Source organism: Podarcis gaigeae, assembly GCF_964106915.1.
Source record: "Podarcis gaigeae genome assembly, chromosome: 6".
Lineage (NCBI taxonomy): Eukaryota > Metazoa > Chordata > Lepidosauria > Squamata > Lacertidae > Podarcis > Podarcis gaigeae.
Genome location: NC_139682.1, coordinates 37773751 through 37917929, shown reverse-complemented (window position 1 = coordinate 37917929; position 144179 = coordinate 37773751). Strand labels below are relative to the sequence as shown.

The 144179-nt window shown below is 41.1% G+C and overlaps 5 long non-coding RNA genes across 7 annotated transcripts; 4 read left to right on the top strand and 1 right to left on the bottom strand.

Moving 5' to 3' along the window:
* Positions 1-9738: 9738 nt before the first annotated feature.
* LOC310847652 lies at positions 9739-12213 on the bottom strand. The gene is made up of 2 exons (XR_014565940.1): positions 12144-12213; positions 9739-10429 (listed from the first exon to the last, which is right to left on the bottom strand). It is a non-coding gene; the product is annotated as an uncharacterized lncRNA (long non-coding RNA).
* Positions 11126-48238, top strand: LOC310847651. Of its 3 annotated transcripts, XR_014565939.1 has the most exons (5): positions 11126-12225; positions 12664-12854; positions 13926-14089; positions 35455-35570; positions 36770-37893. It is a non-coding gene; the product is annotated as an uncharacterized lncRNA (long non-coding RNA). The 3 variants fall into 3 exon arrangements; XR_014565938.1 differs by lacking the exon at positions 12664-12854; XR_014565937.1 differs by lacking the exons at positions 12664-12854; positions 13926-14089; positions 35455-35570; positions 36770-37893 and adding exons at positions 46267-46718; positions 46773-48238.
* A 24096-nt stretch (positions 48239-72334) lies between these two features.
* Positions 72335-83054, top strand: LOC310847660. The gene is made up of 2 exons (XR_014565949.1): positions 72335-72434; positions 82945-83054. It is a non-coding gene; the product is annotated as an uncharacterized lncRNA (long non-coding RNA).
* Positions 83055-103907: 20853 nt separating this feature from the next.
* LOC310847646 lies at positions 103908-111615 on the top strand. The gene is made up of 2 exons (XR_014565932.1): positions 103908-104304; positions 110732-111615. It is a non-coding gene; the product is annotated as an uncharacterized lncRNA (long non-coding RNA).
* Positions 111616-122773: 11158 nt separating this feature from the next.
* LOC310847656 lies at positions 122774-143021 on the top strand. Its single transcript, XR_014565944.1, has 4 exons — positions 122774-122888; positions 134104-134215; positions 138202-138324; positions 142679-143021. It is a non-coding gene; the product is annotated as an uncharacterized lncRNA (long non-coding RNA).
* Positions 143022-144179: the final 1158 nt, after the last annotated feature.

The following is a 144179-nucleotide window of genomic DNA, read 5'->3' as shown; positions in this document are numbered from 1 at the left end:
GGACTTCTCCGCTGTCCGGGGCGATCTTAAAAGCCCCCGGGAAAGCAGGCAAGGGGGACAAAGACTTTTGCCCCCCGCCAGCCTTCAGAAGAGGTCCTGGACCTCTTCTGAAGGCTGGCGGGGGGCAAAAGTCTTTGCTCCCCACCGCCTGCCTTCAAAAGCCCTCCGGGACAGCGGAGAAATGCGCTGCGTTTCTCCGCTCTCCCAGGAAGGCAGACAGGGGGGAGCAAAGACTTTTGCCCTCCGCCGGCCTTCAGAAGAGGTCCAGGACCTCTTCTGAAGGCGGGCGGGGGGCAAAAGTCTTTGCTCCCCCCCGCCTGCCTTCAAAAGCCATCCGGGATAGTGGGAAGAGCTTCCCTGCTATCCCGGACTGCTTTTAAAATGCTGGCGGTGGGGAGCAAAGCCTTTCGGCCCCCGCCGGCCTTCCTGGACCTCTTCTGAAGGCCGGAGGGGGGGGAGGCTTTGCTCCCCACTGCTAGCATTTAAAAGAGGTCCCCGGAGATTTCCCTATGGGCTTTCTTCTTGCGAAGCAAGTCCATAGGGAAATTCGTTTTGCGAAGCGCCTCCAAAATGGAAAACCCTTTCGCCTAGCGGGTTTTTCGTCTTGCGAGGTGTTTGTCTTGCGGGGCACCACTGTGTTTGAAACTAGGGTTGCCCTATTTCAAACAGTGAAAACCCAGACAGAAAAGTTGTTGAGCTTTTTCGGATATATGCAGGGAATTCCAGATGTATGGCAACCCTATTATTCCTGGAGAAATTTTAAAAAAGAGGAGTTCCTAGAGTATCCCTCTCAGAAACTTATGCAGGCTCCAAGTGAAAAGTTAGGCCATTATTGAAATTGAAATGTGCAGTCTTGAAAATGAGCCACAGAAATGCTGTTTGCCTTCCCACCGCAGCGGTACCTATTTATCTACGTGCACCGACATGCTTTCAAACAGCTAGGTTGGCAGAAGCTGGGACAGAGCAATGGGAGCTCACCCTGTTGTGGGGATTTGAACTGCTGACCTTCTGATTAGCAAGCCCAAGAGGCTCAGTGCTTTAGACCACAACACCACCCACTCCCTACATAAACCATATACAGTGGTATCTTGGGTTAAGAACTTAATTTGTTCTGGAGGTCTGTTCTTAACCTGAAACTGTTCTTAACCAGAAGCACCACTTTAGCTAATGATGCCTCCCGCTGCCACTGCGCCGCCGCTGCATGATTTCTGTTCTCATCCTGAAGCAAAGTTCTTAACCCGAGGTAATATTTCTGGGTTAGCAGAGTCTGTAATCTGAAGCAAATGTAACCCGAGGTACCACTGTATCCTAAAGACACCAGAGTCTCCGCTGTGCCTCATTTCCAAAAGGAAACACGGACCCAGAAACCCAGTGCATCAGGAACCCACACAGAGATGTGTAACAATATTGATGGGTTGATGCCACTTAATACTGTATTAACAGAAGCAGAAGACATCAAGAAGAGATGGCAAGAATACACAGAGGAACTATACCAGAAAGAAATGGATGTCTCGTATACCCCAGGTAGTGCGGTTGCTGACCTTGAGCCAGACATCCTGGAAAGTGAAGTCAAATGGGCCTTAGAAAGCACTGCTAATAACAAGACCAGTGGAAGTGATGATATTCCAGCTGAACTATTTAAAATTTTAAAAGATGATGCTGTTAAGGTGCTACACTCAACATGCCAGCAAATTTGGAAAACTCAGCAGTGGCCAGAGGATTGGAGAAGATCAGTCTACATCCCAATCCCAAAGAAGGGAAGTGCCAAAGATTGCTCCAACTACTGCGCAATTGCACTCATTTCACACGCTAGCAAGGTTATGCTTAAAATTCTACAAGGCAGGCTTAAGCAGTATGTGGACCGTGAACTCCCAGTAGTGCAAGCTGGATTTCAAAGGGGCAGAGGAACCAAAGACCAAATTGCAAACATGCACTGGATTATGGAGAAAGCTAGAGAGTTCCAGAAAGACATCTATTTCTGCTTCATTGATTATGCAAAAGCCTTTGACTGTGTCAACCACAGCAAACTATGGCAAGTTCTTAAACAAATGGGAGTGCCTGATCACCTCATCTGTCTCCTGAGAAATCTCTATGTGGGACAAGAAGCTACAGTTAGAACTGGATATGGAACAACTGATTGGTTCAAAATTGGGAAAGGAGTATGGCAAGGCTGTATATTGTCTCCCTGCTTATTTAACTTATATGCAAAATTCATCATGCGAAAGGCTGGGCTGGATGAATCCCAAGCCGGAATTAAGATTGCTGGAAGAAATATCAACAACCTCAGATATGCAGATGACACAACCTTGATGGCAGAAAGTGAGGAAGAATTAAAGAACCTTTTAATGAGGGTGAAAGAGGAGAGCGCAAAATATGGTCTGAAGCTCAACATAAAAACAAACAAAGATCATGGTCACTGGGCCCATCACCTCCTGGCAAATAGAAGGGGAAGAAATGGAGGCAGTGAGAGATTTTATTCTCTTGGGCTCCATGATCACTGCAGATGGTGAAATTAAAAGACGCCTGCTCCTTGGGAGAAAGGCGATGGCAAACCTAGACAGCATCTTAAAAAGCAGAGACATCACCTTGCCAACAAAGGTCCGTATAGTTAAAGCCATGGTTTCCCAGTAGTGATGTATAGAAGTGAGAGCTGGACCATAAAGAAGGCTGATCGCTGAAGAATTGATGCTTTTGAATTATGGTGCTGGAGCAGACTCTTGAGAGTCCCATGGACTGCAAGAAGATCAAACGTATCCATTCTTAAGGAAATCAGCCCCGAGTGCTCACTGGAAGGACAGATCGTGAAGCTGAGGCTCCAATACTTTGGCCACCTCATGAGGAGAGAAGACTCCCTGGGAAAGACCCTGATGTTGGGAAAGATGGAGGGCACAAGGAGAAGGGGACGACAGAGGACGAGATGGTTGGGCAGTGTTCTCGAAGCTACAAACATGAGTCTGACCATACTGCAGGAGGCAGTGGAAGACAGAGGTGCCTGGCATGCTCTGGTCCATGGGGTCACGAAGAGTCGGACACGACTAAACGACTAAACAACAACAACAACAAATACTGTATTGGATGGCAGTTAACGTGTTCATTGTAGGAGTACAAAGTTGGGAAAGGAAAAGACATTTTTCATGGAAACCTGTTGCTGAGGGATAGGAAAGGGGGATTGGAAGTGCAATCCCACCTGCATCTATTTCCATCAGGGCCCCAAGAGCTGCTATAATGCACTCTTGGTGGACAAAATCCCCTGCTATTTTCAGGCTATAGGTTTCCGGAAGGCATTTACTCCTTATAGGAGTAAATAATAGGGGAGAAATAAGCAAGCTCTTGTTCCAGAATTTAGGTACATTCCCATAACCAAGGCATAAAACTCTAACTTGGTGCGTAATCCTGTCAAAGAAAAAGAAGGTGATTTCTATGCTTGTAGGTAGCCTGCTCTCCATGTCAACTTGTCATACCAGCTGCCTCTAGGCTTCTGCAGGACTCTGTGATACTGATGACAGCTGAGGAGACCCTGTCTCACACATTAGCATCATCTGTATCTCCTTTAAGTCACACTATGTCAATCCAGAGTGTCCTGCCACATTTCTCTGCACATGGAAGGAAGATCACGAATGAGAGGAAAGAACTCCGCAGACATATTCTGGGAAGAAGTAGCTTCCAGTAAAAGAAATGAGAATGCCTTGCGTTGAATCTATCTGTTTTATTGCATTGCGATTTATGCAGCACCTTTTCTGGAAAACAGGATTTCCCAATATGCTCCCTGTGAGACGAGACAAATAGCCCAGGGGAAGGGATATACAGATCACTAAATTTGGAGAAGTGAGAAATCCAGAGGATAATTAGTATGTTCCAATCCATGCATTATTAATCCAAGAGGTGCAAATACACTCAACTTAAAAATATGCACCAAATGAAATTCTCCTCCATTTCCAGCCTGGGGTTTGCAGAACCTGGCCATGTACTGTTGGTACTGATGTGTGGCCTATCTGACATCTGATGTATCAGGATACTGGCACAGCCAGAAACAATTTATCTGCTCTATTGCTCTCCTGTTTTTATATTGATGTCTTTACTGTGTGGCACAATTCTGGAGTCCACAAAATGATGCCCTGTAGGCAGGCAGCATCGCATCCTCACACATACACAAACCTATTCGAGCCCAACAAAGCTTCGTGGCCCTGACCATTAAAAAAAAAGTTGGGGAGCAGCTTTTCCTTTTTTTGTTATTTGGTGAGGATGTTACATGGGTGTTGCCTGCTCTTTGCCTCTGATTTGTTTCTGTGTGTAGATGTTTTGTCAGGGTATTTTGGGGAGGGTGGGGGTTTGCACCAATCCATACACACAATCTGACTAGTGCCAATCCCACCCCCAATTTCTTTTTGTGTGTATGTGGTGTTCGTGACAGTCTCTTTGTTCTCCATATGTGCTCCTGTGTCCAAGAAGATTGGGCCCCCCTGGTGTAATTAATGGTTTTGATTTTTGGAAGTCTCTCCAGGTCTGAAGTGGCTCTTGGAAGCATGTTGAACAAAGAAATTAAATTGTTTAAATGTAGAGAAGGCAAGGAGAACTGGATATTTCACTATCTAACCAGCCTAAACCTGGCCTACTGAGACACCAAGGAAAATGACAAGACAACAGAAGGAAAGGTCATGGGCAACCATTGAGTTCAGTGGGGCTTGCTCCCAGGTAAGTGGGTATAGGACCATAGTGTAGTCTTAAAGTGTAACAGGTACACAGTTTATAAATAGGTTAACATTTTGGGAGGACCGAACAGCCTAACTGCTAGCCCATGAACTCTCAGCCTCCTTGCAGTGAATGGATTTCTAATTCTTTTTTATTCTGCATCTCCTGAAGCTGGTTCACTTTTAAAACATTTCTTTTTCTTAGAGTGAAGGTCAAGCAATGAAACATAGCATAAAGGAGCCAATGAGGGACTTGGACCATGCTGCCATCTTCAATATTTGAAGTGATTCACCCTTCCAAAACTCCAACCTGTTGCAAATGATTGCAATGAGAAAGGTGTGCACCATATGTTCATTCATATTCGGCATGTTTTAATTGCTTCTGCCACCTGGTGGATTAAAGCTGGCACTACAGTGTACAAAATTACACCAGGAAGAATACATACACACACACTAAAGGGGAACGGTGTGTTAAAAGCCCCCTTTTTTATTTAGTTCAGAATAATAATGATGATGATGATAGGTTGCCTTTCAGGTTTGTCCCTCTCAAATCAGCTTCTAACAAGTTGAAACACAATCTATAACAACATTACAAACAATAAAATAGCAAAAATATAATCTAAAACATAAAGCAACTAAAAATAACATTACAGTAGGAGATTAAAAACAATATCAGCAGTCTAAAGTGTAGACGCAGACAGCAAAAATGACAATAGAAAGCTAGCAGAAGAAAAGCATAATATACCGTAAATGACAAGCTTTTGGGAATTTTTAAAACAAGTATTTGAGGCATGTTTAAAAGTCATCTCTGTAAAGGCTGACATGCACTAGACATGGAGAATCCTGGCAATGTTGCACCTATTTGATGTATGTCATAGGACCCCCTCGCTTCAGATTTGACCCCATGGTAAAACATCCAGCAAGCAGATTGGTTGATACAGGATATACCCAGTGCCTAGGCCAAAGTCCCTTACATCTGTAATCAAAAAAGTTGTGGCCTAATTTGAATCAAAGAACGTTGTCTTGTGTGATCATTCAGTCTCATGTCAGAGTGGTGAGTTCACAGCACCTGGGCAATGCAAATGATAAGCTGCTTCAATTTTTTTTAAAAACAAGTATTTGAGGCATGTTTAAAAATAATGTCTATAAAGGTTGTACAGTTTCATAGTCAGAGGGCTGTCTTGCGAAGTAGACATGGACAATTAACCTCTTCAGGTCAACTTCTTCAACCTTGTCTTCTTGGCAGACCTCTGATTCTCCCCTGTCCCACACCTTTGACTTAGCATCTCTCCCTCCCCTTTCCTTTGGGTAGAATCAATTGTAGAGAACCTTTGGCCCTCCAGATGTAGCTGAACTACAACTCCCATCATCCCCAGCAAGCATAACCACTGACCAGCTCCTACATCTGAACAGTACAAACCTAGGTTTGCCAGATCATCAGTGAGCAGTGCAGAAGTGGGTTCCTCCTGCTTTTTGCACATGCCCCAAATCTTCTCTCAAAGCCGTATTTTTGGAAATTGCATTTTCCAAGAAATTTGCAGACATTTCAGTTGCTATTGTTTAGGAGATTAGGTTGCTCACAGTCTTCCCACCCTTCTTTGAAGGGAGCCTAACCTGTGGAACCCAATAGCAAGTTATTAATACATTTTGTTGTATTTTTTCGTTCTATCACCCGAACTTGAATCCTGCTGTGCTTACTTGTTTTGCTGGTTCCCATTCCCAGAAGTATTCCCTCTGGGGAAGGGATGGTTGTTTTACAGGGCTGTAACAAGAACACGCATGGCAGAATAAATTTCCTAGCTCATCAGTGTCTATTTTATAGTGGCCTAAATGTGCAGTGGCTGCCATTGTGGAAGCTGCAGCACCAAGCCAAGCTGGAAAGTCTATGAAGTTTCCCTCCTGTCCTGATTCTACTTCCAGGCTTGGCCATATATCCACTTTAGCTCATTATGTCCTAAGTGTCTCTGATATAGTGCACCCAGGATGGTTGTTAGGGCTATATCTACTGCATAGATCAAGTGAGCACGTTGAACAAACAGATGGCGGTTGGATAAATCAAGGTGTTTTCTTTTTATACTTGATAGGTGAGCTGACAGTGCCATGATAGAAGGCCCGAAAATAGCAACCACTGTTTGTTCTCAAAACCGCTCAGTGTAATTTCTCTTCTGCCACACTGATAAAAGGCAAAACCCTTTCTTCATTCACTTGAGGTAAATCTATTAAAGTAGTTTTCCCATTTGCTATCAGTATCAGTCAGTCAAAGGCACCTCTTGTATTGCTCAGAATAAAGCTTGGGGTTCTTTTACAATCAAGACTCAGATTACCTCAGATTTGTCAAAAGCCAGATACTTTGATCCGAGGCATATTCAAACCAAGTTTCTATTTTTGGGGGGTGAATATTTGGCGAAGTGCTGCCTTTTAATTTTAAAAAATGCTGTATTGGGGGTGTATGCAAATTCTCTTTTTTTTAGCAGTTCTTTGGAAACTCTTTATGGATGACTGGTTAACTTGTGCCACATGATGAAGTGGCTGAGGTAATGGAGAGCTGAAAAGGAAACGTCATGAATTCGTGCATGCAAATTTCACAAAGGTTACATGGATTCCATGAAGAGCACTATAGCTAAAAAGCCCTCATTGTGTTGTTGTTTTTAGGCCCCATGGGAATAAAAATCCTATTCTTGATCAGACTCAGTTAATGACTGAAAGGGAGAAGGATGGGTGAGGAAAGTCCCTGCAAGGGCATTCTGAAGTAAAAGAGTGATAATTCAAAAGCCTGGAGGGGGTGATTATGCACCATTGACTGAAAGCAGAGCTTTTGACTGCAATACCCGATCAGGCTATGCATATAAAAATGGACAGAGTTTTGTTTCTAAAGCACAGATACAACCTTAAAGACTGATTTTCACACTCACCCAAGTAAGGATACATTCCATGTGGGGGAGGGATGTCACCCCACGGCACATACATTGTAATAGGATGATAGGAAACTGCCGTACCCTGAGTCAGACCATTGGTCCATCTACCTCAGGACTGTTAGTGGTGTCCAAACTTTTTCCAAAGAGGGCCAGATTTGATGAAGTGCAGGGCCATGAGGGCTGACCAAAGTTGTTAACCTATTTTTCGGAATGAAGTTCCTGAAGTTTTTTAAGGATTTTACCCCAGGAAATAAACTGCCACAGAGGCCGGATTAAACTGACTGGCAGGCCAGATTAGGCCCCCAAAACGGACTTTGGACATGCCTGGAACAGTTCTCCAGGGATTCAGACAGGAGTCGCCCCCAAGTCTACCTGGAGACTCCAAGAATTGGACCTGTGACCTTCTGCAAGCAAAGCAGATGTTCTACTGCTGAGACATGGGCCTTCGCCACTGCAGTGTTTGGCATTAAAAGGTAAAGGTAAAGGGACCCCTGACCATTAGGTCTAGTCGTGACCGACTCTGGGGTTGCGGTGCTCATCTCGCTTTATTGGCTGAGGGAGCCGGTGTACAGCTTCCGGGTCATGTGGCCAGCATAACTAAGCCACTTCTGGCGAACCAGAGCAGTGCACGGAAACGCCGTTTACCTTCCTGCTTATCTACTTGCACTTTGACGTGCTTTCGAACTGCTAGGTTGGCAGGAGCTGGGACCAAGCAATGGGAGCTCACTCCATCGCAGGGATTCGAACCGCCGACCTTCTGATCGGCAAGTCCTAGGCTCTGTGGTTTAACCCACAGCGCCACCTGCTTCCCTTAGTGTTTGGCATAGGGAAGTGTAATTAGTGGCACAGATACCCATGCACAGTCCATTGGTATGAAGATGGCTTATCCACTTTCGTTGTACCATTCTGGTGGTAGGGGCAGCTGCCTTGCCCTTCTCAGCCACGTGAGTGTGTGAACTGACCCCGATGCTAGCATATTTCTAGATCTAAGCCATGACTAACAAGCATCTTTTCGAGTTGCCATTGTGGACAGTCCACGGTACAATCTGAATTTACAGCAATGTTAGCTTGGATAGGATAGGAAAGGAACTGGTACAGTATTAAATCTTTTGCTTTGTTATATCATTTTGCCACAAGCAACTACTGCTAACTTTTATGTAAGGGTCAGATGGAAAGCAGACAAACGCCATCTGCTTGGGAAAATTTGTGTGCCTTGTGATGTTTCTTCCATCTGCAAAACAAAGAAATAAGCTTTCCCCTAGAATGTATTCCCTATATAAAATGAAATTCTTCCTATATGAGATAATATAGATTGCAAGCTTAAATTTAAACACTTTCCCTTTCAACATAATAAACAAAAAGCAAAGAACAGGAAGAAGCAGGCGTGTAGCTTTATAGCCTGCAAAACTGATTTCCTCCTAAAGGTTTTTCTTTAGGTGGACAATATGACATTTTGTCATCCTCCAGGAAAAAGAGCAAGAAAACTATTCATAACAGGTTATATTTGGCTATGTGATGAAATGGGATCAAGCATCATTAAATCAGGCAATCCTCTATTTGCGAAATTTGGTTTCTTAATATAGCACCACATCAGGGAGGAAGCTACTAGATATGACTGTCACACCTGGGACTCAGCAAGGAAAAAGCATTTTATATGTGTTGTATATGCATTATAACACTGTGACACCAAGTGGCGCTGTGGAGTTCTGTCTTTGCCAACCCGATTTCTCAAAGAAAGTTTACGTGTTTAACTGAAACACTTCTTTGATGTGTCTAGATCCAGCCCTGGATTTAGAAATGCAAATATAACTATCTCATCTATAATGCTTTAAGGCAACCCTCTATTTAGAAAGATGATGGGGCAGCAACACCTTCAGTTTTTGGGAGGGAGGCTTCGACAACCTCTTTCAAGTGTCTTTAAAGTTTTGTGACTGCAGTGGAAGAGGTGGCAACATTAGTAGAAGACTGATTTTCCCCCTGAACAGAAAGCTTGTGAATGCCAGCCAGAGACTGAAAGAGAAGGTACAGTCATTGATCAGCACTTTGACAGTATTAATAATGCTGACAGGCTAGCATGTATACATTTGCTTAACTGAAAGCCTACTTTATCAAGGATAGAAATCCGAGTGTTGCTATTTATATTAAAGAAAGCATGTAAGTTTATTCCAGAATCCAGAAGACCAGAAATCTTTAAAAAGCAACAAATAAATTGCCATGCCAGGAAACTGGGCAATCATTCCAGTCAAAGACATTAAGCAGAAACTTCAGGATGAAGGTGAAATAAAAGGCAACGCTAAGTCCCAGTTTCAGAATTATGGAAAGAACTTCAAAGCCGAGCAATTAAAAAGAGCAGAATACAGTGAAAATAAAAACTCAAGCTTGGATTTCAGGAGATGTGGCTTTGGATTCCACCTCAGCTGCCACTGAAGTGTCATTAAGCAAGGATAAATATGTCTACTATTGTCTGGGCAGGCTTCCTCTTATCACGGTCAGGAGTCATAGCACTGGTTGGCCAACAAAAATGAAAGTTAACTGCTGCCATGGTAACCATAGCCTTTTCCCATTGAAACCTCGCACCACCCACATAGATCTGGTGTTTTGATCTGAAGTAGGAGGAGATTGAGGGAACCTTAATGTAACTCCATTGTCTTGGACAGATCACTTCTGCAGGGATGAAAGATCCACCTGCAGAGACTGAGGAATCTAGATGGATGGCTTCTCTACTTGGTGTTCCTGTTGAAGTTCGGACCAATCCTTTGGAATGGGGAGATAGCATGTATTCTCCTACTTAGAAGAGCTCAGGAAGCTTCATGGTTAACCAAGGAACTGGGAACAAATGAAGAGAGATGGTTAGAGCAATAGCAGCAGAAAACGCACCATGAATTCAGCTCAATGCGGTTAACTTTTAGGATCTGCTTGAGGAATGCTTGACAAACTTGGTCTTTGTGAATTCCAGAACAACCAAACTGATCCACACCAGGAAGACCAGTTGTCCTTTGGATTTTGCAGTGTGGTTATCAACTCAAAAAAATATGAAAATGTGTGCAATAAAAAATGCACATTTTAGGATAAAATAAGTTTAGAAATCCATATTGCAAGAGAAGATATTTCCAAAAATGCATGCGCAAATATGAACGTTCATGTAGATTTTTAAAAAATCAAAAAATCAAATTAATGCAGAAACAGGACAGGGCAAATTTATGAATGTGCATATGGAAAACAGCCGCAAGCCATGGCAGTGGGTGGTACTCAGTTTGTTAATAAATTCCTTTCAGCACATATTGTACATTTTCCTTTGATCTCAAATAACTGGGCAAAAAAGGGGTGGGGTTGAAGAAGCAGGGGAAGAGACGAACAACAATTTTTAAAAATCACAATTATAAAGAAAATCCAGGATCAGATAACAATGCTGTAAATGCAGAATGATGTAAAATAAAACAGTTAATCATTAGAAATAGCAAATGCACATAAATGATGTGCTAATTGCATTGATGAAAGACAATAATTGTACAAAATGGTTGTAAAGTCACATTATTAATAGTATCATTAGAGCATAATGAGTATTATATGGTGGTTGATTAATAGCCAGCAAAAAGAAGAAAAAAGAATCTATTTTAATTTAAATCTTTATCCTATCAGTTATTTTGTAGTTCTTATTTGTATTGGTGAATTGCAAAGTATCATTCAGAATTAAATAGATGCTATTTAATTTGGGATTTTTTGTTATCACTATGAATTTTAAATTGCTATTGCCTCTTCTTTCTTTCGGCTTGGCTCAAACACTAATTTAAGACTAGTCTAGTCTTGGAACCATTGGGAATCCTTCCAATGCCTTCATCCTAGGACTGATGGGAACTTGTCAGAAACAGGGCAGAAATATAAACATGGTTCCCTTTTTTTGGTGTGTGAGTTTGCAGTCTGTGGTCCATACAGCAGCATTTTTAATGGCAATGCACCTCAAATATAGAGGTGTTTCCCCATCCATACTAGTGGGCAGTGCTTGGTGAGACTCCGATGTCACTAGTCTGTCCAATCAGCTCCACCCATTGAAACCAGTCCCATTTGTTTCCAGCCAAGAAGGAACTTGGCAGAGGTGGAGTTGGAAACATCACAGCAGCAAAAGAGGGGAATTCCTCAATGTGTGGTGGGAACACACAGGAAGGGAAGAACAGGTTGCACAAAATAATTGGGAGCTGGGGGAGGAATCCAGAGACCCTTAGGACAAGACGAAAAGCCCTGCACTCTCCTGTCCCCACTCACCTTCCAAATGGGATAATGTTCTTCAAGCCTCCGGTGTTTCTCACTGAGGTGACATAGCTGCAAATTTGAGAAGCAGCAAGGAAAAAGATGTACACCCAGATACATACATAAACCTCATTTGGTTAACATTTACTGGAAAGCAGGGTGTGTGATGCTCACACCAGCCAGACCTGTTCACATGCTTCTCTCTCCAGACCAACCTCAGCCTCACTGCCTGTTGCCCCCACCCCATGCAGCTCATCAAAGAAGAGAGCCCACCAGGGGCAAAGTTACAGCTTACCAAGAGGGTGAGAGAAGAGGCAGGACTGCTGCTCAGTCAAATACATCAGCCTGGTTAAAACAAAGCAGAGCCAGCCTGCAAGGTAATTTTTTTTATTACAGCTATTTTGAATTAGTTCAGATCAGTAGCAGGGGGTGGGGTTTAAAATAAAAGAGGAAAACCTACATCCTTCCTCTGGTCAGAAACAAAGCAGGCATAGGGTGTGGTACAATCACACAAATGTTACCAGAAACCCCTACACACACACACACACGGTGCTCAAGCAGTTTCACCGCCAAGAAACATGAGGTTTTGCCTGGATATACTTCTCCTATATGGACTTCCTCAGATTAGGAAAATCGTATTTTACTGCTCAAAAACTGTGGGCTGCCCATTGGATAGAGATGTGTGTGTGTCATATAAACCATGGCAATGAAAGGGGAATACAAACAAGTACAGATTAAACTCCAGTGGGGACAAGCCTAGAGGAAGAACAGGGATCTCTGTGCACTTATTATGCTTATTATTATCTGAATCACAGCAGCACGTCTGATCTCGCCATTGGGGAGGAAACATAGCAAAAAGACAACTCTGCCCAAACAAGTTTGCAATCCAAATATAAAGCAAGAGACAATTGGTGGTAGGAATCCACAGTGATAGGAATGGGCAGGAAGAGGCAAGGAATTGGCACAACACCTTCAGCTCCAGCTCCTTACTTGTTGCTTAGCAGAGGTAAGCTGGCACCAAGAGCCTCCTCATGCAATGCTTTTCATAAGGCAACAGAAAATTACTGCCTGCCCTGAAGGACCATGGAGATGAAAAGGAATTGTGACTAACAGTGTGAGTCTCACCTAAAGGCCCATGGAATTATTCCTCAGGGAAAGAAGTTCCAATGTGCTGACTACAATGTGCTTTCAATTAAAAGGAGTGAGGGTTGGGTTGGGTTGGGTGTGTCCTTCCAGATCTAAAAAGAACTAGGATCCTCAGTTTTTCTGTCCTATAACAATATTATGAAGACTGAGCCTGCCCAAAGAATCCTCAATTATTAGGCAGAAATCAGGAAGGCACTGAAGCTTGTTGTCTCCCTAGAACTATAGTAAGCAGCTACAGAGCTACAGTCTAAAACCCATCCACCTTTTGTCTCTTCAATCTGTGGGTGGGATGAAAGAAACAAGAAAGGGCAGAAAGGAACCCAACCATAAGAGCTACAACAAAGGTTACTACCAACTACTGCAGATGATCAGAAATAAGTAGCGCTAAAATGGTAATCCTTGTTTCCACACTTACTTCCATAAAATATGGTGGTTATGCCAATTTCAGGTATCAACATTTCCTTTAGTTGTGAATTTTCATCTGGCAAGCCTATCGGTACCAGATGCTGCAGAGAGCAGTTCTCCAGAGTTGGATCTCTAATGCAGCAGGGTAGGAGAACCTTCTCATACTGTTGCAAGAATTATTGAAGAAGCATATGTCAGGGGTCAGCTACCGGCTGACCTTTCACTAAATCTCAGCCCCCGAGTATCTCAAATGCAAAAAGAGAAGTGAGCAACTTGTGTGGCAAAATATCAGGAGCTAACAGGGCTAGAACTGATATGCTTCTGTTTTCTGCATTGCTGCTCAGTGTGGTATATTTTACTGGAAATCTTATTGGAGATTAAGTATTCTCACCTCTGAACTGACCCCACCCATCCAAGTTAGTCATTGTGCCCTCCTGGGCATAAAGCGTATGAAAAACTCCCTATTCAGAGTGAGGCCTTATTTTAACAACAAATACCTCCTGGCTCTTATGTATTCTTGCCTCAGGTTCCTAGCTTTGTCCTCCAACCAGATTTCCTGGCTCAATTCCTGATTCTTCCTGGCTCCTGGCTCACCTCTGACAGGTAACATCTGCCTTCAGCTCATCTCTCACCAGTGGGACTTGGCAGCTGATTACTGGAGTTTCAACCTGTTGTCCCAACCTTGTGAGTGTCCTGCTAGTGGTTGGTTGGTCATTAATATCCTGCCCTTATTTTGATGAAAACAGTTATCATAATTCAACAGCAAACTGAAAGATGCCCTTTCCTTCTAATTGTTGACATTCTTCAGTGACTGCACCAGGAGATGCCAGATGGAAGGGTTCTGTTGGTCCCTCCCTCTGATGCTTCAACTGATGCTCTCTGTGCAAGCAGTAGGGATGACATATGGCCATCTGTCCTGGACTCCTCGCTCTGCAAATTGCACTTGATATTTTGCAGTGGCCATAGCTGGGACAGGATGATAAATGGAGGATGGCCCTGGTCCCCCCCCCCCCACTGCTTCCAGTTGATAGATGGGGCTGGTGTTGATGACATAGAGATGAAGTGAGTAAATATCCCCGGGGTGCTTAGTGACCATCCTAAACTAGCTCATAGGATTCAATATGCCCTAATAGTATATGAAGCTTATGAGATGGAAGGGCAGGTTGTTAGAAAATATTTGAAAGTCCTGATGTTGAAGGAATATGCACGAGAGCCATTCAATATGAATGTGGAACTCTCTGAGCCTTTACAGGCGACCCTGGGTAATAACCAATAAAAGGGTTACTAAACAAGAGGTGTGTGCGGGTGTTGTTCTCTCCCTCTTACAATTTCATGCTATAAAAAGGGAAGTTATAATTGTGCTCATCTGGCAGATGCATAAACTGAGATAGAATTCAAAAAATTATCTTGCAGAGAAGAAGTTTTAAGCCTGCTTGTGCTTTATTCATTTCCCCAGCAGTTAAATATTTACTGCTACTGGACAATGCAAAATGTTTTCAAAAGTAAGGAATATTTTGAGACTTGAAATATCAGTGTCAGTGCAGTGTGTGTGTGTGTGTGTGTGTGTGTGTGTGCAAGAGAGAGGGTGAGGGGGGGGAGAGAGAGAGGACTTAGACTTAAATGTACTGGCAATTCAACAACAAAATCCTTTGCATTTCCCTGAAAAGCCCGACTATTATCATCATCGTTTTTATTTCATTACTCTGCCCCTTGTTACTTGTGATCAATTCAAATAACTTTAAGTCTGGAGAAATGAGCGTGAAACCAAAAGAGGGGATGAGCTGTCCTGTTTTGTCTTTTGGCAGTGCGAGATAAAAGATAACCAGCTGTCCTATCACTGGGGAGTTGTTACTAATTTATCATTGGATGTGGTTGAAATGCTTAGAAATATTTGGCTATGTTTTTAATCAGCTTGCATTTTAGACCTTTAAAGTACAAATATGGATTTCAAACATGTCAAGGGAACAAATTAACTCCGAAAAATGGCCATTCTTTCCAAGGTTGCACCTGCCATGAAATTGCTCCAAGTTTGCATTTCCCCCTCCGGTCTCCAGCGTGTCATTATGGCAGATTGATCTCCGTCCTCTCCCTAGCAGCTCCCCATTAGATGGTTTTTATATGGAAATTAATAGAAGGCTGAAAACATTGCTTTTTCAGCTGCAATAGCAGAAGTCACTTTTGATTAAGCATTTCAAATCCAGCAGGCTGGAGTGATCTCTTAGCTTTATTTTGCTATTGTATTATCACTAGTGTCAAGTTTTGTTTCTGGAGCCATTTCTTTGGCAGGGCTGCTCTATCTGTCCCTAATGGGAATTTCACTCATACCTGCCTATGTTTGTTTTTCTATAGGACTTGCTCTCATTTTGACAGAGGCCAGCCACCTGGTTTTCTGTAGAAAAGTCAAGAGAAAACTGATGTATTCAGTGCTTCCTAATGGCGATTTTGACCTATGCTTTATTTTGTGAAGTGCTGCTGGTTATTCCATGTTTTCCTTAGTTTATATGAAGGTACAAAATTGAGGTTGCAAGTATAGGACTATAAAAAGGTGATTCTGTTAAAGGCATCAGGTCTCAGACCTAAACACCAACACACACACACACACACACACACACACACACACACACACTAACATACCATATTGGCCTGAATATAAGTCTCACTTTCCCCCCCAAATTCCGACTTTGAAAAGTTAAAGTGCGGCTTATATTCTTGACGTTATGGTATACAGCTAGGAGTGTGGCAAAGCAGCACCCGCCCCACACAAAGTGCCCCGTCCTCTCCCCCAAGGCTGGGAAGGGAGAGAGCGAGGAAGATGAAAGGCCGCTGGCAACACAGCGCAGCTCCCCTCCCCCCCCCCAGTATGCAGCCAGGAGCAGCGAGGAAGGGAGCGGCTTATATTCAGGTATCCCCCCCTCCCCCGATTTTAAATGTGCGGTTTATATTCAGGTGCGGCTTATATTGAATTAATGGTATTTCTTGCAGAATCTGGGAGAGTGCAATGGTATATATAAAGATAGGGCTGAGCACCTGACTGTCAACCTCTAAATCTTGGTTGCAGCAATGGCAGTATGTACCAGTACTATATATTACATATGCATGTGGTCTGGATCATACACATATGCTGATCTGCCCAATTGCATTTCCAGTCACAATCATCTTTTGATTCACATGTGCCCATGGTCATCTAAAAATGCTCCCAAGTGAAGTAAAAGCACATGCTTATACATCTACATGGGATTGTTGCTGTTGTTATAATCTCAGTAGATTTCAGCCCCCAGCATACTCCCAACGATTTCATAGGAGCACACTGCCTTTCAGAAGTCTTTGCCCTTGAGATGACAATCTGTGCCATTCCCACACTTCATAATACTTACCAGAGATGGTGTGTGTGTGTGTGTGTGTGTGTGTGTGTGTGTGTGTGTGTGTGTAGAATGTCTCATTCAGGCTTAGTGGTATAGGCAGCCTTCAACATTTCTCTTCCTGTATATATCTGGAAATCATGAGATGCACAATGGAGCATTGGTGATTGCCTTTACAGTGAAACATATTTGAGCTCCCCATAGTTGTGCCTGTTGGAATAATCCGTTCCACCTTAAGAACAGACGTGTGGAATTGTTGTATGTCACATGTCTGTTTACACTCCAGCACAGCTTGCTGGGAACTTCCATTTGTGTATAGCTTTTGCTTATGCTGTCTTGCTTTGGACACGAAGGAGATCAGACATGTTTCCTTTTGTCCTGATGTGTGCCGAATAAACTGCTTGTCAATATGCTCACACAACTTCTCCTGCCACTTCTGTTGTGTAGCGTTTACTCTGCTGAGTAGCGTGCCCCAGCTTCTGAAGCTCGGGTCGCAGATGCTGTACCAAGGACTGGAGATCGCCTGGCACACCGGCCGGTGGGCTGGAGCCAGCTGGGGGTCTGCCAATTGCCCCCGTTTCCTGGGTTGCATGCCAACAGTGCCCATGTTGTGTCCCATTCCCCTGTAGTTTGTATATTATACTGTAATTCTTCACACCCATTTGGAAGGGCTGTGGCTCAGTGGTAGGGCCTTAAGAACATCATAATATAAGAAGAGCCTCCTGGATCAGGGAAATTGAAGGTGGAGGCATATAGCCTTCTCCTTCAACCATTTTTCTAATCATATTTTAAAGCCATCTAGGTTGGTAGCCATCACTGCCCCTGAGGAGAGCAAGTGCCATAGTTTAACTATGCACCTTGCATGCAAAGCTCCCAGATTCAGTTCCCACTGAAATGGGGTGGAAATGTCCCTGGTCAAAAACCCTGGAGAGCCAATCAGTCTAGGACTGATCAATAGTCTGACTCACTGAAAAGGAAATTGCTTTGTACTTAGCATACCTTATTGTGCTTCATGATCCCAGGATCACCCTGGATTGAAGTTCCCCCAAACATGCTGGGGGACATGTTTAGTTTTAGTCTTAGTTACTTCATATTCTCTCTTTCTCTGTGCAGAGACAAACTGCACTCCACAAGTCAACTGCGCATGGTGCTCCCACTGCCAACAAAGCAGTGGAAATGCCCACCGGGAATTATATCTTGCCGCAGTAGGCAATAGTAGAGAACCATACATTTTCAAATTAAACAAGAAGATTATTTTAAAATATTGAGCTTTTAAATATAATAATGTATTCTAATACAAAGATAAATCACAACCATTCAGTTTCCCCATTAGCATTAATATTTGATGTCACATCGAATACTTATCCTCTCTCTCACTGCAATCATCTTGCTTCCTACCTGCCTAATTTCATTGAATTTCTGCATGTCAGCTGAAAAGCAGCAGAAGTACAAAGTAGCTTTTCTGCATGGAGTCCATATTAAAGAAGAGACTCAATATTAATCAAAGCTGTGATAGAACTGAGAGGGTAAGATAACTATAAAATGCATGGCCAGTCACAGGACTGAAGGATTATATTCTGGCTACTTTATCAATGAGCTAGTTTTTCTTAGAGATGATGAACAGGGCAGTTTGGAAAACAGGAGAAGTTTCTTTTAAGCTGATTCCACAGTTAATCAAGTTGTAATTGAGAACAATGAACTTTTCTACCATCTTGGCTGGAATGAGGAAGGTGCTGTGGCAAATGTAAATGGCATCATTTAAACTACTTTTTCTGGAGAAAGCAGGACAAAGGTTGGCCAAAGCTAGGATCTATGAAACAAGAATCCCACAGTGCCCCCAGATACCACAAGGAAGATGCAAGATACAATGGGTGACAGGGTTTATGGGCCACAGTTTGTTTTCACTGGCATTGTGCTTAACTGTTTAACTGCCAGCTTCACTGTCACTCAGTGTAAATATACTTGCTTCCCCAAGTGATAGCTAGTAGATATCATCATACACATTTTTGTTAGGGTGATCCCATCCCGTCTTCAAGCATCAGATCAAGAACAGAACTTGTCATTGCTCTTCATCACAACACACCAATTTTCACAATGGACCAAAGTTCTGAATAATTTGGAATTCACCTAGTTTGCCCTAAATCTAATCGGCTATGTAAATTGTAACGTCATCCAAATCACCATGTGATACGTGATTGGCTGATTGAGAACCAGTGAGATGTAGTGGCTAGAATGTTGGGCTATCTCCCAAGATGCCACCATTCAGATCCTTATTCAGCTATGAAGCTCATTGAGTGCTCTTGGGCCCATCATGATTTCTCAGCTTAATCTAACACACAGGATTGTTAAGAAGATGAAATGGGGAGCAGGGAATAGACATCACTTTGAGCTCCTTAGAGGAAAGGGGGGATATAAATGGCAATGGCAATAATGATGATAAGCAGCTGGAAAAATCAATGGCACTGAATATAATCATAAAAGAAGATGGGGTCAAAAAAAATTCTGATCTCTTTCCACCTCTCTCCCTCTTTCTCTTTCTTTCATTCACACAACAACAACAACAACAACAACAACAACAACAACAACAACAACAGTACTATTTTGTGCCTGAAAATGGGATATGTGGAATAGTTGGCACAACCTTAGTGAGAAGATTAATGACATTTTCTTTTAGTGACAGAATTGGATCAAGAAGGTGTGATATTCTAGTGCAGTGGTAGCCAACTTGGTCCCCTCCCAATGTGGTGGACTACAACACGTAACATCCATCATAACTCACCCCAGTGATCAAGGCTAATGGGCTCTTTGGTCTAAAACAGGCTTCCTCAACCTCGGCCCTCCAGATGTTTTGAGACTGCAATTCCCAGCATCCCTGACCACTGGTCCTGCTAGCTAGGGATCATGGGAGTTGTAGGCCAAAAACATCTGGAGGGCCAAGGTTCAGGAAGCCTGGTCTAAAACATCTGGAGGCCACCACATTGGCTAACCCTGCTGTAGTGACACAAAGCAGTATGAAGACACGCCATACTGATATGTGATGTAAAGGGTATATTAAGCCAGGAACATTCAGTTCAGTTCAGTGCCAAGATGCTTGCCAGATAGAGCTGAATAATTTGAGATGCATTCTGGAAAGTGTAGTAGCAACCATTGTTGAGAAGGCATGCCTGACTGATGTAGTTACACACACACACACACACACACACACACACGCACACACACAAATTATGTTAAGCCATTATTTGGAGAAGTCATAAAATTACTATTTGAATATCCATCCATCAACCAGGCAGCTGCAAAAGCCAACCTATACATCATGGAGAGGTTGCAATTATGGTGACTGGATGTGCAGATATCTGAATTTCATAATATCTCTATAGGGATTGGCTCCAGAGGGTGAAAGGGCAATTTGGGAATGGCTTTTTGAACATTTTGGCAAGACATTAGCCTGGCTAAATATCTGGTTGGTGTTTTTCTCTGCCTGACAAAGAGAGGAAAATGACAACAGTGATGTTTAATGATTTGGGAAGGAACAATACAAGAAACAGACAGGAAAGGAACCTGGCAAATCTGGTCTGAAGGCAGTCAACTGCCACCTGCTATTATGCTGTAAATGAAAACAGGAAGACAATAATAACAAAGCACTGGATGGATGCAGAGAAAATAGAGCATAATTGTCAGGGGAGCACATGGCTGGGAAAATGAACACACAATGAGAAGAGAAGAGATTCCCAGATTGTCACATAGCTCAAAAGCAGAAGCAAACAGCCTCATGATGGTCACTGATTTTATTACTGTGGTCTTTTTCACAGATCCACAAAAGTAGCATTCTCCATTCACGGGTGTAGCTAAGAATATAATCCCAATACTCTGAAATATGTGGAATTCATTGTAGAATTTTCTGCAGGTGCAATCCTTCACCTACCTCTAAGCAGAAAAACTGTGAAAATAATATGGCAGTAATGATTTAAGGGAGAGGAAACATAAGATTATTTTTTGAAAAAAACCTCTTACAGCACAATCTGTTTTCTCAAAGGTACAGTAAATCCTACTGCTCAGTGGGACTTACTCCCAGCTATGTGCGTAAATAGGGACACGGGTGGCGCTGTGGTCTAAATCACTGAACCTCTTGGACCTGCTGATCAGAAGGTTGGCGGTTCAGATCCCCACAGCAGGGTGAGCTCCCGTTGCTCAATCCCAGCTCCTGCCAACGTAGCAGTTCGAAAGCGTGCCAAAAAGTGCATGTAGATGAATAGGTACCGCTCCGGCGGGAAGGTAAACACTGTTTCCATGCGTTGCTCTGGTTTCATTGTTCCATTGCATCAGAAGCAGCTTAGTCTTGCTGGCCACATGACCCGGAAGCACTGTCTGTGGACAAACACCAACTCTCTCAGCCTGTAAAGCAAGATGAGCGCCGCAACCCCAGAGTCGTCTGTGACTGGACTTAACAGTCAGGAATCCTTTACCTTTACCTTTTTATGTGTGTAATAGCCTTGCAATTTCAAAGACTGAATTCTAAGTATGTGGTAATAGCAAAGCCTCTTTGAGACTGGTATAGACTTTCATATCATTAAGATTTGTTGGAACCCTTTAGGAGAAATTCATCATAATGAACCAGAGAAAGACTGTTTTGGAGACCTAATGACAACAATATCTGAAGAGCTATTTTTGAGTGGGAAAAAGGAGAATATGAGATGTCTGGGAGGGACGATTGAGGAAAATACCATCTAGCAAAATAAGAAAATTCTGGACATTAATACAGCTAGAAGTTATTCTGGAGTGCACACTTTGCATATTTTGAACAACTGTTAAATACATAATTGGCAGACAAAAAGTTGGAAGACCCTCTTTTTTATTTTATTTCACCTCTCTTTTTATCTTGTGACTTTTAATTATTGCTAGTTTTCTGTAAATTCTATCTATATGTATGTTTTATTTTTTTGAAGCCTACTATATTTGATTAATACATGCAGATACCTGCAGGAAGGTGATGGATGGAAGACAAAGGTTCCTGAATGAGAAACAGGATAGAAAGGATCCCTCTGGGAGGGAGGCTGGGGGAAGAGGAGGAACTTCCCAAGTGAGATGAAGGGGGTTCACTCGTCTGTGTGTAGAATAAGGGTTAAGATATAATTGTGATAAACAGCTTCATGTCTCTTCTCTTCTTGCTGGTCTCTTTCTTATCTCTCTTTAGATTACTTTGACATTTATTGCAAGTTGTGTTGAAAACTTTCAATAAAAATGATTATTTAAAAAGAGACTGGTAAGATTTTTAGCAAAATGATTCGAACGAGGATGTACAATGCTGATTCGATGATCAGAAACCAAGTTAAGGTTGGACATATTTGGGGTTCAGAACTGATAAAATTAGCTTATTAAATAGAATCGTAGAATTGTAGAGTTGGAAGGGATCCTGAGGGTCATCTAGTCCTACCCCTTGCAATGCAGGAATCCAACTAAAGCATCCATGACAGGACCACCCCACCTCTGCTTAAAAACCTCCAATGAAGGAGAGACCACAACCTCCCCTGGGAGTCCATTCCACTATCAAACAGCTCTTAATATAAGAAAGTCCTTCCTGGTGTTTAGTCGGAATCTCCTTTCTTGTAACTTTAATCCATTGGATTGAATCCTTTTAAAAAAAATAATATTTATTAAGTTTTGTTTGACAATAAATATATATGAAAACATATCAGTTTCAGATATCATCATTTCATAAACATCCTTGGACTTCCTCACGCCTCTTGTTACTACTTTCTAAATTCATAAATTTTACCAGCAAATTATTAACCTAATTTAGTTTATCTAATATTCAAATCTCAAATTTAATCTTTTAAATTTCTTTTGTCAAAGGTTAACTATGAAATACCAATTATCCACAATTTGTCTTATTTTTCAATTACATTAACTTTTATACATAAAGATTATTAATTTGTTAGAGCCATGATGTTACAGATCCTACATTTTCCTTAACATTCATACAATTTACAATGCTTTTGCAGATAGTCTTTGAACTTCTTCCAGTTCTCCTCCTCCAATTCTTCTCCCTGGTTTCGGATTCTGCCAGTCATCTCATCCAGTTCCATATAGTCCATCAGTTGCATCTGCCATTCTTCCAGTGTGGGTAAATCTTGAGTTTTCCAGCCTTTAGCAATGAGTATCCTTGCTGCTGTTGTGGCATACATAAAAAAGGTTCGATCCTTCTTTTGCACACTCTGGCCGACAATGCCAAGGAGGAAGGCCTCTGGCTTCTTAAGAAAAGTATACTTAAATACCTTTTTCAGCTCATTATATATCATTTCCCAGAAAGCCTTCACTCTAGGGCACATCCACCAAAGGTGAAAGAATGTTCCTTCAGCCTCTTTACACTTCCAACATTTATTATCAGGCAAATGATATATCTTTGCAAGCTTGACTGGGGTCATGTACCACCTGTATATCATTTTCATAATGTTTTCTTTCAGGGTATTACATGCCGTAAATTTCATACCGGTGGTCCATAACTTTTCCCAGTCAGCAAACATGATGTTGTACCCTATGTCCTGTGCCCATTTTATCATAGCTGATTTGACCGTTTCATCCTGTGTATTCCATTTTAGCAGCAAGTTATACATTCTTGAGAGTGTCTTAGAGCTGGGTTCTAACAGTTCTGTTTCTAACTTTGATTTTTCCACCTGGAATCCTAATTTTTTATCTAACTTAAAGACTTCTTTAATCTGAGCATAATGTAACCAATCTCGCACTTTCTCCTTTAGTTTCTCCATACTCTGCAATCTCCAGTTGTCGCCATCTTTTTCTATTATTTCCCAATATCTCGGCCATTTGGCCTCCATATTGAGTCTTTTCGGGGCCTTAGCCTCCATTGGTGATAGCCACCTTGGGGTCTTATTTTCCAATAAGTCCTTATATTTTGACCAGACATTAAACACTGCTTTTCTAACAACATGGTTCTTGAAAGCCTTATGTATTTTAACCTTGTCATACCACAGATATGCATGCCAACCAAACACATTATTGAATCCTTCCAAATCTAAAACATCAGTGTTTTCAAGAAGTAGCCAATCTTTCAACCAGCAGAAGGCTGCTGATTCATAATACAACTTTAAGTCTGGCAGGGCAAAGCCCCCTCTTTCTTTAGCATCAGTTAGTATCTTAAACTTAATTCTGGGCTTTTTGCCCTGCCAGACAAATTTAGAAATATCTCGTTGCCACCTCCCAAAACACTCCATTTTGTCCACTATTTGCAAGGTTTGAAACAAAAACAACATCTTTGGCAATACATTCATTTTGACCGCAGCAATTCGTCCTGACAAGGAAAGTTTCAATCTTGACCAGACATCTAGGTCTTTTTTAATTTCAGACCAACATTTTTCATAATTATCTTTAAATAAATTTCTGTTCTTCGCTGTTATATTTACCCCTAGATATTTTACTTTTTTAACCACATTTAGTTCTGTCTCTTTTTGAAACCTTTCTGACTCTAAAGAAGTCAAATTTTCCCCCAAAACCTTAGTTTTTTGTTTATTAAGTTTAAATTCTGCCACTCGACCAAATTCCTGAATCAGTTGCAATACCCTTTTAGTGCTAGGCTCTGGCTCCTGTAGGGTCAAAAGTAGGTCATCTGCAAATGCTTTCAGTTTGTATTGTTTCGCTCCGACCTGAATACCTTCCACCAACCGGTCTCCTCTAATCATATTCAGGAGCACTTCCAGGACCAATATAAATAACAAAGGGGATATAGGGCAACCTTGTCTTGTTCCTTTCTCAATTCTGAACTCTTCTGTCACCACATTATTAACTATCAATTTTGCTTTTTGCTCTGAATAAATTGCCTCTATCCCATTGTAAAACCCCCGCCCCACTCCCATTCCTTCCAAATTTTTCTTCATAAATTTCCAAGAGATATTGTCAAAGGCCTTCTCCGCATCTATGAAAATTAACACAGCTTTTGTATTTATATTTGTTTGCAAAAGTTCCAAAATATCAATAATGTTCCTTGTGTTAGCAAACAAATGTCTACCTGGGAGGAAGCCTGCTTGGTCCTTATGAATTACTTCATTAAGAACTTTTTTAAATCTTCTTGCTAAAATATCTGCAAATATTTTGTAATCCACATTTAAAAGGGGGATGGGGCGGTAGTTTGTAAGTTGCGTCTTTTCAGATTCCAATTTGGGTATCAATGTGATGAAAGCTTCTTTCCATGACTCCGGTGCCTTCTTCCCTTCCATAATTTCATTGCAGACCTCCATTAATGGATGCATAAGATAGTCTTTCAATGTCTTATAGTATTTGGAGGTAAGCCCATCTGGCCCTGGAGACTTGCCCAATTGCATGTTCTGAATGGCCTCCTCAATTTCTAGTTGTGTTATTTTATAATTCAGGATTGTTCTGTTCTTAAGAGACAACTTTGGTAAACCATACTTCTGTAAGAACTGATCTATCTCTGGTTCATTTTGTGGCCCTTGTGTGTAGAGTTGTTTGAAGAATCCATTGGATTGAATCCTACCCTCCGAAGCAGGAGAAAACATTTAAAAGGCTGTCATCTTCCATGTGACAGCCTTTTAAATGTTTGAAGATGGCTATCATATTTCCTCTCAGTCTTCTCTTTCCCAGGCTAAACATTACCCAGCTCCCTCAACCATTCCTCATAAACCTGGTTTCCAGACCATCTTGGTTGCCCGTCTCTGCACATGTTCCAGCTTGTCAATAGCCTTCTTAAATCATAGTACCCAGAATAGTAGTGGTAGTAGATGATTAATTAAATTTCCAGGACTCAAGACATGGCTTCTCCTTTCTCTTTTGGCTCATTCTTTAAACCACGTCTTTAAAACGCATCTTGCAAATCCACTCTTCATTTGTACATATAAATGGTCCCAGACTAGCACCAAGGAAAGTGCTGTAGGTGGAAACATCTATTAACTAATAACCATATTATTCAGCATTCAATACTCAAATCAATGAAATAATTTCATTCATATATATATATAGTATTGATATGTTCCTGCATTTCCCAACCCCTTTAGTTCATTTGTCGAAACTAAATGGGCATAGAACTGCTATTCATTTAGAGCAGTTCAGTTAAAATTATTTTAAAATGATCTTATACTATAAACATATCTCATAAAATTAATGCTGCCTAGGCACTTTATGACCTTCATCTCTTCACAAGCCATTGATTAGCCAGATGCCAGCAATAGTATATTCTCTTTATTGCATTTTGGGTTTATTGTAGAGGCACCATTATCAATTCAGTTGCAAGTGCCTGGCTATGCCTGTTTCTTCTTCACTGTTGTTCCTTACGTGTGTCTTGTTAATTCTGCAATTGATCCCCCTATAGATGTTTCATGGGGCCTCATAGTAATAACCTTAAAATATATGCTCATGTTCTCTGGGAATACATTTTTCTTTAGCTAATTTCATTAAGCCGTTTTCATGTTTCCTTTACTATGTACCAAGCAACATTAAACAACAGTACAGGAGCACGGGGATGGAAATTCTATCTGCAAGAAAATCAATAGAAACACTCACATTGGCTTTTGAGAAAGTTGAATTACATCTGGGATATTTCTACAGCGGAAGGTTGTCTGTGGTATAGACTTGTCCCTTGTGCACTCATAACAGCACCACAATAGACAAAAAACCCCCCACAAATGTTAACATTGGTAATGATGACCAAATTCTCTGTTAATTGGGTGGATTGGTTCCATAAGAGCATTTTGCTGCACAAATTGAAACCTTCCTAAATGGTCAGACCTATGTATCAGGAAAGAGACAGAGCACATTCATTCAGACAAAGCATGACTTAAAATAAGAATTTCAGATAGGAAGGGGTTTGAAAATCACATGGGTGGGTTGAGGTGTGGGCAGAGTAGCGATCAGGCCCTGTTGTATCCCAGATTAGTGGTCTGTTAGTGTCTGAATTGATTCTGACAGACTCAATATGGTGTGAATTTCTCTCTCTCACTCTCTCATGCAAAAGAGACTTAATTTTCTGCCCCTTTCTTAGGGTACATGAGAATTTCTTTACAATTATAATTTCCATGGGTGCAAAATTTGGCTAACCTTATAGCTGTGGAGTGGTTGTGTGTGGAGGGTACATTTTTTGCCTTTCCTTTAAACCAGGCATGTCCAAAATCCGTTTCGGGGGCCTAATCCGGCCTGCTGGTCAGTTTAATCTGGCCCCTGCAGCAGTCTATTTCCTGGGGTAAAATCCTAAAAGCAACTTCAATCAACTTCAAAACAACTTCAAAAGTCCAACAACTTCAATCCTAACAAAAGGTCAACAACTTTGGTGGCCCTCACGCATGTTCACTTCATCAAATTCGGCCCTCTTTGAAAAACGTTTGCCCCCCCCCTGCTTTAAATAGTTCTCCAGTGCGCTGCAGCCTCCTTGGCTGCATATGCATCCATATCTGAAAAAGCCCCATGGGGGGTAGGGTCAGAGTTAACTCCTGACCTCTTCCCCTGAGTTTTGAATAAAACACAGGAAGCCAGGGAGGCTGCCTACCAAGCACCTGATATCAGTGCACTTACTGGTTGGTTGGTTGGTTGGTTGGTTGGTTGGTTTGTTAAAGGCAAGTTGTGTCTTTTAATGCTTTTTTAAAAAAACAAAACAACTTTTCACATGGATTTCTTTAAAGTTAAAAATACTTATTCGTTAAAAAGAACGTAAACAGTTGTTAGGAAGCACACAGTAGACAGCTTCCTCACTTTCCTGTACTTGCTGGAAATCCCAACTGAGGACATCATAGGACATCAGGAAACGAGGGCAGCCAGGGAGGCTGCAGAATGCAGACCAATGGAGAGATGATTTGTAGAATGAAAGAGGGATACTCACAAACACCCTGTGGCCACCTTGAAAGCAAATTAAGTGCAAAAAACCCCACCCATGAGAATATCAAAAATTTTGTAATTTCCATTTGATGTTTTCTAAGTGCCATTCTCTTTCACAAAGGGGGGGCAGTAATAGCTTAATCCAAGTCAATCCAATATTAACCTAGGAGAGCACACTCATTACTCGTGTCATATGTTTAAATAACTAAATAACACCATGGATTTTGTGTGTGTGTTCTTTCCTTTTTTCTAACTAACAATGGTATTAGGAAATTAGCATGGCCCAAGCTCTTTAGGCAAGCATCATAACTGGGGAAGTATGCAATTTATCAGAACTTGTTGTACATTGATAAAAGTCGTAACAGGGGCACAAACTCCATTAAAATGTAAGAGAGCTAATTAAAAATATTTATTCAATGAAGCCAATGCTACTGGAAAGGAAGATTATCAGCTATTTCAGACATTACTCACTGTGGGTTTATAAAACAAGCATTAAATTTGAGAAGATAGCCACATTCTATTTTAATTATGGCATTCTTTTGAGAACCAGTCAACTAGTTAGCCTGTTTCCCACCTTTGGTTTTGGACTGGAAAAATAGTGTTAATTGCAAATGACCTGTTGACTGAAGTGAATTATTTATGATGCAAGAGCAATAAGATTGTCTGGCTGGGTAGAAATGATACACTCGGCACTGGGTTGTCTCTCTTCAAGGATTACACCTTGCCAACCTTTTTCCAACATAGCCTCTGCTGGTGGAAAGCAAGCTTATCAGCCTTTTCTTGTTTCAGCCACCCTTTTGTTCACATGAGCAAGGTAATTAAGCAGAGGTCATGGGTTAGGCATTTTTATTTATAATCTGAATGAACATACCCTCCAATATTATTTGGCAAATCAGCACACAGCCAGTGGAAGGAAATGAAGGCTACAGTCCAGTCAAGCACAACCCAGATATTGTTGCTCCAAAGACCAGCATAAAGGCAAGTGTAGCATGGTGGTAACCCCAAGCTACTGCTGCAGCAGTCCTCCATGGTTTCTGTCCTCCATTCTATTCTGCCCAAATCTATGACAAAATTAAGAACACCTAACAAAACTATATACTGGGAAAAGGTTCTCTAGTCCGAGGCATTCATGAAACACATTTGAATATATGTTCTGAAAAGGAGAGCAAGTTGGAAATGTCAGGGTACATGACTGGTGTGAGTACCTGAAATTCAAAACCACACAAAAAATTTTTTACTGCTATGCCAGTAGTCTTGTACCCAGCATTGCTTGGGAGTTCCAAGAAACTAAAATATCAGTGCAGTTTCTGAAATCAATGCAGTCTTCAGTCTACCATCTTGATTCAAAATGTCTAGTCCTTGACCTCAGGAACCATCATGCAAAATTTGGTTATGGCATCATAAGAGGTATATGCACAGAGAACAAACTAACAACTTTCCAAAATATGTAGTTGTTTCAATCATTTGCTTAGAATTTGCCTTTCAGAGCAAGTATTATAAAACTTGAATTGTTTAGCTGATCAGTGTCTAATCCCTGAGGGGTAGAGGTGGTTTATAAACATATTTGCTTTCCCAGTTCCTTGTGTATCTGCAACCAGAAAAGAAGATACTTCCACAGTGGCAACTCAGGTAGGGAAGCCGCACCCTATGTGGGACTAACATTGGGCTGATGCAGCAACAATTTCCTTTGAGATCTGCCATGGTCCAGAGACTGACAAACACCATAGCAAATGGATCATCTGAGGGGGAAATAACTTTGTCCATCTATATTGTCCATCTAATTGTCCAGCCTAGCTTGACTCAAAGTTCCCGGGGAAGGCTGGGCTGAAGCACTGGCACTTATTGGAAGAACAGGGTCATGTCCAATAGAGCCATGTCTATTTGGCCAATTGAGCCATGTCCTTTCAGGACCCTGGACAGGTCACTGTGGCAGGTTCTTGCTCACATTCACGCAAAGGATAGCTGAGTCTGTAGCCTTCTGAAGGCAAGCTAATCTGGACCTGGGGTTAACCCTGTTCCTTTTGAGAAGGTGCCTGTTTCTTAAAAGGCCTATGCTTGATTTTGCAGCTGCTGGCTCCTGTGGTGTGGAAGTGGTGACAACTGCATTGGTAGGGTGGTAGGATGCCCTCAGACTTGGAGTGAGGTAAGGCCCCACTCTCTGGAAGTAATTTAATTTTAAAATATTGAAATGCATCAATACCTACATCTCTGGATAAAGGTAAAGGGACTACTGACCATTAGGTCCAGTCATGGACGACTCTGGGGTTGCGGCAGTTATCTCACTTTACTGGCCGAGGGAGCCGGCGTACAGCTTCCAGGTCATGTGGCCAGCATGACTAAGCCACTTCTGCTGAAACCAGAGCAGCACACGGAAACGCTGTTTACCTTCCCACCAGAGTGGTACCTATTTATCTACTTGCACTTTGATGTGCTTTCAAACTGCTAGGTTGGCAGGAGCTGGGACCAAGCAATGGGAGCTCACCCCATTGCAGGGATTCGAACCACTGACCTTCTGATCAGCAAGCCCTAGGCTCTGTGGTTCAACCCACAGTGCCACCCGCGTCCCAGCGCCACCCACTGGATAGGCTTACCTAAACAAAAATGTTTCAAGCAGGCACCAAAAACAGTACAGTAAATGTGTCAACAAACCATGAGTTTGAAAGTGTAGGTGCTGCCATACCAAAAGATCAAGTATAAAAAAACCTCTGCACATGCTTATTGGTTCCCTTTATTTTTATTGCAATGAATGTAAGTCCTGACACTATTTTTCTAGCAAAAGACGTACCAGAATTGACTACGATTGCCTCCCTTGTTGTCTTATAATAGTAATGGCACCCACCTGAGAGATGCCAGAACTGAGTTCCAGCCAGTTCCTGCTGACCCTGGAAAATGGTATCAAGAAACTTTTCTACTGCTACTTTCTCACTAGATGTTCTCACCTGGCCAGAAGAATACCTGGTAAAAAATGAACTCAGCAGGAAGAATCACACAGCAGGAGAAAATTGTTTTAAAATCCAATTGTCACACACCACTAGCTGAGGTATTTTTTCCAGCTCTAGGATAATGTCATCCCTTTCTTCAAATGAGCTGAAACTAATTAATGACCTTGATTAAATTATCTTCTGCCTCAGAGCCAGTGGAGTTTTTCTGAGATACAAAACACATTCTAACTGACCCGAGTGAACAGGTAGACCTTTCTGGTTGAGGTTTCTCCCAATTGCTCCTCTCTTCATCCCCCACATCCTAGAAATTCTATAACTGAAGCATTTGAAATGATTTATACGGCTTATGATGGTAATAGTGTTTATATGGCAGTGTTCAAAGTATTCCATATTCATTGTCTCATCACAACATTCCTGTAAGGTAGAGCACTAATTTTTTTCCAAATTCAAACAAGGAGTTAGGCCAGGCTTCCTGAATTTTGGCCCTCCAGATGTTTTTGGCCTACAACTCCCATGATCCTTAGCTAGCAGGACCAGTGGTCGGGGATGATGGGAATTGTAGTCTCAAACATCTGGCGGGTCGAGGTTGAGGAAGCCTGGCTTAAGCAGATGGTATAGTTGCTTACTTGAGGTCATCCTATGAGATCAAGGCTGCTGTGGAATTTGCAAATCACATTTCATATTCTTAGCTACTGCATTATAATAGTCTTCAACAAACACAACAAAATTGTTATGGTTATGTGGCGATGAAGTGATGTGGTGATTATGTATTAGCCCATCAGTTAGGACAGATAATTTATGGGCTAATAGATGATCAAATGGCCAACTTCCTTACCCTAGATCGGGGTGAAGAACTGAATCCAGTCAGCAGGATTCATAACTGATCCATCTTCCACAGGCCACTTTTTTTTTTTTACAGGTGGGCAAACCTGTTCACCAGTCAATCACCTGACATCATAAAAATATAAATAGAGCTTAAGGCTGAGTCATGACCATTAGCCAAGACTGGTTAATAAGTTGGTCCATCAGTAAGAGCTGGCTTCTACTTATCTCGCAGTGGAACAAGGTGCTTTAATAAATATGCTTAGAGGGAATCTACAGCTAAAATGAGGAAGGAAGGATAAAGTTATACTATATATATATATATATATATATATATCACATAATTTGTTCTGATAGTTGGTTTGAAAATTAGCTTTAGGGGCACCCTTCTTTGCTTCCTTAATGATGTGCAACATAATAGCCTCAACTGTAATAAAGACGAATTACTTTTTCATAAAATAATGAAACTCCAGTAAACATTCAAGGTTTATCGCTTAATTTATCCCCCAGCACTTCCAGTGAGGGATTTTTTTTAATTCTCCTTTTTTAATATTCCTAGTCATTAGATTTCAATAACTAACTCGGTAGCTACGTGCGTCTCATTTCCCTGGACAAGCAAAATAGGCTGTAACTTCTTCTCAGTTTGAGTACTAATGCTGTAATTTAGAACTTCTGTCAAGATGAAAGATCTTCCAGGGGATTTACCGAAGACCCATAGCAACACTTGAGCACAGGGCTGGATAATGAAGTTTTCATTATTAAATAAAGATATTTTAGGAATGTCATAACCCATAAATCCATTCTCCTAGAATATATCACTACATTAGTTTGTTTATTTCAAACTCTGAGACGCCTGCCCCCGCCCCTTAATATTTAGCTACTCCTTTGCACTCTCTGAAGTTGCCATGGAGATGATTTCAAGTGTCTCTTTTGGCAGCCCTGATGCTGAAATCTGATTGGATGGAAAACCCTAAATGCCTGTCAGTGAAGGCAGGGCAACCAACTCCTTTGTTGGCAGACATTCTAAGGCCCTGCAATTTAATGTTACCTTAAGGAAATGCTAATGTGAATCATAGAGGCTGGAAAGCTGAAGAATTATGAAGAGAGGTTCCCCCCTCCCTTTCAAAGTGAATTTAGTGCTGCTGAATGGTACCAGATTGGGTGCCCTGGGGCTCAACTCTTCCATTAATTTACAAGGCACGTAGGCTATCAGAAGCCACAAGAAAAATCCCCCATCTACCACCACGCACTGAAAGCTGTTACCTATGATGCGTTCCTGTGTTATGATTGTGTCCTTGGATAGCATGATAAGGGAGCAGCTGCATACAGGCAGACTGGAGCAAACAAATGTTAAAACAGAGCCATTCTGGAACTGAATTTCCTAAATAATCAGTGACTTCATTATTATGGAGTTTGTACAGGGTTCTTTAGCAGCTGGGACCATAAGAAATGGTCTATAGCAGTCTATCCAGATAGGCAGGAAGAAATGAGACTGATCTGCTGCATTCCCAAAAAGAAGAAGAAAAGGCATTGACTGCTGAATTTGGGATACCTGGGTACACCAAGGGAATGTGTACATCCAAATCCCACAGGCACTCCAGATGGCAAAAGTGGACACGGACTTGCATTGCACTAAAATGCTAATTTAGAAATAATTACTATTAGAAATGCAATACATAATGGGAAATCCTGTGACCAGCTGATCACCCTACCAGGATGAGACCCTACCTGCCCACAGACTGTCTCACCAGAGTAGTGCATGCTCTAGTTTTCTCCCGCTTAGACTACTGCAATGTGCTCTATGTGGCGCTACCTTTGAAGGTGACCCAGAAACTACAATTAATCCAGAATGCGGCAGCTAGACCAGTGACTGGGAGTGGCCATCAAGACCATATAACACTGGTCCTGAAAAACCTGCATTGGCTCCCAGTATAATTCAAAGTATTGGTGCTGCCCTTTAAAGCCCTAGATGGCCTCGGCCCAGTATACCTGAAGAAGCACCTCCACCCCCACCATTCAGCCAGCTCTGAGGGCCTCCTGGCGGTTCCCTCACTGCAAGTAGTGAGGTTACAGGGAACCACGCAAAGGGCCTTCTTGGTAGCGGCACCATCAGATGTCAAGGAAATAAACAACTATCTGACTTTTAGGAGACATTTGAAGGCAACCCTGTTTGGAGAAGTTTTTATTGTTTGGTGTTTTATTGTGTTTTTAATATTCTGTTGGGAGCCGCCCAGAGTGACTGGGGAAATCTATTATTATTATTATTATTATTATTATTATTATTATTATTATTATTAGTTTGCCTGCTCAGTCTGCTATCCAGAGTGTTGATGAACAGCCTCAAGAACCCTGCTCTCCCTTCTGATGGTTCTTTATTGTTCAACTGGACTTAAACAGGACTTCTCTTCAAATAGAAGGCTCATTCAAATAGAAGATCAACAGCCCTTCAAACAGAAGACAGTCCCCTGCTTATTAGGGCATGTGACTAGCCTTGCTTCTGATGTTTCATGTGCCACTGGCCCCACCCCCTCAATGAACATTCAGTGTGACGCCTGCAAGGGGGCAGCTGGATTGGTTCTGGCACCACTTCTGTCCTCATTGACTTAAAAATGTTTCTTAATTAATTTTAAAATGGGGACAGCGTTCAGTGGAATGCCTACAAGATGAAACAGGAACCCTGCAGTCCATTACAACTGGTGGTAGTGTTGATCAGAATAAGCTAAGGCTGCTATCGTTCTTTGCATAATTCTAAACCCCATCCCAAAGACTGAAATCCATCATTTGCACAATGATCATAAATGACCCCCTGGATGATTACATCCAGTCAAAGGCAACTATGGGGTGTGGCACTCATCTAACTTTAGGTTGAGGGAGCCGGCATTTGTCCACAGACAGCCTTCCGGGTCATGTGGCCAGCATGACTAAACCAATTCTGGCTCAATGAGTGCCAGAGCGCATGGAAACAATGTTTACCTTTCCGCTACAGCAGCACCTAGGTATACTGGGTGCTAGACTGCACATGCCTATATGAGACTAAACCCCATGGAAGGCAATGGGGCTTGGTTGCATAAGTAGGCACAACTTTCATAGATGGAGTAGTAGATTGAAGCTATGACAACCTTAGGAAAAGACTTTCTGTGTGTTGATTAATTGAGGAGAAGAGAAGGGCAATGTCAAAGAAATACTGTAATTCCAACTCTGAGGTGGGGACCTATTTCAGCCTAAGAGTTGCATTCCCTTGTGAGGAATTTTCTGGGGGCTGTATTCCAGTGGTAGGTAAGCCCAGAGCCAAAAATGAGCATAGCACCTTTGTACAGCAGGCTACATTCTAGCCCTACAAACGACAGAAGGGTGTATACACAGATCTCCCCATCTGTCATCCAGCCCAGCAAGAAGCATTATCACAGTGCAAGGATACAGCCTAGCTAGGCAAAAGCACTTGAGGAAGGTAACGTTTGATGCTTTACTATGTTTTTATATATATTGTAAGCTGCCCAGAGTGGCAGGGGAAACCCAGCCAGATGGGAGGGGTATAAATAATAAAATTATTCTTATTATTATGGAGCAGAGCCAGTGAAGTATGGCTTGGGGACTATCAGATAAAGAAATCTGGAGGGGCACATTTAGCCCCCGGACCTGAGACTCCTCCTACCTGTTCTAGATCCTTCATTGTGTCCTGCATTGCAACTGATTGCTACTGGGAGGGGAAATGGAGACAGCGAGGGTTTCATATATCCCTTTGTCTTCTCTGCTCTGCCTGCCAATGCACATGATACATGCAACTTTCTGTTGAACTAGCAAATCTCTGGGTTGGGTATCATTATTTTTTCATACATTATACAATATTTGAATAAATTGCTTGTAAGTATTATTTCCTTTTCTGAGCATTCTGGGATAGGGCAGGTTTAAAAAAGTCAAATAAGTTAAATGCAAACTGAAATAAGGAAAAGTAGCAGGCTGGAGCCTGTGCTGGAGCTTATGCAACCACTCCTGGCTTCCACCCCCTCTCCAGCCAGGTGCTGTTGCTCCAACACTACACTGTCCTTCTTCCTGTATCTTTCATTCATGTATCTGCCATTCTCCTAATTTTTTTCACGACTAGGAATGGGCTCTGATCTGGCAACAAGATTGGGTTCCAAATAAGTGGATCTCTTGCAGTGGCATCCTAGCCATTAAAGTAGGCAAAGGAGCTGAGGCAGTCTGCACATGCTAAGTTCAGTGAGTACTTGATTGCCTGTGATGTCAAAATTATATTCTACCACTATGCAAAGGTCCATACTGCATCTATACCCAGAAGGAGATATCAGACTGAGGAGGAGAATTCTGAAATGCATTGCTTTGGACGATCAGCTGGAGGGAATTTTTTTTAAATAGTCCCGTGCTGAAAATATATGTGCACAGTAAACTGGCATAGAAGTGGGAGGGAGGGAGGAGATGATCCCTAATAGATTGTCTACATTAGAATTGCTCACTGGAGCACCACAAAGTTTCATGCCTCAAATCTGGAGGACTACAGAGATGGTATTGGCAGTTGCCTCCTGTGCTATCCCACCCCTTCCAGTTACGGCCACTCTTTTATTTAGCAATTGTACCCCACCCACCAATTGCTCCAAGAGACCGCCTACATCTCAAACCCACACACTGGTTCTATGAAGAGATTGTCTGACAATCCTCCCCCCTGCCCCGCCCACACAAACAATCTGAAATGCCTCTCTTTTCCATATATATATGTCCATGGTTGGATTTATGCCTTGCTCTCCCAGCAGCAAAGGAAAAGCAACACAAACTACACAAATGGGAGTAACAGCAGAAGTATATTTGCAATGACAAGATAATGAGGCAATTGTGATCTGCATGGTCTTTTTTGGGTCTGAACAGATGTGCTATTTACCTCTCAGAAGGTGTGGGCTTTTGAAAACAGAAAGCTTCTGTCATTTATTTGCTTTCACAAGAAGGACAAAAATGAGTTTTCTACAATAGATATCTCAGTTCCAGAATTAAATTAAATGCAGTGAGGTCCAACATAGGATGGTGCTTAAAATGCCAGATCGAGTCTGGGTGGCGACAAATCCCCACCTAGCCACTTTAAGTTTGCTGTGTGATCTTGGGAGTGCCGTTATCTCTTGACCTAGCCTACCTTATCAGGTTGTCGTGAGGGCAAAGTGAGGACACCATATGCATTGCATTGAGCTCACTGGAGGAAAGTCAGAATATAAATATAACAAAAAAAAATCAATGGGTAATAGTGAGATGCAAGCATCGTCTAATGCTTCTGTTATTGCAGTCATGCACAGCAGGAGGAGCTGGTGATCAATATCAGTTTCATGACCTGGATGCTACTAATGCTAAACTGACTGTGGAGGACTGGGAGAATGGATGAAATGCAAGAACTATGTGTACATTTGTTCCATTTGCAGGCAGGAGGAAGGACGTTCCCTTGAAAGATTACAGAGATTTTTGTGGAATACAAATACATGGCAAGTGGGAGGGAGAGGGAGAGAGAGAAGAAGAAGGAGAGGGATGTGCAGCTGACATCTGTGAAGTCATCCATTGCCTCCCCCAAAACATCTGGGGAAGAAAATTATGAATTGCGCTTCTAAAAAAAGAGACGAGGATGTTCGCTCATCATTAGTACTGTATATTTATTTTTAGAGTGGAAAACAAACTGCAAACATTATCAGCCCTTCCATTAATTGAAAATAAATTTTCCTCACCCAGCACTAAACAAATGAAAAAGTTTGGCAAGATAGTGTTAATGCTGCCTGTAATAGTTTGCTAAGATTCAACTAATTAAAAAAAAATCTCATTTGAAGATAGTTAATGGATTCTGCATTTCTACAAAGCATTAGGAAGACAATATTTATCTGAACTTTGGGGGCTTGCACTGATTACTACTCAATTAGTTGTGATTCAATTCACTGAAGAAAAATGGTCATTTCATTAGCACAAAGAAATAACCATTGGCCAAAAAATATATTTCCTGCAATTGCTATGGCAACTGGGATAACACTGTGCTGAGCTTGGAATTTTAATTCTGCCTGGATTTGTAATTGTGACCATGCTGGATCATCCTTGAATGACTGCCTGAGGTTGGAAAATGACTGGGTGAGGGTGAACAAACTGAAAGTAAATCCAGAAAAGATGAAGCTGTTCATGGTAGGTGGTCAACTGTTCCAAGGCGAATCTACAGAGATATAAATGGGACTTCCCATTTGGGACTTCCATGCTTGTCCTTCAGAGTAGTGGGGCTTATCCTACTGCAGTGGTGACAGTAGAACAGCTGGCTGGCAGTTGCCACCCCCACCTCCATTCCTCAGTGTCATCTGGGAAGATTGTGGAGGGAAAACCACAGTTTCCTCATCCCAATAAAAAGTAGCAGATGCTGGAGGAGGTTACGTTTTGTTGTGTCTGACATTTCTTCCTACTATTGTGCAGAGCATGGAATTGCTATGTCTGGGGTATGGTAGATAAATAATATGGTGGCTACCAGGTGGAAAGAGCTGAGGATCTCTACACCCTCCCTCACAGACAGCAGCAAAGGTAAGGCAAAACAACAACAACAACAACAACAAACAACCACCCCTCATGAATGGGAGTGTAAAGAGCTGCCAGAGCTTTCCTAGCCTGCTGTGAAGTCCAACACACCTGCCCTTTTATGATCTACCCAGGGCTGGGAAGCAGGCTGGTAGGAAGTCTCACATACAAGGCCTTCTGCTTTGTTAGTCCAGTGGACAGGGCAGGGACCAGCTGCAACCATGGGGCCATAATGAAATGAATGAACCAACCAACCAACAAATGAATGAAAATGAAAATGAATGAGAACACAAGTGAGCAAAAGGGAGGGAGGGGGAGAAAGAAGAAGAGGAGGACTGCAGAAACCCCTTCCCCAGAAGCTGCCTGGGGGGAAGCCCTGCATCTATGCTAAGGGTCAATCCTGCTTGACACAGCTTTATAAGCCAGGACTTTAGTAGTTCAGACTAACTGCTAAGTGCCCTTGTGCCTTTAACAACTAGAGGTGAATCCTAAGTCTTAAAGTAAGTTCTTTTCAGCTACTTCAGGCTCCCCCTTTTCTGTATGCCCCACATCAGTGGCAGCCTCCATGGGCCCAGGGTTGTTCAAGTATTATGCCAGGTGAAGGAGGGGCTGGAGAAGGTTAATAAGGGTCCACCACTTGATATTTTCTCCAGGCAGCCCTGGTTTGGCTCTGGGAACATTTAATTCTCTCACTGCTTAATTACATGGACATTTGTGAACTTTATTTACCCATATTCTATCTGGAGAAGATCCTAAAGTCTTGGTGTGGAGCAACATTGGGAATAGAGATATGTGTACATTCTGAATGCTTTTGAGTGTCATAAATTTTCTTTGCGATTGAACTTAACACAATGAAAGCAATGGAACCTGGGGCTTTTTATGTCTCCCCCATGCGCGCGCGCACACACACACAATACCCTACCGGCGGCAACAAAACAAGTATGCCTGTAATGATGAAATAACAAAGCAATTGTTATTTGCATGAATGAATAATGGAATTCATGCACTCTTTTAAAAAGAAAGGAAATAGAATTCTAGAGAGGACATTGCTGAGGAATCTGTTTTCTCCATTCTGCCTCCCTGAATTCTAGGCCTCACCTTTCTTAGAAAGAAGATTAATTGTGGCAAAACTTTTGTATCTGCAGAAGGGCACAGGATGAATGGCTGCAGAAGGAGAAAATATCTCAGGCATGGTAAAGTTAGGTAGGGTTTGCCAACCATTTGGGTCCATGGGCACATTTCTAAACTAAAGAAAGCAGCATTAAAATACATTATATACTGCCTTTCATTTTAAGAACAAATGCCAAGGTGTTTCACAAACAAAAAAGCCCAAAGCAAAATGACAAGGATGAAACCAATTGTAAAAACAAAGCTACATGGTACAACCAACAATTTCATCAAAACAATGTAACAACCGTAAACAAGGTAATTAAAACAGAATAAAAGTTAAAACAATTAAACAGGAGGTTCAAGTTAGAACACCATGGGAATGCTTGTCTAAACAGGTATGTTTTCAAGAGCAAAAGGAATGCCACTATTGATGGGACCCATTGCATTTCAGCAGGGAGAGCATTCCACCATACTTGTGTCACCAGTGATAAAGCCTAGCTCCATGCTATTACATGTTGCTATTCACCAGGCTGTGGCAAAACTAGACCTCTTAATGTCCTTACCTGACAAAGGAGGGAAAGGTGACTTTTTTGGTAACCAGAGTTGTTTAAAGCTTTGTAACAGGGACTTAAAGCCAGTTCAGTGGTTAATAGACAGCCAGGACAGATCCCTTAGCTGGGGTAATATGAGACCAGTAAGAAACACCACCCACCACCTAGGCCACAGCATTTTGCACCAGCTGTAGCCTCTGGATCAGCTGTCAGGGAAGCCCAACTTCCCAGAGTACATTGCAATGATCTTAAACATGAGGCTATCAACACACGTGCTATAGTAGCCAAATTGTTGTTGTTTAGTCATTTAGTGGTGTCCGACTCTTTGTGGCCCCATGGACTAGAGCACGCCATACACTCCTGTCTTCCACTGCCTCCCACCGTTTGGTCAAACTCATGCTGGTAGCTTCGAGAACACTGTCCAACCATCTCATCCTCTGTCGTCCCCTTCTCCTTGTGCCCTCAATCTTTCCCAACATCAGGGTCTTTTCCAGGGAGTCTTCTCTTCTCATGAGGTGGACAAAGTATTGGAGCCTCAGCTTCACGATCTGTCCTTCTAGTGAGTACTCAGGGCTGATTTCCTTAAGAATGGATAGGTCTGATCTTCTTGCAGTCCATGGGACTCTCAAGTAGCCAAATTACCCCTGTCCAAAACACAGCACAGTTCAACCACCAGCCAAAGCTGATGATAGGCACTCTTCACTACAGAGACCAACTGGGTTTCCATGGACAAAGATGGATCCAAGAACATCCCGAAACTGCGTACAGTGGTACCTCTGGTTACGAACTTAATTCGTTCCGGAGGTCCGTTCTTAACCTGAAACTGTTCTAAACCTAAGATACCACTTTAGCTAATGGGGTCTCCCACTGCCGCATGCAAATTCTGTTCTCATCCTGAGGTAAAGTTCTTAACCCGAGGTACTACTTCCAGGTTAGTGGAGTCTGTAACCCAAAGTGTTTGTAACCTGAGGTGTTTGTAACCCGAGGTACCACTGTACCTGTTTCTTCAGGGTGAGTGCAGCCCCATTTAGAACAGGCAAATGCTACAATTTTTGAACCTGGGAACCAGCTGCCCACATTGTAAATGTTTTAATACATCTAATTTCCCCCCCCAAAAAAATGTATGGTTTATTGTCATTAAAAATGTTTATGTCCCACCATTTTGCCTCAATTAGAGTTGCCAAAGTCAGCTTCCAACAACTAATCAGGACAGCAATTTAAACACACTTCTTTGTGAGCCTATAACACTGCCCCCTTTCTGCTTTACCAATAGAGTCATGCTTGCTTTTGTTTCAAAAGAAAGAGGAACAAGAGGCATCCCATAACCTATCCTGCTGCACCCACTACCAGAGAGAAGGGTTTTCTCCTCCCTTAGGGTCAATGAAAGGAGAAGAGGTTGGCTTAGCAGTCATTTGGTAAGGTGGAGGGGACTCCTTTGCATACACAGGCTGTCCAAAACAAGTCTGAGGAGCTATTGGTGGGCAGGACGTCTGCCATATCCACTATTTTCAGCTGGAACTCACTGGAATTCAGTTCCAGCACCTCTCAGGTGGGCACCATTGCCATTATAAGAGAACAAGGTGGGTGTTCAGGGTGAGTTCCAGCGCCTCTTTTTCTACAAAAATAGCACCGGCCATATCTAAGTCTTTTTTTGTAGTAATAGAAGGAACTAGTTTCTAGTTTTGGGTTTGGTTAGCATAACTTCAGAAGCAGAACTCCTTCAATATTCCTGCACACTGGGGGTAGCTAACACATTCAGTTATGGCTTGGACGATGAACATGTAACTAACGTGTTCCCTTTGGTGTAAATGAGAACCAGCCACCAATATTCTGGTTTGGGACCAACTCATTCTAGCAATAATTACTTCATTAATCTTCTCAGCATCCTGGGGAGGTAGATGTTGTTATCCAATTTTTCAAATGGCATAGAAGTCTTGTTACAGATTGAAAAATGACTGTTCAAAGGATCTGCCACCACACAGACATTCTCTGCAAATTTTATAATGCAGTGTTTTTCACTGTCAACCCTTCAGAAGCTGGGGATCAAGATGTGAGAGCCTTGGCACAGGGCAAGATGTTATACAGTGAGGTCAGTAGCAGCTTCATCTCTCTTCCCCATAAATTTAATCCATTTTTTTCTCAATTACTCACTGGCCAAATTGCCTCTCTTTTGGTCTCAAAGTGGGGAAAGCTACCACACAGGTGGTTTGTTTATTTTTTTAAAGCATTTTCTTTAATTCTTGTTACATATCAGACCTCAATGCCAGATTTAAAGAGGAGCCACCAGTCTTCTACTGTGTATTGCACTCATGCTAGATCCTTGATTCAAAAGGGTAACTCAGTAGCCTGTGATGTGGCACACAATAACCACATCAGGACCTCATTTCTACTTTATCTGTCAGTGAATGAAGAGACCTGGTGGCTTCCCATCTTTTAAATTTCACAATGATTATAGTAACTGGCTGCCTTGTCAGCACCTTAGCCCTGTTCAGTACTTGATGACTACAATATCAAGTGGTTGCTTGTATGTGTGAATGACCCATCACCAATAGTGGGGGAGAAATTTGATCCATTGCACATTTAAAGCTAAACCTACCTAATTCACACTTTCTGAAACAATACACTGAAATACAGCCACTCTTTGAAATGCTCTTCTCTGAATTTTGTAGTGCAATAAATGTCTATATTAGGGGAAGATACACAAAAATGCATACAGTTGTGAAAATAACTGACACAATGTCAGGGGACAATGTCTTAGGGGACTTTATTTGCCAAAATAGCTATATTAGGTGAAATAAACACCAGAGGGGCAAACCTATGGCAAGATCCGCTAGGATGAGTAGCTTAGGATGCAGCAGTTCAGCCAGTGTTAAGTTCCCAACCCCAGCTCAGCTAAAGATACACCAGTGTAACTTGCTCATCCTGGCTAAAGCTGGATGAGCCAAGGCTGGTCTAAGTCCCCAAAAGGGACATTCCGGAAGTGGGACCAAAGAGAGGGGACTTAGGCTGGATCCTAAACACATTCAGCTTGGTCACATGACTTGGCAACCCAGTTTAAGACACTATTTTAACAGCTTGTTTTCCCTCAACCATGTTTAGGCAGAAAAGCAGCAGCCCCACTTGCAAACAAGGTTTGGATCTGGTGTAACTTGATGTCGGCTTAATTGACTCTATATGAAGGTCCTCTGCTTCCCCCACAAATCAAGGTCATGTGTGTATTTCCCTGCTTTGTTTGATTGATGTATTTATGTTCTGTACCTGATGGTTTTATTGTACCCCTGTATATTTGTTGTATTTTATCTTAAACTTAAAGGTGTTGTTTAAGTACCTGTTAGTAAATAATAATACTGAACAATGATCAGTGATCCTTTCCAGCATGAGCTTAAATTAGGCCTGAACATGGAGGGACATAATTACAAGCTGCACCACAAGAGAAAAAAGGGGCTGGAATAATTTCATGGCAATGTGTTGTTATAAAATTGAAAACTCACCCTGAAGCTGCTTAAATTCACCTTTACGCACACATAGGGTATACCCTTTGGTAAATATGTTTAGGATTGAAGCATAAATCACTTCTCAATTAATTTTTGAAACTTACCATACGGTTATATTGAAACCTGCAATGGGTATATGGAGTGAAGAATTTTGCTACATTCCATTAGCTTTGCTGGGTTCAATGGAATAAATGCAGCAAACAATTCACTAGCAGATAAGGATAATGAGAGACCTTGCAGGGGATGGAAATCTTAGGAATGCACAGAATGGGCAGCAGTTTGCAGTTATTGGTTAAATGAGCCACTGATGCAATTCCAAGCGCTTACTGTTAACTAAGCATTTGTGTCTTTATCGTATTATATTTTTTAGCCAGCTTCCTTCTTCTGTGGAGTCCCCCCCCCCCGCCAGCAGTTCTAGCTTTGTGTCTGAAGTGCCAACAAAGCTGTTAGTTTGAGCAAATTGTTTTCGGTGACAACTTTTAGATTAAGATCATTTCAGACTTCCAGTAAGGAATACACACACACACACACACACACACACACACACACATTTTGACCTTTGTCTGCCCAAGATAAAGCCAAAGAAGAGATAAAGAAAAAGAGGCAAATTAGAATGGAATGAAATGTAAGATCTAGATAAATATCAGCATTAAGAGTTTGCTTTCCTGCATGATTTTATACACCACCTTACTTTATCTCTAAATGAAGCCCCTGCCCCAATGCTAACCTTACCTCACCTGGGAGTTCCTCCATTTTATTTATTTATTTATTTATTATTTATTAAATTTATATACCACCCTTGAACTGAAGATCAGAGGGCCGTTTACAACCAAAATGGTCAAAGGCCTGGAAACGATGCCTTATGAGGAACGGCTAAGGGAGCTGGGCATGTTTAGCCTGGAGAAGAGGAGGTTAAGGGGTGATATGATAGCCATGTTCAAATATATAAAAGGATGTCACATAAATGAGGGAGAAAGGTTGTTTTCTGCTGCTCCGGAGAAGCGGACATGGAGCAATGGATCCAAACTACAAGAAAGAAGACTCCACCTAAACATTAGGAAGAACTTCCTGACAGTAAGAGCTGTTCAACAGTGGAATTTGCTGCCAAGGAGTGTGGTAGAGTCTCCTTCTTTGGAGGTCTTTAAGCAGAGGCTTGACAACCATATGTCAGGAGTGCTCTGATGGTGTTTCCTGCTTGGCAGGGGGTTGGACTCGATGGCCCTTGTGGTCTCTTCCAACTCTATGATTCTATGATTCTACAATATAAAAACACACAAAAATACATAACATAGTAACAAACAAAAACAATACCCCTCCGTCAGTTTAAAATGCCATAGAATGTTTAATTACCCAAAGGTCTAGGAGAAGAGGAATGTTTTTACCTGTCATCTAAATATATGTAATGAAGGCGACAGGTGAGCCTCCCTGCAAAAAGCATTCCACAAAAGGGAGCCACCACAGAAAAGGTCCGTTCTCGTGTTGCTGCCCTCCAGACCTCTCACGGAGGAGGCACACAAATGGTCTCAGATGATAATCACAGGGTCAGGGTCAGCTCATATGGGGAGAGGCAGTCCTTGAGGTATTCATAGAATAGAATCATAGAATCATAGAATCATAGAGTTGGAAGAGACCACAAGGGCCATCGAGTCCAACCCCCTGCCAAGCTAGTATTGCAATTATCACTTCTACTATTTGGGTTCCCCTTTTTCTGAATTTCCCCCCAGCTCTACAATATCCTTTTTGAGGCAAGGTCATCAGAATGGTATATTAGTATTCCAAGCACGGTCTCACCATAGAGTTGTAAGTAAGAATGTGCCATAGATCTGGTGCATTCACTTCTTTCCTCTGCAATGCTTGCACAGTAGTGTCTAGATATCAATATAGGCAAATGACTAACACAGCTGAAGAAGTGTATCTGAAGAAGTGTGCATGCACACAAAAGCTCATACCAAGAACTAACTTAGTTGGTCTTTAAGGTGCTACTGGAAGGAATTTTTTTTGTTTTAACACAGCTGTCATCCACCAGTACCTAGAGGCTTTGATCTTGAGCAGTATTAGCTCTTGCTATCAATGCTGCTGACTTATTACTTAGCAGAGGTGATGGTGAGGAGAGGCCACCTTGTGCCACAGAGATCACAGCCTGCATTGTGACTGCATGCTACCATATATTGATGTTTGATTCACAATTGTATTGCATTATTGGACCTGTATTTCTAGAGAACAGATGCTTGTTACACAGGTCTTTGCAAGCTAGTGAGGATCATCAGGCTGTGTCTAGCCATGAGGGCAGGATCCAGCCCCTGCTTTGTAGGCCATAATATGCACAGTTTAAATGTGTCTGGACGAGTCTGGAATGTGTATGTGGGTGTGTTTGATACACACAGTCATACTGGCAATCACAGTTTGTCAACCAATGTTCCCAATTCCATTTGGCAAGGCTTGGAGATTCATTGCACAAGCGAAGCAAACTGAAGTTCATTAGATGAAACTACTTTTTCATATTCTTCCTTGGAAGCAAAGAAAAAGAAGTCTAACTAGACACTTCCAGTTCTGTTACAGTAGTATGGGTTTCTTTTACACTATATACTGTACTATGCAGGCAGAAACTTGCCTTGCTGGATGCTGTTTAATTCAAAATTGCTCAAGTGCTTTATATTGGGGGTTGTTGTCAAGGTGGCTTACAAGTTGTTCTTGGAAGCTATTTTTTTTATTTGATGTCTTTCATTACTTTTAATTAAAACACTGGAGGCATTTTGGGTTTTGTTTCCTAAAACGATTGCAGTAGTATTAGTGCTTCAGAACTACCAAGGTTGGGAGCCGAAATTCAGTGTGCATCAATATGAGTTTCAACACACACAATAAGAGTAGGCATAATATTAGATTCAATTTTTTTTATTCTGATTCAGATATTGTAACCTTAGGTCTATATAGTATGAAACAGATAATTAAGGCAGCAGCTCTAAACACACCTACATTAAAATGAATCACTTTGAAACTGAAGGTGAGGAATTAAGACAGGGGTGGAGAACCTGGACTACAACTCCATGACTACTGAGAATGCTGGCTGGGAATGGTGGAAGATGAGCTTCCCATACCATCTGAAGGACCACAGGTTTCCCACCCCTGGTTGAAAGCATCTTGGATTCCAAAACTAAATATATAGCAACACAATGCTAAGCATATCTATTCAGATGTCCCATTGTGTTCATTGGGGTTTACTCTCAGTTATAGGATCGCTGCATAAGTTCCTGTTCTGCTACTGATATTCCATCATCAATCATCCAAGTGATGAAGACTATGAAGTGTTCTCTTAGAAAGGCTGGATCCACTTTGTAAGTTTGCATACTAGCAGGTATGTATGGGTCATCTCCAATTGTCTTCTTGCTCAAAAAATGGTTGCGAAGATAGCATAACAGTGTCCACAACTACACTGATAAGGAGCAAGTGGAGAAAAGGCAACATGGATTCTTCTGTAAGAGTTGGAACACATAGTTCCCTTCCTGGAGCTGTTATTAGGGTAGGAACCAAGGAAAGACCATGTAGCAGGAGGAAATGCAGCATACTTTAGGGCATCGCTGACCAACCTCTGGGCTAAAGCTCCCATCTTCCTTGACTATTGGCCTTGATGGCTAGGGCAGATGAGAGGCTGGAGTGAAACCACATCTGGAGGCGCACACGTCAGCCACCCCTACTTTAAGGTCATCACATACTTTGTGTGCAGGCGGCCCTAGTTCCCCAGTTCAGAAGACTTGAAATACCAGGGCCCAGAAGTACTTAGGCTCTAGAGAGCTCCTGCCAGCCCGAATACACCATATAGTAGGCTGGATGGACCAATGCCTTAATTCAGTATGTAGGGCAGTTTCATATAATCAGAATATATGAAGATAATATTGGCTATGGAAATATATCCACAGTGAATGTGGATACAGCTGAGAAGAGGGCATGGACTTCCCTTGACAGACAGAGAAATCACAATTACATCTGTCATAGGGATCAGCATGGCACAAGATTTAGGGAGGGGAATGGCACATGAAGCAGGAATTGAGAAAGAGGAACAAAAGACACAAAAGCGGGAATAGAAGAAAGGAAGAAATCAGCATAGGGTGAGTCAATCGACAAACCGTCATTATAAAGCAACCCACTATTTACATCTCCTAGCCTTACCCCCACCCCAGCATTTGAAATATAAGGGTTGCCTATTTTTATCCCAGCCTTTAAAAAATAGACCCTCAAGGTGGCTCACAATAGTTTAAGTACAACAAAATCAAACCATTCAGAATAACCTTTAAAAGACAAAAAAAGAGAGAACTAAGCAGTAGCCAGTAGCAGCACAGCAGAGAGACCAAATTGCTCTTGTAGCAGTATCCATGTGAAGCTCCCTATGTACTCAAGAAATGCAAAATAAATGTTAAGTACCATTATTACTGAGGTAGCAATTATTGTTGAACTTTTTGTTTGCAGATGACAGTAAAACTCTTGATTTTAAAATGCCATAATGGTTTAAGAAGGCAGCTTGCCAGAGGCTTTCTCTATTATATTTCAGTGCATTAAGCAGCAAGAGGAAGCAAACACTCACATTTAGAAAGTGTTGCAGTGAAATGGTGGCAGAGCCCGTCTGCCGCTCTTCGGTAACTGCAGGAGGGGTCCACAGAAACCTCTCTCACCGCCACCAAATTTGAGTTTCGCCTCAAGTCAAATAAAGTTTCAACAGATATTTGGCAGCTGCTCCAGTCATGCAGCTACTAGCCACTCGTTCCATAAGCTAGTCACTCCGTCAAATGCTTTTGACAAGCTGGATCTTGAGAAAATGTAAAATCAACAACATTCACATATGTATTCTCGTAAGCTTTCAGCAATGGATTCTGTACTGCCACCAATGCCAGCTTCGTAAATGTTAGAAATGATACTAAGTTTCTTTCTGCATCAGTGGTGATCTGTTACAACAGGAGTAACAAAGACTAACTATCCTTATGCCATTAATAAATGTGCTAAAGTACCAGGAGACACTGTGCTGTATTTATTCTGCCACAGTTTGGGACTACTATTTGTGCTTTGATTCAAGACATCCTAGCTGCATTGTTGGGTTTCTAGTCTAAAACTCATGGCAGAGTGCAGTACAACTGCAATAGTAAGATTCACATGTGAGGCTGTCTGGAACTGATGGAAAACTGAACATGGAGTATAATGGTAAATCTGAGAGCTAGTACTTGCAATCACACTGTGATGTAATTATACATGTGATGATGATGATGATGATATTAACTATTAGTAGCAGAAGTAGTAGCAGCATTAAAAACAGAAGCCACATCAGACACTAGCTCAAATGCATTTGGAAGAATAATTAAATAATAATAATAATAATAATAATAATAATAATAATAATAATAATAATAATAATGTAATGCTGAAGTGTCCATTTTTACCTTCAAGGAAGCTACACTTATATAGCAATAAATAATACAGAAGGGGGAACTGGGAAGATTTCTGAGCACAGTATACATTAGTTGGGAAGTGAAACATCTTTTCAATAGTTAGGAATAAATCTTAAATCTTTAATATCTCTTGCAGTCTCATTTTAATCGCATCATAAAATATTACATGGTATGAGCATTGGTGCAAGGGTGCAGGTGCCTAATTTCTGGTCCATTTTGAGAAGCTGTCTGTGGCTCAGCATTTGTGGATTTGGAGGCTGCTGGCTTTTGAATTAGATTTTCTGCGAAAATTCACTTCTGAATTCTGATCAAATATTGTGGACCCAGCATATTTCCAAAGCGTGGACTGGAAATTCTGGTGACTATACCAAAATCTGCCACTTATTATATTGGTCATGTGCAGAAATCTGATTCAGTACACATTTAAAGGAAAATCTATTGAGCTTCCACTTTCCACAACAATGCGCAAACTGAAACACAGATATCCTTCAAAATTTGCACTTATCTGAATTTTGCAATACAATTATCTAACCCACAATGCTTACAGCAATGCATATTTCAGGGGGAAATGTGCACAAAAATGAGTTTGTTAATGAAAATAACTTACAAATATATATATTAGGGATGAAATGCAAAAATGTGTACATTAGTCAAAGCTGCATATCTCAGGAATGTTCATGAGGGCTTTTCCCTTTTAAAAATCCACAAATCACTGTCAAAATTTATCACTGCTGAAATGTGGAGAACAGACTTTCAGATGGGGAAAAATGAGAAATGGAGAGAATCAAAATGGACAGATCCTTCTATTCCTAGTCATGTGCGAAATCTGCATAGACTGAACCAAGCCTTAACTGTCCACCCCTAACCACTGTTGCCTCACTCAAGGTACAAAAGATACCTAAATTTAGGATGTCAACTAACTCATTTTTAGTACTATTCGGACCTGTCCCTGCATTTCTGCCTCCATTCTGCCTTTAGCCATCCCAGTCCATCCCTAGCCTTGATTTTTCAGTTTGATTTTTCTCCCCTGACCCAACAGTAGCACAGACTCAGGGCTCTTCCTTGAAGGCTGATTCTCTATCGCCAAGTGGTGAGTGGAATTCTATTGCCATTTCTCTTAGCAGCCTCTCGCCCCAGGCTCTAAGACATACATCCTCAACTTCCTTTCACTCGACAGTTGTACTAGGGGAAAAAGTTGATAAAAGCAGTTCTAAGCCTTTGAAGATAATTCATACATTGGTTAACAGCTGTAATAAAAAGAGCAAAAATTACAGCACAGCTCCCGGCACCTAACATTAAAGACCATTGCATTTTATAAAGCCAATAAATCAAACATTCTTAGACTACAACTTCTGGTTAAAATCAAGATAATTGGTGCATCACCCATTCTCATAATGACAGCAAAAGATGGGCCCTTGAAAGAATTATGATTTTCTGAACCTGTACTTAAAAAATAAAAAACAACAACACCAAACTAAGCAAATATGTGTAACTTCCTCAGGCTCAATATATTAGGTACTGCTCCTGTCCAAGCAAGATTCACTGAAATTTGACATTGCTAGAGCTCTCCTGTCTTATGGATACTCACAGCAGGTGATGTTTCAGGATGGGATAAGAGAAAATCAAGCTGTGTTAGTTTAATGTAAACTTTAGTCTCATCCAGCCTAGCAATGCATCTGTAGAAATTATCAGGTCACTTAATCCCCTATGCAGGGCAGACTATGGGCAGATTCAAGAAACAGTGTGAGTTAGGTTTAGAGAAGGACAAGACCTTTGTCAGCTGGTCTACAAGAGTAGTTAGTCAGGTGGCTGCCTGACTGCAAATGAGGTACCAACTGAAGCCTAGAAGTATACCAGATCTGCCTTTTCAGCAATAGAAAGGCTACAGCTCAATGAGGCTGCAAATTCTCTCTACTCCAGGTAGTCTCAATAGCAGACTGCCCGGTGTGCAGTTGTTCTCAAGTGCTTTTTCTCTACTCAAGTCACTGTGTTGACTGAGCGAATTAATGAATGAATGGTTAGGAGCTAAGTGCAAAGCTATCGTGAAACAGCATAACATTGACTTAAATAAACTATAGGTGCTCTCAGACATGCTAAGGCAGCCCAGAAAACTCATGTAGTTATCAGATGCAGAATGTTTGGACAGTTCTTTCCAAACCCAGCATATATAGTGGTACCTCGGGTTAAGTACTTAATTTGTTCTGGAGGTCCATTCTTAACATGAAACTGTTCTTAACCTGAAGCACCAGTTTAGCTAATGGGGCCTCCTGCTGCCACTGCGCTGCTGGAGCACAATTTCTGTTCTCATCCTGAAGCAAAGTTCTTAACCCAAGGTACTATTTCTGGGTTAGCGGAGTCTGTAACCTGAAGCGTATGTAACCCGAAGCATATGTAACCCAAGGTACCACTGTAAATGAAGTTACTTCTGCATTGACCGGAGGTCACATGATCACACGTCCAGTGGAACAGTCAGCTGCACCATTGTGAAACTTTTCTGTTGCCTGGATTTTATAGTCAGCTGCTGAGGCCCTGCTCTCTGGTTTGTCAGTAAGAAGTTGATGGTTACCAGTGGTGGCCCCACACATGTCAAATTCTCTTCCCCATGGCATATGAGTCACTTCATCTTTGGAAGCTTTTTAAAAAGCAAACAAACATTAATTTCTAGTGATATTAACTGGGATTATTCTATTAGTAAGGTGTTATGTGGTTTTAATTGCATGATAATTTTGTTATGTTTCATGACTATTATTACTGTATATTTACAAAATCTTACATCATCTTGAAAGATTTGACTGAGCCCTCCAAGCCTGTCTGTAAACCAAGTTACAAATTGTAGCAAACACCATGAAGCTGGCTTAGAAAATTAGCTTAGCTGGGCAGAAGTTTTTATTTATGTGGCAAACCCTTTCATATGAAAGGGTTAGTAGGGATGTAACTCCCAGCTGGTGAGCACCGAGACAATTTAACCATAAATCTGATGTGTGATAAATAGTAACCTGTCAGCAGATTACTGATAAAGAAGGGAGTGGTTGTGCTACAGATGAAAGAAAGTAAGATTATAACCAGTTGGAAGTCTGTAAAATACTGTGCTTATCTCTGTTGTATAAAAGGGATTTTTTTTAAAATGTGGGACTATAACACAAACAATTACATACTGATATAATAAATACTCAAGGCCTCAACCATTTTCAGATTACAGCTGCAATAAAGGTATGCAAATTTAATTACTGTTTCAGATCATAAAGCTCTGGGTATTCAAACTCTGGTTACTCTGTGCAGTCACCTCTTCTCAGAGGGACATAAAGCAAGCTCAGGGAGACCAGTCAAAACAGCTACATTATCATAGAGCTTCCTCAAAGGCCTCATCTTCCCTATACATTTAAAGCCCTTGAAGCAATCGTGGTTTATCCCAACGAATCCTGAAAACTGTAGTTTGTGAAGCACTGCAAGTTGTTAGGAAGTCACTTTTCCTCTCACAGAGCTAAAATTTTCATAGCACCTCAACAGTTAATCCCTCTGCCCACTGAACTCTGGGATTGTAGCTCTGTGATGAGAAGAATAGTTTAATTATTGATTAGAATGCAATGAATACAATCATATAAGATTAGTGTGAGAGATTTGGGCAGACACGTTAAAATTGACTTCTGCTCCTGCTCTTCTCATCATTTTTGGGCCAAAGTAAAAGGTTTTATGGTATTTTGGGCAGTAACATAGCTTTTGTTGAACCTCAAAAGGAAGGAAGTTTCACAACTGGTGCTTAATGTGCGCCACCAGGTTAATTCAGAATGTGCTCACGTCGTCACTTCACCTCCCTACCAGTTCTGTTGCCTGTACCTTCTTACCACAGGAGCACTGGATGCTGGTATATTAGGGTGAGTGGGGCACTGTCCTGTCAACCTCAGTCTGCCCCCAGCCAATCCCCACTTACAGTATTTGCCTTCAGGCTTACAACCAGTCTAGGGGATGGCACTGCCTGTCAACTTCCTCCTCCCTAATCTCATTGTTCAGAGGTGGATTTGGAAAGCATGACTATTTTGGTCACACTGGGCACTGAGCCTCCGGGGCACTGCAGGGGGTGCCACAACTATGATTGAGAATGGAGCCTGAGAGGTGGGAGGGCACTGAATTTTGCTGTTGTACAGGGCACCGCTAAAATTTGAAAATCCAAGGTCCACCATGGCAGTGTAGGCCTTGTAAAACTCAGCAGGGAGAAGGATGGGAGTAGAAGATGGGAGCAGAATTAGTGGACTCTGCTGGTAATAGACCTTGGGTCTGCCTACTGTTGGCCCTTCCACCTTCTGCCCAACTAGTCCCAATGGTAGGTGTGGATCAAAAGGAGTTTTCTTAATCTAGCCATGGATGCCAGAGTTCACTCCTCCTCTGTGATATGTTCAGGTGCCTGGTACAACTTAAGTTGCCTTTGAGGCTGTACAATGGCTGTGGCATCCTACTACTGAAGGCTTAAAAAACAGAAAAGAAGCTCTCTGAATTGGGATGTATTGCTGGCTTTCTGCAGAAGTTGCCTCTACCAATCAGCTCTTAAGGAGAGGACTGTGATTAGAGCAGTTCATCAAAGACATTATTTTAAAAAGTGTTATCATGGTGACATAACATTCAAAGTGGGGTGGGTCATTTCAATCATGTGGACTGGTTTTTCCTGTCTTCCTATCATTGTTATTGTGGTTTAATAAGGTGCAGTAGATTCCCTTCAACTATAACCAAATTGCCCACATGATAAGTCAAAACTTTTCTTTTCTTTTTTCTGAAGATTTGTCCGCAGACCAAAAGAGAAAGATGGAAAATGATTTCCCAATACTGTGCAAACCACTTCATTTAAATTCCATATGTTGCTCCGAAAATCAATGATACGGCAAAAGAAAAAATCAGATTGTTAGAGCGAATCTTGTTTTATACCTGTTTTGTTTAATAATAAGGCTTTATTAATGCACTTGATTTAACCAAGTGATCCAACCACTAAACTGTGTTTATAGTGTGATACTAAATAACATCAAACACGCTTCATGGTGAGCTACCTTAATTGAGTTCATAAAATGTGCTCTGACTTCATTACGATTTGTAAATTGCTTAGATGCACATGATGCAACGATAACCAAATATTTTCCCTAATCATTTGAAATAAATATAGCCTATGTGGTTCATTTCAAAAGAGAGTTAGCTCGGCTGCATTTTCTAGGTCATTTAGTTCCTCGCCTTTTGGGTTACCAGGGTGTGAAGGAGATTTCAACATATTTTAAGGAGCTTCTTGCACATGACTCACAAACAGTATGCTTTTGGACTTGGGAATGGGGTGAAATAGCTCATAGAAAGACTGAGGTACCCTGTAAGCCTTCTTGTAGTTTGTGGGCCTGAAAAGAAAAAAGAAAAAAATTTGGTGGGGGAAGCACAGCTTTCCCTTACCCTATCCAGGTAACCTACAGAAACACTGGTGCCAGCCTGTACCCCACATCAGCTGTTACTGGCAGGGTGGTTAAAGCATACCTATTCACAAGGGCATCCACCAGGCTTACCAGAAATGCATAATGCTGCTGCTGCTGTTTTTGTAATATTTATTTATACCCTGCCTTTTTCCATGACAGGACTCAAGGTGGCTTACAGGTATCATTAAAAAGCAAAGAAACATTGATAGAATTAAAACTACAGACATATGAAATCTATTAAAACCATAACAATAATTATAATAAAAACAGCACAGTGCCAGCCCATTTTATGCAACTGAAGTACTCGAAGCATCCTGAGTGAGGAAGAAGGGTGAAAAAACTTCTCACACCTTTGTGCTGCTGTGCAAGAAGGATGGGAAGCTTCTGCGTTTGATTTCACCGTGACAGTGGTGGTGCATTGCCACACACATTTACATCCTACACTCTGTATTCTGATAGGCAATTTTTGCCTCCACCCCTGGTCTGTGTCCCTAGCAGGGGCTGGTTTCACCAACCCCTAGGTATGTGTCTGGGCATGAGCGCCAGGAAAAGAATCTCAATGGGGAAAACATACAAGTATAACCCCTCCTAAATGTGTCGTGCAAAAAACCACTGCCAAAAAGCCACCTCTGAAAACTGCTCAAGAGGCAAAATGGGGTTGGTGATTTACCAGAGACCTGTATCAAAAAATAGGGACTGCCCCTGGAATATCAGGGGACATTGGGGGCTTATTGGATGGCGTTCTACTATCCAGAGACATTAATAAGTCTCTTTTCTTCCAAACTGGCAGGTCTCACTAGAGCCCTCTGGTCAGTTGTTACTATTGATCCTAGCTTATGAGAGAAGTCATTAACTACTGGTAACGATTGTTGGCTAAAAGGATTACCACTTAAAACCATGAGAATCAATGGGAAAATCTTTTGGCTAAAGGTTCCATTGATAACTTAAGACTCTCAACACTCTATGGCATTGTTCTCTTCCTTAGCACCTGGCATTTTTCTTTTTAATTGCCCAGTGGAATTAAAACTTCAGAAACAACTTAATTACTAGATTTATGCTTCACAAAAGGTTCCATTCTAATTATAGGTTGCCTTTTTAAAAACAATCTAATTGCAAATAATTGAATCCAAAGAACATTTTAACATTATAGTTAGAAACAAGGAGTTTGGATGAAGGATGCAAGTTTATTCCATTGCTTTGTGTTGGAGAATGGATGATAATATATTATATAAAAAGAATACATTGGCTCTTCCTGTATGGAACACATCCATTGTATTTCATTCTGTCTCAGAAATGCTGTGTTGTATAAGCAGCCAACAGAATCCAGTGGCTTTTGAGCACAAGTGAGGAAACATACATGTGCACAGACTTCTCATGTGCAGAGGCCCTCCTATAGGACATTCATTTTATGAAGTACTATCTGATAGCTACTGTGCTAAGATCAAGGTGGTGGTAAAGGTAAAGGACCCCTGACAGTTAAGTCTAGTTGCAGATGACTCTTGGGTTGCGGCGCTCATCTCGCTTTACCGGCCGAGGGAGCTGACGTTTGTCCACAGACAGTTTTTCCGGATCATGTGGCCAGCATGACTAAGCTGCTTCTGGTGAAACCAGAGCAGCGCACGGAAACGCTGTTTACCTTCCCGCCAGAGCGGTACCTATTTATCTACTTGCACTTTGACATGCTTTCAAACTGCTAGGTTGGCAGGAGCTGAGACCGAGCAATGGGAGCTCACCCCGTTGCAGGGATTCAAACCACCGACCTTCTGATCGGCAAGCCCTAGGCTCTGGGAATTAGACCTCTGCACCACCCACGTCCCTCAAGGTGGTGGTACTGGTGTGCAAAACCATATGCGGCTAAGGAGAAGGAAATCTAAAAGATCACCCATTATATACTCAACCAGTCACTGAGCTCTGCATGAGAGGACCATTCTATACAATATAGGAACTGGGTACTTAGGATGATGGGCACCAACCCTATTGTGGTACCTCGGGTTAAGTACTTAATTTGTTCCAGAGGTCCGTTCTTAACCTGTAACTGTTCTTAAGCTGAAGCACCACTTTAGCTAATGGGGCCTCCTGCTGCCGCCGCGCCGCCGGAGCAAGATTTCTGTTCTCATTCTGAAGCAAAGTTCTTAACCTGAAGCACTATTTCTGGGTTAGCGGAGTCTGTAACCTGAAGCGTATGTAACCTGAGGTACCACTGTATATGCTTGCAGATTTAACATATAGAATAAGAAAACAAGAAGAAATGTACATTTAAAGAAGACCGGAAAATGTTTACTGAATATATGGATGAGAATTGTGTTCATTTTAAAACGCTAGTAGCATTAAGATAAATTCCACAGTGTAATTAATTTTGATGGATGTAACAATGGATTGCTGAATGGTTTAGTTCATGTAAAATTTGCAGGGATGTATGTTATGCAGAATGAACCACAGAAAAAGGAGGGAAGTCATTGATTTAAGGTTGTTTAAAATGAATATTTTGAAATGAAAATGAGAAAATTTTATAAATTTTCACAGCTCACCCCAGATGCTCCCAGGGGCTCTGGCATGGCCCTAACCCCTTGACAGGGTTCAGACAAAAGCAAGGCGAGCCCCTGGATTCCTTTAACAGAATTCCCTAGCAACAGCGATGGAGGGGTAGGCACAGCCAACCACATCCCCTCCCCAAAACATTGAACCAAATGCCTAACCACCAACCTTACAAAGTTGTGACGATTTGCTACACGGTAGGCAAAAACCAGGTGGCACCAGCCAAGCAGCCAAATGGCAAAATTCCTACCGGGCCCCTGCTCCAAAACAGATGACCCCTAGACCGGCATAGCAAGGCCATAAGAACAACCCTAAATATAGGGAGAGGAGGGCGGGTGATCCGCTGCACGTTGCAAGAAAGTGAAACTCTCTGCAATGTGCAGCAGCTTAGGAAGCCCCTCAGCAGCCAATAGCCAATCCAACTGACCAAATTTCTGCCCTAGCAACAGAGGGGCAACCAATGGGGTGTTATGGCCATCCAAACAGTCCCGCCCCACAACAGGCAGTCAGTTTCTGGTGATCTCACTGCAACACGTGCCGTCCATGATGGAGGACCCGACTTACTAAAAATCTAGAGGAACCCAGCAGAAATTTAGTTGATCGTTTCCATGTGAACTGTTTCCAGAAAAAAAAAATCCATTTGCAACCATGTTAACTCAGAAAAGCATGACGATCATTATTATCATGATCACATTTACCATGATGGTACCTGAGTTTTTTGGAAGAAGGGAGCCCAGTGCAGATTTATCATCATTACCACCTTTTCCCAGACTGCTCCCAAGTTATTTGGGAGTGGGGAAGTACAGAGGCATTGTCATCATCATTATCATCATCATCATTATTATCAAGTTTTTCCTTATTGCTGCCAAGGGGTTCTTTTTTTGGGGGGGGGGGAGAAATCCATTTCAGAGGCATTTATATTATTATCTCTTTCATACTCATAGCAGGGATTCTTCCCAAGCTGAGAAACTCTTAAAATATATCCATATATTCCTAACTTTAACATAGACATGTTTATTAAGGTTAACAAATAAGGCCGTCCAACTGTACCCCAAAGACCATAAATCCACCACTGGATGTCTTTAAAGATGGTTCAGAAACCTGTGCAGAATTCAGCGGTCAGGCTATAACACTATACCCTCCAACATTTCTCCAATGATAATAGGGATGTCCCATTCCATGATTATTTTACTATTTATATGCCACCACATCTTACTGGGTTCTCCCAGCCACTCTGGACAGCTTCCAACATATAAAAAAATAAGAAAACATTAAACATTTTTTAAAAAACTTTCCTGTACAGGATTGCCTTCAGATGGCTTGGAGGTCAGATAACTCCATACCCTCCAACATTTCTCCAGTGAAAATAGGGACATCCTAAGGAAAAGCGGGACATTCCAGGATCAAATCAGAAACTGAGATGGCTTCTCTAAATCAGGGACGTCCCTGGAAAAAAGGGACATTTGGAGGGTCTGTAACATCGGTGCTGGTCTATCTCCTATTGTGAGAAAGACCACTGACAGACACAGCAACAGATGTAGGAAGCTAATGGTGGCTGAGTTCGGAAGGAGGGAGACAGTGAGTTGTTGTTAGGCATTGAGAGGACACTGGCAGAGAAATATAAAACAGTAGAGAATACAGTAGAGAATACAGAAGCATCAAGAGGAAGCATGAGATGATGTGTCAAGCTCTATGCCTTTCCAAATGTGTTAACAAACTGTGTGTAGCAGAGGGGAATGATGATAGGTGTGTGCAGAGAGTCAGAGAAAGAGATAATATTAAGGAGCTGGGACAGGACAATGGATACTGCTGGGCTTAAAGCAGTGGGGAGAACCTTTGAGTGCTGGGGAATGAGAGGTGTGTACAGCACCCTGATAGGAGGTGTGGAACACCATTTGCTGCTCTGCCTGAGGCAGCAAACTGTCTTGGGCCAACCCTGACTGGAACCCCTTCAGCGCTTTGTAACTGAGCAAAGCGATTCAAATCAATGAGATCCTGTTCACTTTTAAATATGAAAGAAGATACAGAAACTGGGGGGGCATGACAATGTAGCTCCACATGATACAGAAAGATGTTGCTGTGTGGGATCAATAGAGCACACATCAGCTGGCAACACCCAGAACAACTTGGAATATTAATGCACTTTCTAAACCACATAACGTTGAAAACAACAAAGGATCAGTTTCACACCTACAGAGAAGACACAAAAATGTGCCAGCAGCAGAGGAATCGGCATTGTCAGAAAGCAACCCAGGTGACACTTTTGTTGCAGCAGGATTTGGAAGCGAGTGCTGCTCAAAAATTGCCGAGAGCTTCCTGGTGGAAGCTAGAGACAGGCAAGAATAGGCCCAGCAAGAGGCAAAGAATCTGGGTAGGAGGAAAGACATGTCAGAACAGGAGTAAGCCCAGGGCTTGTGATGAGCCATGGAGATGTGCTGAATTTATGTGCATTCCATTTCAAATATGAACAGCTAGAACAATGTTAAACATTTCAGAGTTATACAGATAAGATACATTCACACTTGGTGTTGTGTGTGTGTGTTGTGGAGAGGCTGCATATATTCCCCAGCATCTTCAAAGCTGGGTGGAAATATTGTTTTGAATTCTGATCAGTGGCTGTATGTGTTTCAAGTTGAGAGCACACACACAAAACACACACTTAAGGCAGTGCATGTTTCTCAGGGCAGTACATGTGCTTCTATTTATCCCACCTTATCCTCACAACAATCGTTTGAGACTAGTTCAGCCTGTGACTTTCCCAAGACTCCTTTGACTTATCAGAGGGTTGAATCCAGGTCTCCCTAGTATGAGTCAACTTCATAAACCAAGGTTTGAAGAGGGTTTGCTTCATTAAATCATGGTTAAGACTAATGACAGGTTTTTTTCTTCAGGTTTGGAGAAACAAGAAACTGAGGTTAGTCGAAGCAGAAAGCAAAAACTTCCAATCTACTATTTGCACTTTTATTGACGAAATGAATGTGTTGGGAAGGAACAGCAGCGAATGAGATGGCTGTTTCTTTCTGTAGCTGAAAACATACATAGTCATGCTCATCTGTTACCAAAGAGTAATTATTTCAGCATATATTTTCAGCATTTACATGATCAGTTTGTGTACCCTGTTTTATGTTCTCCATCTTCAGAACTCAAAACAAAATTCCAGCTCCTCTCTTTAACCTTGCTTGCTGTATGAACAGCTACAAGGTTAGTGTTGTGTGTGTGGGGGGGGGGGTGTATCAAAGATCATTGATTTTCCAAAATAGTGCTCATTATCCATGATTTGGTGCCTTATTATGCTGGTCACAATGAATGTAACACCACAGAGATCAGCCAAGTTCACCCTCATATCCAATTAATGTAAGTAAGGGGAGAATCTAGCTTGACATTTCTAATATTAAACTAAATTGGAAAAACACACTTCTCACCCCCCTCCCCAAAATCCCAAAACCTTTCAAGCTCCTGATGTATGAAAAGAAGGAATAAGGAAGGTCAGCTTCACAGTTGTTTTAGCTTACCATTATTCTTTTGTCTTGACAAACATCTCTCTCTCTATTTTAAGGGAGAAAAGCAGTTTATTCCTATGTTGTGTAGGCAGTCAGCCATAGAAAAGTGGAAAGGAGAGGTAGGAGGTGAAAAGTAGCAAGGAGAGAGGCTGGATGGAAAGAAGTAATAATAATGGGGAAAATGTCACATTAAAATTTCAGAGCTGCTGCTGTAGCAGCAGCAGCAGCTGCCTCAGCCTGGGGGGTGAAAGAAGCCAGACAATAGCAAAAGGAAGCATGTAGCATCTTGCTAGCATTCCTGTGGTCGGAACAAGCCTATGCAACTGCTGGAAAATTCCACCCTTCTGCAAATCTTGTCTGTGATTATTGTGGGCTTTACTTCTTTACTTCTTTTAAAGAATCTTATATATGGCCACAGACCTTTCCTGCTGCAATTACATTAGACCCTTAAGAAGCTTTTAGGTATTACAGGAGCACTGGGAGATCTCCAGTTCTTTGGGGAAATTATGATTGGCAAAATGGGATTCTCATGTAATAAAAACATGAAAAACTATGAAGTCACAGTAAGGCTTCAGTTACAGGTAGAGCTGATTATTGCCTCAAAGAAGCAGGAACTTCATACCAGGAATTTCTAATGTTTTCTTTCTTTTCTTTTTTAGTCCACTGCTACTATTCACCACTCTGCTGCCTTGCAGGATATCTTCAAGAGAAGTAAAGGCTAAGGAGTAAACCCTACACAAATCCAGAGTGGAGTCCCTAAGAAGGGTGGCTGGTGCTTTGTATGTCTTCTTCTGGCAAATCCTGCAGCCAAGCTGATGCCAAAGGCATTGCTCTGCTTTCCTTTGGATCCCATCAGCAAGGCTGAGAAGGGGGTCTCACCTCCATACACACTGCCCAGGCTTGTGTCTCAGGGAGGCCACTTCGGTGTAATGCCAACCCAGTGGTTTGACCTTACCCTCAGAGGTTCACTCCATTGTCTCTCAAGACAGATGGATGTCAACAACTGTTCACCAGAACTGTTCTCAAATGATTACTGCAAAAGGGTCTTAACATCCTCTAAACAATAATTTACAACATTCTTTCTAACAGTAAACTCGGATTGGTTGTGTGCTTACAGTATTGGAATCAATATGGAGGCATTGCAACACAAATGGGAGATACCCACATGCTCAGGTGAGCCCCAAAGTATGCAAAGTATGCAAACCCCTAAGTAAAACAAACATTTGTTTGTTTTAAACAAAAGGGAACAAACACACGCAGAATGGGAGATAACCTTCTCATTGACCTCTAGAACCCACAGCAAATGGAGTGTCATTTAGAGAAGAAAGGCAGATGGGGAGGAGACTGAACTGACCAGCCTGAGCCCCAGCATAGAGTATCCATGAGTATATACTCCACTCAGGTCCTTTTTCTTCATGAGGACATAAGTGGATAGAAGGCAACTCTGAACTTCTGGGTGGAAGGCTTGGTCACTGGTCAGGGATGATTGGAGTTGCAGTTCCAATAACATCTAAAGGACACTTGGTTTCCTACTCCTAATTTAAGCATCCAATTCCACCACTCAGAGCAGCAAAACAAAATGGAGAGATGAACCCCTTTAACAAGGCTTAATATATGGTTGGCATTTGAGATCAGGTGCAGGAATTTTCAAGGGATATTATTATTTCTTCTCTCCCACCCTTTCTCTTATGAGAGCCGAGAGCAGCTAACAGCAAAGCTAGACCATTAAAAACAACATAAAAGCACAGTACAAAGTATAGCTGACAAGTCAGCATTAAATTATACAAATACCAATGGTGTCACTCATGCTTCAAAGCCATGTTGAAACAAATAGGTCTTGAGTTGCCAACTGGATGCATATAATGGGACAATCTGATCTCATCTGGCTGGGAGTTATGGCCCATACTTACTTTCAACTTCAGATATCACTCTGTTACCATTTCCCCATGTTCCTATCCACTTTCCCATATCTCCCTATATCAGACACATGCTCTCTCTTTGGTGGGGGTGGGGCCGGCACAAACCAGCAATAGGTGGGATGGAGCCAAAGTAGCAGGACTGGAATCAAAAGTGGGTGGGACCAGCCCCTTTTCTTTCTTTTTCTGCCACTCCTCTTAAACAACTTCCTGCTCTATTTCTGACACCTTGTTTCATCCTCCTTGCCACACACATGGCATTAGGACCGCAGGGTGTCCAGCCTTGACTTTTATAGAAAAGCTGGAGCTGTGTTTTGACTTCCAATAGATTCCCTCTAGAGGGAAGAAAACCCAACAACACTATTGAGTATTATGGGAGGAAACACTTATAGTCTTGTATCAAATGTAATTGCTCAAGAGAAACCTGCAAGCGAGTCTTTTTAAAGGATAGGGAAAATTGTTCAGCAGCATTTATCATCAAAGCCTCCGATTATAGCAGAGAAATGTTCAGCTTCCACAAGTAGAATCAGTTTCAAGATGAATCTGTTCCTTGCAGCAGGATTAAAAAGATTTTTAGGACATTGTGACTTTATGGATGGGGCCTAATGATGCACTGTGAGACAAATTGGCATGTGGACTTTACAAATGAGAGTATACAAAAGATATTTTTTAGCTGAGGAAAACACTTACACAGTCTTGCTGTTGAAAATGCTGTAGCAATCAGAACTGTGGCAAGGGATTACTGTAAAATTCCCAAGCAGTACTAAAGGAGCAAAATAGTATTATTATTTTAAAAAAAGAAAAATTACAAAAGAATAGAAGAGGCAATCCATCTGGGACATGGTCCTTTATTATCACTGTGGAAAGAGATCACAAGTTCCTGCTGAGTGCAGGTTTAAACATACATACATGAAGCCAGGAGTGAAATAAAAGGGGCAATATTCAAAACTCAGGAACACAGAATGGTCAAATTCATAGCACCAGCAAGAAAAAAATGGAGTACCTATTCCTTTGCACAGATAGTATTAACTCAAGACTGTATGAGTAGGATAGCCAAGCCATGGCTTAGTCTGAACACATGAGTTTGCGGAAGAGTGAATTTGTTGCTCCTGGTTATTCTGCTGCTGTGCTGAGCTAAACCATGGGTTTGCTTAGTGCATCATCTGATCATGGTTTAGCTCTCTCCAGATGAATCATGACCAGGAAAGCTAGATCATGAGCCCAGATTCTGATGATGTACTGAGTTTTGTTTTTAAAGAAAAATGAGCAGAGCTTCAGAAGGGTGGTATATCATTAGAAAGGGGATTAGCACGTATGAGGATGTGACTGAGTAAATAGACCTTCCTTCAACTGGAAATCTATAGAGATGCTGCAATAACACCAACAGTATCCTGTTAAAAGAGAGAGGGGGGAACTTGTTTAAACTATATTGAAACAGATTTCAGAAGCTTTAAATGCAGGGGCAGGAGCCATAAAACTTCTAGAAACCAAAGTAACATGGTGTGAAAAGCACTGCTCAAATTTAACAGTGTCAGACCTGTTCCTTGTTGCCTGTGCCCAGAGGTAGATTGCCAACTGCACCATTTGGAAAATCTGGCTCATTCTCAAAAAGAGGCTAAGTGAACATCTTTGATTGTCCCATCAATAAGTGGGACCATAAAGCTGTGTGGAGATTAGTGTTACCATAAACCTAGTCCTGAAGGTCGAAAACGATCCTTTACAGCAGCATGATGTATTTGCCACATTAACAACAGGTGGCAAACAGTTCAACAAGATTTATTAGTCACAGACCATTCTGCAAATGGAAGTGGAAGAAGATACTAAGGCATACCTCACATTCAACATCTCCAAAGGCCTGAATCAGTACGAAAGGCTTGTGTTTGGTACCACATCACTTTCTGATATCTGGCAAGAGGTAGTGGATCTGATTCTGCAAGGGAACCCCAGAACACAGTGATAGGTGAAAGGGTTGAATAATATCTGAAAGCCTTGGTTGCCCAGGCAGGTGATGCCGTGATGCAAGCCAGGCAAGCAATGTCTCACTGAGCAACTAGGGTGCAGATTCCAACCAGGCAGACACCCTTACCCGAGCTTGGGGGTGTTGTGGTGAATGCCCCCCCCTATGCTATGTTGATCCTGCCCAATGCCATTTACACCCCCATGCAATGTTCTGTTACCTAACAAAGGAATGCAATAATTTCACTAAGGAAAAGGTTAAAAAAAACCACCAAGTGCCAATCAGGTTGTGAGGGGGGAAAATCATTTCTGGCCCTGTCAGCCAGCAACCCAAAATTGCTCAGTGAAGGCTCTAACCTGAGGGTGGGTGGGCAGGAAGCTCTTGAGGCAAAATGGCCCAAACCTCCAGGGGAAGCAGCCTTATATAGGCTTTCCTCTCCTCCCCCTGTGCAAGGGCTCATGGGACAGCTTTTTCCCATGAGCCCATGCAGACAGGATATTGGGCAAATTGCTCAGTACTTTCCTGTAATTTATGGGCTACAGCACCACCTGGCAAAGGCATCCCATGCTTATTGGGCATGGAATGAGGCATATAGTTATGAAACATTTAGAAGAATATAGCTTATTGAGACAACAGTGAAAAAATGTGATTGACCCCCAAAGTTTCATTAGCTAGTGATACATAGTACTATGTTGGCTTAACATGCCAACAGAAAATACCAAGCAAGAGCAAATTCCACTTCATTCTGAACTGCAACCATAAGTGATACTACCTCATGGTGACCAACCCATAGAATGATCACACCATTCCTCCACTCACATAGAGCAATGAAATATGACCTGTGGGCAATCAGCCTGCTTTCCCACCCCTTCCCCAAACTTACAAAATGGAAACTGAAAACTGTGTTGAGAGTGACCTTTATAGACTCCACCGTGTGAATGGAGAGGTTGTGGTTGGGAAGAATCTTTGCAGCTTGCAGGCCTAATGTTAAACTGGTACATTAGAGATGATTTTGTCAAGATTAGTATTTTTTTCCCTGCAATGTCAATCACCCTAGAGACTCTTTTCTTTTTCAAGGAAAGAGCCTTTCAGAAGGAAGCCTGTAACAAGCAGGCCGGAACTTTACCCTTTGGGGATTAGTACGATTTAGATCTTTGAGAACTGAAGCCAAATCCTAAAGGGGGAAACAAGTTGAGGCTCACTTTTTAAACACTCCTAGTTGTGTGAATAATCCTGCTTCCACAGTTATGTCCAACTGCTTGATTCAGGGCTATAGGCATGAGTAAGAGCTGGCTCACTTTAAACTCCTCCTAAGCCTATGGGAGCATGCTGTGTAAATCAACAAGGAAGGAGGGGAACGAGTATTTGCAAATGTTAATATATGATGATAGTAAAATATGTTGTAAGTATGACAGATAAGATCAAACAACAGACATAAAACAGTTAAATCCCAATACTGCTAGCAGTTTGGGGAGAGCCCAGAGGCTTCAGTGCTAGAACAAAAATGTAAAATCTCTCAGCAGTGTGACTTATTTTCAAGATAAAAGAAAACAAAGCATTTCCCAGTGTTCTTTCGTTGAGGAAAAAGAGGAATGAATAAAACCCTACCTGAGGATAACATACAACCACCCAAAAGGCTATTGAAGACTGAAACTAGATGTGACAGACCAAATACTGATACAATGGTCTGTTGCCATCCCTTCTAACTAGGCCATCATTCTGATTTCTATCCCAGGTCTCAAACAACTTGTACTTAACAGAGACGTACAGATGGTTCAGATATTTGCAAATTGCTCTACATGGAGTATTTGCAGTCATGTCCTGTGGAGAAAATAATGTTTGGCCCACATTACCTAAAGCTGAGGCAGCCAACATCGTCCCACCCAAATGTTATTGGGCTACAATGCCCATCATCCCTGACCGTTGGCTATGCTGGCCAATTGGAAGTTGTGATTTGATAACACCTGAAGAACACCATGTTGACTAACTCTGATCTATAGATACTAATGCCGTGTCCTGACAAGAATATGCATGAGTAACAAGGCGAAAATGTATCACCGTGATTGCATGTATTAATTGTGATAGGAATTGGTTGTAGGTATGGACATGCCATGTCAGATGTCTCTAGGGTGCCTCAGGCCACTCCACATGGAGCAGTTTACAAAATATAAACACAGTTGGACATCAGCTTCAACCAGCATACATTCCAGGGTTCATGGACCATTAATATAAGTCCTCCTCTTGCTGCTCCGTAGGCTCACATGCTCCATTGTTGGAGCTTGAGAGCTCCATGACATGTAACTGAAAACAGCACACCCGTGGTAAATTTTCTACTCAACAGGTGTAATTTTTCAGTGGCAAATTGCCTGTGGTGTACTTGGTCAGATCCAGCATGAGTCTTACACCTACATTTGAATACAGGGGGTATCTTGACATGCAAACTAGCTCTTGATGTCCCAATCAATTGGATGGTGGAAAGGTGAATGCTGGGATCTCAGTGATCCCATCCTGCATCCCCCCTTGCCCCCTAGCTAATTAGTACTGCTAATTGCACTCCAGCTCTTTGGAGAGCTATAGAGAAATGCAGAAAAAGGTGCTGAAGGCAGTATAAATCCCATAGGGGGTGCTGGCCATCTTACAGTGGGTCACAGGGAAGGCCAGTGTAAGACATGTGTGGCTTTCCATGTGTTGTCTGAGAAATCAACAGGGCAGTTTACCTGTTTCCAGGTTGATCTCTCCAAAGGCTATGTGGCCTGCCTGACCTCATAAACCAGGGACATTCTATGTAAAGTTGGTGGCAAAAATGCCTAAAGGTTAGAGCTTTAAGTGACACTCTGCCTTCCTGGTGGAGTCGGTGCATGTGACAAGTTTGAGGATTGGAAGTACACACTGGATCAAGGAATGGAGCTTTTTCCACACTGATGGTGATCCCCACAGGGAATGTAACATGTAGACCAGTTTGTATATGTTTTAAATTGCTTTAAAAACTTTAAAATTTTACTTTTCAACATTCCTGTAAGATTATAATGAGAACCGATGAAAGCTGACATTAATTAAACAGCCCCCTCAAAGCCATGGAAGGATGGGTGGAAAAGCATGATGTTACGACTAGTCATCTGTTTTCATCCTATTTTGGCAATTTAAAGCCAGTGGTTGTTTCACCCCCTGCCCATCTCCACCCTGCCCAAAGTTATGAGATACTTCAGGTGAAATAGCTTCAGTTCACCCTGCAGTGGAAAAATGAAACATTTCAGAAACATGAAAAGGTTTCTGTTTTGTTTGTTTTTAAAGAAAAATAGGCAGAACTTCAAAACAGGAGGTGTCCTAATTTTTCTTCCAGGAGGATGGTCCACCCCTGTCCTTTAAGATATGAATCAAAACAATACTTTGAAGGTGTGACTAATGGGTTGCTACTTATATGGCAAACTATGCATTCCTTTGTTGTTCATGGAAACCTCATTCCACACCCTCTAATAACTGCATCTCCCAAGGTAACTGTAAGCAGAGACTGGGGTTAGATTCATGAGATTGCACAAAGTCTTCATAATGGATGCCTACTTGATTGGCACTGGAGACAAAACCTTATACCTCTAGAGCTGGTCTACCTATTCTGACAGGCTCACATGCATTAGTCAAAGAATAGAACACTTATAACTTGCTAACCCCTTTCACCAGTAAAGCTTTCTGCTGTCAGTGCCAGCCCTCAGCTAGCTGTCTATTTAGGCATGTCCTAAGCACTTCTATCTTCACAAAAGGGGTGAGGAACTGGAATGAATGTTGACTTCAAGAAGACTGACTCCCACATGTGTGTATGTAGGATTTCAGCCTTCGTTACTTTTCCCCACACACTCATTTCAGCTGTAGCATGTAAATAGCCTTACGTGTTGACACTATTCACACAAGAGAGCTATATGATTGTCTCATCTGATGTAGCCATTCCCATGTTGTGGGTGCTCTTGAGAACCTTTATTGCAGGCTCCCCTGAGGGTCTAGTTAGAGCCAATAAGGCCATCCATTTTATGTGGTGCTAACTTCCTAACTCTCATAAGTTTAAAGATAAATATGTGGTGGGATGGCTAAAACATCCAATACAGATTTTAGGAAATAAAAAGAGGCTCATCCCTAAGTAGTCACTTTTGTTTCTGCCTGAGGAAAAAATGCAATAAAGTACTAGCCTTCCCTTGCCACGGGTATATGTTTAAACTTTAACTCACACACACACACACACACACACACACCTATATATATATATATATATACACACACACACCATACACACACACACACACGTGGGGCCTCTTCAGACTAGTGTTTGTTTGTTTGTTTGCAGGTATATTCTGCAACATGTCCCTGATGGATTAATAGTGCATTACTAATGGGTTTATACTAGACTGTCTGCACAGCTTTCGCTTTATTAGTTTTTCTGCATTGTTTCCTGAATGATATCACATTATTGCCATCCAGAGAGGCACTCCTGTGCTGTTGTGCAACAAAAGCAGGAGAAAAACAAACAAACATGGAACATTTGTGGTTTTAAAAGTGAGAGGGTTTTAGGAGAAAAGACAGGACATGCCCTAACTGGAAATGCAGTATGTCTGCTCCAAAACTGTTGCAGGCACAGTATCACTACCCTGATACCATCGTGTGCACAAATAATCATGACTTCGCAATAAAAATATATTTGGAGGGGTCTTGCAGAGATGCCATTTTGGTCGTTCAGTGAAATTCATGGGCATGTATCCGTGAATTACAACAATGAGTTACTATGCAAGGAACATCTTGTGACTTGCAAAATCACACTCCCTACACAATATTGGGTCAAGAACTATCCAGTTTGAAAATCAGGTGCCTTGCTTCACATTCTGGACAAAGGAAACACACACACACATGCAGACACACAATGGAAATACAGAATGCCTGAATGCCATCCTAGGTTGCTTCAGGCATTGAGGGGTTATTAAATCAGCCCTCAGAAAGATTTGTATTGTGCATTTCTGCCTCTTCCACACATTGTGTGGGAGTTAATAAGTAATGGGATGAGCATGATGGGATGAGGGAAGGCCCATAGGGTAAATGATGGAGTGGTGTAATTTAACAAGTCAGTGAAAGGAGCAGTTAAATCATGGCTAAATTATGCTGGTGTTTGCCAGAAGTCTTTCCCTGTATTCAAATGCTTTTTCATAAAATATTGAAATTTCTTTCAGCAAAGATAAATGAAGACTCACAGCAGCCAAGCAACTTAAAGCATTGGACTGAAGCCCTTTCTCCTTTTTTAACTGCATGGGTGAGGCAGCACTATGGTGCATTTTCAAGGAGCTGAATCTATTGGGGGGGGGGGACCAGTCCAGGACAGAGAGATTTAGAAGGCAAATATGTGAGAGGATTTCATTTATTGAGTCTCTCACGGCCTCTGAGTAGAGCTGAGCCAAAAACCGTTTTCTTGCATTGCAAATAATATACTCACCTCTGAATCCTTTGAAAAGTATGCCGTTCAGGAGTCAGATTCCATGACCAGACCACATCAGCCAATCAGAATTTCTGTTTCAGTGCATTTTATTCAGTACTTTTATTTGACTTCAATGCACAAATCAAAATCCTCTGGGCAGTTGATAAGAATTAATAAAATACACAAATACAAATAATATAAAAACTCAGCAAAAGCAAGCAAACATAAAATACCAAAACCAGCAAAAATGGTCATATAAAACTCACTCCTTTAAACCACAAAAAGCTGTTTGTGCCCAAATCTATATGAACTAAAACTTGTAATTAAAATTAAAAGACTTGGAAGAATAAAATGGTCTTCACCTGGGACTAAAGAAAACTATAAAAACTGGTATGTATATGAATTGCTTGATAGCAATACCCTTCTCCTGCAGAATGGAATTTTAGTTTTTCCTGTTACTGCTTTACACATTTTAAGTTGCTGTATATTTTAGATTCCTTTGATATTGTTTCAGTCATGCCCAAGGACTACTTGGAAAAGAGTAGATTATCAATTTTCTTATTCTTCCTGGAACTCTTTGTTAATACTGGTCTGTAAAAGTGGGCAGATATATGCAGAGTCTACCTTATTAGCTTTTCTTTGCTGTAATATAATCGTTTCAAATGCTGCATGATGTTTTTAACAAAATATGTTGAAAATAAATAAATATAATGGAAGTACCAGGTGAGCCTCTCTGAGTAGGATGTTCCACAACTAGGATGGGACGGGGAAAACAAAAAGACCCTCATAATAAAATATGGATGAAATGAAGATATAACCCAGTGTTCACCTCAAGAAAAGCCTAGCCCTTCAGCTGCTGCTACTTGGTGCATATTTATATGTGAAATAAATAATTCTGGTATAGAATGGACCTGCACGGAAGTTCTGTCCGATTGCATCACGCCAGTGCCTTTCCTTATTTTTGTTACAGCTCAGAGTAAAAAGCAATCTCTGTCTTACAAAGAATTGCTTTGCATTTTGAGACCTCAGGGAATTAGACTAGGCCAGGTAATTATCAGGATGCATCCAAGAGTTGAATTGAAATTGACTCAATGGGCAGAAAGCAATACAATGCATCGAGATAAGAAAAAGCAGAATTAGAAGAATGGCTCAAAAGAGATTGCCTGGCCTTTATCAGGCTTGCAGTCTCTTTTGAATTTATTTGAATATATATGCTTTAAAGATTATGTTTTAAACTGTCATCTCTAAAATGCTGACCTCTTTGTAAATCAACTTTCCTTGTGAGTAGTATAAACTCCTGTGTACCTAAAAAGGTGAAGGGGGGGAGAGAGAGCCACCCCTCACTCAAATATTTATAGACACACTTTTTCTGTTTTGTCCTCATTTGAATTTCACATTTGGTGGTAATGAGATTCAAACATTCATTGTTGGGCTAAATCCCATGAAAGATATCAAGAAAAGATGAGAGTGAGATGGACAGTTTGGGGCTCGCTTTAAAAAAAAATCAAAGTAGTACAGGTTTTCAAAGCATAAAGTTGTCTTTAGAAGCTGCCATGGAGAGGATGTCAGACAGGTTTTTGTTTTACTTATGGTAATTTATGAATCACTTCCCATGATGCATCCCAAAGTGATTTATAATATAATAACATATATAAAAGATAATGTTAAAATTGTTGCAGATATAAAACAATTATTTTAAATATATAGAGATGTAAAAAAAAAATAAAACAACAGCATATATGATCAGTTCTCAGCAAGATTTTAAAAGGATAAAGATTTTAGAAGGTTTATTGAAAGAGGCGGGTCTTCAGCAGGAGCTGAAAAGAGAATATGTTTATTTGTTTGTAGATTTATTTCATTAAATTTATACACTGCTTGAATGTAAAACAACCAAACAAACCTCAAAGTGGTTGATCAAAAGAATAAAACAATAAAATTATTAGCGAAAGAAATTAAAAACAGCAGTTCAAAATATCCAAAAAATTAAAATCAGCAGTGAACAGGAAGCAGATTGAAACACGTATGAACATTCTAGATTACAGGGTAGTCTTGTCTAGGGCCAGTTCAAGACATTTTGCTGCCTGAGGCAAAGGAAAAGATGGCTCCCCTACCCAAAGCACATATAGAAGCCAGTTGGACTGTCAGCTGAATCTCACTTCAATGCCAGTAAAAGGAAAATACCTTCCACTGCACTTGAGGGCAGCCAACTAGCATAGCGGGTACAAGGCAAGTCACATGCCAATCACAGTTCTACCCCTTCCCTGCCCCTCAGCAGCTGCCACCTGAGGCCACTGCCTCACTCTGCCTCATTATAGGGCCGGTCCCGGACTTGTCTAAACAACAACAACAACAACAACGTTATTATTTATAACTTGCCCATCCAGCTGGGATCCCCCAGACACTGAAATGAGTTTCAGTGAAGGCACCTGCCTGATATCAATAGGCAGGGAGTTCCAAAAAGTATATGCTGCCACACAGAGAGATTTCTTAGAAATGTGTAGCAGGTATTATATGTGGGTCTTACGCCAGTGTAGCCCAACTGCACTGGGAATCAGCCAGTTGTGTTGGATACTTGCTGGATCCTAACTCACTCACCCCATCAGATCTGGGGTTTTGATTGTTCCCCAAGAGGCAAAAATATAAGGACAAACTTGACAGAATATTGGGGTGCTGGATTGATGTTGATTAGGAAAGAGCTCTGGGTGCATATATATTTCTCTCATTCCCCTTCACTTCTGTATTTGAAATTGGAAAGACACACATTATAAGCCCATTCCTTCTCAGAAGGAAACTGCTTTTTCAAAAGGATGCCCTGAAACTTCCTGTCGCTCAAGGAAGTGCAGAGCACAAAACAATCATTTAATTTTCCCTCTTTCCATCTCAAGCAATTACTCAATTGCAGGCAATGAGATTTTGAAACAGCTTGTGGCACAGTGCTGCAGGAACCAGAGTTTTAAAAAGAGGCTGGTTCCACACACCCCCATGGGCATTTGCATTATATTGGGCCATTTACATAGGAGAGAGCTTGACCTGAATTATGTACTTATACTTATTTAAACCTGCTATTGAGGATGATGGATATTTTGGTTCACGTTATAGCCGGCTTCAGAAATAAAGTTCTTTCACTCGGGGGCAGAAGGAAACTCGCAAGGATTTAATTTTAAAGTAAGTTATTTGGAAGGGGAGATCATCTATTATTGAAGGTGAAGTGCCAGGAGGAAAGATGGTGACAGAGATTTTAATTCTTTGCAAATCCTGCAATTTCATTACTTTCCTCATTGAATATTTATGTCGCAATGCAACATTAGCACCAGCATCTCTGGGCCTCCCAATTATTATTGCTAGATAACTTACAGGCCGATTGACAAACTAGTGAAGCCAGGGTGTTTGGGAATTGAGCCAGTTTAATCTTACAGGAATTTCCATTGATTGAACTAGTTTGTAGATCTCAGTCTTGGCTACTTTTGCTAGCAAGCGAATCATGAAATGATAGAGGCAGGGGTTGCACTTTTAACATGATGTATTATTATGTGGTAGTGGAATGATTACTTGCATTCCCCTCACTCCATTCCAGTTATTCTTTAGGTTTTCGGGAATAAATTCTACAATTAATTATGGAATTGGAGTCTGCACAGTTTGCAGTTGCTTCAGCTCAAATGACTTATGACAGGGGGCATCTGGAAGTTTGAGAACATCCTAAAGGCAGCTACCAGTGGTGTACCAAACCACAAAATGGCAGGATGGTAAAAGCTACCTCCAGTAAATAAAAATGGAGCCTCCTAAATTTGCATGACTCCCATTATATGTAGCAAGATGTGAAATTGATAAACTCTCAGCCAGTGCATCTCCTTTTGACTTCTACCACTAGGGAGCAGCAACAACAATAGTGAAGGAGGTTTAAGGTGGTCAGGTGACAGCTTTGCCATAGTGGATGTCAGGAGCGCTAGTTAAGAGCAGACTGACATGATGGATAACAATGTAGGGAAAAACGACACGTAAAACCAGCCGAAGCATTAATGAGTCTGAGGAACTCACTGAAAGAAAATACACTATACAGGAACAGTTGGCTGGGGGTGGTAGTATGGTGTTAATTTTAGTAGTGCTGTGGCTTTTCTTCCTGAGCTCAAAAGAAGGGGATAGAGACAATAGAGTGGCTTTTAAAATGTTGGCAGGAAGGACTGAGTTGGTTGATGAGATCGTGAAGAAATCTTGACAATAAGATTTCAGAATTCTTGCTTCCCACATACACAATTTTCACACAAGAACTTTGAATTTAACCGCTGAGAACTTGTGTAGTGTTTTGATAAAGGTGGGCTACTATGCATGACTTACCATGGCAACTGTGCATATTTTATGGTCTTTACAAATTCCAAAATAGTTGAAAGCAAACTCCCCATGTTGCTCCAGCATCCAATCCAAGGTATGGTTAAATTAGAGGGGAAAATCAGAGGGAGAGGAATTTGGAAGTCCCAACCTTCACTGCATTACTGGTCAAACCAGGTAGGATGCCAAAAAGTCTTGACACACCCTGGTAAAAAGGAGATGTGGTTTGGGGTTTGAAATAGTAACAAAGTTTTATTAAATACAGTTAAAGGATCTGCACGCAGGTGGCAACTGCTAGGTGAGCTAAACAAAATAGTGTGAGATCCCATAAATCTGAGGCACTGGAACTATGCTTATGCCTCAAATTTTGCAACAAACTGCCTTGGCTCAGGGCCTCAGCATAGCTACTTATGGTCCTTTCTTGTTGGCACATCAATTGCGCTGAGGAAATTCTGCCTATCCGCATGCCACCAGCTGTGCCAAGAGAGTAGAATAAGTTAGAGGTTGCTTTGGGGAAGCATAATCTGTTTGCCTGCACTGAGCACCGAGCAGAGAGAGCACTGCAGGGGGCACAGCAACAGCGATGAACAAGGGAAGGAGAGGCGGGCCCCCAAACCTTTAATGCCCAAAGTCCACCACTGAATAAGTACAATGTGGAACATGGTCACAGTGTAATCATGGGCATTTTATTGCATCATTTTAAGCATTTTAATTATTAAATGTAGCAGTGGATAAAAAACTGATGAAGCCTCATAAACATAATTGGTATTTATTTTCCCACATGGCAACACCAACTGCGTTATGCTTTTTCACACGTACCCTTTTTGAGTTGTGGCAAGTGTACTATTGATCTTTCGTTGTCTCCTAAACCTGGTTTTCATTTTCAAAATAATACAGCTTTGGTTCTTAATAGGTTTTCTACGTATTATGGATACAGCCTGTGAAATATTAGCAATTTGTGCATGTTATGAATGGGTGACAGCTCTAGATAAAGGTCTGCTAGTCTGTGGTTTATTAGGGCAAGCAGTCTATCAGGGTCACACCAATCTCGGTCTGCCTTCAGCCAGCCCTTACCTGCCTGCCATTGGCTTTGGTTCCCACTACTATTTGTCTTATTGTCTTCTTCCCTAGTAGTCTCCATGGGCACCAGCTACCACAGCTACTAGTTATCCAGGGAAAATGCTAGGGGTATGACCAAATTATTTCCAAAAGGTGTCTACATGTTGGATGGGATTTTTGTTCACATTTATCAATTGATTGCATAAGAGATAGCATGGATTGCATTTGACATGCTATAACTGTTGCATTTTTATTGTTATAAACTAGCAGTATACCGAATGAAACATCAAGTTTATCAGGACAAAACTTAGTAATGGAACCCTTTATTAGAGATAGGACCAGGGCAGGCTCTACTATTAGACAGAGAAAGGTAGCCACCTGCTGGGGAACAGAAAGAGATTGCAAGGAATTAGCGGACATAGCTGTGCATGCCATGCAACCTGTCCTGCTCCTCCTAAACTAGGCTGTTGCACCTTGAAAAACACTATCCTGTCACTAGATTCAGCTTCCAGTCTGGTTGGCTTCTGTACGTAGAATGGGGAGGAGACGCCATCTTGTTATTTGCCTCAGGCAGCAAAATGTATTGGGCTGGCCTTGGACAGCTCCGAGAGTGAGGTGGCATCTGTACTTTATGACATGTTCCAGATCTTGTAATATGAAAAATAATTGATGCAGACAAAGTGGGAGGGGGGACCATTTGTAGTTTGTAAGTACTTTTACTGAGAGCCTTACATTTATTTAAATTCTACTAAGGCCTACAATTGATTCTGTGGTGAATAACTGTGCGACAGAAACCCCAAGACTATAATCCCCAAAAAGCCAACTTCTACTAACTGTTATGCATAATTATGTTAAACTGCTCATTTTTGTTTAATTACAGCCCATCATACTTCTCAAAATTCAGTCAGACTTTAATTTTATCCTTAGGAACAAAATAGTTCTTTGATTACAAATAAATTAGACACTTTTATTAATTAAACAGAGCACTTTTTTAGTAACTGCAGACAATCTAGGAGAAAAGAGGTTTAAGCCTCCCTCAAAATTCATTTCTCTCATTTAGTTCTCTCATTCAGATAGGCACGCTGCATGAGTTTACAAGTTGTTATTTTTGAATGTATTAACACTCTCAGCAATATTCTTCTTGGAAAGATTTGGGAGGCAAAGATTAAAGCACAGATCTCTGGCAAATTGCTTATTGAAATTAGCTGTCTTTTGCAAGGAAAAACTGCTCAGATTCAAACTAACATTCAGTCCTCCAGCAATACATTCTGACTTTCATATGAGAAAGTGCTTGCCTGCCTGCCGCTTAATTTTTATAACCTCGAAGGGAGCGCATTTGCTTGGAGATTGCATGACAAGCAGAAACTGAAATTTAGGAGCTTTACAACATTTTTACTGGCTGATTTGATTTTTATCACAGCAACAATTATTATTTTTTTGTCCTTACAATCATACTTTGTTCTGCCTTTCTATTTCACTGGGACAAATCCAACTGAATTAGCCATTTTATATTGTAGCTGTCAAAAAGAGAAGTGTACTTTGTACCCTAGTGAAGGAAATTTTACTGTGCCAGTCTATTATGAAAGAAAGTCAGAACAATCATTCTCACCCCCTGATGATTCATAGGCCTTAAATCCAAAATGGATTGTTCAGATCATTCAGGTTCAGTCTCTTGCATATCACAGGGTGACTCGCTGTCAGTTGAACGCCATAGAGGGCCTGGATTTTTACAACTTGAATAACTCAATCTAAGATCAATAGATTTGTGTAACACATTTAGATCATATGTGTAATTTGCACAGTTTGCACAGATCTACACTATTTAACAGCCATGGCCTTCCCTTCAGAGTATCCTAGGAAAGGCTGCTGGGAATTGTAGCTGTAAACTATAGTTCTGAGGGAAGTTGTAACTGTTAACATGGTGTAAACGTGCTTTAAATTATAGTGTGGATTTGATTATGGTAAAAAGAGTGACAGAAGGATGGAGGGAGATATCTGATTGATTAACAATTCATAGTTCTGGATTTTTGGATTTCAAATGTTCTCTGAAATAGTAATATTAATAGGTGCAAAATATTACACTGAACTTAAATGGAGATGTTCTGAAGCCTCTATGTCCAAATCAGGCTTTACCAACTTAGAAGCTTTCATCTACAACTCCCATCAGACTCCCAGTTGTTCTGATTGGGGCTGAAGAGAGTTGTAACCCCAAACACCTAGCAGGCAGCAGTTTGGAGAAGACTGGTGTAAATGGTTAGTTCAAAATGTGGAGTGGATTGTGAGCTCAAATTTGAAAGTCGCAGAAATGTTGAACAAATAATTTGAGAGCAAATGGAGGATGGAAGTTATTTGAAAACGTTGAGGAGGGAGCCCTGAACTTATTAATTTATAAAATAATTATTCAGCACCACAACCTCAAAAATGAAATCCTGTTTTTATATTGATGAGAAGAAGAAGAAGAAGAAGAAGAAGAAGAAGAAGAAGAAGAAGAAGAAAGATAACCATTTGCTGCAGCTATATATAGAACCACACATCCAGTTCAACAGGGAATAATAACTATATTAAGTAGGAGGAAATATGCAACTTGCAGTGAACTGAAATAACTAGTTTTAAACAACTATAGTGTAGGCAAGAGGTATGCTATGTGTTTTGTGCATGGATGTGTGCATATGACAGAGAGCAAGAAAGCAGGATTTAAACATGTTGCAAGAGGTTCAAGAAACAATTTGAAATTTATAATTCCTTGAGTTCAGGTTTACGAATATTTCATTTTATCAAGGGGATCACAGAGTGGGATAGTGTATATCTGACTACAGATCTGGCCTTTCCTGACATCTTCTTTGGAAAAGCTCCCAATATATTTTGCCCTTAGGAACTTTAAATCATTACTGACTGCATTAAGTTCTGCAAGGCTGGAATGTTTCAGAGCACCCTGCGGATTTTTAAATCAGTCACCTCATGCTTAATAGATAGCCCCATGTAGAATGATGTGTATGTAACAGTACCATAGCGTAAAAAGGTTTTTTTTAAAAAAAGAAGGTAAAGGACCCCTGGACAGTTAAGTCCAGTCAAGGCGACAATGGAGTTGTGGCACTCATCTCGCTTTCAGGCCAAGGGAGCCGGCGTTTGTCCACAGACAGCTTTCTGGGTCATGTGGCCAGCATGACTAAACCGCTTCTGGCACAACGGGACACCATGATGGAAACCTTCCCACCGTAGCAGTACCTATTTATCTACTTTCACTGGTGTGCTTTCGAACTGCTAGGTTGGCAGGAGCTGGGACATAGTGTAATATAGTAGCAACAAGAGTAAATACTGGGAAGATGTGTTGTGGGTAGTGGTTAATGAGCTGGGGTTGTGGGCAGAATCAGATTATATTTGACCCCCCTCCTGATCTGTTTGAGCACATCTGCTCCTCCTACCAACCCAAACACCAGCCCTGCCTCGATTGGCTTCAGCTGTCAATGGGCAAATGGGATGCCTGAATACTGCCTGCACATGTATCCTGTCCAATGTACATAGACAAAATGTCCATAGTAAATCCCCCCAGGGAAACGAATGTGGCAATTGCATGACTGTTGCCTGTACACATTGTATTTCATGTGTGTAGGCCATATTTGGACGTGTCTTCACCATGTGAATGACCAAGGCTAGAAGAGGCAGGGCCAGTGTTCTGGATGGGCAGTGAAGGTTGGCCGGCCTGGTCTTCTCCATGCAGTGGTCTTGGTAAGGAAGAAAGTACCATCCTACCTGCCCGAGGAATAGTACTTAATGGGATAAATGGTTGCTGTTATCATGTACCTTACACTCTGAAACATTTTGCAGGATCTGAAAGAAGGCTGAAAGTTCAACTGATTCAACTTCTTTTTTAATCTAATTATGATGACAACTTTAATACCGGCATTTTAGATTCTTCTTCCTGGAACCAAGCAGAAATAACCACAACAAACTCAGGGAATGTCCACCATATTCATAAACACTAGCCAGCTACTGTGCTTACCAAAGTGTTGTTAAGTGGTATCTGAAGTCTAATTCTCCCCTGGTTCTCAGTCACAAGGTGGTGGAGTGGGGAGGTCTGTTGAAACCTATGCCTGTTCCCAGACTACAAATGTGCAATTAGTTTCACAATACGGTCCGGTTACAATGCCCTATCATGAAAAGAAAGCCTGGCAGTATCTCCCTTGCAATATTTGATTTGCCTTAGATGGTGTTAATTTAACCCTTCAGAGCAAACTGTCAAGTAGGGTTATTTTTCTTCAAAATCTGATCTCTAAGAAAGAACTGGCTTAGAATTTATTTATTTATTTGCTTCCTTTCTTTCCTTCTACTATGTCTCTGGGCTTTCTTTAGATTCCCCTCTGCTATTTGCTGTGTCTGGGCAAGCCCTTCATGTCTGGTATGCACCTTAAGACAGAATTATCAGGGGAAGTGATCATTAGATAGCAGGTGGTAAAGTCTCTCTCTCTCTTTTTTTTGGTCCTCTTTCCACTGGTATTCACCCCCACTCCTACCTGCCACAGGCAGAGCCTGTGCAAAGGCAGGCACCGACACCACCATACAAGAAAACATCTGATGATGCATGCAGCTGGAATACAACCATCCTCACCCATCGGTTGTTGTTTTCATTTCATATTAAGACAAGCAAGATCTTCAGGGACCATGACTATGACCATGCTTCTGCTGAGGGACTTCTGCTGGTATATCTCTGGCTCAGCCACGGGGTGGGATAGCATAGCTCAGCCAGGAAAGTCCAAATCTACCAAATCTAAACTCTTATGTCCAGCTGGATCTTGGATTTGAATTGTGCTATAACAGTAACACATTGAATTTAGCTCAGCGATGGACTGGAATAATCAGCAACGGGATATACGTAGGACTGCATCTCAAGACAGTTTGGAAACTCCAGCTGGTGCAGAATTTAGAGGCCAGGTTGCTCACTGGAACAAGGCGGTTTGAGCATATTACTCCGATCCTGGCCCAACTGCACTGGCTACTGCGTAGTTTCCAGGCCCAATTCAAAGTGCTGGTTTTGACCTATAAAGCCTTAAACACCACAATACATCAAGGACTGCCTTTCTCTATATTAATGAACCTATCTTAGGCCCTTCTTCAGGTACCTCCCCCATGAGGGGTCCATAGAGTGGCGACACAGGAATGTGGACTTTCTGCTGTAGCTCCATTGGTGAAATGCTCTCCCCAAGGAGGTTTGCATGACACCTTTGTTACATATCTTTAGATGCCAGGCGAAAACGTTTCTCTTCAACCAGGTGTTTGACTGATTAACCTTCTATGGCTTTTAAATGTGTCTGTGGGAAGGGGAGTTACTGGTTTGTTTTACTTTTGCTTTGTTATGTATTTTGTTTCTTCATGTTATATTTTTATGTTGTAAAGCACTCTGTAATCTTCGGATGAAGGGTGGTATATAAATTTAATGAATAAAAATATAATACCTTGCCCTCATACTTCCATATGTTTCAAAGAATGCTGGAGATATGAAAGTTGGCCTACGTTGTGTGTTTGTGACAGTGGGGGGGTATGGCCCCTCAAGTTCTTCTTAGCCCCAGCTAAATTCTGTCCATTAATGTTTTTCTTGACACAAAAACAGGAGAAAAGAACTCCCCATAAAATTCTGCATGTTCAAAAGGGTCTAGTGTTTAATTAGAAGCAAGGTCTCTCCCTTCAATGCTCCTTTGGGATTCCAGAGGTAGAGTCGAAAACTGAATCTTCGTCTGAGAATGTTCAAGCAATTCCTGAACCAAAGCCTTGAAGAGCAAAGGAGCAGCTTTCATCAGACAAAGCCCAAAGATGTCAAAGATTTCCTATAGAGGGATCCAGCGGCTGCTTGTTAGGAAGGTCAGATGAATGTTAGCAGAAGTGGTGCAGTTAAGATATTTCAAAGCCTAATGCCCATGTGGGTGTTCCAATTTGAATTTTGTAATTCATATTTTTGTTTGGGATTACAATTTACAAAACAGAAAACGCAAGACAATCAGCTGGAATATTTTTACAAGAGCTATTCAAATAGGTTAACAAGATAAGACCAACCGCAGAGTTAAGCTGAGTAATTATCTATATGCTTCAGCTTGCATTCTAGGGAGGAAAATGAACCAACCCAGGTTTTGTCCTTTACCTTTTATTCAGTCTAAACAAAGGGCTTATCCACACTTACTTCCTCCCCCCCCCCCGTGCTTTCCAGGTACTGTCCACACTTAATAGCTCTGTGTCTGAATGCCCCCCCCTTTTTTTTGTTCTAGAGCTTTCCCTTTCTGTGAAAAACACAACTTTGCATTTGCTCCAATTCAGCTTTAGAGAGTGGGTTTTCTCAGGGAAAGCTTTGAAGCAAAACTAAAAGCGGGGAAGTTCTCAGACATGGAGCATTAAAATGCAAACTTGTGCCTGGAAAGAGTGGGACAAATGGTAAGTGTGGGTGAGACCAAAGATGTGTTATTTTTAAGTGGAACAATTAAATCCCTTCTGTTTCATTATCTATATATGAGTCAGAAAGAAAGGACATAGGGAAAAAGAAGGAACAAGCAGAAACTGACAATGAATGAAGTGGCCGGCCAAGTGTTAGGGAAGGAAGAAAAAGAAGAATAAGTGGGGGGTGGGAGAGAGAGGAAGATGGATTGAAGAAATAGTTCTGTTGTTTGCTCTTATTTTTCTTTTCTTCTTTTTATTTCCTATTTCTTTTTTTTTATCTAGATATGTATATTACTTTTTTGGATCTGTGTATATGTGTATCTTTCTTAAATAAAGTAAAAAATAATAATAATAATAAAAAAGAAATAGTCCAACTCTTCAAGTGGTTGCTACACCTTCTGACCCCTTAACTTCTCTCACCCTTCATATATCCTAGTGCCTATTAGAATGCTCTCTTGTAGCCAGTACTGAAAAGCACAGGAGCCAAGTTGCATATTACAGTTGTCACCCTAGCAACAGTATCTCACACCTGAGTTTGACAGCAGTGTTGTATTACTGGCCTTTAACAAATGGATAATGAGGGGCACCACGGAAAACTTGAAGCCTCCCAAGCGTTTGTAGCAGTTTAGGTCAGCATGTGAGGCAGGGGTTGCAGAGGAGAGGAGAGGATTCAAGGAGACAGTGTGCGATTTCCCAGGATTGACTTGATTTCCTGATTGGTACATTTCAACTCATTTGTAGGCTTCTCCTGAAAAGTGCTAGTGAAAGGGCCAGACATCTAAGTACATGCAGTAATGAGTTCATGGAAAAAAGATAATGTATGCTGGAGTGTGGAGCTCAGGTTACCCCTCTTGTCACAACTCTCTTCATTATGAAAAATCCATCATTCTGGCTCCATTGAATAGGTAAACCAGCAAAGGATTCCAAGACTCCCCAGCACAGAGGCAGATTTTATCTTGCCTGAGGCCAGACTAGCTTAACTTTGGAATGCACGTTAAATCCAATAAGTGCAGGAGTTAGTTTAGTAAGTAATTTAAGAAGACAGTACACTCCCTCCTCCCTCCTCACTACCTGTCAAAGTCCTGTAGAGGAGAATAAAAGAGCTGTCGAGGCCTCAAACTCTCTCCCCCACCACCATAAAAATGCAAGATATAAAGTAAGATGAACACAAAAAGAAATGTCTGGGGTTTGATTTGTGGCTTCAGTACACATTCTATCATCCTGCCTAAGCTTGGTTTTGATTTGGATACTGAATAACCATGCTTAATAGTCACAAGAAATGTTCAATTTTGATTATTTGGGCCTTGAGCTTAAATTCAAGGGTGCTTTTCTAGAAGCAGGTAATCTCTTCAACTCAGGCCTTTTCTGACTTAGCAGAAGAGTGCTGTGTGAGAAAAATGACCCAAATCTAGAGATGGTCTTCCATTCGTACAAGATTATTTGCAATTGTGTCTCCTAAATTTCTATATTTTGTGAATAGCAAACCCTATGGACCAGAATACATATAGTTTCCTATTTTAATACAAACCCATATAGCAATGTGCATGCAGTTCTCATTGAAATGGAAACCACGCACAGCAGTTGCTTTCAAGCATAGATACAGTACTTTGAAGCTTCAAGAACACAGGATGCCTTGCATTCCAATGGGGACGGCATGTGCTCTAGCCCTTAGGTGCTACTTTCCCAGTGTATGATGGTCAGATGCAATGGAGGAACCAAGCTCCCACACCTGCTACTGGATTACTCCTTAACTTTATATAGATAGATACAATATTTTTTATAGGGCAATAACTATATCAGTAAAGGTCTTGTTTCTTTTTTAAAGGGAAAACTTATGTGACTTTTTCTTTTCTTTTCTTTTCTTTTCTTTTGAGGAGAGAATTCCAGACAACTGTAACTGCTCCACTGTGGAAGGCAAAAAAAGTAAAAGTGCCAATGTCCCCTCTCTGAACATATTATTAAAGGCATGGAGATGCTATATCCTTTACTTAGTAAGGTTTACTGAATGCTTTGTTCACTATTATCCATTTTAAGTCTGTGGGCCTATAGGAGAAATCAGCCAATACTAACCTCATTCCATTGCATTTTCTCCCTCTTTTAAGAAGAAATGTTCTCACTTTCTTTCTAGCTTTTCCTGCCTGTCTATAGCCTTAAGCAAGTTTCTCCAGATAAACCAGCCTATAATAGCATAGGAGGTTTTAACAGTCAATCCAATATATTAACTGCAGCATAAAGGGTGTTACTATTCAGCCCCAGGACTAACTGTCTCTCTGGGGTTCTTTTAAATACTCCCCCCTAAAATAACACTGTAAATGCCCATAAAAACCCACAAACCTTACTCAGAAATATGATGAAGAGGTAAAAGGGAAGTTATATTGCTTATTTTAATTAGTTTGCTGCTTTTCCTCTACTCACACTGGGTATCAGTAACAGAGATAACAACCTGATCCCATCAATAGTAACATCACACACAATGCATTCAATTTATATTTGTTCCATCCAATATGCTACTGTCCATTATTTTCACATACACCCCTTACCTTCTTTTGTCATCAATGTCATCTTCTCTTTCTTTGGCAAGTGGCAAAACTCTAAACAGTTCGGGTTGTAACTAAAGTAGTGCTACATGAACACTCTTGTCAGTGCACTCCCAAATCTGTTCTAGGGCTTCCCCCAAAATTAGCTGAATACCACTCTTTGCATCAGCCTTCCTTGATCCAAAGTTATACAAAGTTAAGATGCATGTGGAGGAGCGGGGACGCAAACCCAGTTCACCAGATTAGGAGTCTACCGTTCTTAACCACTACACCACACTAGCAACAATTGGAAGGCACCAGATTAGGGAAGGCCACTTTACATGTTCTGGCTCAGCTCACCCACAAGCTCACTAGGTAGTCTTAGGCCAGATTTAGTCAACTTTTTCAGATCCAGGACTCACTTTTAACCCAAACATGCACTTGGGGACCCATTTCTTAATCAGGTTAATCAATCTACTGTACTTTATTGGCATAGAAAAAGTGCATCATATACATGGGTCAGAGCACAACACAGTTAACGAAACATAGTAGGAGATACTTTAGGATAAAATCTTTCTTAATCTTCTGCCATGTATTTGCATGGTGTTAGTGGTCCTGTTGAGACCCACCTTGCATCAGGCCTCAACTCACTAGTGCATGCCAACCCATCAGCTGAAGACCAGTACCTTAGGCAAACCACTGTTTATCAGTCATTGGGCTCTTCTCGGTTAACATGGTGATAATAATTCTGGCGTATTTTACTGAATTGTGGTAAGGATGAATTGCCACAGAGATGGATGACCGCAACTATTTTCAGGCTCTCTCACTTTCACAGGTGTTCATTCAGAGGTCCATCCCAACTTTTTTCCAAATGTGTCTGCACAAATCCAAACAAAAAAATAATCTGAATGTTACTCAAAATATTTCTAGACATATTTTCTCTGAAAACAGTAGAGCGTGTTTTTATTATTATTAAAAAGAGGGAGGGCAGTGGTTTTGAATTTTTGTCAGAGCAGCCTCTGGCTAGAAAAGAGGCTCAAGTCAAGAGCGATGAAGCACTCAGATGAGTATAAAAAGTTTAATCTTTTTCCTTTGCTCTTCTAGACAAAAAGTGTTGCTCCCTCCAGGCATACATTTCTGGAGTGCAAACTACAGAATCTGCAAACACCTGCTTCCTTTTTTCATACAAAGGGGTTGGAACCTCAGCTGGCATAACACAGGGTTGTTTTGAAGGGGGTTTGGGTGATTTGGAATTCTGGAGAACTTACTTTTGCTCTTCCATGTGAATACTTAAGCACTTGTACACTTGAGTTTTTAAGTGATACAGGATTGGATGGGGAAGTGTCTTCAATGACAGCAGGTGGGCAATCTGTGTAAGAAATGTAGGCATACGAAGTTTTTGACACTGAAAAGCTTTTGCACTTTTAAAATGAGCTATCCTTCATATGAGCATGAAAAGTCATTCTGCAAAATCTTCTCACTTGTGTATTATTAGTATCTTTGTAGAAAGGTCATCATTGTTAGAGATGATGACTGTCAAGGAGGGAAAGGGATACTCAGGGCAGAAATATTTCACAATTTGGAAAGCTTTTGAAAAGCTTTTGAGAACAAGGTTTATGATAGATCCATTCCCTGATCCTGGCCTCTATTGTATATAGAGACATGGTGAAGTTATAGACAAAAGAGTTCATGATGCTAAATGTGTCACTTGAAGTCAAGGGTATTCATTTATCAGATGTTCAAAGGGCAGGTCACAGCAATACAAGTAAAAATAAATAAAAGAGGTAAATCAGTTTATAAATAATAATAATAATAAATAAGTAAAACTATTTAAAACAAAAGCCACGCCATGTTGATTAAATAAGACAGAAGAAGTACAACACACACACACACACACAATATGCAAAGCCAGGGTAAAGGAGTGGAATCTATATAATGAAGATGCTAGATGCATCTCTGTGGGGATGGAATAACACCCTAGTCAAAAATATTGATAGCTGCTGAGGGGTCAAGAAGAATGAGCATGGTTGTTCTCCCACAAATGTCATCAACTGGGGTGTCCAGGGCAGTTTCAATGTCGTGAAGCTGGGGCAAAATGGATCCAGATAATGGTTGTTTTACTTTAAATGCTGGTACGGTGGGTTGCTTGGAATCTGCCATTTGAGAAGGGTCCTAACCCTTTCCTCCCTTGCCACAATCCCAATTGAAATTGTCTCCATGCCATAAATTAGCTTCTCAGAAGGCAATCTTCTCTATGAACCTACGGAAGCTTGCCATTGGGGACAGTTTTCTTTCAGACCACGATGGAGGCTATTAACAGTATTTTTTAAAGAAAGGAAAAGGAAAGCAAGCAAGCATGACACCTGGCCCAGAATCAAAAGCTTATTGGAAATATTGGCTCACAGCGTGCTGTGTAAGTGAAAAGGGAAACTGCTGGGAATTAACTGTGTGGAAACCCTGCAATATTCACAGTGGGAGTTCACATGCACTGTGGGAGAAATGTCCTCAGTTACTAAAAGACGCTAAGCCCTCCATTCTCCTCTTAAGCAATAACAAAGAGGGTCAGAAACTTGGGTTGAGAGACAGCCCAACCCCCACTCCTCCCTCTCTTAAAGAAGAAGAAGAAGAAGAAGAAGAAGAAGAAGAAGAAGAAGAAGAAGAATTCAGTCTCCCTTCCAATGTTACTCCTACTCAGAGTAAACCCATTAAAGTTAATGAATGCGTCTAACTTAGGGTCATTCATTACAATGGATCTACTGTTAGTAGGACTAGCACGGGCTACAATCCTGTAGTTCCTTGTGTTACACATAACACTTGTGTTGGAGAAGCAAAGTAAACTGTAATTGCTTTCCTAGAGAGTCAGCCCTACCACAAGCTAAAATGAGGCAGCCACCTCAGCCAGCAAATGTCAAGAGGAAGGGAGTGACAAAACTGTCTTTGTCACATAGCCTGCACTCCACTCCCTAAGCTAAACCTGGTGCCTTTAAGTGCAGTGGAGCTGTCCCATTGCCACCATCAAAGCTAGATTCAACCGCCTGCCTGGTCAGATTTGTTACATGTCATGGGAGAGGCGGCATCTTGTCCTTTACCCCAGGCACTAAAATGTATTGGGCTGCCCCTGTTTCCCCAAGCCAACAACATTAACCCACCTTTCTCATAAGAAAAACTGAGATATTCCTCAGTAGGGAGTCATCGAATCATAGACTTGTAGAGTTGGAAGGGACTGCGAAAGTCATTGTCCAACCCCCTGCAATATAGGAATCTTTTTGCCCAACGTGGGGTTCAAACCTATGACTCTGAGATTAAGAGTCTCATGCTCTACCAACTGAGCTGTCCCCAAGACATGGTCAGAGACTGCTGTTTGGACTCCCAGCATGCTGGTTCATGTGACACTTACTTTACAGACAGCTAGATAAGGAAAGGATACTTGATGGTTGAGATACTTGATGGTTGCCCTTGCTAACTCGGCTCAGTTAAGACATTTGCCCATGTTCTCCTATACTGTGCTTTTTATAGGGCCATCCACTCCTGAACTGCTTGGAACAAAGAATATGAATGTCACTGCTTTGTCCTGCTACTGAGTGAATCTGGTTGGCACTGTGAGAGAAGAAAGAAAGACAGTGATGCTGGAAGGAAGCAACCAGAATATTCTAATGATATGCTATTGGGGGGGGGGGTTAATGTCAGAATGGTTAGATATGTGTCTGACATGCATCTTGTAAATCTCACTGCGTCTTGCCTACAATTCACAGTCCCATAGCTTACTATCACAAAGGTGCGTTTATCTTAGATAAATAACTTTTGGATGAAGTCTGCTATGGAGCACTTTAGAGCTATTGTAGGAGGGATTGCAAGCTTTGCAAATCCTGTGACCCTGCCTGATTGTGCAAGTCCAGACACAGAAGAGTTTGCGTGAGATGGTGAAATGAAATATACCTTGGAGACAGTGAGTGATGTCAGCTACCCCAGGCTCTGCTTGGTGCCTCCTCTACAGCAAAGCTTCTGCAAAGCATGTCAATTCATGTTCGCTACTTAGACAAAGAAGGGAATTTAAATTCAAAAGGTGGCTTTCTTTTCTTTCTGGAGATTTAGGGATGGGCTGTTGCTGCAAAACACGAACATCTTTCAACTGGACAGATTCAGAGCAGGGTGATGGGACTGAAGAATGGGAGGCCGAATTTTGAAGGGGAGATGAAAACAGCCATTTGCCTTTTCTTAATTAGACATGAAAGGATCTAAGTGGATTTGCATCCCAGGCAGACTTATCCTATGCTTGTTTACTCTTCCTAGGCTCATTGAACATGCCAATGCCTTATGTGGGGGGAGGGGACACGTTTTGCAAACCACCTCTATGATGTCCACATGCTGGAAGCAAAGTCATGTCTGCTGTTCAGATCCTGCCTGTGCATCTTGCTTCCAATCCACACCATCCCATGGCCCACTTTGCATCTTATTTACAGAATACAGTTGCTTGTATTCTCCTATAGGCCTGTTGGATTGTACAAGTGTGCAATAGGCCTTACATTGTGAGACTGTCTACAGCACTGCCTGCAAAGTTTGGGGGAGCTCTGGGTTTTAGTTTATTTTTTTAAAAAAATAAGCAATGTTTTGGACAACCTCTTGCAAAGCCTGTGGGCCTAGAAAAAGATATAAATATTGTATAGGTAAATTTAGAATTGTATAGGTAGAGAAAAACACAGAAACAGAGCACTCTGTGGCTGTGAGGGGCCTTGATCTAATGCAGGGCTATTGACATTATGCTTCAACTCAGGAAGGGGGAGAGAAACTCAAATCACCCATATTCACCTTTTTATTCAGTGCCAATGCACGCCCCTAGCATGTATAATCTGAAACTTTTGAGGGGAGCTGTAATGATAATAGGAAATTGTGGTGTAAACAAACAGTGGTACTTACAGAAGTGATTGCTGGTGAGCCATGTGAAAGCTGAGATTGGAAATATCAAAGTAAAGCCTCTGCTGCCAGAACAGCATGATTTCTTTATTGGTACACTACATTCTTTCATTCTGGGAGATAAGTAGTGTGTTCTCATAAATGACAGCCAAACTGAACGTTACAAATGGCACAGGGGCAGAAGCTAATGCCATGCCTTTTAACAGCTTATAAAGCTTTGAATCCTGAACTGCTTCAACAGTCATACATCTAGAGTGCAAGTGTTTGGTAAATACAGTCCCCATTGCAGGTGTAAAGACAAGAATTACCTAGAATCCCAAGTGCACAAACTCTAGGTGACTAATCAAAACAAATCTGGAAGATCCATGGGGTGTTAATCCAAAATTACAAAGAAGTGTTTCAGGGTCTAGGCAACTTATTAAACCAATACTCCATTACAATATCTATGCAGGTACTGCCTGTAGTTTATGCACCACAGAAAGTTGTGGTGATGCTGAGGAGTAATGTTCTGAAGAAACTGATTTGCATTATCATTTATTATTTTAAACTTGCTAATCACTTGTCACATGAAAGGTCTCCTTGCAACTTACAACAAATGTATAAGCGTAAGTAAAACTGTATTATATTATAAGCACATTCACACACAACCCCCCCCCCCACATGCAATTAATTTAAATATTACACAAATCAATTTCCCCACCTTAACAGCAGTAGAAAGCATATAGTAGAACACTAAAGGCAAAATAAAATAATCACAATCCTTCAAAGTGTGGTGGAAAGGTAAATTTTTGCCTGGTGGTAAAAAGATGTCAGCAAAGGCACCAAGCAGACCTCAGTGGGGAACATTTTCCACAGACAGGGAACCACAGCTAAGAAGTCTTGCTTCCTTGATGCAATGGTCAAACCATCACAATTATTCAATACAATACTTGTGTCAAAGCCTAGCAAAGACCAGATCAGAATATATTTAGAACCAAAGGACACAAACAAAGCACTGCTGAGGAAGCATTTTCAATTGCCTACAGTAAAAGAAATCACAGTAAGTTACCATGAGCAGAATTCATTTCAACCCTCAATGCCAGCAGTGGATTTAGCCAATTCAGCTGGCAGAAACAGATTTACAAAATCACCATTTGAGCACAGGTGGACAACCTGCAGCCTCAGAGTCACATGCAGCCTCACAAATTCATTTTATGGAAAGTGGTCATAATTCAGTGGTAGAGCAACTGCTTTGCATGCAGAAGACCCCAGGTTGGGAGAGAACCCTGCCTGATATCCTGGAGACAATTGGACTATCTCTGCAAAATTGTATATTTCAGGATTTGCAATGCTCCTATCATTAGCAGAAACAATTTAAAATTATTCAGTTTTGGATCTGCAAAATTAGTAAATAAACTACCAAGAGGTGTTTTCTTGAAGTCTATTCCTCTTAGTTGTTCCATGCATACCCCTGCACATCTAAACATTTTTCAAAAAAGAAGAAGAAAAGAGCAGTGTTTTGGGGGCGGGAATTGTCAATGTAACATGGGCCTTTGTGTGCGTTTCTATATGCCTATCTTATTCAGCATCCTGCTCTCACAGTGGCCAACCACTTCCCTGTGGGAAACTTCCAAGCAGAACCTGAGCACAAGTTTACTCTCCCTGCCTGTGGTTTCCAGCAACTGGTATCCACAAGCATTACTGCTTCCAAACAAAGGTAACAAGCGAGTCTCTCTACAACGGCAACACAGCTAATCCTGCAAAATTGGTAGCTGCCTCTTTCCCATTGTAATAATTAAACGTAGCTGCTTTAACTTTTCAAAAATTGCCTTATGGACTGCTATCCAGGAAAGAGCAACATCATAATGGCATAGTTACTGTTGCGATGTTTGGAATAAACATTGTTAGATAATTGGCTGCTCCTGCAATTTTTGTAGATCAAGCTTCTTCTTTCCTTTAGATACTACAGCTGCAAACTCTATTTGATTTAGCATCGGGCTTTTGCCTTTCCTTGGCTAAATTGTGCCCAACCTGTCAGACATGGTATATTTCAATTCTCCATTATTCAGTTTCAGAATGCACTCTCAACACCTAAGTAGAACTTACTCCAGTGCTTCCTGTCTATTCTGTTCTCTCACGATTGCAGCTGTATAAGAAGTAACACTGTAAACAACTTAAAACTTTGGCAGGATTAGAATAATACAGTGGTACCTCAGGTTACATACATTTCAGGTTACATACGCTTCAGGTTACAGACTCCGCTAACCCAGAAATAGTGCTTCAGGTTAAGAACTCTGCTTCAGGATGAGAACCGAAATCGTGCTCCAGTGGCGCGGCGGCAGCAGCAGGAGGAGGCCCCATTAGCTAAAGTGGTGCTTCAGGTTAAGAACAGTTTCAGGTTAAGTACGGACCTCCGGAACGAATTAAGTACTTAACCCGAGGTACCACTGTACTTGTAAAGTTCAAAATACATTGGGGGAAGTCAAGGGATTCAGAAAATCTCAAATGTGAAGGTGAATGATATGTTTAAATTGAAATGTACTATGTAAAAATTAATTCAAAAATATTTATATAAAAAAGAAGTAACACTATCAAGATCAGGGGTCAGCTATCTTCCCCTGCCACTGAGGATTCCCTCAGGGTAAACTATCAGAGGGCAGAGTCAGAGAAAAGTCCTCTGGTTTAATTGATATGGAATAAAGATCACGCTGTTTGGATTTCCACCTTAAATTAGAATTCCCGGTCCTGTACAGATCTACTCAGAAGCAAAGGACTGCTAGACCATATCTGGGGCAGGTCAGGGAGAATCTATGCTAAAATAACTTACGAAAAGGTTTGTTGGGTGAAATTGGCAAGCAGGGGAAGAGGTAAGCACAAGAATCCACACATTTGAGTTATCCTTGGTGGTTAAAATTGTGGGACTGCAGGTAGCTTCTGAAGCCCAGCAAGAGGTCAAGGATGAGCACCACCTTCCTCTTCCTGAGAGAAATTAGAGCAGCCCCAAAACCCAGCTCCTGGCTTTGGAAGTGTGTCTGAAGTCCAGCATGTCTGACCTGAATTCTCCTCCCTTCAAAACTCAGAAGGCGGGCAAGAGGTTAATCATTCTCCCTATCAAGCTGAGCTTTGGAGATACCCCCAGAGGAGACACCAGTGTTCACCCTAGAGAGCAAAGTACCGGTAAGTTAATTTGTTGGCTGGTTAGAACATCCCTGCCCATCTTTCCTAAAGATCCACTTCTCCTACTCACAAGAGGATTTAAAGAGAAACATTTATTTTGGAATCTCTGTTTTGTTTTGTATCATATAGTTCTATATGTAATCTCTTTGAACAAAATGTTAATTAAGTAAATGTATATAGGATTAGACTGTTAGTGTTTCACTTCCAGAGCAGAGGGCTGCAACACAAGTACAGTGGTACCTCGGGTTAAGTACTTAATTCGTTCCGGAGGTCCATTTTTAACTTGAAACTGTTCTTAACCTGAAGCACCACTTTAGCTAATAGGGCCTCCTGCTGCTGCCGTGCCACTGGGGCACGATTTCTGTTCTCATCCTGAAGCAAAGTTCTTAACCCGAGGTACTATTTCTAGGTTAGCAGAGTCTGTAACCTGAGGCATATGTAACCTGAAGCGTATGTAACCCGAGGTACCACTGTAGTTTGAAATTCCTTACCAATTTGGGTTCATTCTTCATTTGCAGCTGTGTTACTTTGCAATGAATAAATATATCTTCTCTTTGCTCAGATATGTGCTGTTGTTCAAGGCAGCTTTACCAAACAAGTTAGGGCAATCCAGAGCTGAATGACGCTCAAAGCAGAGCATTCCCAAAGGCATGCCTTTAACTGGCATTGGATAAGTCAGCATGTATCTTCATGCCCTCAGAAAGGAAAGGGCTTGGTTTATTCACAGTTGTGTTCCAAATTGCAGGTAGACAGCCAAGTGTAAAGCCGCAGCAGAACATATTATAGGGCGCAAATATACAGAAAGATTTGCATGGATGAAAGGACAGGAAATCAAGTGAGTGAACTGCTGGTATCAGGTTTTATGCAGAATGAAGAAAGAGTAAATATTCCAAGCAGGAAGTGATGTGATGGCAGGGGGCTTGAATATAATGCCACTTAGGGTCCTAGAATATCCACTCAGCTGGGGCTCCAGGGAGCAGCATTTGCCATGTGGCATGGATGTGACTGATCCTGGGGGACTGCCATCTTCTGGCACAACTGGAGGAGGGAGGCTCACCTGGTGCCATGCCAGACCCTCCTTTCTTTGCGGGCCTGACCTGCAAGGCCAATTGGGGCAGGAGCACCCATGTCATATTTGATGACTGTTGTGGGATTTTCCACCCACCCACCCAGTGTGTTTGGGCTCATGAACCTTGAAGTGGTTTACTCAGTCACTGTATTTGGACCCCCTCCCCCAACCTCTCCAAAAGCTTGACAAGTTAGGCTTCCTAAAAAAAGCTCAACAACTTTGACTTGGGAGAGTAGATCTCAATCTCTTGAAAGTTGGACATGCCTGACCTATCTAATAGCAACAGTCACAACTTTGGTGGATAAGGCATGTGGCTGGATACTTAGTCATGGGGATTCACTGTTAAAGGGGTCCATTCTGTCTGGAAGCCCACATATACCAATGGGCCAATACACCTCTCCCAATGGCAGCCTATGCTGGGTCGTGGCACCCAGTTCATGTTGGGGGTGACTCCTCAGGACAGGGTCGACCCCATTGGGTTCCTATCAGGCAACATGTGGGCTGCCTGGTCCTGGATGCATGCCCAATGACTTAGTGAAACCTACTGTTACCTGCAGTCAATAAATGTGTGGCCTAATTCAACCCAATGCCAATCTCCTGTGTTTGTTTTCTTAATCCTCCCTGCACTAGCTAGGGGCATCAGGCACCTGTGGTGGAAAACAGCTTAATTTTTTAGTATTCTTTTAGTCAAAGTAGCAAAGAAATAATAATAAATAGCATTGCTGCCTCAGTGCAAGATACTTTTGTTTTACCTTTATACATAATAAACATTTGTTGTGCAAGTTTTTGCATATATTGTAAAGATGGCAAAGGATGGCTGGAATATACGCAAAGTTGCACAACTGGTATTACACTCATATTTCTTTAAGGTTATGATTTCTGCAGAAACCAACCAAGCACTTTCAGATTATGGTTTGTCCAAAAAGCAAACAGTTTGTTTAATTCTCATTGTTTTTGGTCAAATCCGCTCACAATGAGGGCAAATGCATTTATGTATTTAAAAGATTTCTATCCCACCACTCCACCTTAATAGTCCAAAATCATGTTAATATTCCAAAAATAACATCAAAGCAGATTTCTACATGGCTAGGAACTTCACATGCCATAAATTTAGAGGTAGCTAATTTCACTAAGCTTTCTCTTCTCAATGCTTAAAATGTTTATCATGATTAATCTGAAGGAAAACTTGCTCTGCATTAGTTTGTTATTTTGCTATGGGCAAATTCTAGTGGTTTACAAGACAAGCAAACTTTGCAATTTCTTGAGTGCCTCGGGTAATAAGGAGGTGTATTCTACTATGATTCAATTACTATGTGTGATGCATAGAGATGGGCTTTACATGTTGAATCTGCTGGCAAGATATTAAAGGCATTGCAAGGAGAACCAAACAACCCTGGCCAGTGAGGCCTGCTGCAAGTTACTGTTACTTTTTCAAAATCAGTTACTATCAGTGCTTTCGTATGTGTCAGCTATAAATGCTCTCTCTCTCCACCCTCTCTCTGTGTGTTTGCTGTGATTAGCATTAGCCTGATATGATATTCCATCACCACCCCATATGGCAATTTTTTACACTCCTTCTTTAAAGGGTGCAAAAGAGTTTTCAAGGGGGGAAGTGCCAAGGGAAAGAAAATGTCTCTATTGCTGAGGGAAACAAGCCAATGCTCCCTCACTCTCCTCAAACCGCACATAGTTGACCTGGGGCAGAATATGAAATAGGATTGACATTCAGATGTGAATGGTATCATTCCACACAACATTTATTTCCATTGGATGTGCATACAAATACGCAGAGCTGCCCCAACTAGTCACACAGAACAAGTTTTGCCATGCAATCTACAACTAACCTGAAACCAGTCTGCAGAGAAAGATTTCTTAGAGAAAGAAGGCCAGTTCGCAGAATTTTCTCTGAATATTCTGCACAATGTGTGCATGTGTGTAAGTCATCCTAAACAGTGGCGTAGCGTGGGGGGTGCAGGGGGGGCCGGCCGCACCAGGCACAACATCTGAGGGCTAGGGTTAGGGGGCGCAAATCCACGGGTTAGGGGGCGCAAATCCATGGGTTAGGGGGCGCAAATTACTTGCCTTGCCCCAGGTGCTGACAACCCACGCTACGCCACTGATCCTAAATATCTCAGAGTGACACTAATTCCAGGGCATTGCAAAATGGTGGTCAGGCTGCTAACACACACACAGTAGCAGCAGCAGCAGCAGCAGTAGCAGCAAAATCTTGCTCTGAAAGAAAGCTGCACTACTGCCACTGCTAATGGTGAGCTCCACCTCTAAGAAAGGGTCTGGAAAACAAGCCTTATGAGCAGGGGTGAGCAAACTTTTTCAGCAGGGGGCTGGTCCACTGTCCCTCAGACCTTGTGGGGGGCCAGACTATATTTTTTGGGGAGAAATGAATGAAATCCTATGCCCCACAAATAACCCAGAGATGCATTTTAAATAAACGGGCACATTCTACTCATGTAAAAACACACTGATTCCTGGACCATCCGCAGGCTGGATTTAGAAAGCAATTGGGCCAGATCTGGCCCCCAGGCCTTAGTTTGCCTAGCCATGCTTATGAGGAACAGTTGAGGGAGTTGGGTGGGGAGGAGACTGAGAGGAGATATGATATCTAAAGGGCTGTCAACATGGAAGATGGAGCAAGTTGGAACCCAAACCAATGGTTTCAAATTACAAGAAAGGAGATTCTGATTAAACATCAGGAGTAACTTTCTGATGGCAAGAGCTGTTCCACAGTGGAACAAGCTCCTGCAGGAGATTGTGGACTCTCCTCCCTTGGAGGTTTTTAAGCAGAGGTTGGATGGCCATCTGCCTTGGGTGCTTTAGTTGACACTCAGGATCCCTTCCAACTTTACAATTCTATGATTATATCATTATCTGCCCAATTACTAGGACACGGGCAATATTCTCCCTGTTTTGGAGTGATGGCAACAGAACAGCTACATTTGCCTTCAGTCATTTGCCCTCTAACACCATGATGTCCTCATGTTTACTGTGCCATTCTTTTTTATAATATTTTTATTAAATTTCTATTTTATATTTAAATACATCCTTGTTGTACTCTTTACATATTTGCTCATACGAGCTTATTGACTTCCCTCCCTCCCACCTCATGGTTTCCATAATTCATTTTTATATCATAGCATTTGTGCATCTTTCAATTTATGTTTCACTCCTTCCAATTATCACAATTTTTAAAATAAATATAAAAAGGTAATAATCATTAACATTACAAGTCTTTTTACAGTAACCCTGCTAGTGTTGTTAATTGCTTACAATTGTCCTTCAGGTAATGAACAAATTTACTCCAGTCTTTTTGGACAGCTTGATCACACTGGTTTTGGATTTTCCCATTCAGTTTCACCAGTTCTGCATAATCCATCATTTTCATCTGCCACTCTTCTATCACTGGTTTTTCTTGTTGCTTCCATTTTGGGGCTAAAAGAGTTCTTGCTGCCGTTGTTGCATACATAAACAGTTTTTGGTCTCTCTTTGGAATCTCCTCATCTACTATACGCAACAAAAATGCTTCTGGTTTTTTTAACAAAGGTACTTTTGTACATTTTCTTTAACTCATTATATATCATTTCCCATTAAGCTTTTAACTTACTAAAATTTCACCACCTGTGATAGAAATTTCCCTCCTTTTCTTTACATTTCCAACATTCCTTGTTTCTTGTATTATACATTTTACCTAATTTAGATTCCTAACTAACTCAACTCAGGGATGAAACATGATATATACAGTAAATAAATTATTTGGCTTATTCTCAGTACAAATGTTTTATTGTGTTTTAATATTCTGTTGGAAGCTGCCAGGAGTGGCTGGGGAGGCCTGGCCAGATGGGCGGAGTATAAGTAATAAATTATTGTTGTTATTGTTATTATTATTACTACAAGATGTTCTCCACACAAAGGGATGCTTCTTTCCTCTCCCACAGTCTAGTGGCATTGTCATCCAAAACACACTTTTGTAAAAGGGGCCAAATTCCCACTTATCAGCATTGCAGTTTGAAAAGTGTGCCTTGGAAAGTGCTAGTTTCTCAGTAGTGGAGAAAGGTGTGTTATGCTGATGAAATCCTGAACATTTCATCATGGGAGACAATAGGTTCTCAAGGAACCTGTTGTTTCCCATGATGAAATGTGCAGGATTTCAAAGAAGCAATAGCCAGAATACAGTTAGACTTCGTTTCCTAACAGCTGAATAATCACCTTATGTCACCATTACAGAGTCCCACATCCATCACAGTGCCACATGGGCAGGGCAAGGCCTGCAGACTAAAGCTTTATTTTTAGGCCTTGGAAGAAACATAGGAATTATTCTGTCCTTCTGTGTTCACCCTCAAGGCTATTTCAGTTCTTAGGGTGGATGATTCATCTAGCAAGCGTCTTTTTTATCCTAAAGATATTCAAACACTAATCGATTCTGCCCTTTCCCAGGCCTTCTAGATTACTTCATACTCAACAGCTCTTTCACAATGATTTTCTCATAAGAGATGACAATGCAGGTTACCTAGTTTGCAGATTTGTAACTGAGATGCAGATATTTGTTGTTCAGGTGTCTGTGCAGTTATAGATCATGACATACTCCTCAACTGCCCCAGGAAAACTGGAACCTTCCATTTTCTCACACAAGAACACAGTGGCCATTGTGGATGCCATAATCTCACACTTTGATTTTGCCCAGGAGCACAGTCCATAAGAAACACAGCCTGGTTTTTGGCCAGGCATCTTGGAGGGGATGCCATGATAGTTATGGAATGGCTACACATGGCATCTTGGAGGGGATGCCATGATAGTTATGGAATGGCTACACAAAAAGAGCCTCCTTCTGTAACGTTATTCCTGTGTATCCAGTTCTGGTCCCAAAGCAGGTGAGCTGGTCCCAAAGCAGGTGAATGATCAAGGATCATTCACAGTGAGCAACTTGCTCCAACCAGGGTTGGAAATGAACTGAGGTTTCTGGAGCCCCTGCTTCCAGTCCAACAGTGATACCACCCTTTCCACTTTCTCAGATTTTTAGAGGCCTTCTGTTAGTTATCAATTTAGGGTCTATCATGGGCCAAAGATCCAGAGAACTAGCTTGGTTTGTCATCTAGCCTGCTCAAGGGAACAGAAACATTTGCACACTGTTTGGTGATAGTTTGACTGGCCTAAGAAAGGCATTGCCCTAATAACACATAATAATTTTGTGTGGTAAATATTCAAGCATTAGAAATCAACTGCTCTGTGATTGTCATGAAATATCTATGGCAGAGAAGGGAACTCTCAGATTAGTGTGTGGATTGTTGTACTGCTTTCTCTAATTTAAAAGGTACTGAGGTAATTGCTATTCCCTCATTCAATAAAAGCTATTCTGAGGGACTCTGACATATTCAGTAGCTGGGAAGGAGCACTCCAGCTTCCCCACCCCCACTGGAATCGACTGCATACTGGACATGCAAAAAAGAAAAGAAAAGAATTTAAGAGGTCTGCTGGATCAGGCCAATGGCCCTAAAAGTCCAGCATCCTGTTCTCACTGCCTATGCAAAGCCCAAAAGCAGAAACAGGATTTAAAATTGAAAGAATGAGAATGGTGATGGGGTAAGGTGTTAGATTCTGACATGCCTTGTCTCACTGCTTGGCAATCTAGGCTCCTCACTCCCCACACAAGACCATACCTTTTGCACACCTGGCATACCAAATAGCTTGTAGGAACCCATTTCCTCATGAAGATTAAGATTTCTGGATCTGGGCCACTGTGCAAAATTTTAAGTGGGTGAATCACAGGAACTGTGGGTGGGAGGGGTAAGATCTGAAAGTAAATCACGTCCTTCCATATATACAAGCGGCAAGGTTTGATATTAGGCTTCGAGGTTTCTAAGATAGTAAAGTCAACACCACATAATCCTGTTGAGTCGTGTGCTGTTTGGTTGGGAAGTTTACAGTTCCTTGGTCTGTAGGGTTCTATCCCTGTGTTTAATTTTTTAAATGGTGAGATTGAATGTTAGATTATTTCATTTGTTGCTCATTACAGGATGGAACATGATTTTATTGGCAACAAGAAAAAAAACTGCCAACTTTGGTGGAAATATTGAAAGTAATAGTCTAAATGATTACATGATTATAGCTCCGAGAGTAGTTGCAATCTCTCAGGTGGCTGCTGCATGGCATCTAAGCAATGTGGCATCTGAATTTCTAGGTATGCCTGAGGATTTCTGTGATTCGACTATATTTGCTAGGAGATAGACAGCATGGGTGGGTAAAGAAAGGATGCAGCAGTGTTTTTATAATCATGTCCTTAAAATCCCATTTGAGAAACCTGAAATCGTGCATCTTTTGAATTTATTTATTTTATTGTATAAAATATACCTTAAAAATAAAACAAAAGTCAAAGAGGAAACATAACCACAGCAAAAACCTGCTGGAATTATACACACAGAGAGACACACCCCAGGCAGCAAAAGGCAGCCAGTTAATAGGCCATCTGGGCTTCATGGGGCAAAATGTTCCACTGTACTGATGCAGTCACTCTCACTCATGTCATTTCATACAGGCCTCTCTTAGCAGTGGAAACACAGAGAAACGAGTTGTCACCCTTTACTTCAGTTAGAATTTCAGTTAGGCGCATAGGAGCCAACTCCTAGGGGCCAAGCGGTTTTTGCTCCCCCCAAAAATAAAATAATAAATAATGTCCCCTCAGTTGATGGGCGTTATCATTTAAATGGTGTGCACGTACAACATAATATGATCAATTATTCAGGTCAGGGCTTACCTCCCCCCCACCCCCAATGTTTTGTTCAAGTTGGCACCTCTGGTTAGGCAGTTCTTCCTTCAGAAGTGGTGGGATAAGGTAAACATGCCAACATATATTGTCAGACATATCAGTACATATCAGTCTCGGCTCAGGTCAAATATTGGTAAGGAGGCCAACAAATGTATCGGAACAGGCCCTTCTTGTTGCAAATTGACACTAGAAAGAAGTTCCAGAGCTAAGCTACCAATAAAGCTTTGTCTCAAATTGAGCTGTGTACAAACTTCCCACCAAACTTAATCAATTATTGGAGCCTACGATTATAACCCCCTTTCTGCCTCTGCGTGTGTGTTTCGTCCATGCAATGTGGATCTTTTGCATTGCATTATTATCATTTCACTCTGCATGTAAGGAGATCTACTCTTAAAATGCAGTTGTAGCTTCATGGTTGTTGATGTTGTTTAGTCGTTTAGTCATGTCCGACTCTTCGTGACCCCCTGGACCAGAGCACGCCAGGCACTCCTGTCTTCCACTGCCTCCCGCAGTTTGGTCAGACTCATGTTAGTAGCTTCGAGAACACTGTCCAACCATCTCGTCCTCTGCCGTCCCCTTCTCCTTGTGCCCTCAATCTTTCCCAGCATCAGGGTCTTTTCCAGGGAGTCTTCTCTTCATGGTAGTGCATCTCTATCTGTGTGTATGAGAGGGGGAGGGGGGACTCATAGTAAATATAAGCTAAAATCTTCCTCTGTGTATGAGGACCAGAAATGTTGGTAAGAATCTTTAAATAATTAAACATGACCATCCTGGCTTATCTTTAATTAATGAAGAAGTAAAATCCAAGCACCTTTAGGGCCCTAGGATATTGTTCTACAATTATATTACAACCCATCCTTAATTGTTTCACTTGAAAATTATTTATCTTCCTTCCTTCGGAGAATCCCTTCTGAGACCCTTAACACAGTCACCACAACTACTAGCTCTATAGGCTCTATTGCCCTGGAGGTGTTTGGGGACTGCCTGGTACATTTAGTTTAACAATTAAAGCAGCCGGCACTGGCTTTCTGAATGAAATCTATATTGCTGTTCAGTTGCTCTGTTTTTTTATGAGGTGCAAGCCTTAGAAAATTGGCATGTGGTTGATTCTATGCAGATGAGAACCAAAAAATCCCACCTCGCCTACGATTATTGAACAAGGATGCTAATCAAAGGGAACCTCTAATTGCTGCTCTTAAAGCAAATGGCTAGAATTCGATGAATCACAAGCTCTGTTTGCAGCCCCTAACAACCGGACTTGGCAGTCAGCAGAATGGAGAGCGATGTTTCAAATTTTCCAACTTTCAGCAAGTAATAAACTGCATGTCTCTTGGGGCCTTTCAGGCAACCTGGTAGATTCTTCCACAATTGGCCTTTCTATCAACATTGGTGAGCTATAGACTGATCATATGATGTGTCACCACCCCCAGTATGCTTTTACTAACCCAGAGGGCTGTGTTGAAATAAGTCCACATCATGCACAGAGGCAGGTGGTATAAAAGATGCAAGCTTCAACTTGCCATTTAGCTTCCAGTGGTGGGATTAGATTATTCACAGCACTTTGCAGGGATATGTAATTCACGTGTTTTTGAGGCAATTTGCTTTCATGTGACCCAGGAAAATAAATTTAACACACACATGTCACAAGTTATACGATAATCTATAGAATGCAGAACATTGGGGGACAGTTTTGAGTTTCTACAATACTTTTGGCAAATTTCACCCTTTTAGAAAAATCAGCTAATTTGAACCAATCCTTGGAAATGTATTTTTAGCAATCCAAAATGTGGATCTTTTGTTCAACCTTAAACACATATTCTGTGCACTGTGACTTGAAACACAGTGAATCTATGTTCAAACCACATCCACCCCACTTTGTGCATGTTTCTAGAAACTGCTTTAGGATGACACAAACCTACAGAGCACATTCCTAATAAATAGCATTATTCTGTCTAGAATCAACAGCAAAAACGCAACATGCATATAAATCAACATATAGTACAATGAAAATGGGCAGTCTGTGGCCAAATGTAGATTTCAGAACTTGATCCTTTTGGATAGGATTCTTTTTCTTGTATGAATGTGATACATTCCTTGCTGTAGGGAAGTAGCAAAGTGTCACAGTTATATTTTAATAATTGTGTGGTACTGAAAACCTGCAGCAGCCACCTGAGTAACATATATATTCTTTTGCTAGAAGTAAGATTACAATTGCAATGGAATGGAACCGGATACTTCCTCACTCCTGAATAGGCAGCTCCTTCAGAAGACAGTTTTTCACCTGTCATGAATAAATTCAAGGCCGGGTTTGGGGGATGAAAAGCCTTCATACAATTACTCTCCAGCTGTTTGTCTGGATTTACAGTGGACAATTCCAAGAGATGCTGTGGCCCTGAGCTTTCCTATATTGCGTGTGATCCTGCAAACCAGCAGCCAAAGTAAATAACTTGATTTTATTTACTGGACAAATGTAGAGGTCAAAACAAACAAAGCTTCAGGACCACACAAGCATATTTTCCCCAAAGGTGAACTGTGAATGTGCTTGGGAGAGATGGATTGGTAAGAACATTTCTTGACTGACATCCTTCTATAAGCAAATATCGTATACTGTGCAATAATAATGTAATGACATCTGGGTAATTTAATTCTTCACAGCTTCAGTCCCCTGTATTCCATCTGTGTTGGCTGTTGTAATACTAATAAGTATAGACTGAACATCTAAGATTTGACCTTTATTTTCAGCTAGATGGTTGAGAAGTCCAACCCAAGTCAATGGGTATATTTTGGGTTTATTGCAGTTTAGAATGTAAGAAGGCATTTCATTGCAATCAGCACTGTTTCCATTCCACCACAGTTCAGTTTCAGCTAAAGCCTACATTGTTTGTCTCGCTATGCACTATGGCCAAAGTTTACATACTTAATAATGCCTTTAATTACATAATCAATTTCAATGAATTTCTATGGGATGGAAAGGTCAAAACTAATACAGGAAAAAATGCAATTATTTCCATAATGTTTGCAGACTAAAAAAAAAAAAAAAAAACCTATGAAAGCAACTACTGCTCATATTCACTTGCATGATTTCCATTCCTGACCTCAGATGACCATGAGAATTGCAGAAATTTCCGCTTCTGTTTCTGTTAATCTCTAATTAAATGTAGCAGTTATTTCTATGGGACTCTAAGAATTTGGCCAAGAAAACAATTTTGTACTCAGTTCTGGAATGTGGGATTAGCAGGACAAAAATGTCTACAGTCCAATTCAATACGTGTCTTTTCAGTGTTAAACCCCATTGATTTCAATGAGGCCCACCCATTACATAGACATAAGCTAGGGATTCATTACAATTGAGGGGTTCCCCCTCCCAATGTCTCTCTACAACAGTATAGGTTTTGGGGGCGGAGGAAGTAGAGGGACACTTAATTCAACCAATGATTCCTTCCAGTTTTAGCTAAATCATGCCCCTGCCCATTATCCTTTTAAAAACAGCAGCTAAGGGAGCCATGATAAAGGTAGAGTGGCTGAGCCCACTCTGCCACTCTGTTATTCAAGTACTGCTCTGTAAGTTAATCACTTGTCTTATTTTGTCTTCATGTAATGTTATATTTAGACTCCTTTGTAGGTTTATATGATAGTAATGTAAACCAGCAGAGCCAACATGTGGCTTTGAGATGCTCTTGAACTCCAAATCCCATAGGCCTCAGCCACCATGACCAATGGTTGGTCAAAAATGGTCAGAATTGTACTCCATTGTGGTGCAGTGGTTAAGAATGTCAGACTAGGACCTGAGACACCAGGGTTCAAATCACCACATGGCCAAGAAGCTCACTGGGTGACTGGGTGCCAGTCACTGCCTCAGTCTAAGCTACCTCACAGCATAGTTGTGAGTATAAAAATGGGGGGTGGGGGTGGGAGAGACCACGTATACCACCTTGAGCTCCTTGGAAAAGAAGGTGGTATATAAATGTGTTAAATAAAAATAATAATAGTCCTACAGCATCTGAAAGGCACCACCTTTGTGTTCATGGGTCCAAGAAATCCTGTCACAAAAGAAGGAGTAAACGTGTTGCAGATAAATGCGAGAGAAATCCTCACTAACACTGCAATTTCCTCTCTAATAGCAAAATCTCAGACTGAAAAAAGACCCCCCGCTTCACTGGAGACAGTCAGCTTGCATTTGCAGGCTCTCAAAAGGATCCCCTTCAAGAGCCACTTTTCTGCGGGTTTGGCTTTATTTTAAAAAGGTATGGAGTGCAGGGGAAAAGTGAGGTTTGCTAACAGATATGCAAAGGTGCACTTATCCCTGGAGGGTGAGGTTCTGGGTGGGTGGAACCAGGTAGAGAGATTCCATTCCCTATTGGTTAAGTTATTTAGGTAACTGGAACCCTCCTGATGCATAAGACAAATAAAGACTCACACTGATGGACACCACCTTGAACGGGCAGACATTTAGTCCTATATCTGTGCTGCTTGTTGTATTGTTTTTTAAATACTTTTAACATGAGTTTATTGCTTTCTTTTTCTTTTCTTTTCTTTTTCAGTGCTCAATTGATTTCTCTTCCATTTCCCCTGCCTATCTGTATGAACAATATAACCTTGATTGAAATCTATTCTCTTCTATTTTTATTTTACTTTTTTTAGAGCAACTTTTTTTTAAAAGCAAAGGGTAATTTATATTATATATTCTCTTCCTTTTTCTTTCTCTTGATTCAGATTTTTTTGTTTGTTTGTTTGTTTGTTTTTGTAATGGCTTAAAGTAAAAGCCGAGATGCCCCAGGCCTGGAACTATTCAAAACTGATCAAAATACAGGTGAGTTACTATACAGTATGATTATATTTGTTTGTTGTTGTTGCTGTTATCCTTTAATATAAACATTTGCTGATAGTTAAGGAAAGGACAGAATAGGGAGTTATGTTACTGCAGAGCCAGGACTGGAAAGGATACACTATGTCTCAAAGCCTGTATATACTTAATTGGAAGTAAGCCCTGCTAAAAAGGAGAGATGTATTTTCAAGTAAACATGTTGAAGCTGCAGAAAGTATAACAGGAAATGAGGTGCAGGAAGAAAAAGAATATGGAATGCAGAATGTCAAAACTGTTGCATTTTACCCTTAGGAATCCTTGCAGTCCCGTTTTAATTAGCAGAGAAGAACATGCTTATTTATTTGTATATACACATTCCTTTATGGTGCTCATCTAGATGTACCCCAACAGCCAAATTCCAAATTTCATTGAAGGCAGTGTACTGTGTCAAGCATCTGTGCATGTGTCCATTTTCTCCTTAATTTTCATTTTGGGTACACTCACAAAACCTTTACTGTAAAGAGACTTAGCCTGAATGACCCAGGATTTCACCCTTAAGAAAGATTTTCAACACATTCCATCTATAGCTGGGATGGTGGCGGGAGGCAGGGAATTCCCCCCCCCCCCAAAATGCCCAAGATTCTCTGAAGAGATAATGGCTGTGAGAAAGTCAAAGCAATATGAACTACAGCAGTATCAACTGATCACCAGTCTTGTTAATGTTCTCTCCTTAAAAAGACCCAAGGTCTTAAATCCATATTTATTTGTCTAGGATTATAAAGTACCTTGAATTTAAACAGGGATAAATTGCTGTTTTCATTGATGTTGGAATGTAAGCAGAAAAAATAACTGGCAGAATGTCTTGATCTGTATAGGGAGATTCTCACCCCCACCCCATGCTCTCTTCCCCCCAAGTGCTCATATGCTATTCCCACAGCATCATATAATGAAAAGGAAAGGAGAAAGACCTCCTCAAAACAGCTTTAAAGTTTTGGGGAATTGATCTTTCAGAAAGCTGCCTAAAACCAGCCAGTTCATTCAAGAATGGTTTGAAGAACCACTCTGGGCTCTTCAAAGCTAGCCACATGAATCAGGTTAGAATCAAAGAATCATCGAGTTGTAGAGTTGGAAAGGACCCCTGAGGGTCATCTAGTCCAACCCCCTGGGGTGCAGGAATCTCAACTAAATAATACATGGCAGGTGGCCATCCAACCTCTGCTTAGAAATCTCCAAGGAAGGCAGTCCAATTGTGCAGCAAGCACCTCAAACATAAAAAGGTAGAAAGATTTTCAAATGAAAAAGCTTGGCATTCCAATGACTTGGCTTGATGTATAATGCATGGACCCTTTCAAACATTCATTCCATTATATAAATGAATGGAGGGAGGTTGAGATTGCAGGTTGTAGGTTGAGGTTGTGGACTGCTAGCCCACCTCCGATATTCCCAAGATGCCCATGTTCATAGGAACCTAAACATGCATTGGTTTGCTAGACACACATACACCTAAGCATACATTCATTTTCTATGCATGATGCATCGGCTGCAAAAATTGGAGCATATAGTTTACAAGTAGAATGCCCACACGTGTTTGGGTATATGAATCATAGAACTGCAGAGTTGGAAGTGAGCCCAAGGGTCTTCTAGTCCGACCCAGTGCAATGCAGGAATCTCAACTAAAGCATCCAAGACAGATGGCTTAAAATCCTCCAGTGAAGGAGAGTCCACCAATGTCAAACATCTCTGATAGGAGCATATGCTCTTGTGCAAATGGTGCCTTGAACACATAACAGTTAGAGGTTGGGGTCAGGTAGCAAACACGGCTTCACCCCTCCATGCATTCATTTCTACAAGGAAATGGACAACCTTGTGGGGCTTATTTTAGGGGATGACACTGGAAAGGCCTCTCATCAGGAGAATATGTATCCGTAGCACTGATTTCAGACACATGGAAACAACTGAAAGTTCAGCACATGAAATATTGTCCTCTCTGAGCACAAAAGACAGCTTTTGGGAAGAAAGCTGTCTTCCTTTCTTTGAGCATATGGTAGCTCTGCCTAATAAATTAGGATATAGCTTGCATTAATGTGCCCAGGAAACATTGAAGATCATTCAGAGGACAGTTTTTAAGTTCACTCAGACCTTTCCGATAGAATTTGATTTGAAATTTGGATGCAAATGTATATAGTAATAGTTCTTTACCATCTCTTTTCAAAACTCTCTTGGAAACTAATGCAAGATTGTCTAAAACAGCTCTGATTAAGGTCTATCAAACAGGTATGGTTTAGTACACTTGTTTAATGATCCTGCAAAAAGGAATTTTGGATGTCAGCTCCTTCTGTGGAATGTGCTTCATCACATCGCCACAACACCCATTGTATTCTTGCAGCCATTATCACTTTGGTAACCTGCAGTTTGCTTATTAGGTAGTTATTGGCTGGGAGCATTACTAATGTCCTCAGCTTGGTTTCCATTCTATTCAAGTTTCATGCACCCTAAAGGCTTGGCCTTGGAAAGGGTTAACACTTTGGGAAGGAAGCTGAGAGTCTGGGGGCTGATCTCACCCAAGACCCGTAGAAACATGCCTAATGAAAATGCATTACAAAGAAGTCAGGTTTGCAGGGAGGAATTTCAGCAGACAGGTTCCTTTTGTTCTTATGAAGTTCCCAAAAACCTACAAACAAGTCTTAACATACCCAAGGGAGAGGACTTGCAAAAGCAGGTCTGTACATTAAAAGAAAAGCCTTCAAGCATTTTGAAGACCTGTATCAGCACTTCTGTGGTTTAGTAACTCAGGATTTAGAATCTTTGCTCGCTATCACAAGATCTCATTATCTCTGCAGGGGAATATTCACAACACAATCTGTTTATATCAAAGCTACTTTTCTAAACATTTTTGCAACTCAATCCTATCCACCTATACTCAGAATTATGCATCACTAGGGATGTATTTCTAAGTAAATGCCAAACATTTATTTCTTAATGATTTAAAAATTTAAGAAGGAACTCTGTCAGTATAGGGCTTAAATTGGCTTCATAGATCTTGGACCCATTTATTAGACACTACAAGGAACATTATTTGGAAACATTTAAAAAGAACCCAATCCTATACACATGTACTTGGAAGTAAATGTGTATAGGATGTTGATGCAATTTCTTGAGATTTAGGAAAAATGAATTCTGTCCTATGCTCTGGAATGAATGCTCTATAGTACATTTGAGTTTGTTTTCTCAGCTTCTCAGTTTGATCTCTATGAAATGGTAGGAGCATCACTTTTTTGCTTCACAGCTAGATTTTGGATGTAAATTAGACGGCAATCCTATGTACACTTACTTAGGAGCAAGTCCCATTAAATTCAGTGAGGCTCACCTCTAAGAGAACCACTTTGAGGTTTGTTGTTTTTACAATCAAATGGTCTATCATTTTTATGAAATTAAACAAATAAATATAGAGGACTGGACTGGACTGCTAAATCAATGATTGGGAATTATAAAATGTTAGTTAAGGTATTCTTAGATATAAGGTTTTCTTTCCTCCTATGTAAAGTGGAAATGATTATTTCTTTTCTCATGGTGATTTTTCTGACATTTATTTTAACTCATTTTTTCATGCACTTTTTTGGTCCCACCCTTTCTTGTGCTTTTCTATTCTTTTATTTGTATTATTTGGAAAATCAATAGAGATGCACCTTTAAATGGAAGCTGCTATTCAACATCCGAGAGTGAATGTTAAATAAAAGTTTCCACAATTAAGTCAACAAGCTGTGAAATAAAGCAAGCTCGTCTTCCCACAAAGGATGAAAATGATGATTTGCTCTCTTTGAAATTCATTTCAATAGCGCCATTTTAAACTTCACTGTATGAATTACCCTTCTATGTCTGCGAAAACTTTGAATGTTCCCTTGTTCGTGAATTTTCTTCCTTTGATTACTTTTCCCTGTAAGATCTTTGGGGTCATACCCACATTTTCTTCTGTATTTCCACAGGGTGTAATAAAACAGCAGTTTTATCTCCAGTGGGTTCCTCAGGCACATCCACAAAACAAAACCAACCCCTGTCCTAACAAATTATCTACCACAATAGCAGATTGTGAAAACAATAAAGTAGGTGTTGCTTTCAGTCCATAACTATCCCAGTACTTCTGTCCATATCACTCTGTTTGCATAAGCCTGTGGCCTGCCCTTTCTATTGCATTGTGTCTATTACATTGTACACTGAATTCTTGTGTGACATTTTGGTAGCTTGTTGAAAGTATAGAAGTAACAGGATCCATTACATGCTAGACCCTTTAGGCAACAGATGTCCATGTGGACCCCTACCTATTGTGACTGAAAATGAGATACAGTAGTGTGAAAACATCAGCCACCTGAATTTACCCTAAGAGAGAAAAGATTCTAGGCAAGATTAGAAATAAACCATTAGGTTTTGCTGGGGGCTTGTTTATACTAAGTGTTATCTAACTATTTGCCTACAGATGTTCATCCATTTCAAAAGTCGGTATTTCTGAATTATTATAAATGTGAGGACAAATGCACAGATGTGAAGCATCTGATCCTCAAAACTAGACGACAAGTCCAACAAATGAATAATAACCGCAAGCTTTCCCAGAGATATTGTAATGATCTCTGCTGCAAAGATAGCATACGGATAATCCTTTAAGTGCTTCAGAATTTCTTGCCTGCTGATAGAGTTCATGACAAAAGGATAAATCTAAAGAGGATGAGGATACAGAGAAAAACAAATCCTCTTCAATGTCCCTGTGTGCTAAACAAAAAGATGATGTACTGGAGGAATAGTTTGAAATGGGGGGGGGTATCCAAGCATAAAGTATATTAAGTAAACAATAAGGGGGCCTGATACAAATCTTCCCCAACTTGCTGCCCTTCAGAAGCCTTGGGCAGAAATGTGCATCATCCATGATCATTGGCCAAGCTGATGGGAGTTTCCATCTAAAACATCTGGGGGGTATCAGGTTGAGGGGGGAGAGCTGTACAAATACTGCCTTTAATGTTGTTTCCAGTGTTAATTTTCACTCAACCTGTGTCTGCTACTGACTGTTTTTCTCATGACATGTTTGTTTGCCCCAGTCACCAAGGTACACAAAGAAAGTTCCATGGATTCTGTTGTCCTTCATTCCACCGGAGTCTGTCTCATAACAAATCAGATTTCAGTGGAGTGAAGCACAAGAGGCATGGAGTTGAATCAGCTGAGCATTCACATTGACGCCAGTGAGGAAGACTCTTTAGAGAAGAAAGAAACCTGGTTAGGTGAGCAGTCCCAGCAGAAACTGAGCATGCTGGGGGAAGTGGCAATGAAAAGAAGAGTGGCATAGAGTATTTTAATTGCCTGTTTGCACTTTGAATATATTTGGGGAAAACATTTTGAAAATCTACTGACATCCTGTGTATTATTATTTTTTAAAGTAAAGGTCTATAAAAGTTTGCAAGCTGCTTCCTTGAGACTTAAATACCTTATGCATTTTGTATTTGAACTTGTCTTCTTCTTGCAATTTGCATTCTGTGCGGGTTTTGTTTGCTTTTCAACTTCACTTTTCCAATTGGGAGGCAACCAAGCACCTTCATACACTTGACTTTCCTTGCTTCAGCACTCTCAACTTTCTGGCAAAACTCTCTTCAAATATGAGGGCCATTTATTTTGTAAAAAAGCAAATGTAAATAAGCTTTACATTGGAGGGCATTTCAGATTTTTCAAGTGGCGCACAAGATGTATAATTTTTAAGGTGTCAGTGTAAATTTTGCAAAGGTTAATGCAGTTAAACATTTTCGACATACACAAATGTCACATCTCCCACTAATCATTCAGCAAATGTAATTGCCTTTTCATAGCTTTCAACTCCCTGAGACACAGAGTGGGAAAACAAGGACAGGCAAATTTCAAACAGCACCAAATAATGCCTTTGCACTGTCAGCATCCATTATTTGCCCTGAAAGATTTAGTGCTCAGTTCCAAAAATGTATAGGCCTGTATTCTTTCCCCACACTTCCTTCCTAGTCTTAATTTTAGAGCAATTTTGAAAAAACTCAAAAGGCTGCAGCTTTGTGATATTCCTTAGAAACCCAGACCTCAGCAAGAATTCTGTCATTGCAGACGCCCACTTTCAGTTTAATGTGAAGATGTTGGCACTGTTTTATTGAACCCATTGTCACATTGCAGCAGTCCAGCCTCACATATATTTGTGAGAACTAAGCAGAATTACCAATCCTGAACATCCCTCAAAGGCAGTACCTCTGCAGGACCCCGACACTGCCTGCCCAATGATACGAAAGCTCAAAATTAAATAGTCAAAGTTCTCAACTGCTAAATAGAATTAGGCTAGAGATACACAGGACTTGGACACAGATGCTCAGTATGTACATCAGATTCCTGAAAGCCAAATTTGCCTACTCTAAAGTCAAGCTGGTTCTCACCCATCTAGGTGGGGAAAAGGAACTATAGTCTATGGTGTATTTGATTCTACGATGAATTTCAATGGAGTACAGTTCCACACACATTAAATGGTTTGCAGAGGGAAGCTGTTCCTGAACTTCCAGTGGCAAAGCAGGTATACTGAGTCCTGATTACAGAGACACAATTCTGAGTTGCAGGTATATGTGTGTGTTCCTATTTGTGTGCGTTCATAGAGATAAAATTTCCACAATGTATTTGACATAGACCACCATATTAAACTTACTACAGTGAAATCAGTGGGGTTAACTTCTGAGTAATGTGTTTCAGGTTAGGGCATATACAGCTCAGTATCATCTGAATGATCTGACATGAACTGCAATGTCACCTCACATCATGAAGCAATATTTATGTATTGATCTCTTTGAGTCCATAAAACAACATCTGGCCCTAATTGTAATCAATGGGTGGTTTTAAAATGCTTGAAATTTCACTTGAAAATAAGAAAAAATTGATTTGTCGCTGTGTTTCACATATTTACCATTTGTATTCTGGAAAGGTAAAAATCACTGACAATCAGAAGAGATCTTCTTGAAGCCCATACATCCCTCAGCAACCTCCCCTGCCACTGATGATTTGGTATCATCTAAGCTCAAGGGCTTTATACCTTTGAAGACTTTACTTCTAGACACTCAAGAGTGGATGGCATAATGTTTGAGAAGTATCCTGAGAATAATGTAATCTATCACCCTTGTGATAGATTACAATCCACAAACAATTAAGCCACCCTACTCAAGTCAGTCACCACAACACACTTCACTGTGCCTTACACTGTGAGGAAATTTTAAGCATTTATTTGTTTATTTTTAAATTTCTATACAGCTTTATATTTTTAATAAAAATAAAAATCTCAAAGTGGTTTACAGCATATTAAAGCAATAAAGCAATAGCTGGGCAATGTTCCTCCTGCCTCATGAGGAGCCGATTCAGTAGGGCTGGGTGAGTCTGGGCCTCGCCCCCTAGGCCAGGTGTAAAGGGCCTTGCAAGTAACTGGCCTTCATGCCCCACAGCAGAGGGGTGTTCCTCTAGCCTCAAGAGGAGCCTCTTCAGTAGGACTATTGTGTGTGTCCCGCTCCCTAGGCCAGGTGGAAAGGGACTTGCAAGGAGCGGACTTCATGCCACACAGCCAGGCAAAGAATATTCATATGAATATTCATATTCATGCATATGCAACTCCATTGAAGGTATATTTTTTGCCATTAGAATCCAAACACACACAGAGAGAATTTGCCTTGAATTATTACAAGCGTAAAAAAATAAAACTTGAAGAGAAAATATTTCTCTGTTCAAAATGATTATTTGATATTTTGATTTGTGTTGAAGAGTAATATACCTACATGTTTTCCGGTTTTTAAAAATCTCACATATATATATATAATACTTTTTAAAAAAATCACTCACTTTCTGTTTTAGTCCTTTCTAAAATCAGCAGTACCCTTTATGCCCTGTGGATTTTCATCATTTTAACAAAGGTAGCATTTCACACATGCGTTATCTCCATGACCCTTTTTTTTTTTTTTTTTTTTGCTATAAGGCATCACAAACAGGCTACTTAGGGTTTTACAAGGTTGCCCTTGGAACTGATTTCTAGCGAGGATTAATTATGGGTTTAATCAAAGCAACACTTTGACTTTTGATCCACCTTTTAGTGAAGCAAGATCTGAGAACCAGAGATAAGCACGTACATGACTATGGATAGCATAATAATTTGTATATAATTACTCTCTAGTAATCCTAATGTCAGAGCTCCGTTCTTTCCAGAAAGTGCCCAAGCTGTATCAAAAAGAGTTGGGAGGAATATAAATATTAACCACGATTAAAAGGAAATTCCTCAAACCAGGTTATTATCATCAGAAAAGATGCACTCTTAGCCACTAACATTGTAAAACATGGTAAAAAAAACAAAGGCCTGCTATTGCTGCAGATGCGTGTCCACCAGCAGGAGGGGGTGGGAGGGACACTCAATTCTGTTCACATTCAAGGGTGAATGTATCAAAGTTGCACTTTCTGAAACAATATGAGAACTGAAACACAGCCATCCTTCAAAATTTGCAACTATCTTAGTTTGCTATACAGTTCTCCAAAACAAATACATTAGGGGAAAGTGTGCCTAAAAACGAATATACAGTACTACTGAAAATAGCATACAAAAGTGCATAGTATTATGTACAGTTGTGTTTATTAGGAGAAATGCACACTGCAATACTGAGGAATTATCATGTGAACATGTTCTTTTTAAACACACACAAATTGCTGCAGAAATATGAAGAATTGGTTTTTAAGCTTGGAAAAACAAGGAACAGTATGAGTCGAAGCTGACAGGTCCTTCCATTCTTAGCGACGGGATCCTGACTTCCGTATTTTTACTCTGTATGGCTGGGACTGAGCTGCATTACTGCTCACCTTTGCCCAAACAGTCCTATTCCTTACACCCAGCTACTACCATGGCATCCCACAGGCCTAAGTAGATCACAAACGCAGTAGTCCCTTTGCTGTTCTGTTTGCAGTGGTACCTCAGGTTACATACGCTTCAGGTTACATACACTTCAGGTTACAGACTCTGCTAACCCAGAAATAGTGCTTCAGGTTAAGAACTTTGCTTCAGGATGAGAACAGAAATCGTGGTCCGACAGCGCGGCAGCAGCAGGAGGCCCCATTAGCTAAAGTGGTGCTTCAGGTTTAATAATAATAATAATAATAATAATAATAATAATAATAATATCTTTATTGTCATTGCCCCTGATTTAGAGCCAGACTAGATGAGACACCATCCACACAAGTAACAATTACATGAAAAGCCTTTAAAATGTCAGTAGAAGACACTGGGCAGGTGGGAGATGGAATCCAGATCCAGCCCCTGTGCCTGCTATTTGCATTGGAAGATCTGCTCATGTCCATTCTTCCAAGGCAAATAGCAGATGCAAGGGGTCAGATTCAGATTAAGACTGAAGGGTCTTATCAAATTTGGCCCCTAAGAAAATATGCAGATTGAAACTATTCCTGGGAGATCATATATGTTTCTGCAGAATAATTCACACTAATAAGCTACTTTCAGGAAGGTGACATGGGCAGCCTAGGGAGGGTTAGACCCAATGAAATTGAGAGCAAAACATGTATGTTTCACTGTGATTCAGAAGGAAGATGAGGAATTTCAGACATTTGAATTCAGTCGTTTGCCTTTGAGCTATTTATGCATATTGGTATTTCCATCCAGAACAGAGAGGGAATGAGACAAGATGGTGGTGAGGTCCCTCCTTTGGTAAGGAATGCACACACTGGCAATTGCAGCTTAACCAGTGATACTTCATTTGTTTTCATTAAGGCAATAGCAAACATTAGAATTACAGAAACTGAAATCTGATACCAGTCCTAACTGCTGTTGTTTAGTGCTATTCAGAAGTCTCCAGTGCTAAACAAAATTTGTCACTACAGCCTAAGGGGGACTTGATACTAGTAACTGGCTGAGCTCACGTGTCCTTTTTTGAAAGCTTGACAACTGCTAGCATTCTTAGATCTAACTTCACAGAGTGAGCATTACCCATACAAACAGAAGCATGACAGACTTTTGAAAAGACAGAATCCTTTCACAGAAGGTCACACAGTGTCAGGATTAGGGATTACACAAGAAATTGTGACTTTATTCATGTTGCCCTTTCATCTATTTTAAGTGCTTTTGAGAATCATTATAGTTGAGCTCTTACTAACTACTACTCTTCCTTCCACAGTTATAATTGCTGATAAGGATGATTATGATAAAGATTACAATGCAGCATTGTTCTTCAGCCATTAGATCCTGTGTATGTGCATGTGTAGACCACTTGTGCAAGCCAAGTTAATGTCAAGGAATGGAACTGATCTAGTCATACTTCATTTTGTGCAGGGGTAGTCTCTAGGTGTTGTGGACTATAGCTCCATCATTCCTAACCAATGATGATTGGGGCTGATGGGAGTTGTAGTCCATATCTGGAAGGCATCATGTTGACTACCTCTGCTTTAGCCTATGCTGATATTCTCTTCATTGAAATGAGCAGAGAAACTCTAATTGGTGCTGCTTCGCCATCACAGCACCAATGCCTGTCAACAAACTTCTAACAGTATGGCAAGCATTCATTATAAGTGACTTGACACATTGCTGACATATAATATTACAATGCAGCACACAAAAGAGAGTAGATTGAAAGAGCAGTGTGCAGTGGGAGATGTGGTGGACAATGGTCAGGTCATTTCTAACCATGTCTGGGTCACCTTGCCTTCTTGATCATCTCTCAACCAATGGGCCCTTGATTGCACTAGTGACAACTCCCAGGGTTTGAACATTATGCTACTGAATGCCAAATCAGTTAAAGAAAGAAAGAAAATCTGTCCTCAATATACTAATAAAATATTCATCCCATGACTACTTTGAAAATGAAACCCACAGTTGCCATGGTGACCTCAGATTAGAATGCCTAATCCTAGGCAAGAACTGAAGAATGGGGGCAACTTTAGGAGGCATCAGGGACCAAATGAAATGAGATCAGGGCCACAGGCTGCTCACCTGTGGCTTAGACTTCCCAGATTCTTCAACCTCCAGAATTTGAATGTTCTGCCCCAAGAGATTAATGGATCCAATGGTTTTCTGATGGCCCAGAAAAGGTATCAGAAGCATATCACCCCATTGCTGAAACAACTGCATTGGCTCCCTATTTCTATCTGGGCCCAATTCAAAGTGCTAATTATGACCTACAAAGCCATAGCTGAACTTTACACAACTAAGTTTCGATAGGAGGGGTTGTAGCTCAGTGGTAAAAAAGGTAAAGGTAAAGGACCACTGAATGGCTAAGTCCAGTCAAATGCGATTATGGGGTGCGGTGCTCATTTCACTTCAGGCCGAGGAAGCCTGCATTTGTCCACAAACAGCATTTTGAGTCATGTGGCCAGCATGACTAAACTGCTTCTGGTGCAACAGAACACCATGATGGGTGCCAGAGCACACGGAAACACAATTTACCTTCCTACCACAGCAGTACCTATTTATCTACTTGCATTGGTATGCTTTCAAACTGCTAGGTTGGCAAGAGCTGGGACAGAGCAAGAAGATCTCACCCCATCGCGCGAATTTGAACTGCCAACCTTCTGATCAGCCAGCCCAAGAGGCTCAGTGGTTTAGACCACAGACCCACCCTCTCCCCTTTACCAGTTCTGTTGTAAAGCATCTGCCTTGCATGCTAAAGTTTGAAAGTTCAATCCCTGGCATCTCCAGGAAGAGCTGGAAGAGACTCCTGCCTGAAACTCTGGGGTGCTGCATCCAGTCACTGTAAACAGCATTGTGTTAGATGGAGCAATAGTCTGACTTGTTATATGGCAACTCCCTTCATTCTGTATCTGACAGACAATTTTCTCCAATGTGAGACTTCCAATTTATTTAAATCATATGCAAAAGCTCTTTTGTCCCTCAAATTTGCTACTCATGAAGGGGAGAAGGCATTCTATTTCAACACCAATGGTAAGGTAAGCTGGGAAGACGTGAAGAATAGAATTTCAAGGTCCATGAGTAATTATCATTAAATTAATCCACATCTGTATTCCCAAATGCCATGTACTTTCAAATGACACTTTGTTGATGCTGATCTTCTGAGCAGTTTTGAGTCCTTTCACTAGAAACAGATATACAAATGATATGCAGTACTTATGGCAAGTGATGTGTGTCATAGAATAATTAATGGAAGAAAGTGGACAACTGTATAGAGAGGTCAACCCCAGACAGTCTCAAGGGAACAACATCAGGCTTTAATGTCAGTGATACAGTTCGCCTTCTTCTAAATTATAATTCCTAAAACTCTTCTCAGATCTGTTCTGTGTTACTCCTGCAAATGCTCAGATCACACTCATTTGCCCACGATGAACTGATTAGAGCTCCTTTGATTTAAAAACTTAAATAAAATGTTACATTATGCTTGGCATTTCGCTTTATGCAGTGCTCCCAAGCAAGCTAGGATGAAAGGCCCCTTAGAAATGTGGGTTTGATTGACAGACTGATTGAATTAATTGCAGACATTCTCTTAATTATACACTTAATTACTGACACTATGTGTCAAAAGATTATGTGGCAGCACCTGCAGGAGACCCTTTGCAGCTCCCATCAAGGCCAGCTGTGCCAAATTTCAAGGAAACACAGTGCATTGCCTGCAGCTTATATAAAAGGGGGAAATCATATTATTTTAATAATATACAATTAGAGTTCACCGTTGCCATCCCCCAAATATGCACAATCTCCACTCTCTTTGCAGGGACAGGATCTATCACATCAAGAACAGAGAAAACACAAAGGGTGCTAATTATAGCTCCTATGATGAGGCTTTTCTCTGGATGATTCTTAAGTAATTTAGACTGGAAGAGGAGAAAGAAACAACCAAGGCTGATACAAGATGTAGCAAAGTAGTTGCTAGATAAATGACTGTTGTTGGCCAGCCTGTACAACAAACTTTCTCTGGAATGCTATGTTTGAAGAATATTTTGAGTTTAACTGGCATGGGCAGAGGCATAGCTGTCAACTTTTCCCTTTTCTTGCAAGGAATCCTATTCGGAATAAGGGAATTTCCCTTAAAAAAGGGAAAACGTTGACAGCTATGGGCGGAGGGGTTACCACAAAGATGCAATTATGCAAACGTATGAGTGGAACTGATCTGATCCATGTGGGGTGCATCAGAATGTCTTCTGTGCAAATCATACACTTCCATATGCATACCATTTCCACGGGCAACAATATGGAACTGCCTCTTAGTGACAGGACCAGCCCTACTATAAGGCAAAATGAGGCAGCTGCCTCAGGCAACAGGTACTGAGGGCAGAAAGCAATAGCAAGGTGCTAGAAGACAAAGATGTGTGTGTGAAATGGCCTGCCTTGCACCTTTGTAGCTAGCTTTCCTTCAGGTGCAATGAAATATACTGTCCTATCACTGGTGCTGAACTAAGGTCGCATCCAGGCCATGCATTTAAAGCACTTAAAGTGGTCTAATAGTGTTTAAAATGTATGGTGTGGTTGTGACCTAAGATTATACTGCAATCCAGTCAGGTTCTGTAAGTGGAATGTGGACGCCATCTTGTCTTTCACCTCAGGCAGCAAATATAAGTGAGCCAACTCTGCTTCCGCTAGCAACTGTTTCTTAGCCAGGTTCAGAGCTTGAGGACTGGATCAATTTTGCAGTCCAATGCAGGACACATGTTTATACTTCCACGACAAACACTTTTTGGCCTCATCCCTGCTATAGGATGCCAGAGAGACAGAGAGAACTGCAGATTGCTTCAGTTCTTTCCTTACAAAGCCTTCATGAATAGTGACAAATGTGCCCACCCTATCACTGCAAGTGAGCTTCATTCACTCCAGAATGAACATAGCTGCTCCATGGCATCGAGCTGCTGGGTCAGAAATGCAGCTTTAATGGTACACACTTCACAAGAGGGGGGCATGTGACCCAGTACTGCAGACAAAGGCTACTATGCTTCGAGTTATACAGGATGAAGAGGGGAAATGTTGCCTTCTAGCCCTCCAATGGAAAGCAGCAATGTATGAAACACCATGATCAAAGGGAAAGCGAATGACAGAAAATAGGATGAGATTGGAGGGGGAAACAAGATGAAAAGTGCCATTAACAAAACACAACACAGAAATTGCAGTGGTGTTTATGATGTAGCTTCCTGTCTCTTCACACTCACAGAGACTTGGAGCAGCTGTTTGCCTGTCTCATTAAGAGCCTTGTGAAAGAGAGAGCAGGGGGAGAAAGGCCCATACAAATGAATGACTGCCTGCTTGCTTGCCTGCCTCAAAATAGAACTGGAGCTATATTATTCTATCTGGGAATGTCTCTGAATGGTGAGCACTGCTTCAAAGACTCTGATGCATCTCTCAGATGCCCTTTGCCTTGGGTTGTGCTCCAAGAAAGAACAAACATACATAATTCTTGTGCGGCTTCTCCCATCCTCCTTAGTTCAAACATTAGTTAGAAATATGGGCATAAGAAATTGCCATACCCTATACCAGACCCACTATTCTCTACTCTGAATGGAGTCTCAGGCAGAGTTTACTGCAGAACACCCTAGTCAAGATCCTATTTAACTGGCAACAGATACTAAGGATTGAGGTTGGAAATGCTGGCATGCAGAACATGTGGCCTGCCACTGTAATTTCCTAATCCTAGGCCACTTTGTAAATAGATAGATAGATAGATAGATAGATAGATAGATAGATAGATGATAGATAGATGATAGACTTTCATCCTGAATTGTCTGGGAATGGAAGCATGGAATTACACATCACCATTTGTTTATTGCTATACTACTTTTCCACAAAATTCTGCTCAAAGTGGCTTACAACAGATCAAGCAAACAACAATATATATAAACATGTTGGGGTTGTGTTTTTTTTTAAAAAAAACACCTCAACTAAGAACAGGTACAAGTAACCACAATGTCAATAAATAAAGCTATGAAACAATACAGTGGTTTCTCGGTTTAAGAATAGTCCTGTTTACGAACAATTCAGTTCACGAACTCCGCAAAACTGGAAGCAGTGTCCCGGTTTGCGAACTTTACCTTGGTCTAAGAATGGAATCCAAATGGTGGAAGGGCACTGGCATCAGAAGGCCTCATTAGGGAAAGCGCGCCTCGGTTTAAGAATGGTTTCAGTTTAAGAACGGACTTCCAGAACGGGTAAAGTTTGTAAACCAAGGTACCACTGTATATAAAAAATAGAAGAGCCTGTTGGATCAAGTCAAAGGCCCATCTAGTCAGGAAATCTGAATGTCTATGGGAAGCCCCCAAGCAGGTCCTGAGCAGAACAGCTTAAGTGGCCTTCTCATTTTTTCTGCCCACAAATAAGGCAGAGAAGGCCATTATTACACAGCTCTAGTTTCAAGGCTACTCCAGTATTACTTGACTTGGGGAGGCATTACTTCCAATGCCAGCATTCCTGGAGCAGTATGGAAGTGAGTGCATAGAAGCAGATGTCACTCCACGCTTGCAAAGATAGATGTATATAGTGATTTATGGTCTACTTTTTCATGTGTCTTCTGATGTCAGCATAGATGAGGAACATCCACCTATTTATTTAAAAGGCATTATAAGAAATAACCCAAAGATCTAAAGACCAGCTCTCTGAAATATGTGTCCTACTGGATAGCAGACTATACTTTGCATTAAATCCAGGCAGTTTCAAAGAGTAAGTTCTTTTATTGCTGCCAGAGAACCTGGTTGATATAAATCTCTCTCAGTGTTTATGCAACATAGCCAAAATGGTGACATATTCATTTACTCCTCTGATGATAAGCAGCTACTCGGTACGACTCCAAAAGCAAATGTTTATTGACTATAAGCTCTGTTGAATTAAATCTTAGGCTGGACCCTAACAGATCAAGATTCTATTCATGACATACATGGGGGAGAGGCCTGGTCAACAACTTAGATTTTTGGTAGCCACTAGTGGGATGCTGATAAAGCTGTGGATCGCCAACTTCCATTCCCCGTTTCAAAGTGGGCTGTTGACAAGACCTGTAGCTAACATCCACAACACCCTTTTATCTGTAGCCTGGTATCTCGGATTGATACCAGGTTTTCCTATGGAACCACAGAGCTTCCAGTTGTTGATCCCTATACTAGAGTAATAATTACGTAAGGAACAAGGTAAGGCCCCAGTGAAATTGGATCTCCTTTTGTAGACTATTTATAGAGATGCCAGCAGTGCTTGCTGGACTCACATACAGCTTTAGATGACCCTAATGCTTATTTCAAAGAAAATCTGGTCTGCCCAGTCCTCAAACATGCTCTCTCATACACATATTTGCACTTCCAATTCCCACCTCCTTTCCCTTTATAAAACTTGCCTACCAGGGTAGCAGAAACTGCATGATGGAAGGAAAGAAAAAGATCTGGTCTCTCCTTCTCCTCTCAGACACTCTGGTAGCATACCCTCCAACATTTTTACCTTAGAATCCAGGACATGACCCCACTCCTTCATGAGTCATGTGACCCATGTGACATTGCGGAGCCTCAAAATGTACATTTTTGGACAAAACATGTGAGATGTGACCTTGCATGATATCACAGAGCCCCCAAAATGTGTGAGAGAGCACAGCACCCCAAGCTGATTTGATGGGTATTTGGTAGCCCACACAGGGAAACATTGATAACCATTTTCAGTTGTATCCACTGTGTTCTTTTTCCAAAAGAGGCACATATTGAAAGGGCATAGATCTCAGGCAGTTTGTGAATATATGCATCTTCTTACTTGATTTGTAAGCTTGGGGTCTGAACTTGACAGGTTCATGCCTTGCCCACAAGTGCCTCCTCATCCTTCTACTTGATTATTTCTTTATAAAAACATATTTATATACTGCTATATCATAAAAATATCAAAGGGGTTCACCACAATGCCTATATAATATATAATAAAATATAACAACAAACTTTAAAAATTATGTTAAAATTTAAAATCAAAGACCGTCTACTAACCACTAAGGAAATATATTTTCTTCATTGCCTACGTAAGCCTGGTGGCATGGAAATGTTTTCAGGGATGTTTAAAGATTGAAGCAGGAGATACTCGTTGAAAGGCTAGCATGTAGTATGGGAATAACAAGGGAATATCTTTAAAGCTGAAAATGTCAATGTTGAGTCTCTACTTGCAGTGTTATCCAGAGGCTGAGTAGACCTGGATGTTAGTTAGTTGGCTGTGGAGATTCCTCCTTGGGTAAAATATTCTTATCTCGCGAAATTATTTGAGGAATTTCTATACCACTCTCCAATACAGAGTTCCAAGGGAAGTTTTAAAAACATAGTATCTAAGGAATTTCAAAAAATCCAAACATTTTCCCATGGACATGCAAGATTTCTCAGGACTGTCCTTAGGCTGTCACCAGATTTTGATCAAACTAAACTGAAAGATCACGGGTGTTCTTGATGCGGACAGAACATCTGAGGAATGTCAAACCATGACACCACTCATGAAGCTAACTTCCGAAATGAATGTAATATGAGGACATTTGTCCTTTAATGGAAAACCCCAAATAACATATTTTAAGGCCATGTTGCTTAAAAAAAGCCTGCATTTCCAGGCCTGCTGTGCAATTTTCTGTGAAATGGACAGAAAGAAAATGATGGGTAATATGCAGATGAGACAGTGTTTGTTTTCTACCAAAATGAATGCAACTTGCTCATAACACCTGGAGTCTCGTTAATTTACCTGTGACATGTTGCTACACTTAATTGCCTTTGACAATTAGCAACATTTCAACACCTCTCCTAATGGCCCAATTAGGATCATGGTTGTCTCCTGTGCACTAGATAGGAGAAAATAGATGGGCCAGCATCCAATGTAAAAAACAAAACAAAAACCAAGCTCTGTAGGTAATGGAAATGTCGCAAACACCAGCCATTTCAGTTCCGTTTTAGTCAAATTAAAGGCAGGTGTAAAACTCAGTTTGTTTCTTCCCATGGATATGCCTTTCTCACTGCAGAAACCTATGTTGAGAATGCTTCATTGTTCAATTAATTACTAGTGAAAGTGCTGAGTCTTTGCTTCTCTCCACTTAATGTTTTATCGATCACTTTGCAAAGTAAACAAACAATGTGATGTCAAATAAATCCCTTCTCCAGGCTGGGGAGGGGGCAGTTACAAAGGGAGGAAACTGACCATTTTTGAGCATGAGCAAGCCAGTGACTGTCTAATAGGAATGTTTACACAGGAAGAAAAACACACATTTCCCAATCAAGGTAAGAGGTGGTTGAATTTTGTGGTTAAGAGGTGGCTGAATGGTGTCCTAAACTTAGAATTCACCAAACATGAGGTTGATACTGGGTCGCAGTTATTCAGTTAAGTGTGTGGTTGGTGGAAGGATTCCAATGAAGCTGTGGTGGCTGGTGTCCATTGACACTAGTAGGGCATAAGGAGGTTAACAGTAGGTGGAGCCAGAGCCAATGACTATTGCAAAGACAGCCAATGGAACACAGAGCCAATTAATTCTAGTTCTATACATGCTGAGTTCTACAAGGACAACACCGAATCTAAGGAGGAAGAAGCTGACAGGGAGTGCCATCCCAGGCCTGGTTGTAACTAGGAAGAAAGGCAGGCAACTGCTGGCTGAAGGCAGATTGAGGTTGGTGAGGCAGTGCCTCTATTGTGTCCATTCAAAATGCTTGGGAGAAAGACACCATGTCTATTATTTTTCTGAATAGCAGTTTTTGCGCATCTAGACCAGAGTGGGGATCTTGCAGCCCTAGGATGCACATGGCCCACACTGTATATCATGCAGTCCTTGGTCTAGCATACTTCCTCAGTCTAACCTACCTCACTGTGTGGTTGTGAAGATAAATGGGGGGCAAGGCTTGTGTATGCCATTTTAAGTTCCTTGGAGGAAATACAGGATATACATGTAATTGATTATCGTAAATAATAATGTCATTCACAGCAGGTATTGTATTTCTTCTTTGAAAACAGGTGTAGGAGACTGAGCTTCCATTTAAATCTGAGATAAAATATAGTTGTGTTCTGAACTTGCGAACCAAATTTAATTGCTGATAATCTCCATCTTCAAACAAGGGATCATGTTATAAACAAACTAAATGCCAAACAGTAGAACAAAGGTTTGTCTTTGCTTGGCCAACAATGCTTCTGGGATTGAATCAGAAGTGTTCAGTCCTAGGGAAAGTTCAGGAGGTTACAATGCAATCCTGTACCATGTCTATTTCAAGTAAAAATGCGCATACAGTATTGCAGAAATTTACAAGCTACATTTATCCTGTTTTTCCCCCCTCCTAAGAAAGTGTTGGTGAATGTTTTTAACAAATTCAGAATATTCAGACATGTTTGTTTAAAGTTTCTCCAAAATCCAGAATAATTTACACACAAAGTATGAATTCGTGATGATCACTGCTAACTCCAGGAAATGACTTGAAATTAAAACTAAATTTGGCCCAGGATAGGCCTCAAGATACATGTGAGTAAAAGCAACTCTGTGACATTTGTAGTTGATCTGGTATGACCAACCCCAAATGTTCAACCATATAGTCAGATCCACCCCCCCCCCCCCAAAAAATGAATCCAATTTTTACACTAATGACATTTTAAAATGTCATAAATATTTTCCTTCTGGCTTCTGAGCCTTGAAAAACAATGCTGCCAGATTTTTCAACAATTTCTCTAACAAAATCAATGGGCTTTAATCCCAGTATGGAGAAATCAATGGTACCTCACTTTGAGTCAATGAGCCATATATCCTACTGCTGTAAATCGGTCCAAGTTCATAAAAGTCATCATACGATGGCCTTGTCCACAGCACATAAGACAAAATTGCATATTATCATACTGCGATTTCTTTTTGGTGAACACCTGATCTTTCTCAGGCAAGTATCTGTCTGTCTGATCATCTTATCCTCAGGATATTTATTACATGCTGGCTATGGTCCCTGAGTTTCTGAGCTGTGGTCTGCTGTCCTCATCACTTCATCACAGATTTTACTACCGACACTGCCCTCGTGGGATGGACAAGAAACAGAGCATTGTTTCACTAGATCTGAAGCTAGCTCTAAATTTATGTTAGTCTGGGCACAGGCTGTGATCTCAGTTCTTCTCTTTTATCTTTCTTAATCCCCTAGCTGGCTAATTCAACCAGAAAACTGCTTGGATTGTCTATAACTCATGTCATAATGTTACACAGATATGGAAGTCCTACTGTTTGAAATGTGTTCAGCTTTGGTAAATCAATGCCATATCAATTATGTACCAATTCCGTTTGTCCCTTGCGGCATCAGCCTGTTCTGCCCAGCACTTTCTCCCACCTCACTCCTTGTTTCCCTTTGAATTTGTTTTGACAACCAACCTTGAAGCCCTGGAAGACTGGGAGGCAGGGAATCTGTGCATCTGTAAAATACACACATAAATGAACATTAAAAAATCTGCTTTATAATGAGTCAGATCATTGCTCCGCCTAGCCCTGGGTAGTTTATTCTGACTGAATTATAAATATTCTATAAATTCCTGAGTTATAAACATTTTATAACAGCTGAAAGAAGTATTCAAAACATAGTCAAATTCGAATATTTGAACCACTCCATGAGTTTTGCTGAAGCTAGTTCTTCTGGATTTCTCCCTCTCTCCTTTGTTACCTGACAGCATTCATTCCTTCAGGCAGAAGCACAGGAGGAGTGGGAAGCAGGACTGCTCCATTGGCTATGCTTACATGTGGCTCCATCAGGTTTCGCTCTCTAACCACTGGCAGCAGCTGCTTTTTCAGGCTGCAGGAGATGGATCAATGGGTAGCAGGACCACTCCATCAGCTCCATTCAGCTCCTTCTATCCCTGAACTTTTGTATTCCAACTAGTCAGGCTCTCTTCAGGCATCACTATCAATACATGATTCTACCTACCTGAGAGGGAGAGCAGGGGTGAAGTCCTTCGCCCCACCCCTTCTCACACATCAAATTGACATGCCTGCAATGGTGCCACCATGTGCCATCAGAATAACAAGGGTAATGTACTGGAGGTGTTGGGCTTAATAACACATCCCCTCTCTGGCCTCCTCTTGCTGTTGGAATTCTGTAGGTTAGAATACCTGAAAAGGGCTTATGTAAATTTAGGAACTAGTGCCTAACTTTGCTTGTTTTCCTTTTCCATTCTAATCCCCCTTTCCCTTTTGTTTCACATCCTTAAGACTGTAACCTTGATGAAAGGGATTGTCTTGTTTTTATTGATCTTATGTAAGCTACCTTTAGCTCACTGAAACATCAATTTACCAAAATTAGAGGTTTAGACATTTAATTTTGTTTGAATGTGAGAGTTAATTAATTTGTAAGTTCAGTACATCCTATTAAATTCAAACATACATATACAAAACTCATATAGCCTAGAGAGATTCCAGAAACCATGCATAAAGATGAACAAAGTTAGGTCAGTGCCGTTTCTAATATTGTTAAGGCAATGCACACACACACCCCTCTGGATCGTCGGAAGAGGTAAACACAAGAGTTGTTTTCATATTTATTATTAATATATTTATATAAATAGTTCTATTTTAATAAAATAATAATTAACAATATAATATTTATATAAAATATTATAGTTATATAATCTTCCATAGCACATAACTAAAGGCAACATAGTTTAGTAACTGCTGTTTATGATATCTTTGTGGTCATTGAATCTTTAAGTTGCTAAATATTTTCCCTGGGAAAGTTTCTGTGGGTTGTATCCATGGTTATAGTTACACCCCGCCCGCTTCCAAAGCTTATTGGTCCAGTGTAGATTCCCATCTAAGGGAAAGGAGGCTATTTTCACCAGTTCCCCTTCACATAGATACTCCACCCTCTCTCATGCAATTTTTCCCAATCCTCTAGAGCATCTTGGGGAAGGGGAATGAAGGCTGCAATGGAGGAATATGTGAAAATTAACTCCCTTTCTCATTCCAATGATTCAGAAGCCCCCACTGGATCAAAGGACCTTCCATCGTTGGTGGGACATAAGTGAATACAACCCTACATTCTTAAGATCTCCATGCCCCTCAGGTCTAGAACTCAAGGTTAGGTAGGCCACAGGGACCTGAACCACGTAATTCTCTGGCTGGGAATAAAGGCTATAATGCTTTTAAACCTAAAGAGAATTAGCTGCTGAAAAAATGTGCAGTCTAAATACAACCCCAATGCCATTCTACATAGCTTGCGAACATTTCGGCCATCCCTCATTCTATCGTATAATCATGGGTCAAGACATCCAGTAGCCCTGATACCTGCAGTGCCAGATACACAGCAAATAACTGAAGTGTTTTGCTTTAAAAATGGTAAATTCTGCTCACTGTGACTTGGGAGTGATGGTTCATCCAAGGCACTGCAAACTGAAACCAGCACGACAGCCAAATTTGCCCCCTGTCTTGCTTTCCAGAGCAGGAGGGACAACAAATTAAGAGCCTTGCTGATGCTATGCTGAGATGTAATATCAAGTTACATCCATCACAAGCTTTCTGCTCTTCCTACTTGGTGTGGGGAAGTTGCAAACAGCGATTTCTAGCTAATGGAGCAATCTGACTACCATATATTTAACATTAAAAAAAACCAAGCTTCTTCCTTCTGTATGGCAACCCTAGTCACAACAAACTCCATAAGGGCACTTGGCAAATAGGATTGTAAATGTTTTGTGCCTTGCACCCTGTGAAACAACCCATTTTCTGCTTAATGCCCATTTGGAATGAGTCACCTCTTTACTTGCTCAAATTTCACAGGGACGACTGCGCGTCTCAGCAGTTTGAACTCAATCAGAGCAAAGCAGCAAACTGGCCAATATCACCCAGTGTACAGGTCGGGGGGGTTAGCCCTCTTTTAAGCTGCCCAATAACCGTGCTTGCCCCCTATTTCTCTTCTGTTTTATTTATCATGTATCGTTTCTCCCAGTTCTTGGGCTCAGACAGATTTTGAGTTGTTTTCTCCTGTATAACGTACATCTCACTTTTGATGAGTTTGCTCTTTGGGGGCACAGCAACATCAAGCACGGTGACATGAAGCTTCAGGGAATGCTTACCAAACGGGTCAGATGTGTGTGGATGTTTACTCTGATTTGGTCTATTTGATTGAGGGTGTTGCCTAAGGCAAGGCTTTCAGTAACAAGAGTTCCACCACATGGAGTAAAGACCTGGCTGTGACAAACAGTTTGAACAGCTTCTGACGTTTGCACTGATTCGGGAGGCAAAGTCATTAATTTCATTCTCTCCGTGGGAAGAGTAAGAAATGTTACTGCAGAAAAGGGAGTCAATTCTCATTTCCCTCACCCAGCCTGCATCCATACATTTCAATGGATCTGCTCCCGATTTACCTCTTTAAGAAGACCCTTAACTCACCAGCCATAAAACTCATTGGAACTGTCTCCTCAGGAAAACTAATAGCCCAAAGGGAGTTTGGTTTATGAATAAAACAATGTTTTATTAAGTTGCTATTAAATTTCAATCGAATGGCACTCAGAATACATTGGAGCAGACATATTCCTGCAAGTAATTGGCTCCCCACATCTGCCTTCCTTTCTAATTGGACTAATTATGGCAGTGTAGGATCATGTTCGCTGCTCCACAGAAAGCAGGAAACCTTGATTTACAGCGAGAGGAGCAGCAATTAGAGGGAATTAATTCATAAGGCAACATCTAAATAAATCATATTACGAGTAGACAGCAATGTAATTATTGTGACTGGTGGTTCCCTTGTGGGAAAACATCACGCTTTCAACCCAAACGGAGCTCCTGAACTCTCCCAGGGACCCAGTGGAGCATCTCCAGGTTCGGTTTAGGTTACTGTCGCCTCTCAAGACCTAATTGATGCACAGTGTCGGAGAGAGGATGGCCTGGCACTGCTCCCCCAGCTGAGAAAAATAATCAAACCCTCAACATTTGCGTGTTTGTCCTTCAGCTCAATTAAATGCATGCTCATCTAATGGAGATAATATATGCCGATGCTGGTAGACAGGAGACATGTGATGGTTGTTCTAGTATAAACCCCGGTTTGCTTTCTCTAATTTGTACATTATGTGTGGCCGGGGCGGGCAGGGGGAGAGGATGTTATTAACAAATACATAGAATGTTAAGCTCCAAGTTTGGAGATGATTCCCCCAGCCTTTCAGTTAATAATTCATCTTATTTCATACGCACTAACAGTCTGTAGTCCTACATCGTTGATGGAGATCAGGCACCTCTCGCAAGGCTAGCAAGCTGTGAGAGCTACTCTAGTAATGGTTAACTCCCCTTCATCTGCTTGTTATGATTATTCCTTGCTGTAGTATCGCTCCCAGCTTGTCATTAGGGGGCTTTGATGTACTTCTCATAAGCGTCTCCCGTGAAGAATAATATCTTGTTCTCATCTGTGGCTTGTTTTCACACCTGAAAACCTGCCCAGTGCCTCTTTCTTGAGCGTGGATGGTTTCTTTGTCTGAGAAGCAAACAATGTCTCCCAAAGGCATCTGTGCCCTATTGATAAAGGGAAATAGGCTATGTATAGGCTACCTCAAGGAAGGTTGTGGTTTATATATGAAGGGAGCCTCAGGGGACTCCCAGCTGATATAGAATGGAATTGTACTATTCCTCACATTCAAATACATGATATGTCCTTTCTTCTGATAGTCTTAGAATATTTACACATGGGCCAACCTATTGTACATGTCATTTCTTTTCAAGTGACGCAAACCAACCACCTCTCTCACAATACATTTCTGGCGGCTTTTGTGCCCTGCATTGTGTACCCAGATCAACCTGGTCACATGTGGGGGAAGCCTGAAGCTTGGCATACATCTGCAGAATCCGGTCTAGCTTTGTAACATTGTAACTTTGTAACATTTAAATGTGTTTGGGATTTATTATAATATTTTATTGTTTTCTTGTCTTATTTTCCGTGGATTTTTTTCACACACCACTCCGAAATGTGTAGTAGTATGGGAATGTGTTAAGTAAAATAAGATTCTAAGTAGTGTACCAAATGCATTGTATGTGGAACTGCTAATAGTACAAAAAACGTACTTTGAATTATATCAGGTTCACCTGTATTACAGCCACCTCAGATTGCTGCACTCTATAACAAGTCAGATGCAGTTTTCGCTAAGCAAATTTTGAGCAACGGTTCTAACAGTGACCCTCAGTTTAATAAAGTTTCATTATAGCCCCCAATGAATGGTCAGATGAAATTTTAATTGCCTCAAAATGAATGTGCCACGGAGCATTTCCACAAAATTAAGCCCTAAATAGCTAAAGCTAACTACACTCTTTGATTGAATGATGATTCAGGACCCATTTATGCTGTTTATGCCTTTTGGCAAACACCCCCCAATTTAGCCTTAATATAATTAATAGATAAACCTTCCTGCTTGCAATAAGTTCTGAAATTAGAAAGTAATCTTTTCATACCTACTTGGGATAATGAAATAAGAGCCATATAATCTGCATAAAGAAGCACTGGAATTTTGTGATTACCAGTTGAGTGGGAGGGGAAGGCGAAGGGAGCTCCTGAACTACATCATTTCTCTAAAGATTAAATTACAGAGGTGCAAGACTGCAACCCTGGTGTAAATACCAGATCAGAACGAGAGCCCCCGAATTAAGTTTGAGTTTTAACTTGAGTATAACAGCAAAGCTGTTATATAAGAAACAGCAGCCACTTATCTAATGAAGCAACAGTTAGTTTTTTCTCATGGACTCTGTTGGTCAATGGTCAGAGTCAGATGAGAGATGAATAAATGCAACATACAGGGTTGAATGCAACACTGCTGTATGAATGTTCCATTCATGCAAGGATTTCTAGCATGTGCTCCCCCACTGCACCCCTTAAATCTGTTATAGGGCTTCCCCTGACCTTCTACAGAATACTTGGGGAGAATGAAAGGCAGATACAGGGCTAGGTGAGGGGGGTTGTCCTGTTGTATAAGCAGAAATTGTTGCATTGGTGGCACATAGTCATTGAATACTATCCACAGCTTTTTGGGGTGTGCAATTATAACATATGCTTGCATATGATAATTAAAGAGAGTCTGCTCCATTATACTATGCCCCTTGGGAAAACCATCTATGTAGGAGAGAGGAACTTATTTACTTCAGCCCACTCTTCTAACCATTCTAACCTTTTTTTAAAAGGGGGGCATGTATTCTGGCAGAAACCATTAGAAGACTGACTGGGTGATAGTTTTGAGGGTCACCCCAACTGCCTTTCTTAAAGATCAGGACTAAAATACTAGATACCAAACAAGACAGCAGTACTGCAGTTTGGGTTCCTTCCAGGTGTTGTGAGACTACGACTATCATAATCTCTGAGGGATGACTATGCTATATTGGGTTGATTGGAGTTGCAGCCCACAACATCTAATGGGTGTTACATTATCTACTCCTGGATTATAGATCTGGAGGGCAGCAATTGGGGGATTCCAGATGAATTACATGTTGCAAACAAAATTACCACAATTGGAGCCCACAATGCTGGGTCAGTATAAAAAATGGCAGGCAGTAACACACAAGTGAGATATAAACCCATGACTTCCCAATTCATAGCTCATCAGTCTCCTAGTCACAGCTATACTATACTAGTTTTGAGTAGATAATTACACCAGTAGATAACTCTGCTGTCTACATTGTGAGATTGTGCAAGCAGGAAAGCACCAGTATGGAAATCTTGGAAGAGAGGATAAAATATAATGGGAGTCCCAAGGGATTTTAGGTCACAGAATAATATGCTTTATTTACCACTGGGCAGTGCAGGAAGAATAAACCACTCTGTTAAGTTGTGGGTTGACATAGCAGACGACACAGCGATTTCTCCAAGTAGCTCTTTATTTTGTAAGCTGGAATAGAACTGACTGCAAACAGCTCAGCCGGCCTGCTTTTATAGGCAGCCGGCTGTCAACATTGTAGGAACAACAGCCCAGAGTTCCTGCCTAAAATAACTGACGTGGACCTGAGTGAAAACTATCTACAGACCTGAGTGAAAACTATATACAGTATCCCCCAGCTGGCCCAGGGTGAAACTTCACTACATAACACACTCAATGAAATAAGGACATTTCATTTCACCATGGATAGTTTAGTTGGCACAAAAATGCATTTATTGCTTATATCTGCAAGCAGGCCAGCATTTCCAGTCACCAGGATGGTGTTGTTAACCTTTAGTGATGTGTTTGATATTTCCACTACAAATTAGTAGTGGGGGCATCCCTTCGTATTTCTTATAAATGTTAGGCAGTCATTTTGTGTTATAGTGTGTCACATCACACACATGAGCATGATGAGAATTAGCATAATATGATGCTATCGTTTATGTCTGGAGCCTGACATGTCATAAATCCCTCTCATCAGGAAAGCCAAGCTTCACATCTGAGCAATTATTCGCTTTTAGCAGACGCCTGATCCATTAGGAGTTGTGGTGCTAAATTGTCTGTTCGGATGGGTGGAAATGTATCCATCATGATTTGCTGTGCCTTTCTTGCAGCAGAGAGACACAGCCTTCAGTTACAGGGTCCGTATGCCACGTGCCACATGAGATGCTTCACAAGGACCAAATCTTAAAACTAGCTCTGAAATGTAGCTTCCTAAAGCTATAAACTAAGAGTTCCATCCTCCCTCTGCTGCACAACCTCCCTTAATTTCGGTGACAGTATAATCATAGAGACAATGAAAATGGGTGGGTGTTTGCAGCCGTAAGGCTGGGTTCAACCAATTCATTCTGCTAGTGGAAGCCAACACAAGGACTCCAGCTAGCACAATGGGGCTTTCTCACCTGCTGAAATACCTCTAGTGATATGGATATAAAACCCTACACTAGACTACACATCAAAAGTCCATCAGAGCACATGAGAATGTGGTTCTCACAGCAAAGGGCTGTTGGAATCAGCATTCTCCTATAAGTTAGAACAATCCCATTACAATCAGCAGAATGACAACACTACAAGTCTGGAAGGGGGGGGAAGCAGGATAGAATCCAGCCTCCAGATTTATTAAACTGTCCTCTTCTTGAAAGGTAGATATTTTATACCATCTCCTGTTAACAATAATGTTCTCAACAATTACAGAATAATGAGATTCAGAACGGAACAAAAGAAAACTTCCAAAAATAAATACAACAGTGTTGAGAGCATTTCCAAGGTAAATGGCACAGCTAATAATTCACACCCATGAATCTTTCATCATTGCTGAGCTGAAGGGTGAGACAATTGCTAAACTACAATTACCAACAACAGATTTGCATTGAAATAGGAATTGCAGCTAGTTGCATGTCCTTCCTCTTCCTTCTAAAGCAAAAGGTGGAGTACAGACAACAAATGAAATGTTAAAAAAATAAAAACCTGCATAACATATTTTAAAACAGATTCTATGATTCTCATGACATCAAATATCAAACAGAAAGAGGAGCTCACCTAACTAAATACTTCCTAGGCGATTCTATATATAACATGGTAGACATGCTTAAATGGATTGGGAGACTGGAGATTTGTTAATGATACTTTAGATCCTGTGTATCTAAGTCGGGATAGGGAACCTGTAGCCCTTGCCCTAATATTAAGTGATGGGCAGCAGGGTGGGGGTGGGGCTTGGACAGAGAGGAGTGCAAGACAGGGGAAATGTGGGGGAGATGAAATGGGTAGAGTGATGAAAGGAGAGAGTGATGGGGTTGATCACTTCACACCCCTGGCAACAGCATTTTGTCTCTCACCCGGCAGCCCCTTGGGTGGGAAGAGAGAAAGATAGATAGAAGTGCATTGGCAGCTTATGTGTATTACCTGATCTGTTTCCTCATGCCTGCAACCCCTGAAATCCTGTTCAATGAAACTGTCATCTGCACATGTGCACTGATTATCTGAACTGTACACATCTCAGCTTAACCACAGCTTGCAGTTTCAAAATGGATGGAAACTGGCTTGGGGGAAAATACCTCAAACAGGAGTAATTCTCAAGAAAATACAGGATACATATGAATTGTGGCTAATGACATGTGTACTTGGCTTCAAACACTAGCAGTGGGAGTGTACTGGAGCCAGAGCAAAGCAACAAAGAATGAACATTCCCATCTACACTGCAATGTTCTTTGGGTTGGGCCTGTTGATTTGCCTAGGAATGTGTGTCCTCTTCCCACCATAGCCCATAATCTTGTTGATGGGAATCTGCACTCATGTTTTCCATAACAAACTAAAAGAAAATAAGAATCACAACATTTCAATATGTGCAACAATTAATACATATAGAAGACTTAGTGGTTTGAAAAAAATACATGAAGAAATATAGGCAAATTGCATAAGCTCCTGTTCTCAAAGCAATTTGACATACAAAACTGAAAGACAGTGGAAAGCACAGTAAAGCTAACTCACAGAGAAATAATTTAACAGAAGTGAGCATTGTTTACATTAATTCCCAGATTCTCCAAATACAATTAGGAAGTAAAATATGCATAGATATATTTTAAGCATCAAACTCAATTGAATTGTGACTCTTCTTTTCTTTCTAGAAAAGAAATCCAATGGATTCATGATCACATATTTATTATTGCTGTGTTCAAGAGATGAAAGGGAAGTCGGCACCACCACATTCCTCTCCCCTTCAAGATTAGGAAAAGTGAAGGGACTGTGAACAAGAGGAGATTTTTCCCCTCACCCCTGTTGTATGAAGCATATTGTTTTTCTTTAAAGTGAAATAATCTCTCCCCATAACAAGAGCACAACAGTCAGGTCAATGACTTCATCTGTATTTCCCATCTTATTTTCTGCTTTATGATGGCAAATCACCTTTATTGACACTGCTTGAGCTGCTGGAAGTGAATTTCCCAACAAAGATATTACAAGCAAGATATTACCTGTTTTGTTTTGTTTTCCCCCAGGAACCTTAATAGCTACAGTTTAATCAAAAGCTGGAAGGGCCCATTGACGTTATGGTGTAATTCATGGCAATGATGAGCACTGGTCTGAAACATTTCACTGGAAAGGAGAAAGGTGAGCTTTGCTTGTCTAGTCACTGATGCTTTCATTTCATTTCAAAGCTTCCCAATTTGCTTACAAATTATAGTGTTTTTCAAAGCAATCAAACCACTGGAGAACACTTCTTCCCTGCTGTAGATTAACGAGAACCAGTGGATGAATCGACGAAGAAAGCAAAACGTGGGTTGTTCAATGAATATTGAAATAACAGAGACAGTTTAATTATTCCAGTTGGTGAAGTTTAAGATGATTAAATGCTATTGCACAGAACTGATAACAGGGATGGATCACAAAGCTTGATTTCTTGAATGCAGCCCCACGTGCTTTCTAATGCCCAGCCTCTTGGCATCTGTGTTGTAAGAATTAACTAAGAAATGAAATGTAGCTACACACACTCAAACTCCTTTGGGAAATATCTCTTGTTGGAAAAGCAAATAACATGGTAGAACTCTGAGCTGCTTGTTAGAATAAAATGTGAAGGAGAAAGTGTCATTAACCACTCTCTGTACAAATCCCCTTCCTTGTTCCAACAACTTAAGATTGAAACTTAAAGTTCATAGTGTTCTACTTCTACCTCTTCCATCCCAAAAGTGTCACAAAATTTATGTTCAGTTTATAAGAAGTATTGTGGGAGAGGAACAAGCTTACACAGCCTATAATAATGATAATGTCATGTGGGAAAGAGTTGTCTGACTGGAACTTGAACAGCAGCCCTCTTTGTCTAGAATCTTTACCTGAAATAAAAATATCAGGCTGAGCCAAAACGACTCACCATTCTTTGGCTGCATTCACATGGACTTGCCCAACATTTCCCTAACTCTTAATTTCTGCATAATATTTGAGCTTCCACACAACATAAAAGCCACTTCTGGTAAACTAATAGAATATAGCACAAATTTAGTGCTCATTTTCATGTTATTTGATTCCAATAAATATCCATTTGCACCCACCTTAACCTGGAAAATTGTGAGAATAAAGTGGCAAAATTTGGGGTAGTATACTGGCACATTCCTGCTGTTTTGGTGTGTGGGGGGGGGTTAATGAAGGAACAGAGCCAGTGTGGTGTAGTGGTTAAGAGCGGTAGTCTCGTAATCTGGGGAACCAGGTCGCGTCTCCGCTCCTCCACATGCAGCTGCTGAGTGACCTTGGGCCAGTCACACTTCTTTGAAGTCTCTCAGCCCCACCCACCTCACAGAGTGTTTGTTGTGGGGGAGGAAGGGAAAGGAGAATGTTAGCCGCTTTGAGACTCCTTAAAGGGAGTGAAAGGCGGGATATCAAATCCAAACTCTTCTTCTTCAGAAGCACACATGTACGGAAAGGGAGGGGAGGGGAGTAGCAACATTTTACACTCATTGTTGTGTGACCATGCCCAGTGGTGTGAATGAAATATAGCACAACATAGTGGCATATCAGTCAAAAAGCCACAGTTCTGTAATGCAACAGTGTGAAAGGAACATTAGAAAATGGGAAAGAAGCACTAGCATTATAATCAGGAAAACCAATGAGATATTGCCCATGTCTGAATGCATCCTTTGTTAATTTTTTTTTGCCAATGTGGGTGGTGCGGTGAGTACTATTTTGGGGGGAATTTTTTCATTCCTTATGGAAATGTTTGCTTACACATTTAAATTATCTTCTCTTGCTCTCAGTGACATAATCATACAGCCAAATCTCACTGGCTGTATAATGTTTTGACATTTTCCTGTTCACTTTAGCCCTATATAGTACATGCATTTTGTGTGTGTAAGGGAATTGTACAATGACTGGGGAGCAGGAGCAGGCTTTTAGTCCTCCCCTAACTTTGTACACACTTTCTAAAACAGTCTGTAAGGAAAACTCAATCTTTATGCTTCTGCTCACATGGCATGAAACAGTGTGAACACAATATCACACCTAGCCATCGTTGCCTGTTCCTAGAATGTGAACATTTATTTACCTGGATATGGCCAATAGGTATTCTGAAGTGTATTTAGCATAATTGTGATTTCCCCCCTATAGTGGATTGTGAAGATTCAGGCATGGGCTGTAGAATGAGTTGTGATTGGAAATAAATCCAAATGTGATGTTCATATCACACAGGTTGCATAAGGCAAACCCTTGTTACTCTCCTCTTCCAAGTTCTCGTCACAACCTTCTGTCTCCTAATAGATGAGGGGAAGCAGTAGGACTTTCCCTCTGGGACCTGAGAGAGGCTGTTAGCAAACTGCCTGCGACTCTTTCAAATCCTTGCTCACACCTCGCTGCCATCTGTTCCTTCTCAAGTCTTGTTTTCTGCTCTAATTAGAAAGCTCAGGACATTTTGAGACCAAGGGGCAGACAGGTGAAGAGGCACATCTGTACAGTGTCTTCTCCGATGAAATATGGCAATCAATATTGCTGCATGGTCTCATCATTTCCAGGTCAAGGGCAAATGGGAGAAGAGCACTCTTGGCACTTCCTCTTGAGTGTGTTCTGAGAAAAAGTCAAAGTTCACAGGAGAAAGTCCAGGTTCCTCATCCCCTTAGCAGGTGTTTTCAAAATTCACTTTTGTTGGAATGTCCTGAGTTTGGCTCAGTCACCTTGCATCTGTTTGCTTCTGCATCTCTCACATTCAACCAACTGCTTTAATTCCCACCAGGAGAGAGGCTGGAAGCTTTAACAAAAAAATGTTGTGATAATTACCTTGTCTGCATTTTCCCCTCTAGCCAGCATGAGGTATGGAAAGGGATTAATCTGGATTAACTCCACCATATTATCCCAGTTGCTTGGCGTCAAACAATTATATACAACTCTCTCTTTCCCCCCAAGCATGCCCAAGGCTCGTGCCTGATACAGAAAGGTGGGGAATTCACAGAATCAAAGAAAAAGAATCTACTCCTCCAGCATCATACCCTAAAGCAAAACAAATAAAATCTGAAATCTACCACCTAAGTAAGACAGGCACTTACATAAGGTCTTGAAATTTTACTACAGATCAAGATACCCTAAACTCCCTCTGTATCTTAATGTATTGTCCAGCTGTTCTTATAATCATTTTCCCCAACACCCAACCTGCATTTGTACCGTTTCAGCTTAAACCCATTATCTCTAATCCTCCCGTTTACAGGCAAAAACTGTTCTATTCTTTTTTAAGCAGCCTTTCAGATATCATTGAAAACCAAAAATTAAGGCTGCAAACCTACTCCAATAGAAATCCATACAACGCTTATATTGATTTTAATAGAACAGAATTACAATCTTTAAAATGACAGAGGATTTTTGTGTTGTGCATTAGGTTGTGCAAATTCATTACATTCGTAGCAGTCAACTTGGCATGTTTAATTCAAATCTGTGACAGACAAGGATTTGGAGTGACCTGTTACAAGAGAATGTTCCCTAAAGCATATTGAAACTGAAAGTCTACAATCAGAAACTGGACAAATCCAGGCCTCGCTCAAGCAAATAACATTTTTAGTAGTAATCAGTTCAGTCTCACTGAACACCCGAAGTCCTCAGTCATACACTCAGCAGGTAAAAACTGTATATGGAGCCTTGATAGCATGTCGGCTCTAGTTAGGCTTATTGCCAGGAATTTATTATAAAGCGATTTTCTTACTGTGTGATGAAGGAACACTGATTGGTCGAAAGTGTTGCCAGAGTACATGAAGGAACAACAAAGGAGAATCCTCAATGAACAGTATGTAGATGAGAGAAGTTAAAAGAGACTTTAAAGAATTATTATAGTAAATTCAAATATATTAGCCCTCTTCAGTTATTCACTGTTGGATACGTGAAGGAGCCTGTAGGAATGCACAGAGCTAATTCTGCCCCCTCAATGATGCACACTGGCAGTGCTGTCAAGAAATTGCATTTGAAAATTTATATAAGAGGAGAGAGAAATTTGGTACAATTCTCATGCTTGGGGTGGAAGGCTTTTCCTTCATTTCAACTACTTCCAGCATGGCCAAGGGGCGTTTGTGTAATTCCTTCCTCCCTTCCTTCCTCACATCTCTCTTATGGTCTACTTTCTACTGCCTCCCCAGGTGCCTGAGCTTCATGATGATGGTGATGATGGTGATTTGACTTCTCTTCCTTCACCCTCAGGTCCCAGAGTGGGTTGCAGCATTTAAAGCAATTTACAACAATTTACAACCCTAAAAAATAAGGTGGGTCCAAAAAAAGGCAGGGTAAAGAGGTGCCTCTTCAGCTGTATAATGAAGGCACCAGATGCACATCTGTGGGGATGCAGTTCCACAAGTTAGGGGCTGCCACAGAGAATGAAGATGGCATCCTTCCAGCCTGAGGGGCTGAGTTCAAGTCGGTGGTAGGCTGGTCCCTTCTGAACCTTGGGGCCCTTCGCCAGTCCAGTGCCTGACCTAGCCAACCACTCATACTAGGTCAGTGTGGTATGGGCTGCAGAGTGGAAAGTATCCCACACTTATGGCAGAGCTACCAAGCATTACTATGTGAGCTTGCATGGTTAATGTTGGGATTAAACAAACGGATGCTCCAATATTAGCATTATGAGAATATCCCCACCATCCTAACATAACACATGCCTTGAGTGCTTCTTAGGGAAACCCACTGCTCACTAATTTGCCTATTTGGTTCACAATAACGAACTTACTAATGACTAATCAGCAAGAACTTTGCAAGTACAGTGTTAAAAAAATAAAAGCGAGATTCCTTAGAATTTGAGCTCAGAAGAAATGGCTTGAGGCTCAGCTTGACATTCAAGCTACAGAAAATGGAAAAGGTTTGGCTCATAGTATTTCCAGATTGAAACAAATGTTTTGATTGGCTGCAAAATGCAACGGCACAGGCTGAGCTGCAATAAATGTAGAGAATTTTGTTGAATCAAGGACTACAGGAAAGATTAGGTCAAGGGCTCTGAGCGGGGCCAGATAGATGGAGGATGGGATGTCAAAGATTATAATATCAAGGACTCAAGGGATAGGGCAAGGCTTATACCCGAGGATGATTTATCCTTCAGTTTCTTCCCCATATAAACTGCTACTGGAATAATTCTGTGCTACAGGCTTATAATGGCAACCTGGTGCACTCTGCTTGCTCATGACTAGGAGTTGGGTGCTTGAAATTTACCACTGCAACCAGCGCCAGAGTTTCAGATTTACAGCACACTGAAAGAAAACCCTATTAATCTTTCATCCTTCACTCAGCTGTAAATTTGGATCATATTTAATTCAAAGGTTTCAAGGTCTCTCCTGTTCCTGCCATCATCAAGAGGCCTATAATATAAAACTTTCCTGAATGTGTGGGGAAATCAATGCAAAAAAAATATGTTTAGCATTGAGAAGAAAATGCGCTCATGTTCTTATCTCCTTTTATTCTAAGTTAGACCTGAGCTGAATATTCACTCACGAATAAGTGAAAGCAGGACTTTTGCAGATGTGTGTGAATTAACACCTCTCCCCCCCATGCTTAAATGTGCCTTTTCCTCCTTTCTTTTCATAGCAGTTCACAAACACTGTTCTCCAGTTCTGCTACAGCTTCACTACCAGCTTTAACAACTTTTCTTCACTAGGTGATCTCACTCAATCAGGGGTCATGTAATGAGTATGGTGGCATCACAATGCTGAGTAGTCCATAAGAATTGGCTATGTGATCATGGAGCTGTGGGGAAATTATGGTAATTCGGAGTGAGGTCAATACAATGCAGGAAAAATTGCCCTTGCTCTGAATTGCCTCTGCCTAAGAAAAATAAAAGGCATTCCGAAAGAGGCCACAAATACCTAAAAACACACCAATCTAAGGGCCCACTATCAATTCATTCAGTTTCTTCTGTATGGCTTTGTTTTGCCTTAAAAGTGTGGCTGCTTCAGAAATGTCAGGTAGTCACAACCTGCTGCATCTTGCTTTATCAAGGTGCAGGTAAACTACAGGATTGTTTCCCATGAAAGAAAGACTCATCCTATTATTAAAAACTTTCTGGCTAAACATGTTTCTTTAAATGCATATGCCATGTTCTTCAGATTGTAATTGATGATCTGATTTATAGCATAGGTGGAGCTGGCTGACTGGCACAGATCCAAATGGTAGAAAATGCCCTATTTTTGCATGATTTCCCTGGAGGCAAACTTTAAACAGTTGCATTTACAAACAACTTGATTTCATATTAACCCAGATTTGTAATTGCTTCCTTGGGAAAATAAAATCAAGGTTTCTGTAGCTTCTCTCACAGAACCTCGGGGCATTAATGCAAGCAATTAAAGGGAAGGTTTTAAAGTGGGAGAGGGGGTTGCGAAGAGAGCAGCTGGAGGAGGTCAAACACATTGTGGGGGGAGGGACTGGAAGGAGTTCATAATATAGTTATTTGTGGGGAAATCATCACCAGAATTTCACAAACGAAAGTAATTATTTAAATGCTTTTCCTCCCCAGAGAATGCTGATAGTTGCCTTAAAAGAATCTAATATTAAGACCAGGAACACAGTCCAGAGGACTATCCATGGAGGTGTGATGTACAGTGTGGAGCTTTCTGTCATTTCTGAATCACACATCCCCTGACCCACATTGCAAGTGGCTTAAAAAAAAATCTCAGTATTTAAGCAGGGTTGATGAACTTGTGGCCCTCCAGATGTTGATGGACTACAACTCCCATAATCCTCAATTGCTGGTCATGCTGGCTGCAGCTAATGGAAGCTGGAGCTCATCAACACCCCTGACTTATGGGATTGGGAAACTAGGCATGTAGTGGGTCCTGTGGGAAACTTTGCAAAAAGAAGATGGATGGATAGATTGATTAGATAGCAACACACCCACCCAAATTGAGGGAAGAGACCAGATGGGGGGTAAGGGTCACTCTTCATTGACTAGAAGGATCTGCAATGAGCAATAACATTGCCCACATACGTGTGGTTAGAAAGATACAATCTAATGAACAATGGAGATGGATCTACTTTCCTTTGGACAAAATCCACCCACCCCAGCTCTATGCACTGGATCAATGATCCTGGATCACTGGATCATTGCCTGCTCACCTAATAATGAGAACATAAGAAGAGCCTGTTGGATCAAGTCCCATCTAGACCAGCATCCTTTTTCTCCAGGACTTAATCATCCAGGGGTCCTTTTCCTTTATCTTTACCTCTCACAGTGGCCAACCAGATGTCTGTGGGAAGCCTACAAGCAGGTGAACTACAAGGTCATCTGGCTTCCCTACCCTAGACCCACTGGCCAGCATTCAGTGGACTACAGCATCAAGGGCCAAAGGGCAGCTCCCTTCCCCCCATCCCTTTGAGTTGGCTGGTGGACAGATAGTTGGGTTACCTCAGGGGTTTCACTGGTCTCACTCTTAAGTGTGACCAGAAGAATGAACCAGTCAGCCAAATGACATAACAGCAGGCCTCCTTTCAATAGAACAGAGTTAGCAAAAAAAGTGCACCCCACAAGCCAACCTTTAAATAACCCCCAAAAATCCCCTACAAAGGAATCTTGCCCTTTGCCATCGCTAAGTATTCTCTCTTCACACCTCCACATCCCTTTCTTCCACATCTCATTTGCTAAGGGTTCACTAATATTTGTCTTCTTTGACCTTGCTGCTTTAATATTTTATATTATGTATTTATGGCTTTTTTTAAAAAAAGTCCTGTGACTATTTGGTAAAAGGCAGTATAGAAATACTGAGAGAGAGAGAGAGAGAGAGAGAGAGAGAGAGAGAGAGAGAGATTTGCTCTATCATAAAGACACAGTCACTTAAATGCAATTGGAACCAATGGGATGTGAGTTCATTGTTCTGAATTCCTGAAATGTAATATCCTGATGTGCTCACTTAAGGCCTATGTAAGTAGATTTTTCCATTCATTTCAGTGGTGGACTCAGCTCGGTTTACACTCCCATTTAACTGAATGGGAAATTCTGTGGGCAGACAACCTTTGTTATCAACTCTGCTGTCCTGTAAGAAAGTCACACACAGAGAGATATTTTCCAGTGTCTTTGCGCTATGCTATGGGGTTTGGAAAGGTTATCATTCCTCACTGCTCCTACTCCAGGGTGACATGTGCCACTCAACAGCATGCTACTTATAGCAAAAACTGGAGACAACTGCTAGTGTATGACAATGCTCTTGAACCATCAATGGAGCCAATTCCTGGCTCTCACAGCATTCATCAGCTGTTGCAGTGGCTCACCTTCTAACCCCTTGGATTTTATTGGGTTTATATGGATCTTGGTTTGGTTTTGTAACTAACAAATATATAAAGAGAGAAACACCACTGAGCACAAGTAATTTGGCTCAAGCAAAGTGGCAACCAAATGTGTTATATATACATTTCCTGAAGCCCATGAATAAATGTGTGTTCAAAGACGTGCTTTTTAAAAAAGAATGAACTGTGCTTTTAATGACATCTGTGCCTTTCATTAGAAAGTCACAGATGAGTACAAAATGACCTTGGTGCCCATTTAGCATATAATTGCAAAACTGTGAATGGTTTCACAATGTTGAAGATTAAGCATACCAAATCAGAATGTACTTGGTATCTTCTTCTTTTTCTCTCAAATAGAAGTAACTGCAGACAGGGAAGATCATTTTAAATAGAAATAAGAAGAACCCAAGTGAAAAGAAAAGGAACGCCTTTTGTTAGATGCTTAAAAGCGGTCAAAAAAAGACACGAATTAGAAAGTCCTTCTAAATTTCTTCTCTGTGAAAATGATCAATTAACTACAATTGTGTGTTCTCTCGCTGAAACCTGCTGGTGTGCTGGCAGAAATGTGCTCTGAATGCTCTTAAACTATAGCCAAAAAGGAAGAACTCTGCTGTGTTCTTGAGCATTTGGAGGGAGTATTTCATGTGCATGATTCCATTGACAAAGCGGCAAGCTGAGCTGTGTTATTAAACAAATAATACTTTCCCCCTATTGGTGATGCTTCTGGAGACTTTATAACAACTTCTGTATGCAGGACAGTGTTGGTTTTGCCAGCATGATTTGAAGAACTGCTGGTACAACAGAGGCACAGTGAGCCAAACAGGCTTACATCATGCCTCTTCCATGTGCTCTTCTTCTGCATCTTTGACCACACTGTCCTTAGACTCATTTACCCTCGCTGGCCCTTTATTATGATTGGTGACATTATTTCGTCAATGACAACAGTATGCTACAACTGATGTGATGCCCCCAAAGACAAGTGTGAAGAAAAGCTACATGCATCAACCCCACAGCCTAAAAAGAAGTGAGGTCAAATGAGGCTAAGAATATGAAGTTCAGAAAAGAAGTCCTGGAAAGATGCAGCAGTATGGGAATAAAAATGGTGCCATTGCTGAACAACTCTGAAATAACACGAATATTCAGAGAAGTGTGTATATCAGTTCCATTTATTTCACTGGGAGACATTTAAGCAGATGCCAAGGTCGTTAAAGAAGCTGCACATTCACAGTGATTATGTGAGTGTTTCTTGAGTCCTAGCATACTCTCAAGAACAAGCAATCTCTCTTCCAGGACAGTCTTTCATTATTTCAATGCATTGATCTAAACTCCATGGTTCAGGGTTGCACATAGGTTCCTGCATTTAATTGGCTAATCAGGATGAATTGGTTGCTAAAGTGTCCCAAAATTATCCATGAATCATAATGAAGAGTTGTTTTGCTTATGATCCTGTGTATTATTTTCCCCATGTGAAAGCAGTTGGCAAATTGCCCACTTGGCTACTGCACTATTTCTAAATTTACCTCGAGTCATGCCAATAAAGAAAACCAGGCATACAAATGAAAAGATTCTACATTTCCTATATTGTCCATCCAATTCCCAAAGAGCAGCTTTTCCAAGGAAGCTGGGTGCAATACATTTTCTAAGTGTCTGCATATCAGATCAGGACAGGGTGTTTACTTATGTCATCCCCAGATTAGATTCGAAATGTAGGTGATGTTTCCCTAACTTCATAGTTTTCTGCAATTTTTGTTGACTCCTGCAAGGGGAGGGAATGAGCAAAAAAACCTCAGAATATGGGTATTAATATGGAAACTGCAAAATATGTGCCCAACTGCAAATATTCAACATGCTTACAAAC